General features: G+C 41.6%; 1 protein-coding gene across 1 annotated transcript; it reads right to left on the minus strand.

Moving 5' to 3' along the window:
- Window positions 1-18,501: 18,501 nt before the first annotated feature.
- KLF7 (KLF transcription factor 7) lies at window positions 18,502-117,956 on the minus strand. The gene is made up of 5 exons (XM_052635874.1): window positions 117,857-117,956; window positions 117,404-117,643; window positions 76,697-77,327; window positions 26,702-26,825; window positions 18,502-18,730 (listed from the first exon to the last, which is right to left on the minus strand). The coding sequence occupies exons 2-5, from the start codon at window positions 117,503-117,505 to the stop codon at window positions 18,679-18,681; spliced, it is 909 nt and encodes a 302-aa protein (XP_052491834.1). The 5' UTR covers window positions 117,506-117,643; window positions 117,857-117,956; the 3' UTR covers window positions 18,502-18,678.
- Between the last annotated feature and the right edge of the window lie 26,223 nt (window positions 117,957-144,179).

Consider the following 144,179-nt stretch of genomic DNA (forward strand, 5'->3'; position numbering starts at 1 on the left):
TAAAACATGAAAAAACTAATTTTTGCCTAGTGAATTAAAAGAATTAATGGAAAGATGAATACCTCCTTGGAACCAATCATATTCTTTGGCTGTCCGATAATTTCTCTATCAAATATTTCTTGAAGTTATATTATCCCAGAACTGAAGAAGAGGAAATAACTTAAAAATTCATCTAATTTATTTTTTATATTTTTCAAGAAAAGAAAGTGAGGCCCAGAAAGGTTAAGTGATTTGCCTCAGGCCACACAGCTCATCAGAGGCCTAGTTAGAACCAGGAAAAGGTTTCCTGACTCCTCCCCTGTCCTTACTGCCTGGACCCCTTTCATGCTGCTTCAGAGATGAACTGATAAGGAAATCCAACTTTGTTTTTACTGCCATGGAATTATGCATTTTTTTCCTCTCATTGCTGCAGCTCTTCTCTTAATTCTCAGGGATCTGTCTTGAAGGATCTTCTGATTCTTCCCCTCCCCCTGCCTTTTATATCTTTTGAAAGGAGATCTGGCAGAAGTGTAGGTGGAGAGGGATTGATTCTAGTAAAGTAAATAGGTTAATACAAGTGTTGGATATATTAAAAATTATGACACAGAAAACACAGAACTGTATGCAAGGTCGTGTTGGATACTAAGATAGTTGATCCCAAAATGAAAAGGCTGGCTCTTGAACGTTGCACCGAGTCTGCCATCGTTCCTACTTCCCCACTCTCAGCTCTGGGAAAGTGAACGCTACATGCCTTGCCTCTGTTCCCCACTCCACCCCAGCAACAGCTGATGCAGCTAGTGATGAGCCCTAGATCTGAGCCTGGCCCATTAAATTCTTTCTCACAGGAAATTAGAATTAGGATCCTGAGACCATTGTCGGTTCCTGTGGGAAGCCAGGGGATAGGTTCTGCTGAGGCTGGAACTAAGGAATTCTATTAATATTTAGGGGTGGCTCAGGTGAATGGGACGCTGGACAGTATACAATGGATGAGGAAGCAAAGAAGCTTGTTTGTGGAAGGAAGGACAGAGCAAACAAGCAAAGGAAAACAGAGATGAAATCTGAAGGAGGCTAGGACTCTCCTGTTCTCTTGGGGACTATTTTTCCCACAGTGGGTTTTCTTTTTTTTTTTCCCACAGTGGGTTTTCATGTAAACCTCCTACAAAATTTTATTCATCTTTTAATGTTGATACAATTCTACTATTTTTGTGGTTTCCAGAGAGAGGCTGGCTTTTGAGTTAGAGAAAGCAAAGGAATAGAAGATTGTTTGCTTTTAAAGGGGCAGGTGAACTGGAGCTGGAAAGGGAACATGACCTGGAGAAGGAGGGGAAACGGAAGGGAAGAGAGCCTACAGAGGCAGGAAAGGGGCAGAGAAGATAGGACACTGGGAATGCCAGCGTGCGAAAGGCTGGCGAGGCTGAGGGGAGCTGGGTGACGGTGGCCGCCTTCCAGATACCCCATTGACTCGGTGCCCAGCCAGGCTCATTTTCCAACCCCAAGAGCCAATCAGCTGCTCATCACTGCTGCACAGGGAAAGCATCAAAGGGATTTAATAATGGTTGGCAAATGTCAAATTACATTGAATCTAAACCAAATTCCAGACATTTAGGGCTGCGTAGTCATTAACAATCAATTAGTGCACTCCGCTTTCAGTCAAAGCATTTTTCACACCCTTCGGTTTGCATGACAAGGAAACACAGGCATGACTTCCTCTCCCCTTGAGGCTGAGCAAGGCCTCACTCCTTGAGTGTAGGCAGTGGAGGAACAAACCACCTCCTGTTCTCATTGTTTGTATTTCCTCACTTTCAGGAGTGGAAGGAAGCATTAAGTGTCATTTGTACATCCTGTCCTGCAAGCAAGGGCTAAGGAAAGAGACACTGGTCATTTTTCTCTTTCTGTGGAATCCTGAAGTAATAAAAGGGTAAATAAGATCTCAAAAATCATCTAAAACCTTCTTTCTAGCTGGAAACCAGGGACGTTGGGCTGCTGTTTGTGGAGGAGGGATGCATACCAATTACACACCGAGGGCATTAGGTGAACTCCTTTCACCTCTAATGGTCCATGTTCTGATGCGGCAGGATTTCATTCCAGCAACAGAGCCGTAAACATTTACCGCAAGACAAGTCGTTGCTCTATCGATTGAGGAGTATCTGCTTCATCCTTCCCTTTCCAAATCAGCTCAGATTTATGGTGATTCCCTTCCCCCTTCCTGTTCTCTGAGTTACTCCCCACCCCACCCCACCCCCATTGGTGGGATGCTGCGGGTCAGAGGAAGAAGATAAACAGGATTCTGTATCCGTACATTTTCAGGAAGAGATTTCACAATCATTTTTTAAAATGCCTTCTTTGCTCCTATTTTTCCCTGCTAGGTCTTCCACGGGCCTATTTTTAGAACAACTTTCTCAGAATATAGAAAAGCCCATATTCTCCAACTGTGACATAGATTCCTTCCACTAGTTTAGTTGATAAAATCTGGATGGGAAACTGGGCTTAGCTCACGGGGCTTTGCTGACAGACAGCTAATTCCTACAGGCTCCTCCACGCCCTTAGTTGCAGGGGACTTCTACTCTATGGATGAACTTCAATGGTGTAAAGGCTGCAAAGGTTTAAGAAACAAATAAGGCTTGACTCAGAGAGGGTGTTGTTGGTGTCTCAGAAGCCAGGGACAGGGCCCAGACTGAGGCCTTAAGCCCAAAGTGGGTAAGTTGTTAGGTCCTAATAACAGGCTGGTATTCCTATGCCCCCAGTTAGGAACTCTGCCAGGGACTGTCTCAACACAGGGCATGAGCTGCCAAGGCCAACTCAAAGGATTGAATCAAAACTACCAAAATCAAAATTGCACTATCCCAAAGAATTACCGAAGACTTCCATCTCAGCACATTTTCGGGAGAGGGTTCCTGGGACTTAATCTGATCCGCTACCTCCTTGGAAGTCACCCAGTGTAACTGATGACAGACAGGCTGTCCTTACTGTGACAGATCCCAAACATATGCAGTGTGATGAACAGATATACCACACTCTGAGCAAATCAGAGTCATAGGTACCTACTAAAATCCGTATTTTTAAGAATCAAAACTAAGAACATAATAGCAAATCATCTACTTTTAAATGTGGCTTTGTTTCGTATGTGTCTCAGACTCTGAGATGCTCTGAAAATGACCTTAAGAAAACCTCTCAAAGTGCAGATATCCAGACCTACCCCCAAAGAATGTGATTCAGGTTTGGGAGGAGATTCAGAAAAGTGTCTTTTTAAGAAGCACACTTGGTCATTCTGATGCAGGTGGTCATTGGTTTGCACCCTGAGTAATACTACACACAGCTTCTGTGTACATTTAAGAGTCAGTTTCTATTGTGGGGCCCTGGGTCAGGAAGATTTCCCTGGAGAAGGGAATGTCTATCCATGCCAGTATTCTTGCCTGGAGAATCCCATGGACAGAGGAGCCTGGCAGGCTACAGTCCATGGGGTCTTGACTGAGCAACTAACACTTCTATTGGGGATGGGGGAGGGATAATTATATTGCATAATCAAAGCCCACCTATATTGTAGTGGGAAAAATGTATATTCAGTATTCTACAATCCTGACTGTCTAAGATTATCAAGTAGTTATTTTATTATTATTTTATTATTGCACATGTGTCTTAGAAACATTCAAGTGGGTGTGTATATGGCTGACACATCTTACACAATACACACAAAGCAGTCACTGACCTACTGCCTGGCAGATCATAATGTTTAAAAAATGAAGATGTTCTGGAAACTTCCATGTCATCCTATAGTTTTCTATTTCTAACTGTACCAAGGAAACCAGGAAAACAACCACAACCATTCTCTTAGTAGCACCATCTTAAATAATGCTGAAAATGGACACCATCCAACTGGGATATAGTGACGCTACAAAGGTATGTAGGAGGAGGGGAGGAGGAAAGAGGAGCTTATGGGACGATGGGTGAGGTCTTTGGGACAGAATCAGACAGAAGTCCAATATGGGCTTGGGAGCTACTTTCTAATACCAGATACTAGGAGGCAGAGAAGAGGGAGAAAGAAAAGAGGAAAAAAGAATAAATAGGAACAAAAATGAAAAGAAAAACATAAAGATTGGGAACAGAAAGATATTAAAAGTTCCATGAACCAAAGATAAGATTCAAATTTTGGCCATTCATTAATATAGTCATATTAACATGAGAAATAGAGTGTGATTAGATATTTCTAAGCAGGAATAGAAAATGACTTTGTATGGATGTGACACTGAGTCAACTCATTTAAGATTTCCAGTGGCAAATCTTTCTTTGTTTCCATGAGCTCACCAGAGCTTGTACGATTAGATGCTTATTTCTTACAGCCTGGGCTCTTTGAAAGGTAATCCCATCACCATGTACTTCTCAGAACAGTCTGCAAGCTTAACCTTAAGAACATAGTATGATGTAGAAATGCAGAAAGTATATTATTATTGCTTTGTCTCTTAGTGTCTGTTAATGATGATTTTTTAAAAACTATTTTCACAGAGACTCAAGTACATTTCCATCTCCATGAAGGGACCTTGACTTTCTGCTTACAAGACCAGGCCTCCAGAAGTAGTTGCTTCAAGGAACAGAATCAAGCCCAGCAACCAGTAATCTCTCATTGCTATCTAATGAGAGGCCACAAATATGCTGGTAGCTGTTTTCTGTGTTTAGTTCTACAGACCCAATTTCCTGAAAACTTCCATTTTGATCACATAGGAGACTTTGCTGGCAACAAAATAATTGCTTCCTTCTCTTTATGAAGTAATTTGCCTACCCTGTAGCTCTGCAGTGATAGACAGAGAACTGCTTGACTGACTGCTTCCCCCTCCCCACTCTTGAGTCCTGAGGTTAGCCACCTATTCTCCTATCCATGATCCCCATGTCACTCATCTTCTTTGCAGTTGAAGTCTTTTCTTGTGAAATGACAGAATGCACTTATTCACATTAAAGTACAGATCATGGATAGAGTTACCTCCTCTGGGCTGGCTGAAATTTTAAAATAGTGAAGTGTTTAGGCAAATAAAAAGATTTTAATAGTAGAATATCAGGCACCCGAAAGCCAATTGGAAGAATATTTTGGGGGCTGAATCGTGTGTATATGTGCATATACATGTGGTGGGCAGGGAACCCCAGGAAACATGCCGTGAAGTTAAATGCATCTTTGGTGCCATATTTCATGGCAGGCATTTGTTTCTAGGCATTGATTGTTGACTGGGGGACACAAGGAAAGGGTGATTTCCTTGATGTGGTCAACGCCTGATGTTCAGGGCTGCGTTCCCAGAATAATGGCATGACCTGGCCATAAGCCCGTCCACGGAGAGCACCTTTCCATGAGGGAAGATGGGTGTTCCAAGGATGGGAAAGCAAGGCAGAGAATACACTCTCACTCCACTCATGGCTGCATTATCTTCTTCCTCCTAAGAGACCTCTGGGTCCTTAAGTAACTTCCCAGTCATCAAATCAGTCTTTATTAAATTTTCACATGCACTTAGTCTTAGATTCAATTTGAAATGTGCTCCAAGGAGCATCATATGGACTAAATAATTAGCTAAAGAGAAATGGCACAGAATAGATTTTAGAGAATGGCACAGAATGATGCCTCTCCAATACTGCCAGTAGTAATTGAGTCTTACAATGTAACACAATTATGTGAATTTTTTATTTTTGAGTTATACATTTATTGTCAATTATACTTAAAGGGGAAACAGTCAAATCAGTGTTTTTACTTAGGACAAAGGAAATTTTTGCCTAGGACAAAGCTAAAATAGATGTTTAAGATTTTTAAAATGGGGTTGACTTGAAGAAAAATATTAAGGAAGTATTTGTGCAAGGATATCACAAGAATCTCGAAGGCCATATTCAAGCGACTAAAGTTTAGGAAGCGTGGCCAAGGCTAGTTGATCATTAGTGCATATCAACAACCCTGGGTTGCCTCCTGTTCTGCAAAGGGTGTGCTGTATGACACTGGGAGGGTAAAAAACCTCTCTGAGCACCAGTATGTGCATGAGTGCCTGCCAAGTTGTTCTTTGCAACCCCATGGACTGCAGCCTGCCAGGCTTCTCTGTTCATAGGATTCTCTAGGCAAGAACACTGGAGTGGGTCGCCATTTCCTCCTCTAGGGACACCAGTATACTCAAATACAATGGTGGTATTAAAACAGATCACCAAGATCTGTTCCAATTCTAGCAAGTGATGATTTATCTACACTATAGGTTACCATCTGTGGCTAAAAGGAAGGAAATTGGGAAATTAAGTCATTGTTGTCAATGGGGATGTCATGGCTAAACATGCAGAAGCAGCAATTTGGTTTCTGAGTCACCAAAGAAGAGTAAGGGGTAGAAGAAAATCCAGAGTGAGAAGACCTATGTGCCATCGCTGTCCCCTGGACCTTCACAAAGTCACATGCCATCTGTGGGCCCTCTATCAAAGTCACATGCCCTCTACCTACTGAGTTCCAGTGTCTCTGTCTGTGAAGGTGAAGGACCATGGTAGTGAATGATACCTATGCCATTATCACACAGTCTTGTTGCATGGCTCATATGCAATGCATGTGAAGGGAAAGTTCTAATCAAATACAAATCTTATTCTCCACTACCTCTTGTAGCTCTTTGTTGTTTCAGTATTTTTAAATATAGTGGGGTGGTATCTAACCATATGATGGTTAAGCAGAATTTTTAAGAAAACAATAGGTTACATTCAAGTGAGTCAATATTGATAGTTTTGAACAGCAGGGATAAAATGTTTAATGCTGAAGAGGGAATCACCAATTGGTTCATAATGGATATCCCCCGAACCCATCATCATCCACCAATCACCTCAAAATCCTCTTTCAATTAAAAGTTTTAATGTCTTCTTCTAAACCTATAATCCTAAGTAGAAGATGAGCTAGCTATACTAAATTATTTATCCATTCCACTGAGCTTTGCTTTTTACAAGGTTCCTTTCTATTAGCACAGAATTTCCAATCAAATATGTAACCTCAGATTAGAGCTGTCACAAAACCTATTCACTTTACTCCCCAGGTTACCCAGGGTACACTTTGTGACTACTGCCTTTGAAACTAGAATTATAGTTATTTTTTGCACTTACTAAGTTACCAAGCTTGCTTTCCTGATCTGTGAGTTGAGGAGGAGATAAACATTGCTAGAGGGAAACACAAAGAACTTGTGATTTATAAATAGGGAGGCTGTAACAGAGGAACTAGAATCAAATCACTCATTGTTAAGACTGGAGTCATTTAGTGTTGGGTCAGACAACCTGTTAGTACTCATACCTAAATTTATGTTATATGACAAAAACAGATGCTTGAAGTGTTGTGAAGTGGGTAATGTATTTTTAGACATATTTTAAACAAAAGTTATATCTCTAAATATGGAAAATTCAGTCATCTAGAATATTCAGACTCAGAAAGACTCATGATACTGGTGGTGGTGGTTTAGTCGCTAAGTTATGTCCAACTCTTGTGACCCATGGATTGTAGCTTGCCCGGCTCCTCTGTCCACGGGATCCTCTAGGCAAGAATACTAGAGTGGGCTGCCATTTCTTTCTCCAGGGGATCTTCCTGTCCCAGGGATTGAACTCAGGTCCCCTGCATTGTAGGCAGATTCTTTACCAACTGAGCTATGAGGGAAGCCCTAAACAGAAGTCCATCAACAGAAAATTGGATTAAAGATTTACTGAGCATGGCCCCGCCTATCAGAACAAGACCCAGTTTTACCCCTCAGTCAGTCTCTCCCATCAGGAAGCTTTCATAAGCCTCTTATCCTTCTCCATCAGAGGGAAGACAGTCTGAAAACCACAATCACAAAAAACTAACCAATCGGATCACATGGGCCACAGACTTGTCTAACTCAATGAAACTATGAGCCATGCTGTGTAGGGCCACCCAATACGAACAGGTCATGGTGGAGAGTTCTGACAAAACGTAGTCCACCGGAGAAGGGAATGGCAAACCACTTCAGTATTCTTTCCTTGAGAACCCCGTGAACAGTATGAAAAGGCAAAAAGATAGGACACTGAAAAATGAACTCCCCAGGTCGGTAGGTGCCCAATATGCTATGGGAGATCAGTGGAGAAATAACACCAGAAAGAATGAAGAGACGGAGAGAAAGCAAAACTAACACCTAGTTCTGGATGTGACTGGTGATGGAAGTAAAGTCCAAAGCTGTAAAGAGCAATATTGCATAGAAACCTGGAATGTTAGGTCCATGAATCAAGGCAAATTGGAAGTGGTCAAACAGGAGATGGCAGAAGTGAACATTGACATTTTAGGAATCAGCGAATTAAAATGGGCTGGAATGGGTGAATTTAACTCAAATGACCACTATATCCACTACTGTGGGCAGGAATCACTTTGAAGAAATGGAGTAGCCATCATAGTCAACAAAAGAGTCCGAAATGCAGTACTTGGATGCAATCTCAAAAATGACAGAATGATCGCTGTTCATTTCCAAAGCAAACCATTCAATATCACAGTAATCCAAGTCTATGTCCTGACCAGTAATGCTGAAGAAGCTGAAGCTGAACGGTGCTATGAAGACTTACAAGACCTTCTAGAACTAACACCCCCAAAAGATGTCCTTTTCATTATAAGGGACTGGAATGCAAAAGTAGGAAGTCAAGAAATACTGGGAGTAACAGGCAAATTTGGCCTTGGAGTACAGAATGAAGCAGGGCAAAAGCTAATGGAGTTTTGCCAAGAGAACGCACTGGTCATAGCAAACACCCTCTCCCAACAACACAAGGTATAAGACTCCTCACATGGACATCAACAGATGGTTAATACCAAAATCAGATTGATTATATTCTTTGCAACCAAAGATGGAGACACTCTATACAGTCATCAAAAATAAGACCAGGAGCTGACTGTGGCTCAGATCATGAACTCCTTATTGCAAAATTCAGACTGAAATTGAAGCAAGTAGGGAAAACCACTAGACCATTCAGGTATGACCTAAATCAAACCCCTTATGATTATACAGTGGAAGTGACAGACAGATTCAAGGGTTAGATCTGACAGAGTGCCTGAAGAACTATGGACAGAGGTTTGTGACATTGTACAGGAGGCAGGGATCAAGACCATCCCTGAGAAAAAGAAGTGCAAAAAGGCAAAATGGTTGTCCGAGGAGGCCTTACAAATAGCTATAAGAAGAAGAGAAGTGAAAGGCAAAGAAGAAAAGGAAAAATATACCCATTAGAATGCAGAGTTCCAAAGAATAGCAAGGAGAGATAAGAAAGCCTTCCTCAGTGATTAATGCAAAGAAATAGAGGAAAACAATAGAATGGGGAAGACTAAAGATAGCTTCAAGAAAATTAGAGATACCAAGGGAACATTTCATGTAGAGCTGGGCTCAATAAAGGACAGCGATGGTATGGACCTAATAGAAGCAGAAGATATTAAGAAGACGTGGCAAGAATACACAGAAGAACTATACAAATAAGATCTTCATGACCCAGAGAATCACGATGGTGTGATCACTCACCTAGAGCCAGACATCCTGGAATGCGAACTCAAGTGGGCCTTAGGAAGCATCACTATGAACAAAGCTAGTGAAGGTGATGGAATTCCAGTTGAACTATTTCAAATCCTAAAGGATGAAGCTTGAAAGTGCTACAGTCAATATGCCAGCAAATTTGGAAAACTCAGCAGTGGCCACAGGACTGGAAAAGGTCAGTTTTCATTCCAATCCCAACTACCACATAATTGCACTCATCTCACATGCTAGTAAAGTAATGCTCAAAATTCTCCAAGCCAGGCTTCAACAGTATGTGAACTGTGAAATTACAGATGTTCAAGCTGGATTTAGAAAAGGCAGAGGAACCAGAGATCAAATTGTCACCATCCGTTAGATCATCGAAAAAGCAAGAGTTCCAGAAACACATCTACTTCTGCATTTTTGAAGATGCCAAAGCCTTTGACTGTGTGGATCACAATAAACTGTGGAAAATTCTGAAAGAGATGGGAATACCAGATCACCTGACCTGCATCTTGAGAAATCTGTATGCAGGTCAAGAAGCAACAATTAGAACTGGACATGGAACAACAGACTGGTTCCAAATAGGAAAAGGAGTACATCAAGGATGTATATTGTCACCCTGCTTATTTAACTTATACGCAGAGTACATCATGAGAAACGCCGGGCTGGAAGAAGCACAAGCAGGAATCAAGATTGCCAGAGGAAATATCAGTAACCTCAGATAGGCAGATGACACCACCCTTACGGCAGCAAGCGAAGAACTCAAGACCCTCTTGATGAAAGTGAAAGAGGAGAGTGAAAAAGTTGGCTTAAACCTCAATATTCAGAAAACTAAGATCATGACATCCCGTCCCATCACTTCATGGCACATAGATGGGGAAACAATGTAAAGAGTGAGAGACTTTAATTGGGGTGGGGGGCCTCCAAAATCACTTCAGATGGTGACTGTTGCCATGAAATTAAAAGACGCTTGCTCCTTGAAAGAAAAGTTATGACCAACTGAGACAGCATATTAAAAAGTAGAGACATTACTTTGCCAACAAAGGTCCGTCTAGTCAAAGCTATGGTTTTTCCAGTAGTCATGTATGGATATGAGAGCTGGACTCTAAAGAAAGCTGAGCACTGAAGAATTGATGCTTTTGAACTGTGGTGTTGGAGAAGACTCTTGAGAGTCCCTTGCAAGGAGATCCAACCAGTCCATCCTAAAGGAAATCAGTCCTGAACATTCATCGGAAGGACTGATGTTGAAGCTGAAACTCCAATACTTTGGCCACCTAATGCGAAGAGCTGACTCATTTGAAAAGACCCTGATGCTGGGAGAGATTGAAGGTGGGAGGAGAAGGGGACAACAGAGGATGAGATGGTTGGATGGCATCACAGACTCAATGGACATGAGTTTGAGCAAAGTCTGGGAGTTGGTGCTGGACAGGGAGGCCTGGTGTGCTGCAGTTCATGGGGTCAGAGTCAGAGACGACTGAGTGACTGAACTGAACTGAGAATATTCAATTATGTAAACCATCTCCTTTCCTTATGGCAAAAAGATTAGACTTACCAGCTTCCCCTCTTATTATCTCAGCACAGTGTATGCTGTCGCCCACTTGAAATGTTCAATTTGATATGCTTTGACATGTCAGGCTCATTCTTACAGAAAAATAAGCCTTGTTCTAAGTAATACAGCAATGTTATCCTATGCTTCCTTGAACAGACTGATTTCTAAGCCAATGACTTTGGTTATGAGATGGTTGAATGACTTCACAAGTCACGGATCTACTAAATGACCAGAGACCAGGAGGTGGGGCCACGGACTCTGGGGCCAGTGTTTTTCCCCATCACAGCCTGTAGTTTTTTGTCAGAAGGCTTTGAGTTGCCTGGTTGCCTTGTTGCCCAGCTCACCTGCTTACTTGAAAGATGTGGGCGCAGATGTTTACAACGGTCACAACCATTTTCCTGACCCCTGAAGCATCTACTGTTCTTTCCCCTTCAGTTTTACTGGAGTGAGGCCACATCACTCAGTTTCCCTTCCAAGCTCACTGCAACACTCTTCACACCTGTGTTCCTGTTCAGAGACATGCCTGGGCCCACGCAGCAAGTTCAGCCACTATAGTCACGATTTTCAATGGGAAAATAGAAAACTCTCTCATCAGATTCATCGGAGGAGGGATAGAAGTGATTCGCCATTGTATTTGTTTCTATAAACCCGAAGTGTGAAAAGAAAGCTTGAGAGCCCTGTGTCCTTGGTAGGTGACAAGCGAGGAGTTTGTTGCTGCTCCCAGTTAACGATAGCACTTTTTTCAGAGATTTGCTCTGTGAGGGGTCCCAGGATTCTAACATCAACTAGGTTCTCTGCCTTCCTGCTAACGTGGATGTTCTTTCCTGGAAGTGTATGGAAGAAAAATTTTAGTAAGTATTGCTTTCTCTTCTGAGGCTCTTTCCCAGGCTCTCCAGCTCCTCCTTTTCAGTGTTCGAGGCTGCTTATGTTTGCACCTACCTTCTTGTACTATGCCTAGCCACATAATGGCTCCATCTCTGGTGAGCCATCTCGTCCCCACTTTGTCACTGATCTTCCCCTTCAATTTATATTGACTCACCAACCCCTTACCTCAATTATTCCTTCTCACTCACCTCTGTCCTTCTTCCCTCCTCCACCAACTGCTTCAAGTTATCATTTCCAAAGCTGCTGTATTTAATGCCATCCCATAACAATCTTTCCCCTTCTCTCACCAAATAAACTGCTTTCAATAAGTTGCTCCTAACCCCCAAAACAAATAACATCCCACAATCCACTTCGTTCTAAAATATTGCTTTTCATAACTTCCAACCATTTGCTGTCTTCCTCTCCTTGAAGAAATAAACTGCCTTCAGTGTTCCTTCTTATTTGGGCTCTGAGCTACCTCACTGAAACCATAAAATACACACACACACACACATGCGCGTACACACACACACCCCCCCAACAGCCTCCCAAAACGAAGACAAATGACCTAATACAATCTTTCGCCTTTCTTTTCTCTCTCTGAGAAAGAAAACTCTCATGAGGCATATAAGGGCCCATTTTAGTCTCTTTGAGGATATTTTTTTCTCTCCAATGAAATAAGCTAAGGAGAAATACAGTAAGGCATTCCAAGGCCAAACACATTCTACTGTTTATTACACATATTACATTCTTAAATAAAAATGCGTCACATAACATTTTTTGCATAGATATCTTACAATATACCAATTTAAAAAAGAATTATGAAACAGACCAGTAACAAAAATAAATTTTTTCTTCATTAATAATTTTGTAACATTAACATACCACCATCATATAATACAAATAATAGTTTTAAATCTTAAGACTTTTGTACAGCAAAAAAACTTGACAAAGTAATATATTTATATATATATATATAAAAAGCTTAAAAAAAATAAAATGTCAAAAAAAGGCATAACCGAGGGCTATAAGACTGGGTACTTCTGTGATATATTATAAATACCAGAGAAGGCCTGAGAGCGTGTGACCGAGGGAGGTGGGGGAGGGGTGGGGCTGGGAGTAGGTCTCTCCAAACACACTTGTTAGACACATCCGGCAAAAAGAAAATGTATAGTGCAAAAACAAAGTTCTTCAAGCAACTGTTAAGAGGATAAGAGAGATTTGAAAGAAAAGTGGTGGTGGCTAGGAAGCCATGTGGTGGGAGGAGGGAGGGGGAGACAAGAGAGGAGGAGTCTGGGGAGATTTATGGAAAGGAAGGGGGAGGCTTCAAAAACATTAAACATTTATTTTTGCCTCTGTGTTATCAAGGAGATCTTGGCCATAACAGGTGTATTTTTCCTCCCTGGAATGAAGCAGAAGTGAAAGATAAAGAAATTCAACTAAGTCTGGGTTCAGATCGAAAATGCATGCTGAGAAAAAAAAAAATTAAAAAGCTTGAGGACCAGCCAATGAGCCCTAAGGCCGTTCAGGACTGAGATCTGCAGAAATCTTTCTGCCTGGAGTCCAAAGGCCTAGGGTTAAAATGTCCCCTCTCCCCACCCTCAGCCCCTCCCCTCTATGTGGAACTCCCAGTGTGTTTTCAATATACTGGCAATTATAAGCATCCATCCCCCCAAAAGATATTAGGCACTGGTGGCTACTCCTCATAAACGTCAGTAGCCTAACTGTTTTCCTTCTGCGAAGGTACATTAGGTACATGTGCACACGTGTCTAGCTGCATGCACACATACCACCCTCATTATTCTGATGTGGGGTCCTTTTTTATGGCAGTAGACAGAAGCTGGAGTCAAAGCAGTTTACGATTCCAAAGCTCACAGTTGAAAAAAAATTGTATAAACAGTCCCCAACAAAGAACGCATCAACGTCCCCTCGTGACTGCTGAGAGGGAGCCCTGTTTGAAAAAGAGTATCTCGTTTGGGATATTTGTGAAGTGACGGCCTGGGATTTCTCTCTCCATTTTTGATACCTGTTTCCCGAGCACTTATGCGTAAATGCAGAACACCTGAAGAATACAGTACTATCTTGGAAGGGTGCACGTAAGAAAGTTAAATTGCAGCTTTATTTTTCCCTTTACCGGGATCCATTAGGAACCAACAGAGGAGATTTAAGCGAGTGTTAAAAGCAAGAGAAAACCCTGAAGCCTCAGGCAGTTAGTCATGGGATCTCACATTTTCAAGGAGTTTTTGCTTCCTCTGACACATTTTCGTTGTTCCATCTCAAGTATTCCCAAAGATCCTCACTGAGGAAAGTAGACCATCAAAGAGGCATTGATGTACACTCAGAACAGCCCCTCTAGTTTTCAAACTGAGATATCACCATGTTTACCGAAACCCAATCCAGAGCTGGAATGCAAATTCTCTCCTCCTGCCTCCACCCCCCACTTGGCAGTGGCCACTTCCAGAAGATGCCAGGGAAAGTGTCCCCAGGTAGATGTCAACCAGGTTCTACTTAATGAATTTTCACTTTGGCAAAGATCTGGGTGCAAAACTGTGGCCAGAAATGCTGGACCTCATAAGATTTAAAAAAAGAAAAAACAATGAACCTGGTTTTTGTAGTTAATATGTTGCATCTCCGACTTTCCAACCTTCCTTCTCCTAAAACCAACTCATGCAAAAGAAAGCCATTTTGCACTTTGCACTGTATTTTATATTTTACGAAGTGACTTCCATACAGGAAACCATGATGAACCAATAACATTAATCACTAAGCTCTGTTGTTCTTGCCATTTGAGTTCATGTCTTTTGACTTTGCCACAGAATTCAGGAGTTGGGGCTACAGGCAGACGTCCTGAATGCACTGGGTGAGCCGCCCTGCAGGTCGCATTTATTTCCCCTTTGATGCAAATAGACATGGCTAATCTGGAAGCTTATCCCAAACTGATGTCCTTAAAAAAAATCTTCTCTGGCTTCTAGATTCAAAGAAGATTTTTTTTAAAACATAGGAATCAGTTCTACTAATCATGCGTGAGGTTGGCTGTCTTTTTTACCCTGTTATCGTCAGGCAATCAAAGATGTAAAAAGGGCACAAGAGGTGCAGGAGGGGGGGACAAGGGATACTTGAAGGGCTTTGCAAGGGAGAGCACAGAGAGGAAAAGGAAATGGTCAGCATGAAGTTCATTTTGGGGGGTCTCCAATATATTTATAAAACGCAGCTTTGTCGTGGAATCCAAACATCTCTTTCTGGACATAATACTCATCACCACCAGGCATTAAGCTGGGCCAATGAACCATCAGTGGGGCAGGAGGCCAGTAGCTAGGAGCAGCATTATAATTTCAGGTTTCCACATCTTTGACTTACAGTCATGTGGTAGGAGAAAGATGCACAAATTGAAATAAAGAAAACTGTCAATGGCTTCGAAACTCTTTTTCTATACATTACACTCTGAACCCTGGATAAAGCGTGGTTCGGAGGATCACTATAAGAAACACCATGACAGGTTTTTCCTTTCAAATTGGAGATCTCCTGGAATGCTGGGAGTTAACAATTTAAATGAGAAAATGGTTTAATGTGTTTCAACTGTCCACTAAAGCACTACTTTGAATAACCTGTCCTCTTGGAAGCAAACTAGCTTCAGGTTATTTCCCAGAAAGCCTGTTTACTCCAGCAGACTTCTTCCAACCATCTCTGCCATTTCAGAGAGGATGGATACTTGATAACATGCCCAAATGACTGGGGATACCGCGCTCCCCACCCCGCAACAGACAGGACTGGTTATTGTTCAGAGGCGTCAATCGGGCTACACAAGAACAGTTTCAAAGCCATACGCTTAGCACCCACCAAATTCTCAGGCCAATTCTCGGTCAACAAATGCCTGGAGCCAGCAAGCCCCACCATCAAGGTTCAGTGCACCCTGCTTGGAGAAAGGTCAGGAGCAGATTACAAAGGACCTCACTGATATAAAAGAGAGAAGAATTGCCCAATATTTCAGACACTGATGAAGACCCAAGGGCCTTTGTTCTGTCACATTCAAATGAGATCTTTTCAAGACCACAGATGACAACGGGGAGCGAACAAGCAATGATTACTCTTTTGCATTTTTTTAAACTTTCTTTTTAATAGAGCCTTGCATTGGTCAGTTCAAAAATTAAATTAAGTATTATAAACCCTTAATAATAGCATTTCGAGAGGCAAGAGCAGCTCCAGCGGGGGAGAGAACATTTGTAAATCGTGGCAGCCACGGCTAATGCCATCATTGGGACCGTGCGTGCAGTCGTGCTGGAGGCTGCTCTAGAAAGGGATATCAACGAACCAACAAAATCTGGGGTGTCTAAAGTTTCATCTAGTGCACTGACTGGAGGCGCTACAGTTTAATACAGCTGAGGTTCAAGGTCCCTCACACATCCTTCATCCAGAAAGGATGAACCACACATTCAAATGTAATCCCATGGTCCGCCCTGATGGACTGGCTACAAACGCACTCGAATGCAGTCGAGAACTACGAGATTGTCAGCAAGCAGTGCTCCAGAAATGTTTCTAAGTCATGTCTAGTTTTAAATCTTTGGAATAAAACTGATTTTTTAAAATACCCTCTGACTAACATATACATAATTGCCTCTGGCAAATGGGCAGATTTTGTGTGTGTGTTTAGGGTGGTTTTTCTTTTTTGTTTTTGGTCTAAATTGAAAAAAGGAAAAGAGAGAAAGAAAACTTGAAGGGCCAGACCTCAGAATGCCCCAAGTGTCCAATTGGCAGCTACAGCATTTGTGATAAGGAGGCTCCTCTGCCCTCAGACGAGTAGTTTCAACATTTCAGTGAAATCAAAGTTTGCAGAAAGCTGAGAAACCAAATGCCAAGGATCTTGAAGTTTGCTGTCATAAATGAATCTGTTTCTTATATTTCCTTTCAAAGACTTCAGTTTTGCATCCCAAATAGGTATGGGGTGGCATTTTAACAGTCAATGAGTCAAACAGTCAAAGGAGAGGAGCCAGCTGGTATGAAGGAGCAGCAACCATGGGCGGACCAAATGCCATTTCTGTTTTTTTAGACGTGTCTTGAAGGGATGGTCCCAGAATATACAAAATATACAATCTGCCCTAATAACCACCCCACTTGCTTGCATAGGCCATTTAATGGTCCTAAAGGCAGTCTTTGGAGTTGAGGCCAGTGCCAGCTAGCTAAGAATGCGGGTAGATGATGGAGACCGATATTGGATGTGTGTGGGGGATGGAAAGTGAGGCATGGAACCCCCTCGGAGTCAGCTTGCAGAGTAAAAGTGAGGCCTCTGTTGATCCCAGGTGCTCTAGGGCACAAGTCATGGTGGGCCTAGCCAAAAAAAAAATCAGAAATTTGTCTCTCCTTTTAGACAGACCATGAGAGAAATATCTCTACCCTTTCCTTAAATGTCCACCCTTTATTCCCACAACAGCATTTGAATTGTGTGTTTTAACAAGTGGGGTGACATGACTCAGTGGGTATGAGACAGGAAGAGAGGGTGATGGTTTTTGAAGCCACTAGACTTGGGAGGCATCCTCCGTTCTCCCCATTCCTGGAAAAAGGGATATTTTTGGCTTTTTTGTTAGGTCATAACCCAGAGTTACGTTCAGTATGCAGCTGCCCTTTGAGACTAGCGACATCTATGCTGAAACTGGTTGTTAGGGTAGCAGTGACACACAGCACGGGGTTGATCACTATGAGCTGAGGTCAGGATGCCTCATGGGGGATGAAAAAAGTGTGATGTCCCATCTGATTGGCTGCTTCGAGAGCTGGACATCCAGGTGACGAGAGAGAGAGAGTCCTGGAGAGGTTTAGTCCATGGAGAAAAGATAAAACATTTAAGCTTCCAAATAAGCTTTTCAAGTTTTCGTTAGCAAAAAACAGAGAGATTAAAAAGAAAAAATCTAGCACTGGCAATAAGGTGAGGCTCAAGGGATACACTGTGATTGATCATCAAGGACTTTATTCTCTTGGCCACTTTGCAGTCATGCTAGAAGTTTCCAGAATCCCTAGTGCATATGGTGTGCAAGAGTCAAAAAGTAAGAAAAGAACACTCTTCCCTGGAGACCTGGAGAGTGAAGTCTAGAGAAATGCAGGCCAGAAAGGTGTAAGGTGTTATTCCGGAGTCTGCCGCCGCTAAGGCCGTTGGTATCGACTGGAAAGATCTCAATAGTACTAAGAACCAAAACTGATCAACAGTTCTGTGAGGAAGTCGGACGCACGGAATAGTAGGACTTTTCACACACAAAGGACAAATAAACCGAGAGTTAATTTTGGCTACCAAACTGCAATTTGGTTTGCTAGGTCATTTTCCCCCAACTATTGAAAAAGAAACATTAGTGCTACACATATGCAACTTTAAGACGTTGTATTCTCCTATCAAGTTGCACTGAGAAGCAAGTTAAATAAGCCCCTCTTACTGCCGTCCACCTGTAGAGACGTCACATCCATTTTCTTTGATTTCCATTGGCAACAGCGGGAAATAATTCCAATAGCGCTGAAGTAAGCAGCCAGACTGCCTTGCTGAGTTCACCTGGTTTCTTTCTTCTTCTTCTTCTACCATCTGGCTAGGGCAAGGCATAAAGATAGACGTATATATTTTAAATATAGCTGAGTGCATGACTGTGTGTGTGTGTCTATGTGTGAGTGCGTGTGTGTGTGTGTGTGTGTCTGTGTGTGTGTACACAGAGGTTTAATAAGTGAGAACTTTCTTCTGCGAGGCAATGGGTCCCCGCCTGAAGTCCAGCCCCCTGCCTCATGGCATTTCCTTCAGACAACGGCCGGCCGACGCCATGGCAACTCTGGCCTTCAGGTTTTTTAGATATGTCTCTTCATATGGAGGGCAAGATGGTCAGACCTGGAAAAACACCTAGGGAAGATAAGAAAAACAAGGATATTAGAGAGCTCTGCATAAAGAACTCAACTTCCATCACCCCTTAGAAAATGACTAGCCCTAAAAGAGAGAGAGGCAGTGCACGTGTACTGAGGAACAAGGTATATAGGCAGGTGAGCTCAGCAGTCAAACCACCTGGGTTCACCTCCGGCAACAGCTGTGTGACGGAGCACCTTAGCCTCTCAGTGTCTTCAGTCTTAGTCGCTCAGTTCTGTCTGACACTTTGCGACCCCACAGACTGTAGCCCATCAGGCTCCTCTGTCCATGGCATTCTCCAGCCAAGAATACTGGAGTAGGTAGCCATTCCCTTCTCCAGGGCATCTTCCTGATGCAGACATCCATCCCGGATCTCTTGCACTGCAGGCAGATCACCATCTGAGCCATCAAGGAAGCCTGGTATCTTAATTCCTCCTCCATGAAATGCAGAAAATGAGAGCAGTTACTTCATAGATTGGTTGTGAGGATTAAGTGAGATGATCTATGTAAAGTACTTAGAAAATTGCCCAGCATATGGTAAAATCTTGATTAATATTAACTATTATTATTGTGATTGTCATTATTAAAGAAGAAACTAATGTAAAAGTGTCTTGGAAATAATATGTGTCATGCTCACACACTACAAAGAACGATTAGCCTGTACTATCAAATGATGACACTCCTAACATTTCAACACCCAGATTTCAGTCTTAAGTTTTACAATGGAAGCCCAGAAATGCTGCCTGTGATATCTGAAGGTCTATACAGGCACTCCACATTCAAAGGGAGGAAAAGCTCATGTTTATTAATAATGCTGTCATATGCAGGCATGTGCTTGGTGTTTCTCCAGTACTACCCTAGACTCAATGGACATAAGTTTAAGCAAACTCCAGGAGAGACTGAAGGACCGGGAAGCTGGCATGCTGTAGTCTATGGGGTCACAAAGAGTCAAACACAGCTTAGCGACTGAACAGAAACAATATCCTCAGCAATCTTCCATGGTAAATCTTCACACTCTTTTCATGGGCATGCATGTGGTGGGAACCGGAGGCTGGGGTCACACAGCCAGTGAGTGGCAGTCGTTGGGTGAGAAGCCAGGCAGATGTGTAAACCCATTCTTTGAACTGTTTCTAGTACCCAAGGCTGGCCACTGAATCCCTTTCTCAGAGTGAAAGCAGTGGCTGTTTTGACTCCTTCCCCTTTCTTTTAACACCACCCACTTGATTATGCCCTGGGTAGTAACTCTTCCACATTCTCAGTTGTATGTGGCTAACCCACCTCCTAAGGCTGAAGTGATGGCCACAGTGATCTGCTGAGTGACAGTCATGTGATCCACAAAGGTCAACGAGAGCGAGTTCTGGGACATTTGCTGAAACTATTGGAAGAGAGATGCTGTCTTTCCACTGGGGCTTAGACACTAAGATAGGAGCTGCGGGTGTCCATGCAACCACAGGGGAAAGAGCCTATTTGAGAATGAACTCAACAGAGAAAAACAGGCCAAGGGGTAGGAAGGAAGAGAGTTTCTAGTCCTGAGGACAACATCTAAGCACCTGGACTCAGCCAAGTGTGAAGACAAATTGAATTCTGTTCTTCTTAGGTATAGGAGCTAATAAAAAACCCTGGAAGCTAACTCAAGACTGAATCAGGGTTCTCTACTTATAACTAATAGAGTGGCCATTTCTGCATCTCTGAGGCCTACATACAGTCTCAGGTTCTTGGGCTGGAATCCCAGGGAAGTCAATGCATCAGACAGCAGTCATTCTGAGTTCTGGGTGTGAGTTCTCCCTCAGATCCAGCTCTAGAAACTGGTCTCCATCCTACCTGGGAGAAAGTCCCCAGGTCCCCTGAGATACTGCCTGAGACATCCTTCCAGTTCAAAACTCTAGTTGGTGTGTTAGCAAGCTGTTCTGCTCAGGTCAGCAAGAGTTCCTGTTCAGGGCAGAATTTCCCTGTATTTGTTCATTCCTAAAACAAAGAAACAGAAAACCCCTGGCCCTATCTGCTGACCCCAGCACTCTCCACGCACTGTTTGTGTTCATTTCTCAGATACACATGCCAGATAGAACCTCAAGAAAATGAAGCAAAATAGAACAAAGTAAAATGAAAAAAATAAATTACCATAACAGGAACAATAAGGGTAGAAAGTGATCTAATTCAGTAACATCAAATAGCAGTAATTCTAACCATAACTGCTTATTTCAGGCTCTGATTTGGTATAAGCAAGATACTCAAATAATTCCTTGGCATAGCATCTAAAGGGGATTTGATTTACTATAGAAGAGTGACAAATTTTCTTTAAAAGCAAGTACTTGATGTCACTGGTACAAGAAAAAGCAGTGCAGCCTGCGGGGAACTTCGCATTTGACTGTCCTGTGCCAAGGGCACTCTTAGTACCATCCACTGCCTCTTCTCTTTCCTTCCCTTTCTCCTTCCCCTCCTCCCTTCTTCCTTCTATCCTTCCCTCATCTCAACAGCGTAGAGAAAGAAGATTTAAGTCGGGAAGTTCTTTTTGTAGGTATTTCCTTTCTAAAGTTAGCATTCTTATAAGAACTCCTTAAAGAAGGTACAATTCTTAGCCCCATTTCCAGACAAGATATTCATCAAAAAGAAGCAAAGCCAAAATCTGAACCCAAGTAGCCTTGACTCCAGACTCCATGCTTTCAGCCATACCCAGTTCTCAGGCAGAACTGATGGATGGTCTTCCCCAAACACTTGCACCTCATCCCCAGAACTTGTGAATATGTTAGGTTCAAAGGCAAAGGAGAATTAAGGTTGTGGGTGGAATTAATTAATTTGCTGGTCAGCTGACTTTCAAATAGGAAATTTACTCTGGATTATCTGGGTAGATCCAATGTCACTGCAAGGGTCTTTAAAAATGGAAAAGGGAAGTAGCAGAGAAAACCAGAGAAATGGAAGCATGAAAAGGACTCAATAGCTTTGATGATGAAGAAATGGGGTCAGGAGCCAAGGAACATGGACAAAGCTGAAAGCTGGAAAAGGCAAGGAAAATGGGTTCTTCCCTTAAGCTTCAGGAAGGGAATGGAGAGCAACCCACATCTTGATTTTACCCCCAGGGAGATCTGTGTTGGACGTCTAACCCAAGGAACCGTAAGATGATAAATCTGTGAAGATAAATAAGGGTGATACTAAACTCGTGACAACTGGCAATGTCAGCAACTAGAAAATGGATCCAGAAGTTAATCTGGTCAAGCCTGAGCAGCAAGGCCCTGCAAGAAAGCCACAGTGCACGTACCAAGAACCCTGTGTGTCCAAAAGAGGCAAGTGGGGATTCGAGACGGTAAGGAGCAAAGCAGAAGTCTTTGCTACTAGTACAAAATCTTTCTCTTTTCTTTTCCACACCCTGAGAACATACGGGACAACGGTATTTTTAAAAATTAATTAATTAATTAATTTGTGGCTGTGCTGGGTCTGTGTTGCTGCATGCGGGCTTTCTCTAGTTGCAGCAAATGGGAGCTACTCTCTAGTTGAGGTGTGCAGGTTTCTTACTGCAGTAGCTTCTCTTTTTGCAGAGCACAAGCATTAGGTCTCATGGGGCTCAGGAGTTGCTTCACGGCATGTGGAAATCTTTCCAGACCAGGGATCGAACCCACGTCTCCTGCATTGGCAGGTGGATTCTTAACCACTGGATCACCAGGGAAGTTGCATGGAACAACAGCATTCTTGATTTAGGACTTCATTTGAAATAACCACTCAGTACTGTATGTGTTCCATACTTGCATTCTCCTTTAACCAACTGCTTAACCTGTCTTGAGTACCTAGCAATCTGTACAAGCATCTATCTTTACTCTTTAAATTCTTTCAGAAAAAAAAAGTGAAAAACCAACCAATTCTTTAACATGGTATAAAATATGATCACACCCCTCCTGAATCAAACTAGCATCATTATTTGTTAAAATTCTAGGAAGTTCATGGATTTAGAATGAGACTGGGTCCCTCACCGTTGAGGTCTTATTTAAATCCAATATACCGGTAGGATACTTAGTCATGATTAATTTATATTTATTAAATTATACTTACTGAATTCCACATAGGAATAGTAAAGTGAAAGTAATAGATAAACTCTGCATCTAGAAACGCAGAATCTAGTCATTCTAAGGGTAATATACCCCCAGAGGGTATTTAGGACTGTACAGCAGTCAGGCGACCTTAAATAAGAAAGTTCTTAATGACTAAAATTTGTTTACTGCAGAGAACTAGTCAAACTCCTATTGTCATTTCTCTTGCTGATGAAAAAGGCCCCCTAAAGTCACATGGGCATTAAGCCAACAGCAACGCACCAGGGCCCCAAAGTGCTAGATATAGGTTGATGTTTCTCACCACCTATAAGTGGGCTGACCAAGAGATCAAAGATCAAAATGCCTCCTCTAAACTTCCTAGGATTTTGGAGGTACTACCCTGGTGGCTCAGACAGTAAAGTGTCTGTCTACAATGTGGGAGACTCGGGTTCAATCCCTGGGTCGGGATGATCTGCTGGAGAAGGAAATGGCAATCCACTCCAGTACTATTGCCTGGAAAATCCCAGGGACAGAGGAGCCTGATAGGCTACAGTCCATGGGGTTGCAAAGAGTTGGACACGACTGAGCAACTGACTATAACCCTGGGAGCAGGCTCCTTGGGTTATAGCTGCATATGGCTACTTGGGGAAATAGCCCATCAGCAGCCTCTTGCTCTATGGGCTGAGAAACAACACTCATCCCTTTAAGCAGCTGATCACTGAGTGGGCTGTACTGCGTACTTTGATGGTAAGATAGCAGAAACATCTCATTGCTTTCTCCCCAAACCTGAAGCCAGAGGTCACAAAACTTAATGTCTTTAAGGCCAGGCAGATAAAGTAAATGGGTGCAATGGGTCAAGCGTAAGGAACGCATAGCATTTTTAAACCATTTGATTCTACTTCTGTGAATATAAAGAAATGTTGCTCTTCATTAAGAGGAGATAACTGGACATGCTACACGGCAACTGATGCTCTGCCTTCACACTGGGGAGACCGTGGTGAGAGAGGGGGAACAGAGTGAAATGAATAATCAGAGGACCATTACCAAAGGCAGCTCCAGAAAATTATGGCCACCTGGGAATGTGAGTCCACTGTTACCAGATCTTCCAATTTTTCAAAGCCAGAAACAGAGATTTTTGTGACATTTAGCAATTTGAAATGTCAGCAAAACAAACAAGAACTCATGTATTTTTAAATTTACTCTATAGGCAAAATAAAAGTATAAGTTAGACTTGGTACCTGCTTTAAGGTCAAGAAACCCCAATCTTACTTAGTTCAGCCTCTAAGTAGATAGTCTGAGGGCTTCCCAGGTGGCGCTAGTGGTAAAGAACCCACCTTTCAATGCAGGAGACCTAAGAGATACAGGTTTGGTCTCTGGTTCAGGAAGACCCCCTGGAGGAGGAAATGGCAATCTGCTTCAATAATCTTGCCTGGAAAATCCCATGGACAGAGGAGCCTGGTGGGCTATACAGTCCATGGGATCGTAAAGGATCGGACATGACTGAAATGACTTAGCACGTATGCCCAGAGGGTAGTCTGATTATTCAATTATATGAGGCAAGAGATAGATTTCCCAGGCTCATACATATTGTGGCACCAACAGGATCCAGTGCTCTGCTAAGGGCTATAAATGTCCTCTTTCTTTGAAGGTAAAAGTCTTCTAAGGAATGCCAAGTCCGCGGTCACTCCAGGCTTCCCTTCCATCACTTTGGGACCACTCCAGCTCCCCGCGCCACCTCCCAGACCTGCTCTATTTTCAGCACAGTTCCTGCAGCTGAAGTACAAGGTGCTGCCTGTCAGGAGACACTAACTAGGCTCCACCCCCTGGTTTCTGACACTGGTGAAAAGCACTGACTCTGCTGCCACAGAAGTTTGAGCTACTCGCCAGCTGCCCCAAATACCATGTCACAGAGTTTGTACCATCTGTTCAGCAAACTTCTAGCTCCAGAAATCAGAGTATATTTTGATGAGGAAAATCAAGCAAAAGACTAACTGAACTACCCATCCCTGACATCTCCTACACTGAAATATCCGGGCAGTTTGAAATTATTTCTCCATGTACATCAGTCAGGTTTAATCCGAATATGTTAAGTGCTGGAAAGATGCATTGTTGTTGTTCAGTCGCTCAGTCATGTCTGACTCTTCATGTCCTCATGGACTGCAGCATGCCAGGCTTCCCTCTCCTTCACCATCTCCTGCAGCTTGCTCAAATTCATGTCCATTGAGCTGATGATGCTACCCAACCATCTCATTCTCTGTCATCCCCTTCTCCAGTATAGACAGTTAATACTGCTTAATAACTCAGTTGACTTAAGAGGAATACGAAGTCTGGCAATTTCCCCAAAACAATTCTTTGCCTGTTTCCAAGGCTTATGGCTATCCATAAAGCATGATTTCCAAGTAATAGCCTCACCACCTTTCAGGGAAGGACGACTCATGTGTACCTACTACCACCACACTCTGATAACTCACAAAGGATATATCTTCATCCCCACTGATATAATGCCCTTCCTCAAAGGACTGTGGAGCAACATCAACATCACTGAAATATAATCTATAGGAGAATAGCTGCTGATTTCTATAAATTCAGGGGGACTCTGAGGTGAATGGGGCAGAAATGACAAACAGGTTGTATTTTGGAGTAGCAGAAGAGAGCTCTAAGGGATGGACAGACAATAGCTTCATGGAGTATACTTCCTCAGCCTTGGGGTAGGAGGTTATCTTTGGGCTCCAGGAGGCATGGGGGCTTTATTTAGTTCTTTGAGAATGAAGATAAGAGGAAAATAGGCTCTTCAGGAAAAAGGGGGGGAAAAAAAAGGAGGAACAACGTGAATGCTTCTTTATAAGCATCTTAAAGGAGCACCAAGGCACTGGCCACCCATGAAACGTGGCCACTTCTGTCCTGCTCTGCACCAGAGGAAGGTCTGGTGAAAGGGCTGGGGGAGGGGCAGGATGCAAAAGCGATCGCATTTCCTCCACTGGAGAGCCAGGCCTCTGTGGACATCCTGCACAGCCCTCCTGCCACCCTGCGAGCGAGGGGCTGAGCCGGGGAACCCTGAGGCTTTCAGGGCTTTTATCGTATTAGAAGCATTTTTCTCATCATAACCGAGACCTTTAATATTGCATTAAAAAGATGGTTAATTTTCTTAAGCTTCCTTTTAAACACAGAAATAGGATTAGAAGGATAACACGCTCAGATGCAAGCCCATTATTTGATTACGTCTAAACCTAATCCTGCCTTCACCTTGGCCTGCAGAGTCTCCATTTTGGGGTTTATTGGTTGATAATGCCAGGGCTGTCAGATACTATTACTTGTGTAGTGTCTGTTGCTACGTGCTCTTTCTTCCACTATCAAATGCTGAAGGTTTGAAATTGAATTATAGGATGAGTTCTCAAAGCCTCACCATCTTTTAGACCTTTGTACCTACTTTCAAAGAAGAAAGGATGGCCCAGGCCCCCCAAAAGAATGGGAACTCTCTTCAGTAAATTCATTTCTAACAATGCTTCAAAGGAGTCTTATAACTAATTTCCCCTCCTTCATGCAGGCTTTCTACTTCTCACATTGAGAAAAATGGTATTGATATTAATAAAAAGATCAGAAACTACTGGCGACCATTCTCTCTAGTCTATTAATTTTCTTATTATACTAAAATTATCTGTCACATTATCCCCTCGAGGGTAGGAGTTAGGTCTCACTGATATCTAGAGACCATCACAGTTCTGGTGTTCATGAAATACTCATGTAACTGACCTAAGAATCCGTATCATCTCTTGAATGTATGCAAGGAGGCACCCTTAATCTCATTGGTTTTCTCCATGGAGAAGTACGAGGCATCCCCAGGCCCGAGTCTCTTCGAGAGAGGCTTGTGATGAAGCCAGGAGCGCACGACCAACCCAACCTCCCACCCACTTCACCGTCTCCCTTTCCCTTCCCGCCAGCTTCTAAGTTTCTTTACCTGTCGCAGTGGTTGCATTTAAAGGGCTTTGCACCTGTGTGTTTCCTGTAGTGCCTTGTGAGCTCATCGCTTCGTGCAAAACGCCACTCACACCCTTCCCATGAGCACTTATAAGGCTTCTCACCTGCAAGGAGAGATGGAATGACCATGGTCAGTGACAGGAACAACATGATCTGGGTCAGTTGCCTACTCTTCAGTCTTGGAAAAGGGCTATAAAATCATTCCTGAAAGGCTAAATTTCCTAACATAGTGTGTCACATTTTTTTACGCCTCTTAGTACTTTTGTTGTTATTTTTTTTAACCTTCAAAAGTGGTTTCACAAGATCTTCAAATCTAGAACTGTCATTTCAGTTCCCAGAGTCAAAGCATTTCCTTTGACTGGAGAGGGATCAATTTTTATTTATTTTCTATTCTCTGGAGCTCTCTGACCCCCCACATTTCAAGCAGAAAGGAAATGTGCTATTTTCATCAGAACCACAAATGCTTCTAATTCTATTTTTCTCCAGAACCGAGAGTAATTTACCATTTCAGCCTTTTTAGTCTTCTCCCCTCTCTTCCCTCCTACCACAAAGTGTAGCCAGGCAGCTGACTGACAAGGCAAAGAGCTCAGGGCTCCCAGAACCTCGGTTCCTTCCAGTAAATGTGAGTGGATGGACACTCATGAGGAAAGGCTACAATTTAAGAGTAAAACAAAAAATCACTTAACGATTCCTGGTATTTATGTAAAATATAGTCACAAAAGTCCCATTTAAGAAGATCATCACTGAATGACTCCAGCACATTCATATGCGAGAATGATACACATTATTACAAATATTTTTAAAGTCAATTTGTAGAGCAAGGTTTCAGCCACGCTGAAGCTGCTTAGAAGCATGAAATCCAAGCTCTGTGCTCAAGTGACCTTTTTGCACAGTAAATACAGATGGAGGAATATGGGAGAGAAAGTACATGACTTTTCCTAAGACCTTTTTTTTTTTTAACCCATCAACATCTGTCACCAAACATGACAAATATTTACCCTTCCAACTGTATGGTGGGCTGGTTCTAAAAAGAAGAAAAGAAAGTGATCTCTGAAATCTTGAGAGTTACTGAGCCCTGTCACTGAGAGACCTGTTAGCATAGAAGTCAACAGCCCTCTGAAGCCAACTTTCCTAGGCTCAACTTTTGGTTCTGCCCTTAACTATCTATCCTTGGGCAAGATGATAAACCTCTCTGCGCCTCTGCCTTCTTTTACAAATAACAGTAGTATGTACCTCAAAGGGAGAGGATAAATTAATATACATATGTACTATATATTAATCAGAACAATGCCTGGCATAGATACGATTAACATAACTGGTAAACAGTATAAACTGCCAAACCCAAAATTTCCAGATACACAAGTGCCAAAGTAGTACGGCTGCCCCATTATTTCTCCATTTTTAATAGCTCAATCTTTCACTAGGCAGCAGTTTAGGAGACCTTGCCCAGATACTATAGTTGACCCACTTTCTTCTTTCCACCTTTCTCCTTCCCTTTAAACCTAACTACAAAGTGTTCACGATTCTTTATTTGTATCACCTAGAATTGAACCAAACAGGATTGAAAATTTTATTTCATTAAATCGGTGCCCTAGTGAGCCGCTGCTCTGTAGGGCCCATGGAGAAGAGGAATGAGAAATACAGGCATCTCTTTTCAACTGAACCAAGAGGACATGAAGGAGGGCCAGAGGCGCAGGAGGAAACCCATTCAGTTTTGGAAACCAGAAAAAAAAAAAAAAAAAAGAATCACTAAGCGGTGTTAAAAGTTCACCTTCTAGATCCTTACAGCCACAATTTTAGAAAAGTGTGCCTGCTGCAGAGAGAGAAGGTGAAGTGTGATGGGGTCAGGTCAGCTTCAGAGTCAGCACACCTGGGATCTTATTCTGTTTGTTACAGACACGAGGCCTCAGGGTCCCCATCTGTCAAATGGGGGTGAGATTCCTGTGTCTATTGCGAGGCTGACGTAAGGTGTTGTGTATCAGGCATTTCTGGAGCCTGGAGCAAGGTAAATGGTTAATCTGAACCCCCACCCCTCCCCATTAGCCTGTATTCTCAGAGGCGGCTGAGGAGACAGGTCTAAGTGGTGGTCAATACAAACTTCCAGGACTCAGGCTCCAGCCTGCTGAGCCTGGAGTCACTCTGGGCAACTGAAATATTGAAAAATGGGAGAGTCTTTTTAAGTCTGAAGTGTTACCCCAGTATACTGATGGAGAATGGACCAGAAAGACCGTGTCCTTTATATCTGCTCTGAATGAGTGGGATGTTGAAGGGGAACTAAGAGACCCAAGTTGGAGAGAGAAGTACCAGAAAGGACTGTTGGCATCAATTACTTATGGCTACTGATCACCCATGAGCCTCTGTTACTTCAAAGAAATCTGGCAAACACAATAACAAGAAATGGAGAATGAGGCACCAAAGACCAAAATTCCAAATGCCCCTTACGCCCAAAGGCCTTCATGTACAAGTAACATTGGAGGGTCCTGGAACCTTGGATACCAAGCACAGCTCCAAAGCAACAACGAGGCATCTGGAAATGCCATGACATTCTGCAGCAACAAGCAGAGACATCCGGTCCCCAAAATCAATCCCACAATCGAACAGACCCGTCCATCATAGGCAACCACACTCTGAAGGACACAGGAAGGACAGAGACAAAATGGAGATTAAAGTGGATGTCTTTGGGTTGTTTTTTTTTTTTTAATTTCTAAGTGTTTGCTTTTTCCCTTGCTGAATTTTTTTAGTTTTGTTTTATGCTAACAAATAATGTCAAGGATTTAGTTATTTCCCAGAAGATAATGTGGATGCTCTGTTAATTCCCAGCACAAACCAAGCCACTCTGCCCAGTAGCTATTTCACAGCATGCTTCCAGTGGCCGTGTCCCTGCTGCAGCTGCAAAGACAGAAGCTGCAGGCAGCTGGACTTGGCTCTGAACCGCGTTGCCTAACACTGTCTCCTGCTTCAGCAGGCACTGCACAGAGCACCACTGAGGGCAAGCCCCCCGCCCTGCCAGTTTAGCCACGCCATGCTACAGCGATTCGTCAAGCTAGTTTTCCAACATCTGATTAATTAACCCACAAGTTGCCATTTCTGCAAATGCTCATAAAAAATTAAAATAACCAAGAAAGAACTCAACCAAATGAAGGAGTAGTGCCTGAAACAGGGGGAAGTTCAGAAATCAGAGGGACAAGAAAAGTAGAATGGGGAATACAATTTCATGTTTAAAGCTCACTAATACTGCAGGGCACGAATTCAGGCTTCCTTACAAAATGACCTCTGAAATGCAATGTGGCCCAAAGCAGAGTGGCCTTTTATTCAGTTTCTTACAGAGTACCTCTCCCTACATCGTGATCATCACATTTGGTTGATCAAAAAATACCGTCACCATTGCTTTCTGAATATGCACCTCCAATACATGTAGATTAATCCACAAATTATATAAATGTACTAATGTCCTAATACATTAGGACATTATAAAACATACACTCAATATGGAAATTTAAAAGAATTAGGGTCATTTAAATATAAACAGGGTCTTCCCCGGTGGCATAGCAGTAACGAATCTGCCTGTAATGAAGGAGACGCAGGTTCGATCCCTGGGTTGGGAAGATTCCCTGGAGAAGGAAATGGCAACCTACTCCAGAAACTCACCTGGAGAATTCCATGGATGGAGGAACATGGTGGGTTACAGTCCATGGGGTCACAAAGAGCTGGACAAAACTGAGCGACTAACCACCCCCCCAACACACAAATATAAACAGAAGTTATCAAATTTTCTTCCTGCATTCAAAACGACAGTGTTGCACAACTGTACTTCGAGACCACTAACCCACAGGGTATATGAGAAGATCTTAGCTCCACGTTCACTAGTGTCTGTGCTTCCAGCCTTGGTCCCTACAGTCTATTCTGCCTGCAGCAGCCAGAAGAACCCTTTGAAAATATAAATCGGAGCATGTATGTCCCTTACAGGGGACTTTAATCTTTCCATTTCCATATAATTATTTTCTTTAACACCCTCTGGGATTTTATTTTATGCATTGAAAAACATTATTCTGCAGAGGGTTCCACAGGCTTTACCAGACTGCTAAAGAAGTTCATGACCCAAAAAAGGTTAAGGAGAAATTAAAACGTAAATGTTCCAATGGTTTCCCACTGCTTTAAGGATAGAAGTCAAAAGCTTGTAAGGTCCTATTGTATAGAATCTCCATGATCTGCCATGGCCAACTCAATTACTCGTGCCCTACCTGACTGCTCCCACCTCAGAGCTTTTGCATTTGCTCCCTGCTCTGCCTGGAATGCTCCTGCTCCCTCACTGCCACCAGGTCAATGCTCAACTGTCTCCACTTCAGAGAGATCTACCCTCGGCATTCTCTGTTGAGCAGCAGCATATTCTGTCATCTTCTGGGACCACTTAGTTGCAACAGACTTTATTTTTTTGGACTATAAAATCACTGCAGATGGTGACTGCAGCCATGAAACTAAAAGACGCTTGCTCCTTGGAAGAAAAGTTATGACCAAACTAGACAGCATATTCAAAAGCAGAGACATTACTTTGCCAACAAAGGTCTGTCTAGTAAAAGCTATGTTTTTTCCAGTAGTCATGTACAGATGTGAGAGTTGGACTATAAAGAAAACTGAGCACTGATGCTCAGTTGATGAGCTGATCATTCTCACTGATGCTGAGAATTGATGCTTTTGAACTGTGGTGTTGGATAAAACTCTTGAGAGTCCCTTGAACTGCAAGGAGATACAAACAGTGAATCCTCAAGGAAATCAGTCCTGAATATTCATTGGAAGGACTGATGCTGAAGCTGAAGCTCCAATACTTTGGCCACCTGATGCAAAGAATTGACTCATCTGAAAAGACCCTGATGCTGGTTAAGACTGAAGGTGGGAGGAGGAGGGGATGACAGAGGATGAGATGGTTGGATGGCATCACCGACTCAATGGACGTGAGTTTGAGTGAACTCCGGGAGTTGGTGATGAACAGGAAGGCCTGGTGTGCTGCAGTCCTTGGGGTCGCAAAGAGTTGGACACGACTGAGCGACGGAACTGAACTGAGTTGCTTTGAAATGAGATTGCATATTGTTTGTGTGCAGTACTGTCTGCTTCCCCTAGGAGAGTATAAGCTTCATGCAGGCATCTCTTTTGTTTGTTGTGATACCAATAGTACCAAAGTGGGGCCTGGCTCAACCCTGTAGAACACAGTGCATGAATGAGGCATCCTTTCTGATTTGCAACAAAGACCCAAGTCCACACAGAGGAGCAGGAGGTCTAAGCGATCTCAGTCCCTCTCTATGTTCTGACCTGACTTAAGAGCAGAAAATGATTGCTGGCTTGTTTAAACCCGGCCATACCTCTGTGTCAGAGACCACAGTGTGAAACTCTACAATGGATTAAGTATTCCTTCACCATCACAGATCACTCCCCACTTCTTCCCTATCCACCTGAGCCTAAAAAAGGAGTATCTTGAAAATCTTCCTGTAACCTTCAACTCACGCCTGGGATCGGTCTCCTGAGCAACATCTCCTCTGGGAAACCATGTGCGTCATTTCATGGAATTCATTTGTAAAGGTTCTCACTGAAGATGAGTCTGGGAGAGAATAAGTGATATGTCAAATGTATTGCACTATACATTTGCCTTTAAGACAAAGACACGAAGTATGAACTATGAAGCATGAAGTATGAACAGGTATCAGAATCTTGCATTAAAAGTCTCTTGAAAATAGACATTGCTAATGCATATTTTTAGCATTCATTTCCTGATCTGAAAATTTCAAGTTCCTAATCCAATTCCTAAGGAGACTAGGACCTTGATGTACCCAGGTTTCAGTTAAAACTAATTTCATCTATTTACTTTTCTTTTTCAAAAAAATGTAGCTACTAGATTTCTGTTGTCTAGGCATGTTAGGGTCCTAGTCCCCTTAGGACTTGGATTAGGAATTTGTAATTCTGAGGATCAGGAAATAGAAAAGCAAAATGGAAAGGAGGAAGAATACTCTGTAATGAGTTTATATTGCTACTGAGTACATCTAGAGGGAACCAGCAAAGACCTATCAATTGCTTTCACATCACACTCAGCAGCACTAGAGAATTTAAGCTACCTGGGGAATAAAGACATTGAGAGAGAAAATGTCACTACGCTTTCTTAACATTGGAAAAAAGAGTAACCAGTAAACATCACTCCATAGTTTGGCAATTCCTTCTCAGGGGGTACCTGCTACAACAAGAAAATACTCCAAGTTCTTAACTCTGCTTTGGAAAACTGTCTGAGAGTTCCTCTTAGATTCCAGATGAATCTTAAATACTTTCTTTAGGTGACTGATGGAAAAATGAGACAAGGACTTTATTGTCCATAATTTCAAAAGCATTTATTTTAATGACTACATAAAATAAAACACATACTCTTTTATTTACGCTATATGTTGATTCTTTTCATTCATTAATCACTTGCTCATCCAAAGGCCAAATAGATGCTCCGACCCGAGTTACTGAATTTACAAAAAGCACTAGTCACTTTACAGAGCATGCAAACATTTACTCTATTTTTTTAATTTTTAAAACAACTAATAAAATAAAAACTGCCCTAGGTTAGGTTAACTCCTCATCACTTGGCGTGCGTATGTCCTTAGTTGCTTCTGTTGTGTCTGACTTTCTGCGACCCCTTGGACTGTAGCCCATCAGGCTCTTCTGCCCATGGGATTCTCCAGGCAAGAATACTGGAGTCGGTTGCCATGCCCTCCTCCAGGGGATCTTCCCAACCCAGGGATCGAACCTGCAACTCATGTCTCCTGCATTGGCAGGTGGGTTCTTTACCTCTAGGGCCACCTGGGAAGCCCCTTCATTGCCTGGATTACCACCTTAAAATGGTTCTTTAAAAATCTATAATTTAGAATTTAAACTTTATGTCCTTAAGTAGTTATAGCTCCTATTTTAGAATGTGGAGAGAGGTGAGAAAGGATTTTTACTTAATCCTACAACTGTTGACACCTGTGGTGTCCAGTGCAGTAGTTACGAATCATATATGGCTGTGAGCACTTAAAGTGAGCCTAAGGCCACTAAAGAGCTGAACTTTTAACTTAATTTTAATTAAAATTTAAGAATTGAAGCAATGTAAAGAATATTTCACACTTTTGGTTAGTTAATGTATATTGTTAAAATTATTATCACTATTTCTATTTACTTCTTGAAAATGTGGTTACTAGAAAAATTTAAGTCACATATAGAGCTTACATATATTTCTATTTTGGACAGTACAGGTTAAAATATATCTTCTATGTGGAATTCCCACCATTAATTCAAGTGTAAGGGCTCATCCTTTTTAAACTCTTCCCAATGCCCAGCCCAAAAGCTACGTTACTACCCTGCTTTCCAGATTCACAAACCCTAACATGCATCGTCACCAACACCTCATCTCTGTTCACGTGTGAGCGGGTCAAGTCAAATAATAAAACTTCTGATCTAACTCACTGATGGTGAAAATACCATCAGCCTCTTCAGTGTGACCATCTGGATGCAACCAACCTAAATTATTGATTCTATTAATAAGGTGCACTGAGCAATGACAGCGTTGGAGACTAAAGTGAAAAAGTCTCAGCATTAGAGGCGCTCCCAGATTGGGAAACCCCATGTGTACACACAGATAATACGAACCCAATAAACGCCTGTGTGTGGATGTGTGGAGGAGACCATCCCTACGACTCTCTAGGACCATCAGGGTAGGCATCCCTTGATGTCTCAGTGAAACCTGAATCACTGGTTTGGTGGAGAAAAATGGACTAGACATCCAAAAACAGATGCTTCTAATTCTGGCTTTGCTACATATCAGCAATATGGCCTATACAGTCAGTTAACTTCTTCATCCCAACTTACGGTTCTTGAAGTGAAGTGAAGTGGCTCAGTCATGTCTGACTCTTTGCGACCCCACGGACTGTAGCTTACAAGGCTCCTCTGCCCATGGAATTTTCCAGGCAAGAGTACTGGAGTGGGTTGCCATTTCCTTCTCCAGGGGATCTTCCCGACCCAAGGATCAAACCCGGGTCTCCCGCATTACAGGCAGACACTTTACCATCTGAACCACCAGGGTGGAAAAGATATTTTAAGAGATCTGTCCTGCTTCCCTTGTCATTATGAAGATTCAGTGGAATCCAATACATAGAAGTGATTGGTCAGTTACAAAGTCCCAGATGGATAAAAGGTTTTGACGATGATGGTGATGTCAAAAGGGAGTTCACAGATGTGCAGGAGGCCAGGGAAGACTATGGGAACAGAGACCACTGTCACCTCTATGTGCAAGGCAAGGGCACAAGGGCTCCTCCCCGAGACTTAAGCTGGAGCCTAAGCATCACACCAAATTACTCCTCAGACCCACCAAGCTTTGTGAAACACAGCCAGGAAATACACAGGATGAAACAAATCTTTGGGGACTTCTTCCCAGGTGGTGCTAGTGGTAAAGAATCACCTGCCAATGCAGGAGACATAAGAGACTCGTGTTCGGTTTCTGGGTGGAGAAGATCCCCTGGAAAAGGGAATGGCGACCCACTCCAGTATTCTTGCCTGAAGAAGTCCATGGACAGAGGAGCCTGGCGGGCTACAGTCCATGGGGTCACAAAGAATCAGACACAAATGAGCAACTAACATACTTTTCCCAAAACATTCCTTTTGGAGGTGAACTGTTAGATTCTTGGTGAATTTGTTTGAAATGCTGAAGGAAGAGTGGATTGGTCATGTAACTGGTCAGCAACCATCACAGATGCTGGAGCTTGTACAGCTCTCAGCAATTAGAATTTTTGCAAGTGTGTAACCTGTGATTCCAATATAAGTATTTTAGATACTGCAGCATGTTTCCCATAGCTCAGTTGGTAAAGAATCTGCCTGCGGTGCAGGAGACCCCGGTTTAATTCCTGGGACGGGAAGATCTGCTGGAGAAGGGATAGGCTACCCACTCCAGTATTCTTGGGCTTCCCTTGTGGCTCAGCTGGTAAAGAATCCGCCTGCAATGCGGGAGACCTGGGTTCGATCCCTGGGCTGGGAAGATCCCCTGGAGAAGGGAAAGGCTACCCACTCCAGTATTCTGGCCTGGAGAATTCCATGGACTATAGTCCATGGGGTCACAAAGAGTCGGACATGACTGAGGCACTTTCACTTTCCCCTAAGGCTAGGGGTATCATAATATTCTCAAAGTCAAATTGATTTTTTAAAAATTTCATCAAAATGTATATAGTATTCTAATATTTTCAGTGAGGTACAATTAATTCCATTCCCCCAACAAAACAAAAACAAACTCCTGCAACTCTTAAGAGAATAATTTTCATACTATTATAAACTCATTTAAAAATTTAGACCTCAACACTCATACCTTAAATTATATGTGCTGAAGTTTTAAAACAAGTAGTTTCTCATATTTTACTCGTGGGGATCTAAACTATTTTCTGGCAACATGGTTAATGTTTTCTGTATTTTTTTCTTATTTTGCTTTGATTCTCACTGGTTTAATTTGGTTGTTATCACCCAATATTAATATTTAAAAATAGTTTTATCAGCTTTTTAAGGATAAATTCAAATAAAGTTTAATACCAATTTGGAAACTGAAGTACATTTTAATGATTTACCAAAGTTACAACAAAGTTAAAAACTAGATAGAAATTAGGTTTGAAAAGTTGTTAAAACATTCGTCTCTATGTCACCATAACTACACCATGTGAATTATCTGAAATTAATTCATAGGACATTTCTTCCATTTAGCAATAAAGATATTACTCTGTAAATCAGGTTCCCACAATTCAATGTGATATTTAGGTAGGAATTTGATTAAGACCTGTAAATTTCAAACTCATGGCAAATCTTCAATTTTCACATTCAAATATAAAGATAGTATGATTGCAAAGGATACACGCAGGAACAGTCTATTACTATAACGATGACTAAAGTATTCATTTTTTAATCATTTAAAAAAATTTAATTTTAAGAATGACAAGAAAAACAGTGTAACTTTAGCCACAAACAACATTAACTGACATGAAAAGAATCACCAAGCCACTGTAAGAGTAACAATATCTCTACTACAAGAGTGTGCCCTTCAGAAGCAAACCAACGTAGAACAGGACCCCTTCCCCTCAAAGATCCAATATGTTTCAGAGGCTGGGAATGCAGGTGTAAAACTTCAAGTGAAAATCGGCAGGAATTTATTCTTCTTGTATGGAGGGAAATAGTAAGACAAAGAGTAACTGTGGAGCACAGAGCTTTGAAGGAGAGTAGACCTGATATTGGGGAGGATTTGGGGGAGCCTGAGGACACTGGGAAGGATTATGTATCTGGGATTCATGGCAAAAACAGATATATGGAGGTCCAGTACCAGGGTGTAGGGAGGGGAGGCTGAAACACATCTGACCAGATCCCAGACACATGGCAGTCATCAATTGGCACATATCACATCAGTTGATGATGCCCAGTCTACTGTCTTGGAATAACTGTAATTTTCCTTTTTTCCTAATGAAAAAATAAGCTCAAAACACTTGCTATTAGAGTACAGAATTAATTTTCTGCTACACCGGTGGTATACATGAAAAGAGAAGAACCAGTGGTATATAAAACCCGTAAAAGTGGATAATCCAAAAACCATGTTAGATCTGACTTTGGTAATTATCTAATGACTAGTGTCAGCAACTTGAGTTTGTTCTGATTAAGCTAATGCAATCATTAACTGTTATTCCCTAATGTAGACGGTAGAGATGGTAGAGAGGTGGCCTAAGCAAATCCATATTTGATAAGGTAATTTGCCTTAAATCAATAAACAAAAAGGTAACTTTATCAATCCTCAAAAAGCCCAAATTTGATCATTTACATACAGGTGATGGAGATATGGGCCCTCCCCTGGACCAGTTACCATTCAAGTTTAACAGATATGAATCCAATTCCCTAGAGATTTTGAGTCAAGATTTAAAACATCAATTTGTCTATATAACTTAACTCTCTTCCAAGATTAACCCCAGTTTTTTTTTTCCCAGAAACTGAATTTTCCCACTAAATAAAGCATCCCAAATATGTACCTTATCCAGGTATGAAGTTTAAGAAAAGACTAACACAAAAGGAAAATAGTAGTTTCTTACTTTGACAACTGATAACCTAAACAAGATGCTCTTCAAATACCACTGCCTGGACTTTAGAAGAAATGTCCACAAAACCATCTCACTTCTTTTTCTACCTTCATCTATCCAATACTCTTTCCACAAACCCCTCACTCTCCAACATCCCCAAGCAGCCCTCCCCAGCCCATCCTGCTTACTGGGATGTCATCTACTCAGGACGTGTCTTCTACACGTCACCCCAGCCCAAGCATTTCTTCCCCTCAGAAACCTACAGCTTTGTCTGAGTTTTCATTCTCTGGCCACTTTTTGCTATTTCCTGTAGATATTTATCCTTTCATGCCTTGATCATTTACCCTACTTTTCCCTACCCACATTACATGGAAATTGCTTTTAAAGCAGGGACATCCTACACCTCCAACTCAATAAATTCAACTGAGTATCCAATGTGTGTCTGGGTACAGGGCTGGATGCTTTCTCACTTGCCTCTTCATCATCACCCACTGTCCAGCACCAGCTCAGGCACGTTATATGCACTCAGTATGGCACCTGTTAATGAATGGGTCAGTCATCAATCAGAAATCAACAGTAACATACTGTCTTCCAGATGAACAAGCACTAACAGGCTTTGTTTCCGACACACCTCATCTGTTTGCAGGTGAGCCGGCAAAGTTAAATAGCAAGACTTCCAGTCTAACTCACTGATGGTGAAAAATACCATTGGCCTCTTCAGTGTGACAACATGGATCTAACCAATATTAATTCTTGATTTTAATATGCACTGAGCAATGAACGTGCTAGAGATTAAAGCAGCAAGGGTCTCTGTGTCAGAAGAACTCCCAGGTGGGGAAGCCCTACAAGTGCACACAAATGACACAAGGTCCGATGTGTCTGATCAGTGCGTGGATGTGTGGAAAAGGTCATCCCCAAGACTCCACAGAACCATCGGGGAAGGCTTCCCAGAAAAGAGATGTCTCACTGAAAACTGAAGGATGTCGGGGACAAGGACAGTAGACATTTCAGGAAGCAGGAACACGAGATGCAAAGGGCCAGAGATGAGGAACAGGGGGTTGTCATAGCTGAGGTGAAGGATGAGGATATGAAGAGTTGCAAGAATGGCCTGAAGCGGCGGTAAGAACCTCACCCTTCGGGGCCTTGATGACATACTACCACCCCCTCACACAAGGCTGACTGCCTTGGGGACAAAGCCCATGTCTTTACATAGCCGGATCCTCAGAGCCTCATCTAATGTGCAGCACAAGGACCTCACAAAGCACCTTCTCGAGGAAGTGATTCTATGCCAGCTCTGATAGAGGTGGGCACCCCTTCCTCTCTTCTCCTGAAACTTCTTTTAGAAGAGTCTTATCTTGCTACTTGAGTGATCTGTTTACATGCTGTAGCTTCACAGACTGGTCTCTTCAAGGGCAGAGGCTGGGTTTATTCACCTTAGTATTTCCAAGACTTAGAATACTGGAGACATTCCACACACTCTTGATGAATTCGATTCAACAAACATGCATCCTATGACTAGTCCTTATTCAAATCTTCCTTCAAAACTCTGTAACCTAGATCCTCCTACACTCTTTCTGTTGCTCTATAGTAGGAATTAGGAAGAAAACACAATGATTGAAGCTACCCATGGAGTCTATATTAACACACACACACACACGCACGCACCCACCTCCCCTCAAATCTGCAAACAATTCAGCACAAACATATTGACACCCACATATGTAAAAACACCCCCACACAATCTGTCAGCCTATATACCTCTAACCTCAAATAGTCTTAATTTTGTCTGTGCTAAACCCATAGCTACAAAATACTTTTCATTCTCCTACTAAATTTTCATCCTGGGACAAAAATGTCAATGCAATGTGACTTTATACTTTGGAAGGGAAAAAATGTGCAAGAATATTAAGATGAGGTTAATTTGACCCTACAGGCTTACTATGTCAAAGTTATTCATTTCCCAGTCACTTCATATTATGCCAACAATGCAATATTCTCATAAAATGCAAAATGTAAATTAAATTTCCATTCAGAACTTCTGACATATCACAGGAATCTAGTTTTCCTGCAGTTATTTGGATTGTGCAATGTGCTACAAACTAAAATGCACTCGGATTTTTTTTCTTACCCTATTATACATTTAGAATTTCTGAACCCAAGTGCTTCATGCTTAAATGTCTTTAAAAGAGACTATTCTTAAGACTAAGGACAGAGAAGCAACAGCCAGTTGTCCTTCTATATTCATTCTCCCCTTTTTTATCATAAGAGACTCCCCAGATTTTAGCTGGGCTCCTTGCCATCTACAATGAGGATTCCATTTCCCAACTTCTTTGCAGTTGCATGTCAACATATAACTAAGTTCTGGCCAGTGAGATGCGAGTGGAAGTGAAAAGTGCCACTCCATGTTGTACTTTAAAGGTTGGGACATCCTTTCCCATTCCCACTTTCCAAATAGCTGCATGAAAACTAGATGCCTGGAAAGCAGGCCTGGGAACAGCCATCTTGAATTGCATGGATATTGGCTATTTCTTAAGGGCAGAAACCTCAGGGATGGGAACCAACAGGACAGAAGGAGTCTGGGCTTTTGCCTGCTTCTCAGAAAACACCTGTCTGGGAGCCTGGACTCAAAGAGAAAAAATCTTCCATCTTCTTTAAATCTCTGTTAGCTTGGGTTTCTGTCACAAATAGCTTCATTTATGTTCTTATTAATTCAAAGGGTAACAAAAACCAATGAATGAAAATGATACATGCCCAAATGGAAAACCCACAGTACAAACCTTATTTTACATTTCAATCTCAACTTTTTTTTTAAATTCAGAAAGGTTGCCAGAACTTCTGAAAATGGAGTATCATGCTTGCAAGTAGCATAAAACACACACACAACACACTTATGTGTCGACTCACATACACGACTTGCAATCAGGAGACCTGGGTTCTAACCTGACTCTTTCTACTTACTATTTAATCTTAGAAAGTTACATACTCTCACTTTCTTCCTCTGCCAAATGGGGCTAATTTCTTTGGAGTTGGCCTCACAGGATTACTATGAAGTCTGAGACAGATGACGTCTGGGCAAGTGCTTTGTATACTATAAAACACCATGCAAACAAAGTTATTATTAAAATATTCCCAAATAAACTTCCTTCTTTATGCAAGGTGGCTCATACCAATGCTGAGTGCCCAGACATACCATCCTGGTAAGTAAAAGGCCTGCAATCACCTGTTTCTACCTAAGATGGTTAGAGATCAGTGTTATAGTATTATGAGCAGACCACCTCCTAGGGCTAGTCTTTCATTTAATGATCAGAGATATCACCCTAAGCCCCTACTTCTCAACTGGTACTGTGTCATTGATTAGAAAGACAAAGTGTTTGGACCAAAGAGCAAAACCTTTTTAATAGAAAAATAGCTCATAGTCCATATATCACTAATACATGGTATGTATTTCACCATGTCTGACATCTCATCCACTGAAATATGTTCGACTTTTTCTCTTGGATACATGGATGGCAAAATCAAACCCTGATGAGATGTCTTTATTTCCCTTCCTCACACACACACACACATAGTAGGGAACCAAGTGAGAGAGAAAAACACAAAACATTTGTATATACAAACAGACAATAAATGTATCTTTCCTGAGAAAACATCTTGAATGATCATCCTGAGCCAAGACTTGTGGCCCAATTCTATCAATCCTCAATTGATAATGATGGTTTATAAATCCTGGGGAAACAAGCTATTGGCCAATATGTACTGAGCATTCATTATGTGCTGTCACTTCAAGCCACTAAGGGCTATTCTCTACTTTAATCCTCTCGACAGCCCTATGAGATACAGGCCATCACCTCCCCCATTTTATAGATGAGAAACCGAGAGTCCAAGAAATTCAGCCCAAGTTCACCAGCTTGAAAGCGGCACAGATTTAAACCCAGGCAATCTTACCTTCAGAGTCCACATGATACCTTCTATCTCACTCTGCCTCTTATTTAAATGTCAACAATAAAAATAAATGTTCATATTCCTTTTGGAAATATTTTCTGATAAAATAAATCTTTCAACTGGAAAGAATGTCACAAATCTTTAGAGGCACCCACACAATAGCTGTTCTAACTATTTTAAAATGAATAAGTGAAGGAATATTATCGATTGAAACTAGAAGCCAGAGGTGTGAACCACCCCTTGTTCACTCCTGTCAGGTCCCATGGTCTCATCTTTAGCTCATATAATGCTACTACTCACTGCAGGACCTCTGTGTGGGGTAGGCAGTCAAAGTCGATACCACATAACTGCACCAGTGGTTTTCCACTTCATTCCCTTCACTCTCCAAAAAAAGCATCAGTTCAGCCCTAGATAAACCAAAATAGAAACCCCCAAGGCCAATGACAAGGGAGGACTTCACTCTTAACCCATACCTCTGACTTTCTAAAGGCCCTGCAGGTTCAAAGGTAGCCTGAAGAAGGCTCCATATTGGGCTGGTTCCTCCAACTCTTACCTTCTGGCACATCTCCCACATCTAGCCTAGAAAGCCAAAGACAGGTATCTGGAGCGTGAGTCCAGCCGGGGGAGAGACACAATGGGGAGAGAGAATCAGGCAGCGGCCAGACCGCTTGGTCCAATTTGGAAGCCATTTATCCCATCTGGCTCACATTTGAAATGTGAGCAATATAAATAAAGATCACTCTAAATGTAATATACATGCTGGGTATGAAAGACTTACTATGGAAAGACATGTAAAGTGTTCATTACTAAATGTTAATATTGATGATGTGGAAATTAAAGTCTAGTACTAAAATTAATTAGTATAGTTAATTACTTTTTAAATAAAGTACACGTGGCTTGTATTACATATTTCTATCGGACAGTGGTCTCATACACCACGTTTAAGAATCTGGACAGGATCCTAAAAACAATGGCAGCCATTGTGAGCTGTTAAGCAGAGGCATATAGCACAATCAGATTCGAATCTTTAAAATATCACCCTGACTACAAAATGGAGAATGGGCTGCAGAGGGAAATGAGATGATGAGAGAGACCCTCTTGGATATTCTACAACCATCTGGGAGAAAGAAGATGGTGGCTGGAACACGGATGGCACTACTCCTAGCAGCAGAGAGGCAGAGAGCTGAACAAATAAAAAACATAGTTAGAAACTATAGAAAACGACTGAATAAGGGGGAAACAGAAGGCTGCCTACAGGGATGCTTCCCAAGGCTCTGCTATGAATAGAGTGGCTGGGCCATTTGGTACCACCCTCTAGTAATTATACATCCAAGAAAAAATGGCCCATCCAGTCATCCCAGGGCCTCAGCGCTGTGTCTGCATGAAGCTTCCTCTGCAGGAGGCATGAATCATGGATGCTCTGAGTACTTGGGAACTAGCGCATGCTGTTCCAAAGTGCTTTCCTTCTGAAGAGCTCCCAGAAGAAGTAACTCAAGATTCTGCCAAGACAAGAATCACTTGGGAAAGCTGTAGGAAATGATGATAATTGCTGCTAAGATCAGGAAATGGGCTGAATGCAGAGCAAATGGGATGGACTGCAGTGGAGGTGGGGGGGTAGCGGTTTGCTCCTGTGCTCCTTCCTGGCTTCTTTCCTAGAAAACCCTGCAGAATGTTGCAGGAGAATGGGCTCCGGAGTCAGACTCTGACTCAGAAGTCAGCTCAGCCCCTCTCTAGTTGGGTACCCTTGGGCTTTCCCAGGCTTCTATTTCTCATCCCTTGGATGGGAAAATCACCACCCACCCTGGGAAGGTTCAGGGTGATTTGATTTGCACAGGATTTCCCCAAACTGGGGCTGGGACATCCCCTCTTTTCTTCTCTCCTCCAACCCATTCAACACCCGCCATCCCCAAACCTGTCTTCACCTCTCACAACACCATCTCAAGAAAAGCTGGGCTGGGTGTTTTGGCATTAATCTCCCAGAGCACCCAGCACCGAGCCAGGCTGCCAGGACACGTGGGGGACACTCCTCTCAGAGCAAGCATTAGCGTGAATAATTAAGGCGAAGCTCTGCTTATCAAAATAAATGAACAAAGGATGCCTCTGACATAGCAGGCACATTTTTTGGTTGTTGTTTTAGGAGACCATTTTTTCTCAGTTACTGCTCCTTCCAGTTTGATCATCTTCAGAGTCCTCCCTATCAATTTGGGTGAATTAGCAAGCTTCTCCATACAGAGCTGCAGCCACAAATCACCGATATGAGTATGTGTAAAATTATATAGCATGGGGCCCAATGTAATAATAAACACATTTATATTTTATAACTGCTGTTTTCTCCACGCTCAAACCAGTTCACTGCTTGGGCCCCAGGGGCTGGGAGGCACCAGTGTCTGCCCTCACACACACACCCCCCCACACCCCGTGGGAAGCGCTCCGGCTTTGTGTGCTGGTTTCAGACCCACAATCTGCCAAATGCCAGCCGGCTCCGCTTTGTGCCGCAGGGGGGAGAGGAATCAGACCCACTCCCGGCCCTGTGTGCAGCACAGCGGAGACACAAATGAGCAGGTGACCTTTCAAACCGTGTCAAAAAGGGCCCTTGACCCAGAGACCTCAAAACTTCAGTGGTTTCACTGTCTAAATCAGCCAAGTGAAAAGACACATGTTTGCACAATATGATTGTGTTTACACAAAGGTTTAACGCCTCAATAGAGCAAAAGCTGTTCAGTTAATTTTAATTATTGCTTTATTCTTCTCACAACAGATTAAAAAAAAATGTTTAACAGTGAGCTCGTTGTAATTGATCCCGCAAACTTGGTGCCTATAGTTCTTCTAACTTGTGCAATGACAGCAGTGGGAAGGATGCATGAAAGGTTTTCCTTACTTGAAAGGATTATTTCCAGTCCCTGTCACTGCTTATTTAACATTCTTTGTGGAAAAGATGGACACCAAGGAAAATCACAAAAAAAATTCAAGATCTGACTGTGGGGAAGTGGAAAAACACACACGGGTTAGAAAGCATTCTAATGCTTAGCAGCAAATTCTAAGCAAGCAAGAGACGCATATTAAGTGGGGATGAGGGCCCTGCCAGTTCTAATGATTTATTAGGTTAATTCTTTGGCAGGTAGAATAAATAGAAGAGGGAAGTAAATCTGAAAATATAAAGATGCACAGGAACCCAGGATCAGACAAAGGAAAATCCACAGGCAAACAATCCGCTAAAAGCAGAGCCCTCTGGGGTCACGTGTGTTGTTCCCGCCACCTTCCAGGAATTTGTCTTTCAGTGTTGAAACCATTTCACTCTTCAGATCTCTGGAAGACAATGCAAGTGCCTGTCACTCGGAGGTTCCTGTAGATCCTTAAGGCAGAATGCTAGAAAGCAGCTATTCTTCTCCACCACATGCTCTCCTGAATACAGACGGAAGACTGTTGCACACAGCAGCAGAATCTTCACCTGTGTTGGGATCTCTGCTAACTAGGGGATTTCTAATTTCTGTATCGACCACGTGTTTTTCTCCTTAAGATATTTTACACATCCAGAAACATCCTCCAAAAAATGTGGCAAAAAAAAAGAGATAAACAGAAATAATTTTAACTCCAAGAGGATCATACGAATAAAAATGAGAGCACAAATTATTTGTTCCAACTCCCCAAGCAAAGCCCTGGTATGCCTAAGACAGCAAACGTGCAACCTACACACCAAGATCTATCCTTCCATAGCTTCTCCCATCTCTTATCTAAGGTACCTCCACTTGGATTTTACAGTTTAGTAAGGAAAGAGGACTGCTAAAGTGCCTTCTTTGAAGGGATTGGAGAGAAGTTCCTATTTATGATTTATTTCTCTCCTCAAATTTTCTTAAATATGTAAGTGTATTAGTACTGAGCTATCATCTCGAGAATCAATGCTTTGCATTTGTTGGGTTTTTCTAAACTAGCTTTATTTCTTAAAATGGAAGAAAAACCACCCCAAAACCAAGATCAAAGATCATTAAGTTCAATCAAGACCGAATATAGGACTAGATGAGACAATCATTCAGTTTTCTTATCTATTCTAACTTTGTCATACTGGATCCAAGATAACAACTCATCAGTTACTAAGCGTATGTGTGAGACAAGAAGGATGGTAAGTATTAAGTCCTTTACTTTGCTAAACAACTAAACTCATTTATATTCTGTCTGAATTTAGTCCCTTCCCTCTGGCCCCACAAAAAACCTGATTTCCAAAGGACAAATAGAATGGGGTACACACTAGGCTTCATCACAGAAATCTTTGAAAAGTCATTCTCAGAGCCACAGTTTCCTCATCTATAAAATGGGAATGAGAACACCTCATAGGTGAATGAGAGTTAAATAAAATGAGGTAAGTGAAAGCACTTGGTGAACTACGACGATCAGTGTAAGTGATATCTTGCTGCTCACTTCCTTGGATAAAGCAATCAAGCGCAGGCAACCATTCCCAGGCTTGGTCCCCACCTGCCTTCATCATTTCCAATCTGAGTAGGAAGGTCTCAGCCTACCCTTTCTTTAGCACATCTGCTCTGGGGAGCTAACTAAATAACCACTGCCTCTTCAGGTCATCAAGATAAATCTTACTAATTCCCTACTGAACCTAAAACTAAGGTCCGATAACAACTGTGATCCAAAACATGGCACTCACCGTGACCCCAGGAGGCCAGCTCACTAATCGCAGTCTCTCCAAGTGGCAAGGGATAAGCTAATCTGTGTGAAAGACACAGATGTCACGTCCTCCCTACAGCCACATTCACATGTATGAGAGGAATAATGTCAGCAGTATTATCTCCAAACAGCAAGGACAATGCCACCCAATTATAATAGCATATTGTCCATTGTATCTGGGGATGACACGTCTGACAATGTTATTTTCTATGCATGTGAATGCAGCTGAAAGGGCCAATGCATAATTCACATCTCCTGACAAAATGCAAGCCTGCAGTGTGTGTCCACTAGATAATGCCACTTAAGATCCTCTTACCTCAGGTAGCACCTTTCTCCCTGAGAAGGTACTTGCCTCACGGTACTGGTGTGAACCCAGCCGTGAACGATAGGAAATGCACCGAGATAGCACACACCAAGGCAATACAGTTTTCCCAGTAATATTCTGGTCGACTTTCTGACTAAAAATATTTATTCTCAGCCTTATTTCTGCCCTAACAATCAACCTTCTCTTTGACAATAAGGAAGCAACTGTCACAGTTTGGCGAGACTGCTGTACGTGAGAGGATGGGAGAGAACGATCGTTAGTGCCTGGTCAGATGGACCCATTTCCTGGCTAAAAGCCTCTCTTCCACCTACCAGCCTGGCAGCCCATGTGATTTAAACCCCTGCCTCAGCAAAATCTCAAATTATTTCAGGTCAGAAGCCTTCAGCAAGAAGGGAGGGGATGTTGCCTGTGAGCAGCTACAATAATGAATGTTAATTCAAGGAAGTTAAGCATTGGGTAGAGGTGGAGAGACTTCCCTCATATCGTAATGGGGGAGGGGGGACAGAACATCTTCTAAGACCCAAAAGAAATAATTATACAACAGTCATACTTAGTCGATTTTTATAAGAGCACAAAAGGGGGACTTCCCTGACAGACCAGTGGTCGGGGCTTCACCTTCCAATGCAGGGAGTGCAAATTCGATCCCTGGTTGGGGGGAGCTAAGATCACACATGCCTCTCGGCCAAAAAACCAAAACACAAAACAGAAGCAATATTTTAACAAATTCAATCAAGACTTTAAAAAATGGTCCACATCAAAAAAAAAAAAAAAAAGCACAAAAGGGAAGGCAAGACGTGGTCAGTAATCTTAAAAGGATGAAGAAATATTTTGCAAGAGGTGCAGAGGAGCCCAAAGAGAAGAAGCGAAAGCCAGCTAAAGTTGCGTGAGGCCAGGGTTTCTCAATCTCGGCCCTGTGGACACTTGGGGCCCGGCGAGGGTCTGCTGTGGAAGCTGTCCTGTGCACTGAATTGCACTGTGTAGTGGACTGACCAGCATCCCTGCCCTCCACCTACCAGAAGCCAGTAGCAACCACCTCCTCCTCAAAGACGTGAAAATCCAACGTATCTCCAGACATCGTCCAATGTCCCCGGTGGGGGGGAAATGGGCCCAAGTTGAGAATCACAACATTAGGCAACTAATGATCTCATATTTGGGGCTAGTGGCTGGGCTGAAAGGTTTGCTCTCACACATAATGGCTGGCCTCTTTAGCCACTGAGTTTCGTATGTGCTCAGTTGCATCTGACTCTTTGAGACCCCTTGGACTATAGCCCACCAGGCTCAGGCCAAGACTACTGGAGTGGGTTGCCATTTTCTACTTCAGTGGATCTTTCCGAGCCAGGGATGGAACCTGCCTCTCTTGTGTCTCCTTCATTGCGGGCAGATCCTTTACCACACTGCACCACCTTGGAAGCAAACCACTGAAGAGAAGGTCCCAATATCCACCCTTGAACAGTCATGGGACTTTCATGCTCCTGCCGGAACCTCATTAGCTTCTCAAGTTCATGGAGGGTGAGGGAAGGCCGTCCAAGTGGATCAGCTCCTGTGGTGAGGAGGCAGCCATGTGAGGCAGTGGGCACCGGGTGTCCAGCTGAAGGGTGAGGGGGGCTGACGCTAGCTCTGCTACCCAAGTACAGGTTGCACCTGCTCCATGGAAGGGCACCTTTTTCTGATTCGCACAAAAGCAAGATCTGGGACAGCAGCAGCCCTGCGGGGTGGCTAGCAGCCATCGGATTCCTCTTTTCCAGGTCTGTGAACTGATGCACCTCATACAGGAAGTAACATTGTTATGTAGATGAGAATTAGCAATGCCAGGGTGTTTTGTGATTGAGGAGAATGCAAAGTTTGAAATCGCTGTGGACTATCTCATTCCCTCGACCCCCAAAGCATGCTTGTGTGTGTTGGTATGTGTGTGTGTGTGTGTGCTACCTCGCTTTAGTCATGTCCAACTCTGTGTGACCCCATGGACAGCAGCCCTCCAGGCTCCTCTGTCTATAGGATTCTTCAGGCAAGAATACTGGAGTGGGTTGCCATGCCCTCCTCCAGGGATGCTGCTGACCTACGGATCAAACCCACATCTCCTATATCTGTTGCACTGGAGGTGGATTCTTTACCCGCTGGGCCATGGGGGCAGCCCTGAGAACTATAAACACCGCACTCTTCTCTCCATCAGCCTTGTGTGAGGGCTTCTACCTATTTTAAGGATAATTTGAGCAGAAATGACTCTATAGAGTCTGGTCTGATCTACTAGTGACAGGGTCGCTGCTCAGAATACAGCTTCTCCTGCTTCACTTTCAACAGTGGAGGGTAGATCTCATTAGTATGGGAAGCCAGTACCAGCCATTAGCGCCGAGTAAGAGTTGCCTTTGCTAACTATTTCTGTGCACAGTCACACAACATGCTCTGAGTTTTCTCAATAAAACAGCTCCTTCCCGGGGCGGGGACAAAGTTGCCTCTTCAAGGGACCTCAATTTACATACACTTTCTCAACCATTTAAAGTGAAACCTCCTTGAAGCATCACTTCACTTCTGCAGAATCTTCCTTCCCACACTTCCAGGGAGAATTTCAATAATGATGAAATAGAAACCTCTACTTAGATAGGAAATGCAATGATATGGAAAGTAATTACACTTAAAAAAAATCACAAAACTGACTCTAGGTTTACTTTACACCACATTTGTTTGTTTCCTATAAGGAAAGACAAATAAGGTATGCAAACCTATTTGTTTCTATGTAGATGTAATGTATCAGCAAAAAGCACTTAGGACATGTGCTGCACACAAGAGACGAATGATGTCCATAATGGAAAGTCATGGGTCTAGAAGCTTCTCTCTACTCCTTCTTCATGAATAAAATAGTTGGGAAAATCCTATAGTTGCTTTTAGTCCATTTGATTTCTTACTTTATACTCTGTGTGATATCAAGAATGGCTATAAGAAATTTGCTCCATTTAAGAGATAAAGTGGCACTCTCCTTAAGATGTTAAAGATGCTGCTTTGTTACTAAGTTAGGAAAGTTCATGTTTGCACAAATTCTATTAGTGCCCATATCAACTATAGAAGTGTAATGACTTGCCAGTTCTTTCTTAAGAAGATCAAATCCATCATTGAAGTAATAAGTCTTCAAATGTCTTGTTTCTTTTAAACGATATTCAAAAGGTAAGCAGAAGAAAGACTTCAAGATTCTAATGTGTTTTCACAGCAAAAGGATTTAGTTGAGAAAGCAGGCTGAGGGGACGCAGGTGCCAGACACTGTGTAGAATTTGCACTTATGCTCCATTAATTGCCAGCATATCTTCCTTTCCCTTTTTCCTCCCTTCCCCCCGTTAAATCCCTTTGGAAAACAGCAGAGCAGCAGGCCCAGACTGGTACCCAGCAGCAACACCAGGAGCAGAAGTAGCCAATTAGCCTCCAGAATACAAAGAGGGAGAAAAAAATTGATGCAGTTACCTAGCAACCAGAAGGAGCAGAAACAGCTGTGTAGCAGGCCCAGGCTGGTACCCAGGCAGAAAAAGGATAGCCAATTAGCACACTGTATTTAATGCTGCTGTGGTTTCCTAGTAACAGGCTGTACAAGTCTGTCTGTTGCATTTTCTCCCTCCTTTCCTCACATTTTCCTCGATCACGCACAGTATTGCTATTTGCCCTAATTACTGTTTCTCCACTGCTTCAAGCAGCCATTATTTTGTCCCCAGAGAAATTGGAAGAACTCAGAAAAAAATCTTCTGTAATGACAGTATTTAGTTTCAAATTCAGATTAGCTGTAAGCCTTGAGACACTAAACAACAACAACAAAGAACGAAAAAAAAAAAAAAGCCAGCAAATCGCCTTCTGCCTAAATTCTTAAGTAACCTATGGTACCTTTTCTTCATGCTAATATTTACATGTGAGTGAAGCAAAAAACATTTAATAATGCATACCGTCATTCTGCTACACACTACATTTTCGAATAGGTTGAATCCTCTATGTACTTGAATTTATTCATATTGATTTTCTGACACTCTCTCCTGAGCATGAGGAACATAAAATGTCTTATTACCTATATCAGAGAAAGGAGATGTATCTTTTGTTGCTCTTTTTAAAATACCGATACTGGATTCAATAAGCTCATGACCAATTGAGAATTCGACATGAGGAATCATTCTTTCCTTGCTACAACAGAGGCGGAGGACAGATGAAGAGTGTGTATTCTGCAGTTGGGGGATTCAAACACCATGTGTAGGTTCATAATCACACTAATGAATTCCAGTGAGGTCATGTTAAACCACATGAACATACAAAACGAAGACAGAAAATGTTTAAACATGCCTACTGCACTGCTATTCTAAACTATTTTCTACTGCATGCTGTGCCTCTTATAAACTAGGACATGTAGTGGCATCAACCATTTTCCTGGGTTTTAGTCATCAGGGCACAGTTTATGTAAGTCTACATTTTATTTAAGGCATCCATTAGACTCCTAGAACCTCTCTCACATAACAGTATCTTCTTAGAACCAGCTATTATCCTTCTTACAAAATTATCCTGTTCTGAACACTGTAAAGGCTCCAGAAGAAGATGTTAGACACTGTAACACACTTAAGTGGGCAATGCTCTCCCATGAAGGAAAAGAACCTTCCCCACTGAGGACAGTGTTTGGCTTCCTGCCCACCACCAAAGGACTGATAGCTTTTGTCAGCTCTAGCTCACTAGTGAAATGGTTCAAACTATTCTATCCCAATAAATTTGGGATTTTAAAAAAATGTTACCTTGTTTGTTTGACAACAGTATGCACAATGCTGCTGCTGCTAAGTCACTTCAGTCATGTCAGACTCTGTGCGATCCCACAGACGGCAGCCCACCAGGCTCCCCCGTCCCTGGGATTCTCGAGGCAAGAACACTGGAGTGGGTTGCCATTTCCTTCTCCAATGCACAATGCTGAACTCCATAAATTAAATGTCAAACCTGTTTCCTAAAACAGGGAATTTTCATTTTACTGAATTCCATAAGTTAAATGTCAATTACAGTAACGGAGAGAAGATACATTCTAAAGACAGAAACAACAAAAGAAGCCTAAAGTATATGTCTGCTGAAACCAGATGAGTGACTTACAGAAAATGAATTTTAAATTATAAGTTCTATTTATTTTGCAAATAAAATAAAAGGAATCTAACCTGAATACAGATAACTTTTGAAGGGAAGAAAGGAAAAGACCCAAGGCCCAAACTAATAATGGGGTGCCCTAGTCTTCTACCTCTAAAACCTTATTGGGTCCAATCCTGCATCTGTGCCCGACTCACCTACCTCAATAAGCACAGATGGTAAAGGAGGAGACAAAGTGAAGAGAAATATGGGACAGACCAAGGAAAGCGTATTCTCTCTGCAGACACCCTTAAATAATTTAAACAGGCTGACCTCCATTATATAAGCTAGGCAGGTCCTTACACTGGCAACCAAATATGGGGACACTGCAGAAATGGGGAGTGACTCTGTCACTGGCGGCCCAAACAGCCAGCACATTAAAAAGCCACTACCTTTTGATTATTTTGAATGGTCTTGTTTCTATTAACATTCAATATGTTATTTAATGGCTGAAAATAGGTTACTCTTAGAAAATGTAGAAAATCTGCTAGCAGGGGGAAGGGAATGAGTGGGAAGTAGAGAATGCTGCTCCAGCTTCTAACAGCTCCCCCATCTTGTCTGCCTACTTGCCTGCAGATTCCTGAAATTCCATGAAGAGGCTTCTAGAATTGAAAAATAAAAAAGTAGTAAAATATTTCTTATTCTTATTTTATAAAATACTGGTTAATGGATATGTAATCTATCAATGAGTAGTGTACCAAATCCTTTCTGATGTAAAAGAGGGTATTGCTGTGCTCAGTCGTGTCCCACTCCTTGTGACCTCGTGGACTGTAGCCCACTGGGCTCCTCTGTCCATGGGATTTTCCAGGCAAGAATACTGGCGTGAGTTGTCATTTCCTCCTCCAGGGGATCTTCCCAACCCAGGGATTGAACCTAGTCTCTTGAGTCTCCTGCATTGGCCGGCAGGATTCTTTATCACTGAGCCTCCTGGGAAGCCCTAAAGAGGTCAAAGGAAGGCCAAAACGGCAGGAAGTGACTCACTATAGGAAAGCATCAAGTATAAGATTCTTAGGTGGGCCATGAAGAAGGAAGGAGCCAAAATTTTTAGGAAACAGGTTTGCCCAAGGCCAGCAAATTCACCCCCATTAGTGTGGGAAAAACTGAAACTGCCTTGTTGGAAATGGCCAGACCCTCTTCATTTGGTACCTGAGGAGTCTGGCTGTGAGTCCCGCTATACATATAATGCTGTATATATGCTGTACATATAATATACATATACATATGATGCTGTGAAAGTGCTGCACTCAATATGCCAGCAAATTTGGCAAACTCAGCAGTGGCCACAGGACTGGAAAAGGTCAGTTTTCATTCCAATCCCAAAGAAAGGCAATGCCAAAGAATGCTCAAACTACCGCACAATTGCACTCATCTCACACGCTAGTAAAGTAACGCTCAAATTTCTTCAAGCCAGGCTTCAACAATACGTGAATCATGAACTTCCAGATGTTCAAGCTGGTTTTAGATAAGGCAGAGGAACCAGAGATCAAATTGCCAACATCTGCTGGATCATGGAAAAAGCAAGAGAGCTCCAGAAAAACATCTATTTTTGCTTTATTGACTATGCCAAAGCCTTTGACTGTGTGGATCACAATAAACTGTGGAAAATTCTGAAAGAGATGGGCATACCAGATCACCTGACCTGCCTCTTGAGAAACCTATATGCAGGTCAGCAAGCAACAGTTAGAACTGGACATGGAACAACAGACTGGTTCCAAATAGGAAAAGGAGTACGTCAAGGCTGTATATTGTCACCCTGCTTATTTAACTTCTATGCAGAGTACATCATGAGAAACGCTGGACTGGAAGAAACACAAGCTGGAATCAAGATTGCCGGGAGAAATATCAATAACCTCAGATATGCAGATGATACCACCCTTATGGCAGAAAGTGAAGAGGAACTAAAGAGCCTCTTGATGAAAGTGAAAAGAGGAGAGTGAAAAAGTTGGCTTAAAGCTCAACATTCAGAAAACGAAGATCATGGCATCTGGTCCCATCACTTCATGGGAAATAGATGGGGAAACAGTGGAAACAGTGTCAGACTTTATTGTGGGGGGGCTCCAAAATCACTGCAGATGGTGATTGCAGCCATGAAATTAAAAGATGCTTACTCCTTGGAAGGAAAGTTATGACCAACATAGATAGCATATTCAAAAGCAGAGACATTACTTTGCCAACAAAGGTCCGTCTAGTCAAGGCTATGGTTTTTCCAGTGGTCATGTATGGATGTGAGAGTTGGACTGTGAAGAAACTCTCTGCCTTTCTGTTCCTGCTGCAGAGGCTTCATTGGTCACTTCTAAGAAGCCCTCTCCTCACCTCTGAACTAGAAGCTCAATCCCTGTGGCTGAGTAATTCTAGCACCTAAACTGTGATTTCAGACCTGGGACCAAGAGCTGAAAGTAAAACTAGCTCAAAAAATGTTTGGAGGCAGAGGGTTCTGCCCACCCTGTGAGCAATGAATCGGTCCCCTGTATACAACTGCTCTGAGTTGTATAGTATATAAAATTATTTTGTTACTTTGAAATTCTTTTTAAATATGGAGAGAGGAATGTATCTGTCGATCATAGGTAATCAAATTTTGCCAAACTGAATAGAAATACAGTGTTAACAGCTTGATGACTACTCAGTTCAGAGTAAGGCGTTGTTTCAGTTGAGAGAAAATTGTACAGAAGAAAACAACTGTAGAAGGCCTTCTCCAGTCAAGAGAATGGAAGAGTCAGAACCCGATTTCCCAAGCTCTAAGGAAATCATGGGATTAGAGATGATCAGTCAGGGTTAGAAGTTTAGGCAGGTGGTGGACATGGGCACAATGTCACAGTGACATCACATTTGAACATTCTGGTCATGAGGATAAGAGAGAACCTTGCAACGCCAGGATCCGGCTGTCCCCACCCCAGTCCAGGGGTCATGGCTGCCCCCTCCCTGCTGCAGGATCCCTAAGGAGCTCCAGGTCTCCGGATGGAAAGCAGATGAAGCCGCTGCTGCCTTTGATGTGTCCACCCTGAAGTGTCCCCCATCTTGCAGTAGAAGCTGGGACACGCCCCAAGGGGAGGGTGTTATGTCAGTTTCATCCAAAGGGAAGTGTGACAGGTTGAAACTGGCCTGAGAGTCATGACCACATGTAGTGTGTGGTTCTGGAGTAGATATACTGGTTTGGACAGTGAAGCTCGGGAGGATATTTTTGGGTCAGCTGGAGGACTTTAAATAGAAGGAATATGAAACAAGCGTTTACAGGAAGGGAAAGGTGGACACCATTGCCTGAAAAAAGAACCATATAATTTAATTTTGATAGATATATACTGCAGTCTGGCGTGCTGCAGTCCACTGGGTTGCAAAGAGTTGGACATGACTTAGGGACTGAACAACATATACTTCTGTCTACACTGTGCATATATGCATTTATACACAGGTGTTTGTACATATGTATATACGCCACATTAAAATAGAATACGTATGTATCCTTGTATTTGTATTCTTGATTGCCTTCTGGATATATACAGAAGAACTAAGCACTGCAGGGTTACTGCAATGGTGATAGGTGCATAGTTGTGATTTTTGTAGTTACTGATTTTACTTATCGAAATTTCTCATTTTCTATATGCTTATGTGTAGAAATACAGTGTTTTCACAAATAAGTATTCTCCAATGCAATTTCCCTTTCCATAAATAACCACATTTAGAAATAGTCTTTGCTGGCAAAGTTGTTTTGTGTGTGTGTGTATGATTCTAATTCTTTTTTTTTTTCCCAAAAAAGTTTAAACTTTTTATTTTGTTTTGGGGTGTAGCCAATTAACAATGCTGTGTTCATTTCAGATGAACAGCGAAGGGACTCAGCTGTACATACACACATATCCGTCCTCCCAATTCTAATTCTTTGTGTTAGTGATGGCCCTTAGTGTGTGGAAGAGGACTCTGAGGTTCTCAGTGTTCTCATCTGTTTGCACACATGAGATAGAGTCCATGATGGCCACATCCTCCGTGACCATTCTCACCTCGAGTGTTCACTTGGGCCGTGATCACATTAAAAGTGGTGCCACTTTTGAAGTAGCACACCGTTAACCAGGATGCACTGGTAAGGAGCCATAGCTTCTACAACGCCACTTGGCCAGCTTGGAAGCGTTCATTTCTTAGTAGAGTTCTAACCATTTGTGAAACACGGTTCACCCCGAAATTTCCTTTGGAAAATTTTCACCGCAGAAACAGCTGCCAGTTTTTTATTTATTTTCTACAGTTCCTGTCTGTCCCTCTTGTATGGTTATTACTGTGCATGCCAAAGTATGTTTCCACTGAAGTGTGTTTCATTTTGTCCTTATATGTTGCTTATTTCTCTTGGGCTGGGACTTCTTTATCTTCCCAGGGACCAAGTAGCCCAAAGTCACTGCTTTTCTTATGACGACCATGATTAGCTATTGGATTATTCTATATAAAATTGAATTTTTCTCCTAGAAGCCACTGGAATCTTATGTTATTCTTAAATATCTGATTACTCTTTTGTGTGTATTGTTTAGATTTATTTAAGACAAACTAATAAAGAATTTTAAAAACTATATACGTGTGTGTGTGGCTGACTGACTTTGCTGTACAGTAGACATTGACACAAGAGGCTCCCTGTCCATAGGGCCTTTTCAGGCAAGAATACTGGAGTGGGTTGCCAGTCCCTCCTCCAGGGCATCTTCCTGACCCAGAGCTTGAACCCTTGTCTCTTGCATCTCCTGCATCGTCAGGTGGATTCTTTACCATTGCGCCACCAGGGAAGCCCAAAAATTAACTCTACTTCAATTAAAAAAAAGACTAATGATAACAATAAACAATTTGAAATAAATAGAATATATAAAAACTAAAGGAAACTGAAGTCATTCAGTCGTGTCCAACTCTTCGTGACCCCGTGGACTGTAACCTACCAGGCTCCTCCATCCATGGGATTCTCCAGGCAAGAATACTAGAGTGGGTTGCCATTTCCTTCTCTAGGGGATCTTCCCCACCCAGGGATGGAACCCGGGTCTCCCGAATTGCAGGCAGACATTTTATCTTCTGAGCCACGAGGGAAGCCCATAAAAAATATATAAATGGCAATAAAAATAATGTAAAGCATCCATAGATGACCATTCTTAATATTTACATGTATATTTATATCCATTTAAAATGGATAGCCAACAAGTTCCATATAGCACATGAAACTCTGCTCAGTGTTATGTGACAGCCTGAATGGAAGGGGAATTTGGGGGAGAATGGATGGAGTATATGTATGGTTGAGTCCCTTCAATGTTCACTTGAAACTATCACAACATTGTTAATCAGCTACACCCCAATACAAAATAAAGGTTTTTAAAAAGGAAAAAAAAAAAAAAAAGAAAGCTGAGCGCCGAAGAATTGATGCTTTTGAATTGTGGTGTTGGAGAAGACTCTTGAGAGTCCCTTGGACTGCAAGGAGATCCAACCAGTCCATCCTAAAGGAGATCAGTCCTGGGTGTTCATTGGAAGGACTGATGCTAAAGCTGAAACTCCAATACTTTGGCCACCTCATGTGAAGAGTTGACTCATTGGAAAAGACTCTGATGCTGGGAGGGATTGGGGGCAGGAGGAGAAGGGGACGACAGACGATGAGATGGTTGGGTGGCATCACCGACTTGATGGACATGAGTTTGAGTAAACTCCGGGAGTTGGTGATGGACAGGGAGGCCTGGCGGGCTGTGATTCATGGGGTCACAAAGAGTCGGACAAGACTGAGCGACTGAACTGAACTGAATACATATAACCAAAGTAGCCTGGACTCCCAGAGCTCCATTTGCTGCCCAGAATTAGCTTCTTTATATGAAAAGCTTGTTTCCTCATGATCTATTTATGGGGCTTCAACTATAATTTCTACAGAATTGAAAATGTATATTTTTCAAAGAAAGACACATCACTTAACAAATACTTTTTCATCTGTGCTTGTATTTCAACTAGTTTTTTTCAAAAGGATTATTCCAAAGTATAAGGGAAAAAAGGGTTTTGGTTTTATTACACATGCCTTTCTTAAACTCCCCTTGGTTTCCTGATTCAAACAGAATCACTCCACTACTGTTTCAGCTTCAGGAGACAGAAGTACTGCCTACCACCAATGGCTTTTAACAATATTCTCTTCACCTGCAGTCTTTACAAAGGCTCTATTTAACTTTCTTCCAACCTCTCACTATAATATATACAGGGTAACCCTGATGATCATGGTTATTAACACTCTTATTATATTAGAAACAACTTCTATACATTATTTATTTATTAAAGGCAACACTTTAAGTTGGCCTTCCCAATGCCAATCCGTCATTGGCACAGACTTGTCATGACCCTCATTTCCTCTTCTCGAGCAAACAGAGCTGGCCTAACTTTTAAATCTTAGAATTTATAACATTCCATTACTTCCACAGCCTTTTCTAAAATGAGGTTCCTCTTGTCCCTTTTCCTACCTCCCAACCTCAATCCATGCTCTCTTTTGAAATCAGGTTCTAAATATTATATTTAGACTTTATGAAACCATATTTCAGGCTTTTGCATCAAAAAACGAGGTTCTCAGAGATGGGGAAGGAATAGCGTCTAGTACAGTGAGTGTTCCATAAATACTGTCTATGGTGCAGTATTTATTTCACAGTTTTTCCTTTCTCTTCAATTCTTATTTTAACACTTTGTGACTACCAATTATCCATTAAAAGGACATCTGGAATAGGCATCCTACAAAGCCTCTGTTTATTACCATATTATAATAATAAAATAAATGTGTTTGTTGTGTATATGCTGAGTTTAAGCCATTTGACTCAATATACGTTTACCTAAATTTATCTTCATAAATAGTATGAAGATTTAGCATATTGCTAAATCGTCATATGGTGAAGCTCTAAGATTCTCCCATCAATTGTTTTCCACAACCTCACTCACACCCCTTCTTTCAAACTCTTTCTCCTAAGTCCCTGAATATGCTAAATCCAAACTATCAAACCCTCCTATTAAACTCTCTCCACCTTGTGAACTGAACAGTTAACCCCTATGCTAGCTTCCATCCCATAATAGGGGTTTAATGAGTTTCTGCCTCAACACATGGATAAACTTCATTAGCAGCCATGTGTCTCAGCATATTAAAGGCCTTTTAATGTCTTAAAATTGCCCTATTCCAGTTGCTATTGTATAAATTCAAAGAATTCTTATCTATAGCGCTGAGGAGGTTGAAAGTGGTCGATGGGCCCCCTACAGTTCCAGACTGAGGTATTTAATTTTGTCCTGCTGATATGCCTGACCTTGAATTAGGGCTTCTATTTATATAAATTAGTGTATTATCACACTGGCATAATTTTAAAAGATGAACAGCATCAATAAAAAACACCCTTTCCAGAGGAGAAAAGTGACTTTGTATCTCAGAATCACCCATGCTGCTCTGACCACTAACAGGAGCCCTAATCTCATTTAATGCCCTGCCTTTCTTTAGCCTTCCTTATCTGAACAGCCCTTCCTGTCTTAACTGCTGGTTAGTCCATAGCACAGCACCTGAAATCTACCAGCACTTAATACCTGATGGTAAGATGGCTGAGTGAACAAAGTAAGAATACTACTAAACCATATTAATACTAAATAGAATACAAGCTGAAGGGACATGGGACACATTTTAATTTAGTGGCAGGTTGTATAGCCTGGGTTAAGGTATTTACATATTTTTGGTCCTCGGTTTTTCCTACAGGTGATAATGCTTGTTTATATTATTTCATATGAATAGAGTACTAACATTTATCATTTTAATGAGTGAATTGAGAATGTTACAAGAGTCTCTTTAATACTAAAGTAAAAAAAATGGTTTCATAGTAATGATCATAATAATAGTAGCTACTGCAGTAACAATAATGGGACGGGAAACGGAGATCATCCCTTCGTAATTTCCTTGTTCTGGTTCTTAGTCACTTGATGAAGCAATATGTTTAAGGATCCTCCCAGTTCTTATCTGTTTAGAAGATATTTAAAGTAGTTTCACTGTCAATTTGTATTTAAACTATAAGTTTCTCATTTCCTCTAAATAATGGGTTATTAAGAAAAATATCTAAATGACAGCATTTCCCCTTATGACTTAGCAAAGAAGTTAAAAGCTCAAAATGGAGAAACAAATCAAACAGGATTTTATTCAAATCCTGGCCCAACCACCTAGGAGCTGTGTGATATTGGGCAAGTTACTTGACCTCTCCTGGTCTCATTTCTCTCATCTGTGAAACGAGAATAGTACCAGTGTCATTAGATTAATATGGCCTAAAGGGTTATATTCGTAAAAAAACTTCTGTTTAGAAAAAAGACAGCAGGCCAAAATGGAGTCATTTATGCTAAGCCCTGTATCATCAAACCAAGACTTAATACCTAACTTAAGTACAGTTTCCTAAAGGAAATCAACCCTGAATATTCATTGGAAGGACTGATGCTGAAGCTCTAATACTCTGGTCTCCTGATGTGAAGACCACGAAGCTGGAAAAGACCATGAAGCTGGGAAAGACTGAGGGCAGGAGGAGAAGAGAATGAGATGAATGAGACAGAGAATGAGATGTCTGGATGCCATCACCAACTCAATGGACATGAATTTGAGCAAACTCCAGGAGACGGCGAAGGACAGGGAAGCCTGGCATGCTGCAGTCAGTGGGGTCGCAAAGAGCTGGACACAACTGATCGACTGAATAACAACAACAACAAAGTAAAGTTTCATCCTCCTTAGAGAATGAAATCTCAAACCAGTCAATCTGGAATTACCTGGTGAGCACTACTGAGGTCATCCACTTGATAGACCCCAGCCATCTTCTGCAAGGAAGATGACCTTGCCATAAACAATCAGCTCTTTGCTGGTATAACTTCCTGCCATCTTCTGCCTATAGAAGTCTCACATTTTGCTCAGCTCTTCAGAGCTCCTTTCTGTTTGCTAGATGGGATGCCACTCAATTCATGAATCATTGAATAAAGCCAATAAGATCGTAAATCTACTCAGTTGAATTTTTTAAAAAAACAAATTTGGGGGCAGTGGTGGGATCCAGCAGAAACTTCAGCCAGTTTCAGAGAACAAGAAACACAGGGGCTGGTACCTGTAAACTTTGAGTTCTTTATCTTTCTTATCATTTTCAAGTGCTGTGGGTAAGTTCCTCTGGGCTCTGAGGTCCACTCTCTTTGCGTTGAGCTCCTGATCTAATTAGCTTTCCAGACTAGGGTTAATGGGCCAGTCTAGACTGACAGAGGGCTTCCCTGGTGGTTCAGGTCGTAAAGAACTGAAGTGAAAGTCGCTCAGTCATGTCCAACTTTTTGCAACCCCAGGGTCTATACAGTCCATGGAATTCTCCAGGCCAGAATACTGGAGTGGGTAGCCATTCCCTTCTCCAAGGGATCTTCCCAACTCAGGGGCTGAACCCAGGTCTCCCATAATGTAGCGGATTCTTTACCAGCTGAGCCACCAGGGAAGCCAGCTGGTTAAGAATCTGCCTGCAATGCGGGAAGCCTGGGTTCGATCCCTGGGTAGGGAAGATCCCCTGGAGATTGACAGGAGGCTCTAACAGCGAGTCAGTCCTCAGCCCTTGGTTAGTCCACGGTCCCAGGCCAGGCCTCAGTGGGTCACTCAAGTCCCTAGCCCTTGGCTAGTCCACAGTCCCCATTTGTTAGGGTCTGTTAGTTTAGCCTGTAGTTCCTCATTGAGAACAGCTGGAGGTGTGAACCTAAAGTTTTCTCTTGGCCAGCTTACTGTACCATCAGTTTGGTTACTGCTGGTATGTAAATATGCATGTAAAGACTATTGCTGTCTAGGTTGGTCATAACTTTCCTTCCAAGGAGTAAGCATCTTTTAATTTCATGGCTGCAATCACCATCTGCAGTGATTTTGGAGCCCAAAAAAATGAAGTCAGCCTTACTCCTTGGAAGGAAAATTATGACCAACCTAGACATCATATTATAAAGCAGAGACATTACTTTGTTCACAAAGGTCCGTCTAGTCAAGGCTATGGTTTTTCCAGCAGTCATGTATGGATGTGAGAGTTGGACTACAAAGAAAGCTGAGTGCAGAAGAATTGATGCTTTTGAACTGTGGTGTTGGAGAAGACTCTTGAGAGTCCCTTGGACTGCAAGGAGATCCAACCAGTCCATCCTAAAGGAGATCAGCCCTGGGTGTTCACTGGAAGGGCTGATGTTGAAGCTGAAACTCCAATATTTTGGCCACCTGATGTGAAGAGCTGACTCATCTGAAAAGACCCTGATGCTGGGAAAGATTGAGGGCAGGAGGAGGAGGAGATGACAGAGGATGAGATGGTTAGATGGCATCACTGACTCAATGGACATGAATTTGGACGGACTCTGGGAGTTGGTGATGGACAGAGAGGCCTGGCGTGCTGCAGTTCATGGGGTCGCAAAGAGTCAGACATGACTGAGTGACTGAACTGAACTGAAAGACTATTGCTAATGGGAATCTCAGAAGACCAAAGTCACAAAATTAATGGGTATGGTTGAAAACTTAAAAGCTGTCAGAGCACTTGTCACCTACCTCAAAAGACTCTTGTGTTAGGACAAATTGGTCACAAAATGGGTTAGGCTGATACCAGGTCACCTGCCAATCCCAAGGAAATTTCACACAACAAGGTAGGCTGTAAAATACCACACAATCCCCAATCCAGAGTCACATTCCTCTCAGGTATTAATTCTGGCTCCAAGAGACCCAAGGCTTAACTAAAAAAACTGAGATCCTTAAGTTTCAAAGAATTGAGTACACTACATTCTGGCACACCTGCTTATTTTATGTCTAGTAACTGTGGTCCCAGAAGCTATGAATATCTTACAACAATGGCCGCCAGGCTCCTCTATCCATGGAATTCTCCAGGCAAGAATACTGTAGTGGGTAACCATTCTCTTCTCCAAGGAATCTTCCCAACCCAGGGATCGAACCAGCATCTTATGCATTGCAGACAGATTCTTTACTATCTGAGCCACCAGTAAAGCCTGCAGATGGGTTTATGGGAAAACTGGGAGACCAGCAAAGGGTGAGAATTCTTAACAGGATCAGCTCTCCTGAATGCCTGTTATGCCCAGATGAAAAAGGAAACTAAAATTTCACATGGTCCTTTCCTTTCTAAATCCAGATACATTGGTTATTGATTCTTTCTCTCCCAAGGACAGCTGTTACTTTCTTACTTGTCTTGTTTTACGTCCTGAGAGTTTGGTTTGTCAATTTGGTGGTGGTTTAGGCTTCCCAGATAGCTTAGTTGGTAAAGAATCCACCTGCAATGCAGGAGACCCCAGTTTGACTCCTGGGTCTGGGAGATCTGCTGGAGAAGGGATAGGCTACCCACTCCAGAAGATCCCCTGGAGAAGCAAAAGGCTACCCACTCCAGTATTCTGGCCTGGAGAATTCCATGGACTGTATAGTTCATAGAGTCACAAAGAGTCAGACACGACTGAACAACTTTCATTTTAGTTACTAGGTTGTATCCAACTCTTGTGACCCCACAGACTGTAGCCTGTCAGGCTCCTCTATCCATAGGATTTTCTATGCAAGAATACTAGAGTGGGTTGCCATTTCCTTTTCCAGGGGATCTTCCTGACTCAGAGATGGAACCGGGATCTCCTGCACTGCAAGCAGATTTTTACCGACTGAGCTACCACAGAATTTGGGTGCCCCAAAACATGACTGGGCAGAAAATGTAGGTTATATCCCCATTTGCAGTTAGATATGGTTGGACGGAAATATGGTTGAACTTCATTTGCAGCTCCAATATATGGCCAGTCCTCAGGGGAACTGTATTTTTTTTTTCCTCCCTTTTTTTTTTCTTTGGCTATCTTTGGCTCTGGATCTTGGGAGGGTATATCTTTTGCTCTCTCTTTGGGGACACTTCTTTAGTCCATAGGATTATTCAATACTGCCAGTATTTATTTATTTCTATTTATTGTTTGTTTCAGCTGAAAATTGACAAGATATTTGAAAGCATTTTTTAAGCAGCTCTGTGATCAGAAGTTGGCCAAACTAGAAGCTGATATTCAGAGCCTGATGGAAAAAAAAATTTAAACCTTCTCCCCCAAGATAAAATGAAACCATGTACCCAGAAGGAGGAAAAAAAAAATTCTGATGGTTTTATGGAAAGATTTACTAAAATGTTCTAAAGATTTTCATTTCCATCTTAGTTGGAAATCTTCTCCCCAATATAAAAAAAGTAAATTGAACATAATGTGGTTGGATAAGCAAATCAACCCCTTAATAAAATCATTTAGGCTGTAACTTCTTTAGAGAAATAGAAATTAAAAGCAACTGTCTACATCTTACAAATTTTTGCAAAACCAGAAATGCAGCTCTAGAAACAATATGAAGTCCAATCCCCAAACCTTTCTTATTCATCTCAAAAGACTTGCAGGTTCCCCAATCCTGGCCTTTGGAAATAAGAGTCCTTCTAGGAGAAACTTGCATTCTTTCCCTGGGCTTTTAGATGTAAATATTCTACCTGGTCATCTCTAGGAAATCTTATCTAGGCCATCTCTTTTAAATGAAAACTCCAGGGAGGTAATTCCTATTAAAGGAAAAAAGGGGGGGAGGGGTATGGAGTTATTTGGAACTTAAGACAAATGAAAAACCTTAATTGTCTTCTCCACCAATATTAGTAAAAAGCTTTAGCCACTTGAGCCATAATTTATTTTACCTGGCAAATACTCAATTTGGATCCAACTAATTTTATATAACTAGTGAGTTTTATATTATTGTACTTGATTTGTGGCTAAAATTTGAGAATGGAAGCTAGACCCTGATGATGGGAAAGACTGAAGACAGGAAGGAAAGGGGACAACAGAGGATGAGATGGCTGGATGGCACCACCAACTCAATGGACATGAGTTTGAGTAAACTCCAGGAGTTGGCGATGGACAGGGAGGCCTGGTGTGCAGCAGTCCATGGGGTCACAAAGAGTCAGTCACGACTGAGCGACTGAACTGAACCGACCTGTCTGTATGTGTATCTACACACACAGTTGACACCTGAACAACACAGATTTGAACTGTGTGGATCCACTTATGCATAGGTTTTTTCCAATAGCTGGTATTACAGTACTACATGACCTGCACTTAGTTGAATCTGCGGATATACTGGAACCATGTAGAGGGGGCAGACCATAAGTTATACACAGATTTTAGACTCTGCAGAGAGTCAGCTCTCTTTAACCCCACATTGTTCAAAGGTCAACTGTATATGTGTTATACATGTGTGGTATTATCTACCTTTGGATAGTAAGGCTAAAATTAATTTTGTAAAGGGCTTTATTCAATTGCTTTTAAAACAAACAAATGCTACATAAATGAAGTATAGTCTCAGAAATAAAAAAAACTATCCCAAATGTTTCAAGTTCACAAGACCTAGTACTATCTCCACTAAACAAAGGGTAGTTTAAGTTTGTTGGTTTAATTAAAATAGACATGTCTATAAAGCTATCAACACTGAAAATAATGCAGGCATACCATTTTTATTCTACCTGGGTTATCTCTATTACAGAATTTTTCACCAAGAAAAAAAATTTGGTATACTAAAATTTTCATGAGTAATCTAAACATAACTATTAAGAGCAAGTGATCTGAATAGATATGTGTGGCAAGTATTTCCACTTTCCAGTAATAACTATAGTTTATGGTATGTTTATTTAAATATATTCCCCAATTTTTTTTGGTAACTTTAAACCTTAGAGTTTTTCTATATTAACTTAAATGATGAATATTTAATTGAATACCTAGATTGTTTCGAAATAAATATTGGAACATTAGTCCTGAATGTAGGTTTATCTACTTTTGGCTTCCTATTACTGAGAAACTTAAGATATTTGAGTTTATTAGTAAACTTTTTTTTGTTTGCCACATTGGAAAATTTATTATGAGGAAGAATGTATTTCCAGAAATTATGATGTGTATTTCTAGAAATTATGACATGTATTTCTAAATTTTCCAATCCACAGAATGCCCATGTAAGAGATAGTCCAGAGATAGTCCACAACTTCCTGCATCTCAGTTTTCACTATGAATTAACCATTCTAAGAGTCGTTCTAATCAAGTATGTAGTTAGAACTACTTAGAAAAATAAAGGTGAAGGAAAATAACTGTGTATGAAGAGTAGGTAAGGCAATGACTCATTGTTTTAGAATAAGAAAGAGAAAAAAAAATGGAACAAAATTGTAGACAGTTGTGTAAGAGGAACCTTGGTTTTATGTGTAGTCAGGATGGCTAGGATTAAAATAAATTTACTTAATTGTTTAAAAAATGAGTTTTACTATCAAAAGTACACTGGTGCAAAATTAGAATTTTATTCTCTCTGTTAACATTACTAAGGTGTTGCTGAACTTTTGGTCTACTTTTGATAACAGACTATGAAATTTTCTTTATTTTTTAAGTAATCTGCCTGAACAGTGAAGATTTTATGTCATACCAAAATAACTTACTGTGCTTCACACTGTCTTTATCAGGTCTTTTACTTAAGAAAACCCAATCTTCTCAAAATTAAAGAGCTAAGATTTGCTCACAATTATGTAACTTTCTGTTTTGCCTTTAACAATATCTACTGTCATTTTATTAAATGGATATTTTTGACAAACTTCCCCCAAACCAAATTCTAAATGAAGTTTTTTGACTTCAAATTTTTTTGGAATTTTCTAGAGGGCCCCTGGAACATCTCAAGAGATTTGTTCTCTCTCTTTATAAAAAAAAGAGATATTAAACTAAATAAGCTTATTTACTGTGTTAAATTAATGAAGAAGCACTGTCAAATAGGTAATATTAAGTCTTCTTTATTTTGTACTTGTATAGGTATATGTTACAAGTGTTCCAGAAACTGTATAACATTCCTGGAACTCTCATATGTTCTGGTAAAATATTATCAGTCACAATTTTGGTTACTATCTTAAAATGCTGTATATCACAGAAATAAATATACTTCTTTAGCAAATGAGTTGGCATCAGATCTTCAACAATGGGCATTTTAAAGTTTTTTGTAACTTACAGACAGCTACTGTTTTCTCTAATATTTTTGCAAAAATGAGACTCATGGAAAGGACTTTACCAAGTGCTCCTGACCACTGACACTGCTACAAAACTAGAAAGTAATAAACCTTGAGTATATATCTTACAGCTGAAGAAGGCTCCACATGGCATCTAGAATTGGGCAAACTCTGGAGACATGCAAATAAAACTGACTAGGAAGAGAAGTAGCTGAAATCAATGTAGACTGCCTCCACCCAAGATGCTGGATCAAGACTTCATACTTTAACTAAACAACAAAAACCTTTTCTTCTTTTCTTTCTTTTACTTTGGCACTATCCTGAAAAGGTAACACTATCATCCATATCTCCCAGGCCATTACTAAGGGGGATAACCTTTTAGACTACTGGATCTGCCATTAAAAATACCAATCTATCCATAATACTAGAGAACCACTGGTCTTCCCTATGACCACTTTTTCATCTATTCCGAATGTCCTGTAAACTACAATTGAAACTCCTTTAGAAATCATTTAGAGGGTCTGATTTTTATGGCCAGAACAACTAGTGCCTCGTTTTTACTTTTCTCTTATCATAGGTGCACTAGACACAACTAGATACAATGCCTAGAGAAATCACAGTATATCTGCACTCCCGTATTCTTATGATTATCTAACTATGATTCTTCCCCAGTCATGAAAAGATCTTACCAGCAGCACCCATCTTTGCCAGAAATTTAGAACAACATTTTATTTTGAGCTAGATTTACTTTCCAAATACACTGAAAACCTAACTGACTCCTGGTTTGAATGGGCAAATGTAACAAATTCCTGCAAATGAATCCATCAGTAGGAATGGTTTGTGCCCCAACATGATTAATCTTTGTCTGTTGATTATCATTCTCCTTGGGCTTATACATGCCTTGACGGCTGGTGTGTAACCAGGCAATGCCTCTTAGGTTGTCTCTCTACGCCTGTGTGTGTGTGTATGCTCAGTTGCTTCAGTCATGTCCGACTCTTTGCAGCCCTATGGACTACAGCCTGCCAGGTTCATGGAATTTTCTAGGCAAGAATGCTGGAGTCGGTTGCCATGCTCTCCTCCAGGGGATCTTACCAACTCACAGATTGAACACTACTTTCCAGGTTAGGAGTGAGTACAAATGATCAGAAACCATCATTAACACAGAATCCACTGCTAAAGCTGCCCAAGAAAACTCCTTAGACTTTCTGACCAATGTTGCTCTTAATGATGGGATAGCTGTTGATTATCTTGCAGCTTAACAAGAAGGTGTCTATGCTGCATCCAATACCACTTGCTGCACCTGCATTAACCTTCCTGGGGAAGCTGAAACTCAGCTTCATAAAATCACTGAACAAGCCGGTTGGCTTTAAAAAGTGATTGCTTTAACAAGATCTTTCTTTGACATATTTAGTTTTGACTGGCGTGGGTCTTGGGGACCATGGCTCTGAAGTGCACTCCAGACACTGGGAATTGTCTTGCTTATAATAATCATAATAGTCTTTCTGGTGCACTTTAAATGCATGTTTAAGTGCATGTTTGTAGCCACTAACCACCAAACGATACCCTAAGACTGAAATGTCAGAAAACGGATGAAGAGAATGATCAACTTTAAACATGTGAACCTTAAGTCATGATCTGTGAATAGCACACAGGTAATCAGCAAAAACTGGGAGATCTTCAGAGCAGTGGCTGGGAGTGGCATTTGATACCTTAAATTTTTATCACATCTCTGAGGCTAAGTCTGATCAAAATAGGAGAATTACTAAAAAAGACACAACTGGCCCAAATGGAGTCACTTGTGCTAACCCCATGAAATTGGAAGGAAAGTTATGACCAACCTAGATAGCATATTCAAAAGCAGAGACATTACTTTGCCAACAAAGGTCCGTCTAATCAAGGCTATAGTTTTTCCAGTAGTCATATATGGATGTGAGAGTTGGACTATAAAGAAAGCTGAGCACTGAAGAATTCATGCTTTTGAAGTATGGTGTTGGAGAAGACTCTTGAGAGTCCCTTGGACTGCAAGGAGGTCCAACCAGTCCATTCTAAAGGAGATCAGCCCTGGGTGTTCTTTGGAGGGAATGATGCTAAAGTTGAAACTCCAGTACTTTGGCCACCTCATGCGAAGAGTTGACTCGTTGGAAAAGACTCTGATGCTGGGAGGGATTGGGGGCAGGAGGAGAAGGGGACGACAGAGGATGAGATGGCTGGATGGCATCACCAACTCGATGGACATGAGTTTGAGTGAACTCCAGGAGATGGTGATGGACAGGGAGGCCTGGCGTGCTGCAATTCATGGGGTCGCAAAGAGTCGGACATGACTGAGCGACTGAACTGAACTGAACTGTGCTAAGCCCTACTTCACCAAGCTAAAACTTGTAAATTTAATATAGATTCAGCCTCTCCCAGGAATAGAATCTTAAACCAGGCAATCTGGAATGGCCAGGTCAGAACTAGTGAGGTTATCTGACTCACAGAACCCTACCATTCCCTAAAGGAAGCTGACCCTGCCACAAACCATCAGGTCTTTCCTGGTATAACTTCCTTGTCCAGGTTTCTGCCTATAAAAGTCTGTCACTTTGCATAGCATATCAGAAAGAAAATGAAGTCGTCCAGTTGTGTCTGACTCTTTGCGACCCCATGGACTGGAGCCTATCAAGTTCCTCCATCCATGGGATTTTTCAGGCAAGAGTACTGGAGTGGATTGCCATTTCTTCCTCCAAGGGATTTTCCCAAACCAGGAATCGAACCCAGGTCTCCTGCACTGTAGGCAGACGTTTTTACCGTCTGAGCCACCAGGGAAGTCTCTTATAATACTTCACAGCTCTTTCCTATAAATGCTAGATGAGATGCTGCCCAATTCATGAATCACTGAATAAAGCCAGTGAGATCTTTAAAATTTACTCAGTTGAATTTTGTTTCTTAATACTCTGAACATTATCTGACATATAACAAGTTTTTATCAGTGTTTGTTGAATAAATAAAATATAGTTCAAGCTTCATTAAAGCGCTTCTGTTTATCTCTTAAACACTATACCCATCCTGACACTGTACAGTAGGCAGGGATCAAGACCATCCCCAAGAAAAAGAAATGCAAAAAGGCAAAACGGCTGTCTGAGGAGGCCTTACAAACAGCTATGAAAAGAAGAGAAGCGAAAGGCAAAGAAGAAAAGGGAAAATATACCCATTTCAATGCAGAGTTCCAAAGAATAGCAAGGAGAGACGAAAGCCTTCCTCAGTGATCAGTGCAAAGAAATAGAGCAAAACAATAGAAGAAGAAAGACTAGAGATCTCTTCAAGATAATTAGAGATACCAAGGGAACATTTCATGCAAAGATGGGCTTAATAAAGGACAGAAATGGTATGGACCTAACAGAAGTAGAAGATATTAAGAAGAAGTGGCATGAATACATAGAAGAACTGTACAAACTAGATCTTCATGACCCAGATAATTATGATGGTGTGATCACTCACCTAGAGCCAGATATCCTGGAATGAGAAGTCAAGTGGGCCTTAGGAAGCATCACCATGAACAAAGCTAGTGGAAGTGATGGAATTCCAGTTGAGCTATTTCAATAGCTCAAATGATGCTAAAAATGATGCTGTTAAAGTGCTGCACTCGATATGCCAGTAAGTTTGGAAAACTCAGCAGTGGCAACAGGACTGGAAAAAGGTCAGTTTTCATTCCAATCCCAAAGATGCTCAAACTACCACACAACTGCACTCATCTCACAAGTTGGAAAAGTAATGCTCAAAATTCTCCAAGGCAGGCTTCAACAGTATGTGAACCGTAAACTTTCAGATGTTCAAGTTGGATTTAGAAAAGGCAGAGGAACCAGAGATAAAATTGCCAATATCCGTTGGAGCATCACAAAAGCAAGAGAGTTCCAGAAAAACATCTACTTCTGCCTTATTGACTATGCCAAAGCCTTTGACTGTGTGGATCAGAACAAACTGTGGAAAATTCTTCAAGAGATGGGAATACCAGATCACCTGACCTGCCTCCTGAGAAATCTGTATGCAGGTCAGGAAGCAACAGTTAGAACTGGACATGGAACAACAGACTGGTTCCAAATAGGAAAAGGAGTATGTCAAGGTTGTATATGGTCACCCTGCTTATTTAACTTATATGCAGAGTACATCATGGGAAATGCTGGGCTGGATGAAGCACAAGCTGGAATCAAGATTGCCGGGAGAAATAGCAATCACCTCAGATATGCAGATGATACCACTCGTAGAGCAGAAAATGATGAAGAACTAAAGAGCCTCTTGATGAAAGTGAAAGAGGAGAGTGAAAAAGCTGGCTTAACGCTCAAAATTCAGAAAACTAAGATCATGGCATGTGGTCCCATCACTTCATCGGAAATAGATGGGGAGACAATGGAAACAGTGAGAGACTTCATTTTTTGGGGCTCCAAAATCACTGCTGATGGTGACTGCAGCCATGAAATTAAAAGATTCTTGCTCCTTGGAAGGAAAGTTATGACCAACCTAGACAGCAAGTTAAAAAGCAGAGACATTACTTTGCCAACAAAGGTCCGTTTAGTTAAAGCTATGGTTTTCCTAGTAGTCATGTATGGATGGGAGAGTTGCACTATAAAGAAAGCTGAGCACCGAAGAATTGATGCTTTTGAACTGTGGTGTTGAAGAAGACTCTTGAGAGTCCCTTGGACTGCAAGGAGATCCAACCAGTCCATCCTAAAGGAAATCAGTCCTGAACATTCATTGGAAGGACTGATGCTAAAGTTGAACCTCCAATACTCTGGCTACCTAATGTGAAGAACTGACTCATTTGAAAAGACCCTGATGCTGGGAAAGACTGAAGGTGGGAGGAGAAGGGGATGACAGATGATGAGATGGTTGGAAGGAATCATGGAGTCAATGGACATGAGTTTGAGTAAACTCCAGGAGTTGGCGATGGACAGGGAGGCCTGGTGTGCTGCAGTCCATGGGGTCACAAAGAATTGGACATGACTGAGCAACTGAACTGAACTGATACCCATCTTTTTGTTCATAATCTTTTTAGCCACCTTTCCATTTAAAAATAAACTATTTCCCTAAATCCTAATTAAACTTAGCGATTGTGCCACATTATGATTCATTATGACCTGCCTCAAAGTAGGTATCAAATGCTAAGTAAACTGCATGGCCATTTTATCTTTTCACCTAAAAAGCATACTGTTACATCTTTCAGTGCAAAACCTAGAATGTTCTATCACCACCCATGGATTAGGCAAAAGCAACTCCAGTCTATGGAGAGCCCTTGTCCAAGTAGCAGAAGACAGGACGTGGCCTCTTTGCTCCTTCCTCTATGACCAACAATCAAAGATTTCACTGCTGGCCTTTGTCCTGACTTTACCAACATGACTCATCTTAACAGTGTAAATGTGAATATAATTTTATATGAATTTTCATATTAGAGAAGTCTGCTCACTTAACATAGTACTCCATTTCAATCACAGGCTTTTTTTCCTTCTCAGAAATGATCAAGAAGAAATGTGGAAAATTATTCATTGTTTTTTTGAATAGAAACTACCAACATTTTAACAAATTGATTTTTGCTGAAAATAAACATAATGAAGTAGTATTTTAAAACCTGAAAGTGAGGGATTTCCCTGCAACAAAATTTTAGGATTAATTAGCTGTCTCCAAGAGGACAAATAAAACTGTAAACATAATGGTTGACTTATTGAGAAAGAAAAATATATTATACAAAGACCAGAAAACAGTGGAAGAGAAAGGTCTGTAATGGCTTGGCTGCTAAAGCACATTTTTACCCTCATGCCAGCACTAAGTGCTCTTCCCAATGAATAAACCATATGTCCATTTTTATATGCTTCCTTTCACTTAGATTCTGCTACTTCACAATATTCCCTTTGTCCCAGTCCCTGCCTCATCTTCAGCTACCCCCAGCCTGGCTCCCCCATCCCTCACTTCAGCTCCTTGGGCAACCAGTATTTGTGCCCTAGCTACCAATTTGAACATCTGCTACCTGAAAAAAAGAAAAATCACCTCATTGCCTAACACCCTCCAGGGCAAAAAGTTTGAAGGATTCAGCATCCTCAAAAAAACAGGCACAGAAGGACAAAAAAAGAATCAGCAGCAGCATATCTTTTCCAGCTCAGTAAATTCTATCTATATAAAGATGAGATGAATAACACCTTTAAAAATTATTCATTGCAAGGAAATCCATGTTACCAACAATGCATTGTCTTTCTTTATGCACAGACTGAGACCCACACAGTTTATTTCATTTTTGCAAGTGTGTCTCTTTTTCAACATATTACCATATAGAAGAGATAGAGCATATATATAACTCCAGAGAACAAAATGCCAGTATTTCCTCTCTTTCTCTTGGATTTTTTTTCCTCTCTCTCTCTTTTTATGTCCCAAAACACTTCCCCAGCTGAAAGATAAGAAAATATTTTCATTGAATTAAAGTGAGCCCTGTGTTAAAACAGCTTGCCTGAATCCAACCAGAGCTTCATTTCAACACTTGGTCAGCAGCCCTCCCTTATTCATTTCTTTCTATCAATGGCCTCATCTCCAACCTGAATTCTCATCACCATATACCTTTGCCCCCAAGCTTTTGCTAGTCCACTTCCTTGATATGTTTGCACTTAATTTGATCCCATCCTTCATGCTTTTTTCATTATTCTTAGTTCATCCACACCACATAAATTATCACTTTTGTTTTCAGTTCCCCTGTGCCCCCTTCACACCAATTCCAAATAAATACTTCTGATTCTCATCTATTTAATCCAAATTAATTCAGATTCCCTTTCCTCATTGCCCATCTCCACTTCTGCCTCCCCTCCTGTCTGTTTCTCTTTCTTATAGCACCTACTTTTCCCTCCATGTTTGTCTCTGCAGAAGGTTTTACTGGCAAAATGCTTCTGGAGGGTGCAAGGTCAGTGCTTCCTGTGTTGTTTTAGGAAAGCTGTGCTCTACATTACTGCCAACTTCAATGGGCCAATGCCTGCATGTCCAACTTCATCCTCTATGATGAGGGGCTGTGCATCACCACCCCAACACTGAAATTACGGAAGTGAGGAAAGAAAAGCTTCTTGCTTTTCAGTGGGATTTAACTTTAAGTGGTTTATTTCTAGTTTACATAAAGCTGTTTTTCTTTTTTTCCACAAAATCATCTTTAATCAATATCATCGGCAATAGTCAGGACTACAACCAACCCTATTACCGTCTTTAATGAGCTCTTACCATCCGCCAAGTAATTTACATATATTTGAGCTTCCCTGGTGGCTCAAGGTAAAGAATCTGCCTGCAATGCAGGAGACCTGGTTTCAATCTCTGGGTTGGGAAGATGCCCTAGAGGAAGAAATGGCAACCCATTTCAGTACTCCTGCCTAGAGAATTCCATGGACAGAGGAGCGATCCCAGAGTCAGACACAACTGAGCGACTAACTTTCACTTTACATATATTTACTCATTAAATTTTCAAAACAATCTAGAGGGCAAATTATCCGTGTTTTACAGATGAGGAAACTGAGACTCAGGGAAGATGCATCAGGTATCCAGGTCATAAACCTAGGAAGCTGTAGAGCCAGAATTCAAACCTGAGTCTCCCTGACTGCAAAGCCCTGCTCTTAACCGCTCTGCAGTACTGCCTTTCCAATAATGCAAAATGCCTTCTTGGATAAATTCCCCACAGGGAGGATTCTTTCCACTTTAAACCACTATAGGGCAAGTGGTTGCAGGTGCTGGGAAACATAATGAGCTCCACCTTGATAATCACTCTGAGTAGACAATGCCCAAAAAACAAGGCACAGAAGATGCATCACTTCTCAGAGTTATCCTCCTAATACATCCATTAGAAAGAGGAGTCAGGAAAAGGAAGCAAATGCTCTGGACTCACCCCCCAAAAAAAGAATCTCTGCTTTCCCAGAGATGCCCAGCCTCCAAACTAGGCAGGACATAGCCTGTCTTCATGTCAATAATTTAAAAAATGTGCTCATCATCATGAATTCCATACCCTCAACAAAGCTCAACCTTCTCGCCTCATCCTGCCTTCTCTGGTTTCCTGGGGGGAACAAGAGATGAGTCATGGCTGAAGTCTGGGAGCACTGCAATGTCTTCTAGTTACTTTACTCACTGATTTGAGAAAGACAAATAAATAAAACTAACCTCCAGAACAATACCAGACAGGTGAAAAAAAGAAAAAGCTGACAGTAGCAGGAAGCTTTTGCCTTGAAGTACGTGAGCTAGAGGACTCGAACTCAAACTCCAAAAGGAACCACAAATGGGACTTGAACCTGAGCCACGGGTTCAAAAGTAACCTTTGGATAACTTTCCATGAAGCAAGCAAGGACCACAAGCAAAAGTCAGTTTGAAATGAGAGGAGAACGTGCCTAAGTCTTATGCGGTGAGCAAACACAGTCCGCTATCATCCTCCCACGGGAATGACTTTGAAATTCAAGGTGGTGATGGTTTCTAGACACACATTATACACTCCTATTTCAGGGAAGCTCCTCTGTTCTACTCAAAGACATTTCCCAAAACCGCCTCCCCCAAGAACATTAGAGCTGAGAGGGGCCTCAAAAGCCAAACTGTTTGGCAGATGTAGAGAATGAGGCCACCAGGGAGGTACGGGGATGTGCTCAAAGGAGACAAAGCTAGTGAGGGACAGCACTAGAACTACAGCCTAGGTTTCCCCATTTTCCAACCACTGATCCTCGCACTGGACACTTCTCTGGTGACCCATCCCGCAAGTCACCCCAGAGCACCCGCAAGGCAAGCAGCAAGCCCAAGAAGAAGAACTCTCTCCAGACACATCTCCCAGCCTAGATCTAATCACCCATTTCTTCCCAGCAACACTCTGATTCTGCTACTTACACTTTCGGAGCTCTTCCCAGTTCAGTTGGTATTGTGCACGCAGATTGAAAAAACCATACTGGCAATATACTTTCAGGGACTCATTTAAAAACCACTAATGACAGTAATTGCTCCTACAATGCTAACCCCAAGAAGAGACACCAGCCCTAAGTTTCTGCCTCAAAGCAGAGGACAAAGACCAGATTCAAGGAAAATGCTAATCTCATTCTTTCCTTCACAAACCCCACTCTTCTAAATTATCCCATCGCTCCCAAGATCAGTATGAGTCCTGGGAGTCACCACAGAAGTCCTGAGTAAACTGTACGGTCCCTGCCGGTCCCCACCACCCTTACCACACACACAGCAATGTAATCACTTTAGCAACTTCGCAGTAACAAGCTCGTTAAAAAGCAATTCTGCCATTTCTCCATAAAGCACGCGCCACAGAACAATGCAAAAGAGGAGATGCCAATTAATTACAGAATGATCACATCTAATGAACTCTGAAACCCTCCTGCTGTTGGTGACTTTGATGAAAAATCAGGGATGCTGGGAAAAGAGTAAATAGGGACACCCTGGCTACCTTATTCAATTGCAATTCTCTCCAAGGTAACTTCTCAGATTCCAGTGTTCATCAAAACCGCCGAATCACACCGATAAAACAATGAAAAGTGTCAGGAGAGTGACAGGTGCATACATCACGTACGGCTGTGAGTCACACCACCAGAACCCCTGTTCAGGCCTCCTCAGCAGCGTCTGATACTACACCAAGGCTGGCCCTGCCCTCCGGAAGGATCTCCGAGCCAGCGAGTGGCAAACCCACGTCTGACGCCCGGGACACCTGGAGATCCTAAGGTTAACGGGTGAGTCACTGGGCTTCCCTCCCAGGCCCGCCTGCCTCTCTACACCTCCTCGTTGGCATGGATGCCACTTCTCAGAGCAGAGAGAAGCCCTTCCCCCCACAAGGCTAAAGGACGAAAACGAAGAAACCACATGCGGCCAACTTGTACCACTACCTGTGTGAGTCCTCTGGTGGGCCTTTAAGTGGGAGCTTTTTGTATAAACTTTCCGGCACCCGTTAAACTGACAGCGATGAACCCTCTTCTTGTTTTCGGGGCACGCCTCAGCCCCTACCCCTCCTTGCTCACTGTCGCTGTGTCCACTCTTAACTGTCCCAGCTGCCGCCACGGCTGCCGCCGCTGTTGCCACCCCTCCCACCTTGACTGAGCCGAGCGCAGCCTTCTTGGCCACCAGTTTCAACGTCACTGTGCCGTCCACGGCTGAGAGAGTCTGTGAGGTTTTCACCAGATGGCGGCTGAGCTCAGGGGACGATGGGGGCGTTAATGAGGTCACTGCGTTGAGCTGGGCCTGGTTGACGGCTGTGTAGCTGTCTAGAGAAGAGCTGGTTGGCTGGAGGCTGAGGCAGGTCTCAGATAGCAACTTGTCCCGAGAGAGCAGAATGTCCACAGCCGAGCTCTTCTCGCAGATGGTCGCTTCCACGGGGAGCAGCAGGGGGTCTAAGCGCCGGAAGCTCTCCTCGATGCATGGGGGAGGAGAAGCACGGAGGAAACAGTCCAAGTCCTCACCGAAGGTCTCTGAGATCCTCCTGGGTTCCGTCTGCAGGTAGCGTTCCAATTCAAGGCATGTCTGCAGAGGGCAAGGAGGGAGCGAGAGAAACAGCCATCAGAAGCAAAGAACACCAGGGGACCACATGTTGACAGGCAGAGGAGCAATCTACAGGAAGGAACAGAGGATGTTTCCTGGCTCATATCTGAAATTTTCTTGGTGAAAGGTCTGACCTTGTTATTTTTCTCCCTGGACACTTCTGAGGGATTCAAAAGGGTCACATCATATGAGCTCAACTACTACAGTTAATGGGGAACTAGAAACCCAGAAGGGCTATCTCATACCATCAAGTTCCCTGAGAACATTCAATGTTAAAATGATCTCACATCCCACAATCCAATTCGGTAGGTGAGATGCTCTTAGCCTCCCCAGGAGCCACTATGCCAACAAGAAGCAAACAAAATCAGATGAGGTTTTCATAGCAAGGTAAGACTCCCCACAGTCCAACTTCATTTTTCAAACAGACTTTGGCAAATCACTAAGCACAATCGTTACGTATTGCAAGGCAAGAAGCATGAGTCCCATTACAATAGTTTGACATCTCTGTCTACGTGATAAAAATAAGTTCAAACACAGCTATTTGAATTGTTAAAGAAAAAGACACGAATCTATTTCAATATAAAGTTTTCACCTGGTAAAGAAGTGAGGCAAGAAAAATATAATCAGAAAAGTTCAGAGTTTCAACAAATCTTCATCCATGGTGCTCGTAAGTCTTTGTAAGATGGTAGAAGCGTTTTTACAGCAAAAATGGATATTTAAGTTTATAATCTGAAAGCTCTCCTCACTTAATCCTGCTCTTTCAGAATCTGGTAGAAAACCATAGTCCTAACTTATGTGTGCTAAGTTACTTCAGTGGTGTCTGACACTTTGTGACCCTATGGACTGTAGCCTGCCAGGCTCCTCTGTCCATGGGATTCTCCAGGCCAGAATACTGCAGTAGGGGGTCATGCCCTCCTCTAGGGGATCTTCCTGACCCAGGGATTGAACCCGTGTCTCTTATGTCTCCTGCATTGGCTGGCAGGTTCTTTACCAATAGTGCCACCTGGGAAGCCCAGTCCTAACTTATGCCATCAGTTCAATTTGTTGTAACTTCTGGGGCTTCAACAAAGAAACACTGCTGGCAAATGTAAAATCTGACTAGCTCCTAATTCTCTGGCTCTCCAGCAGTTCTGTTTTCAACCAGTGTTCTGATTCTAGGCTTTTATTCTGTTAAGAATATATTTTAATGATATACCTGGTTGTGTTGTATCTGTCAACGATTTTATTTTGGTGACATTTCAAAAGATTGGTTTTTAATCAGCCTTCTGGTAAAACTGCATTACTGAATAAGAAAAGCAGGTTTTTAACGATGAATCACCTTTGGGTCTCACTGCTGATTTTTAATAGTATAAACTAATGAATGGTTCCAATCTTCATTCAATACTCATGTCACAAGTGTTCATTCAACGACTGTGCTCACAGCAAGGTACAAGCCTTTCTGTGTTAGAGGATGACACAGTAACAGATCCATGTGACATACATACAGAATAAACAGTTACAAGCTAAAATTCACATGAATTTACAAGCAAAGTGATACCAAATAATATAACAATAAAGTAGGTTGACAAGTTCTTAAGGGACGAGTGGACAATGAATTCTGTACTCGTATGTTATGGAGGTGTTAATCAAGGAAAGCTTATTGGAAAACTAAGCTTGATTCTATTTTGCTTATTGATTAAATAATAGCTCTTGCTGAGTAGCTTCCCACCACTTTATATCTAAAACCAATACTTCCACCTTCTCCGGTCTAAAAATTTCTCTTATCCTTATTTGTCCCTTTTTCTGAATTCTATGTTTCAAAGATTTTTCTTTTCCTTTTTCCATCTCATTGCTAAAAATTATCATTTACTTCTTTCCAGTATTAAAACCCCCAGTCTCAGCCCCAGTCAATTCACTTCTGAATTATATTACCCCAAAAAAACCTCCCTTTAGCCTTCCCTTCTCTTTTTAAACCATCACCTACCAAGAACAGTGCTGGCACCCATCAGGTACATAATGTCTATCAACCAAAGATAAATCAACTATATACTATTACTTTTAATCATTCTATTCCACTCCACTGTACAAAAGCTACCTGCTGATCTTACTCTGGACTACGCTGAAGCTAGATATGACCACTAATACATGTCTTCTAGAACATAATCCTCCTTTAGCTTTGTTCAAAGAGTAGAACCAGACCTTTGAGATACAAGTATGTTCTAGGGGGAAGTCAGCTGAATCATGGGTTAGAAGAGGTCCTTGGGACAGGTCCTCACACACAGGAACTATTTCACAGTCACCAGTGTCTATCGATAGGGCTTTTGGATGTCATATCCTCTTGTATGGTTTTTAGCTCAAAGGTTCAAAAGTCACTAACAAACTATGATTGTTACTAATAGGAGGCTCAGATCTCTTCATATTCAAAGTTCTGAGGAACTGAGATATTCTAAATGCATTTACACACTCTTCAGGGAGGATAAAAATTAACCTACCCAGTATGCCCTCGTTTGAATCCCAGAACACATGGATCATACTAATCATTTAAGGATGGAGATACTTCTCATCACTTAAATATGGGAAAATCTGGATCACTAAGAGAGGCTATCTCCTGCAGTCCTAATACAAGGCATTCTATTCCATCTGAGAGCTACAGAAGCATGAGAACCCATCAAAATATGCTGGATAGCCCTCTGAAATCATTATGAAATATTGTTGTCTTGAGAAATCTACTTCTTGTAATATCTGCTGGTGATGAAGCTTAGATAGAAAAGAAGATTTTGTCAATTAGAAACTCATCAGGAGTGCTGGAGAATAAAATGTTAAGGATGAGGAGTATTTATTTCATTGTTAGATTATTTCCAAGCAAAAGAGATAATTTATCTCCCATACTTTAAAAAAATAATTACAAGAAGTCCCTTAAGAAACACCTATGATGTTTAACTGGAATTTGTGGTTTCAGTATTTATTTAGAGATTTCAATACATATACACACAGAGATATATATATAGTAACAAAGGTGTGTTTGCATGTATGTGTATACATGTATGTACTTCCTGGCTCTGTCAATCAGAAGAATCCACAAGCAAAGACACCCCAGTAGTAGTTAGCACACTTGGCATCAAGATCTTGGTTTCTAAATATCATTATCCAATAAAGAGAACCCGGGAGGGAAAAGTTGATTGGAAGGCCTGAGGCAAAGAAAATAAAGATGAGTCTGCAATACCTTGTTGTACTATCAGGTAAAGAAGTGCTCATAAAGTGATGAGTGTATGTCAAAAAGACACATGAGCCAACCTGAAGGAGTTCTCAAAGCCCAAATCTAGGAATCTGAGCAATAAAAATGAATAATGATAATAACAGATTCTAACCCATGGAATAAAATTAATATATAAGAAATTCAGGGACATAAAAAATGGTTGAATAAAAAAATGGAGGAGACAGATCAGCTCCTTATAGTTAAGTGACAATTAATAAACATAGAAGTATTGATGGAAATAGAAGATCACTACTAGTCAAATAACAAAGGAATAATGACTTCCAGCAAGAATCACCAATGGATGTTAAAATTAATAGATGAAGGTATAATGAGAAACAAGATATTTGTCTAGTCTCAAAGTATCCCCCCCAATAAGACATTAATTATAAAGACAAAACATAATAATTTTATAGCAGAGAAACCTGGCATGCACCATCTTAACCATATGATGAAATTTAGCAGCATATTGATATCATATTCCACTGGTACGATAGGCTGAAAAGGGCACATTACTCTATGCCCCTCTTTGCCAAAAGTTCCATAACCTCAATCTAATCATGAGAAAACATCAGACTAATACAAACTGAGGGCCATTCTACAAAATAACTGGCCAGTATTCTTTAAAAGTACCAAGGTCATGAGGAACAAAGACTGAGAAACTGTCACATACTGGAGGACACTAAGACAGTAAGATAACTAAATGCAACAGATCCCTGTCTGGATCCTGGATGAGAAAAAGAACAGGGGTGGGAAAACAATGTAATTCAAAGAAAGTGTATAGATTTAGTTCATGGTATTTTATCAGTGTTAATTTCTTATTCTGATATCTGTACTGTGGTTATGTAATATGAAGGTAAGCTAGGAATATGTATACAGGAACTCTATGTACAATTTTTGCAACTTCTGTAAATGTAAATAATTTCAAATAGAAAAAAGAAATACCGACTGGCAAACCAGGAGTGTCTCCAGATTGCAAATTTTGATACAGAGTTTGAATGTCTGTTTTTCTATCAGAACCAGAGATTTGCATGCATGCATGTGTGCATGCTGTCACGTCAGTAGTGTTCAACTCTTTGAAACCCTGTGGACCATAGTCCATCAGGGTCCTCTGTCCATGGGACTCTCCAGGCAAGAATACTAGAGTGGGGATGCCATGCCCTCCTCCAGCGGACTTGTACTACAGTTATGTAATATCAAAGTAAATTGGGAATATGTATATAGGAATTCTATGTACAATTGTTTCAACTTCTGTTAAGTCTAAATTATTTCAAATGAGAAAGAAAGAAAAAAGAAATACCCATCAGCAAACTAGGAACGTCTCCAGATTGTCAATTTTGATATAGTTTGAATATCTGTTTTTCTACCAGAAATAGAGATTTACTCTGTCCCAAAGACACTCTAGCCAGTAAACTCCAAACTGGAGTCAGCAGATGTCAATTTAATGACATAAATCATGGCTGTCCGGTACCTCACCTTGGAGAAACGAGGCTTTGCTCAGCCTGAGCTTACAGTACAGCTTAAGGCTTGAGACACTGTATCAGCCTCCACCATCTCAAAAATCTACTAACGTTAGCAGTGAGAAGGAAAGGTGCCCAAGTGCAAAGTGAATTTCTTATTATTTATGAGTCACAGATGAGTTTTGTGAAGGCTCTCTAATATCCTGATTTCAAAATGCATGGCTTCTTTGAGTTTTCTAACAAATATCACTTGAATTTGGTTTTGAACTGATCATTCTGAAATATTTTAATATGCTCTCTCCATTCTCTTCATAGCCCTCTTGTTGAAACATACTTATTAAAAACCATCATCCAAGACCCAGGGTTATTAGTGTTATTCGCTCAGTCATGTTTGACTCTTGGTGGCCCCAAAGATTGTAGCTGGCCAGGCTCCTTTGTCCATGGAATTCTCTAGGCAAGAATACTGGATCGAACCTGGGTCACCTGCCTTACAAGTGGATTCTTTACCATCTGAGCCACCAAGGAAGCCCCAATCCAAGACCTAGTCTCTAAAAAAGAAAAAAAATTCAAACCTATTACTGCCATATCTGCAACTTCTATGATAGGCTCCAAAGGCATAAGTTGATAGAAAACAAGATAATCCAAGTCTTGCAGCACAAATTCAGTTCACCAAAATCTCCCTGCAGTAGTTACTTTCATAGGATCAAGAAGTATGTAAGAAACTTGTCATATGCAGGCAAGATGATGCCAAGGTTACCAAACAGCTTTTTTAACCAGTCCTTATCTCACCATAATTTACACGAAACTTGCCAGGGAAGACTACAAACATCTCCAGGCACTTCTGCCATCTCTCCTAAAGGGTTTCCCTCACCTATTTTTCCTCTCGTTAACTTTCCCTCATGCCCATATACTTGACACAATCTTTTATTTTCTCCCCAACTAATTACCCTTTCATTCAAAGTTCAACATAAAGTCTGTCTCTTTAAGGAGCCTGGTCTAGGAAATACAGTTATGAAAATATGCTGGCTGTCAAGTGCTGAAAAACATTCCTCTTCAATCCTGGACAATTAAATAGTATCTCCAAAATGAATCTAAGGGGCCACAAATTGGTGACATGTCTGGTTTATTAAGATTTATGATCTCTTTAAAAGCAATAATCATATTGTTTAAATCAATTAAGCCTCAAACAATAAAAATAATCTTTTAGAGCTAAACACTACCTTTGTTATCTCAGATGGGAGATATATCTAAGTATTTGAAGTGGTGTAGAGTTGTTAAGAACTTTCTAAAAATTAACCTGACCTCATAACCCCCATCCATCACCACCACTGTAAATATTTCTGTATCTTTTAATTAGAACATAAGACAAAGTCAGTGGTCCAATATTCTTGGCACCACTCAACAGCTGTGTCATTAGGAATATTTATTTGTAGTCTTTGTACTTTTACTCAAGTATCCACATATACTTGAGTTAGTGAGTAAAAAAGAAATAAAAGAAATTGCGTTTTGCTAATGATTTCTTTCTGGAAACATACAGTCATCAAAATAAAATGCTACCTACTACTACCTATGTTTTCAATCATCAGTCATTTGTGTTCCCGTTAGCCATCTGCCCTTCATTCCAAGTATCCCACTTACTTCACTGATCTAAAAAATGTAAGACTTAAAAATACAAACAGATAAAACAATCTGGGGAAAGAATACAGATGCAAAAATATGGGGAGACACAGCATTCTCCTTTGTGGAAACTTGCAAAGTCATGCTTCTTCTGAGATCAGACCTTGACCTTCTGATGTTGATGGTAATGATGATGACGATGCTTCTAGGAAGAAAGAGGTGAACCTTGGTTCCCAGAAAGAATGCTCACCCAGGTAACTGCACACACAAGTGAACTGTACTTGGCTGCCCGTGGGAGTCCCTCCCCGCAACATTTATTATGTGTGGCTTGGTCACATGCTATTAACCATGGTGCCACAGTCCCCAAAGAGTCTGAAGTATAGAAACAGGGAGAAGAACCTCTTACCTTTCTCCTGGGAGTATCCCAAAGCTTAATTACTTTTCTGTGATTTGAAATCGTCACACACATCTCAGAATGGAAATTCAAAGTGACATAAAACAAGCCTACTTGTAGTAGGGTAATTTGGCCTTCTTCTGTAAAGCAATCTTTTAAAATACTCATTCTTTCTAACATATTATTAGCTATGCTCACACTTTACACTTTTTAGCAAAATCTTTATTCTTCTAACTCCTACAGCCAACTTGAAAACTCTATAGGATTGCAAAGTTGGTATTTATGGGAACTTTGTGATTTCTTTTTTCCCTTCAAAGGATGATATGATGTAATGGTTCTGTCATATTTCTAGTCTTTTAAAATTAGGTCAGAGTTTAGAAAAGGAAGTGGAAAGCATGGCCAGGGAGTTCTGGTACCATTTTTCTCAGGAACTAGAGAAGGGAAAGGAAGCACCATGATTGATCAGTAAGCATATGGGAGAATCTTACATCAGAAGCACCTCAACTCTTTGCCCATCTTCCTGGGTTTCAACATTTCAAAGCAGGTTTGAGGAGGAGAGGGTAACACTGAACCTAACTCATGGCAGGCAGGACGCGTGAACCAGTGACAAGAATTAACCTTGTAGGATCTAGAAAGTGATTTCTCTGATGATTTTAAACCAACATCCACTTTTTCTTGACTTCCATTGCGGGAAAACATTAGGGTGGAAGGTTAGGAGAGAATAAATTCTATCTAGATATTGTGGGTAAGCAAGTATGTGGTGTAAGTGAAAATCTCTGACTGCATTTTTCAGTTATTAGGTTAAAAAAAAAAAAAAAACCACATCAATAGCACACCGCAGAGGTACAACAGAATTACACATCACTACCAGAACTGCTGAACTCCACAAAATAACCACAGTACTAAAATCACTGTAACATCGCATTCCTTTCCACTGTTTCTCACATCAACTGGTTGCTGGAGCTGAAACCAAATTAAATATTTCCCTCTAGTAATTTGTACATTCTGAGAGACAGAATTATGAAAATTAATTGAATTCTAAACAAACATCAAAGTTGGGAAATTTCTACCAAAACCTCTTCAGTGTTTCTCCTCCCCAAACTATTTTCAACATACAAAAAAAGTATTGTATATTTTTCAGTGGGGAGTCTGGGGAGAAAAGAGACCAGATTAAAGGCTTGGGGAGAGGGTGATGTCTGTTTATTTCAAAATAGACAGCCTCAAATATCCGTTTCATCTCCCAAGGATGTCTTAGTTGTGGTACATTAAAAAAAAAAAAAAAAACTCGACATAAATCCAAATTAAAGTGTTAAGGTGAGTTTTAAAGTCACATAACCTAGGCAGAGTTGGGATCCAGGTCTTATACTCCTTGAAGGAAGGCTCCCCACACCTCCAACAACTTAGAATAGCACTTTCTTCCTTCCCAGTGTCTGTAATCCTTAAAATTAAGTGTCCACCCACTCCAGTACTCTTGCCTGGAAAATCCCGTGGACGGAGGAGCCTGGAAGGCTGCACTCCGTGGGGTTGCTGAGGGTCAGACATGACTGAGCGACTTGACTTTCTCCATTAGAGCAAAGACCTAGCTCTGGGCTGAGAGTGTGGATTAAGAAAGACAAAACTGCAGAAGAGATACCCCTAAAGGAAAAGCCCATCCCCATGTAGGGGAGTGCCAACAGTTCTTGCTTTAAGTCCTGTCCCAGCGACTCACAAGGGCCCACGGACCTGGGAGAAGGCATGCCGTCCAAGGAATGATGCTTCCTGGGAACAACAGTGATCCTGACAGTTGCTCAGCTTCACCATTAATTTTCCATAAAGAGCAGTTTTTGCAACGAGCGCTTGTGTCAGGAGGGGCCTGATGCTTCAGAAACCTGTAATTATTCTTGGCTCCCCACCCCCCACAGCCTCTGCACCTGTGTCAGTTCAAGGCACCAGCTGGCCATGTCTTGCCTCCTGCCTCTTAAAGGGGTGGGTTGGGGCTGAGGGGCCTTCATTGAAAACCCAGACTCACATTACTTGCCTCTTCTTCCAAAATGCAAAAACAAAACAAAAATGTTTCAACTCACCAATCTCATCCCTTCCCCCAACTGGTCTTGCCAAAGGAAACAAATAAACATTAATTGGCTAGAGAGCCTTCATTCAAACCAAAATTGCTGAAAAACACAGTAACAGAGAAAGGTCTGACAAGGGGTTATTAATGCTGTTTCACAAGGCGCTCTTACTCACTCCCCCACTCACTCCCGTGAACTCTGCACACACATGCACACACCCTCCCCAAACTCCCTGGGCCCCTCTGCACCGAGTGGCCAAGATGGGAACATGCCGAACCCATGACATCATCTCCCCTTCCTCTCCCAAATCACTTGCACAGGCTGACTCAGGCTACTGGGATTTTTTTTTTTCTTTAAAGCAAACTCATTTTATGGACTCCCTTCTGGACAACCGTTATATCCTCCCATAAAAATTACATATACATATATGATTGCTTCTTTTTACCCTGAAGCACAGTTGCCCATGTGTACAGTATACACACATACACATACCCAGTCAAAGCTTGAATCTCCCGAGAACAATGGGTTCAGTTCTTATCAGGGCCCTCAGTGGTAGATGCAATTTAGTGATTGGTGATCACAGAGGGTATTTTCAAAACCAAGAGAGTTTTCAAGAACTTCCACTGAGGAATGTTAAAGGTGGAGGTACTAAGGAATGTTTGTTCTGCTCCTCAGACTGCAAAAGTGACAACCAAAACCATAGTGAAAACCAAGCCCTGAGCTGCCTTTCCAGACACAGAAGGTTGTACACTGACTTCATTTGAGGTACTTGGAATCCACTTCTCAAAATGCTTACTGTCTGGGATACACCCAGCATTCCTAAATGAGAGGCATATTTAGATTCCTAAAAGGCCATAGGGCAGCCCTGTGTAGGAAGTAAAAGTCATTTCCTCATCTCAGAGAATGTTCCTCTTCCTTTGGCCGCTTCATCATTTCTCCTCTGGCCTCTGGAAACCACCAGGAAGAGACACCAGAAAAACACAAGTGGACAAGCTGCTATGTCCAATTCTCATTTTTTGCTGGTAAAAGGGCCTGGTCTGGGAATCAGGTTCAATGACTTTCTTTCTGATGCTGCCTCTCCCCTTCCCACTAAACTACTAACCCTGAGCAGAGAGTTCATTTCCTTCTCTGCAAAATGTGTGAACCATCCTCGCAGAGACTCCTCCCAGCTCAAATTACTTGCTGACAATCCTTCAGTGGCCTGCCATCACATTTACTTACTTGCCACGGCCAGTCAGACCCTACTTGAACTTGTCTTGCCTTCCTCACCTCTTACCCTTCTCCCATGTACACAAACACACCAAGTTCAGAGCCGCAGTGCCTGCTATCACCTGCTTTCTTTTAACCCATGATGTTCTGGTTTAATTGCCACCTATTCAGAGTCCTTTGATCTGCCTAAATGACTCAAACATCCTATTCATTCTCTATCAGACTACCTTGTTTCATTTGTTTTTCAGTTACTTGCCAAGACCTGGAAAGATCCAAATTATTTGTTTTCATGTTTACTGTCTATCTTCCCTACTATTAAGGAAGTTCCAGCAGAGCAGGGACCTCCAGCTTATGTGCCAGTGAATCTCCACACTCAGCACAGGGCTTGGAAAAGGCCATCTACACATACTAGTTTAATGGGTAAAGGAATCAATGAAGCCATTAGTTGATGCCGAATTCTACAGAGAATGATAGCTGGTCTCTCTAGCCAAGAAATCTATTCTAAAAAGTGTACCTTACTAGGTCAAAGGGCTCCATCAACATTTCTCCTCCATTCACATGTTAACACCGAGAAAGCATGTGCTGATGAGTCATTCTCATTGGACTGAGCAGAATGGAGTCTCTGCTCAAGACAAAGGGATCAGTCTTGGGTCCCACACTTGCCCATTTCAAACAGAGGCAAGGAGGGCATTTCTTCTCAGAAGATGGTATTGCATCATGTGTTCAGAGTGTCACTCAGATGAGCAAACCCACCCTCTCCTGGCTGCCACACAAGGAGCTTGTTAACTGGTGCCCCAAGGGAACAGACTAAGGGCAGAGGCTCAAGCATCTTATATCATTTATTCCCATTTCTACACCCAAAAGGGCCTCCCTGGGAAAGGCAACTCTGGTCACTGGTCTCTGCAGCCCTTGAGGGTCATATCCATTTGGTCCCCAATGTGGGTCTCCCCATATTCACTAGTCTTTCCATGAAAGAGTGCATTCCAATTTCACAGGCAGCGAGGATCCTGTTTTTTGTCATCTTAAATAGCCTCACACTCCACTTACATAGGTGAGGTCCTGGGAAATTCCTGTTTTGGCCCCTTCTGGTGACCTTCCCATAAATTCCTAAACACAAAACATTTCGTTCCTCTCCATTCCCTTTAAGAATTTTACATAAAAAGATATCTCTACTGAGAGATGCTATTTATTCCAGGATCATTATCTCAGAGATACCGAGCTCTCAAATACTGAACCTGGAAGTAAGCCAAAATCCAATTAAGAGGGTATGGCGTTTGAACTAGGCAAGAGCTAAGGGTGAAAATATTGAATATAGCTGTACAGGGTCCCGGTGTATGTGAGCGTGTGCACATGTCACCGACAATGAAATGTAGATTCTTTTTCATGTCTTTCAGATGTTTTTCCCTAAACTCATTGTTGTTTCCAGAATCCCAGAGCCATTCCCTTTCTTGTTTATTATGTTAGGCAATAGGAAGCTTTCAATGATGGCTGGGAACAGATGAGGGAGAAAGGAAGAGATGGTTTTCCATCATGTAAAGAAAAGAAAACTGTGCATGGCCCATTTCTGAACCACAATCCAATGTTGCAGATTTCAAATTAACAATTCAACCCAACTTGACAGGCAGGAATCAAGTGTTGAGGCCCTGAAGTTTGGTTTCCAGTAGCTCTGGCATCTCATTTAACCCTAGGTGGCTGGCCTGGTACAGCATGACACGCACTTTCCGGCGCACCATTCTTCTCACTGAAGAAGAGACACTAATTTGAATCATCACTGCCATCCCCTCTCCTCTTTGTTCCTGTCTGAACCAATTTCCATACAGTTTCAAAGAAATCATCAGCCCATGCAAAGGGGAACTCCCAATGGAACAAGAACTACATTAGCAGCATAAGGGGGAAAATCTAATTTCCAATCCAGTTGCTTTGTTGTTTCAACCTCCAAGGAAGGTTGCTACATATGCACAACATAAATTAAGTTTTAAAACGCCACCATGATTTAAAATTAATAAAAACTCTCATGGGGAAAAGGTGGTTTTTGGTACAAATCTCCTTAAACAATTGAAGGTCAACTCCACCAGAGCTTGTGGGTGGTCTCGGTCTTTGAGATCTCAATCATATCAGCCAACAAAATATTTCAAAATGGCATATATTCACTGACATCAATACACATACTTTTTAATAGTTTATGGTGGATGAAATCTCAGTGTAAGGTGGTATCCACATTAAAAATTCTTAAAACTACATTGCTGACAGACCTCACTGAGATGTATTTTAATACTTCAAATTAAGGATTCCATTTTGGCATGACAGGATATGCCAATGAGATTTCCTAGTGCCCTGCTTACTGGGATAAAACTCATGGCAAGACACCAGTGTGACTACATCATTAATTAACCTGAACCACATACCGGAACATTGCTGCTAATAAAACTCCCCTATAAAGAAAACATGTTTTCTCAACTGAGAATCCCGGAATGTGGGCCCCAGCAGAGCCACAGCCTTAATTAAGGAGATATTCTGATGTTGTGTCTATATTTGCAATTGTCATAAGATTTGGTCATATCTGGCTTGCTCTTCAACAAATTGAGACCTTGAATGTGCTTTTTGGAAAAAGAAAATAAAAATGACATCCACACAATCAGGATTTGCAAACAATTATATGAATGAAAGGATTACGTTTGCTGAGGCGAAAACACACTCTGAGCTCTGAACCCACGATTCACTGAATCAGAGATCCACAGAAACCCTCCATTTTCTCTAGAAAACAGGCTAACAGAATTAGGAACAAATCATAAATACAGCAGCCAGGTGAAACTGGGACTTTTCCAATCCAATCCATATGAAATGACATATAACTTTTTTATAGAGAACTGTTTTGTGCAAAGCTTCTGAAAATGGTTGTCAATGTTTTCATGTAAACTTAAAGTCCTGCTATGAGTCTAACTAGACAACAAGGATTAAAATTCCCTTCCTATTAATGGGGAAGCCTTTCTGGTAAAGAAAATGGGTTTTCCATACTTCTATAGCCGTACTACCAACAAAACCAGAAATAGAACCAAAGGATTCTTGGCCTTTTCCCTTAGGCTGTTTTTCTGTCCAACTCTGAACCCTCTATCACGGTCTCAAAACACAGAAAGTTCAACAAATCATCTGCAATAAGCTTGAAGGAACAGGATTCCTGACAAAGGCTCAGGATCTTCCCAAATTGTAAGCACAATACCCAAATTTCATTCCACAAGCTTTTCAACTATTTGTGTAATTTCTCCTGTTGAGAAGGAAACAAGAGGTCTTAGTTTTGATGACACCCTTTATTCGGAAATTTCTGAGTTTTCTCTGGCTGTTCCAAACCTTGGCTGGACTGTTAAAAGTAATTAGATTTTTAGTCATTCCAATCTGTCAACATCAAGTGTCATCAATGAAATAGAAAGAAACAGAATCAGTATCATTAAGATCTGAACTAAGAAAATTTATAATTATGGTTTACTAAGAACCTAATTTTATTTTTTATTGGATTAATGACAAATATATGGAAACTATAAGTGATACATTTTTTTAAAAGGGTAGTTGAACCTGCCATTCAACATCTTAAAAAAATTTTTCATAGTTTTAATAAACATAAAAATGCATATTTGACCAAACAAGATTCAACATCCCTCTCAACCAGTGCCCTTCAGAACACTCAATCTTAAGCTATTTTCAACACCAGTACTATCAATCACTCATTTCTTTTGTTTAAGATTCAAATAAAAAAATGCAGCTTGAAAAAGGACATTGAAGGAACAGAAGCAGCAAGAGGAGGAGGAAAAACAGCAGCATGCAAAACAGATGAACAGCAAGCATCTCACTCCTGTGTAAAAACCCTGGATGCCAATACCTCTTCTCAGGTGACACACCTCTAACCAAGGAGATCCATCAAACTTTGGGAAGCAAATCAACTCAAGGGTAAAACAGACACTTGGCCCTGCTCCCCGCATGGAAACTAAACCTTAATTTTAAAGTGGTTTTGTCTATAATCATTTGGTAGTCAGCTAAGAAGAAAGATGGCTGGAACATTATTGTGAAAGGTATGACTGTGGAAGACCATCTTTATTAAAAAATCAAGGAATAAAGCATCTTATTGGGATGGGGTACCTAATCAATCTTGGATATCAAAACCTTTCCACTTTGGGACTTTTTACAGATATCAAAGGCAATGTGGGGTCACAGAGAGAACACAGACCGAAACCAGGAGGACTTTAACCAGCTCCTCCCGTGTAATTAGCTGTGTGGCCTTCTTCAAGTCACCTCCTGTTTGGTCCTTGCTTTCTCATGACCAAATCTTGCTTGTCTAAAGGAAGCAAAGCATGTGGAAGACGAAATTTTACTATTCTGATCCCTCCGCTTACAGGAGTCTTCAGGTATCTCCATTTCAGATTGTAGACTGCAGTTTCTGCCCAAACTCCCAGGTGAAATCCCAGGAAACAAGGCCACACAGTTGTCCTTGAGGTACTGGAGCAGACAGGTGTTGTTTTTAAGGATCCCCAGGTGACTCAGTGGTAAAGAATCTGCCTGTCAATGCAGGAGCCATAGGAGAACCACGTTTGATCCCTGGGTCAGGAAGATTCCCTAGAGGAGGAAAATGGCTACCTACTTCAGTATTTTTGCCTGAGAACGACCCAGATAATCATGATAATGTGATCACTAATCTAGAGCCAGACATCTTGGAATGTGAAGTCAAGTGGGCCTTAGAAAGCATCACTATGAACAAAGCTAGTGGAGGAGATGGAATTCCAGTGGAGCTGTTTCAAATCCTGAAAGATGATGCTGTGCTGCACCCAATATGCCAGCAAATTTGGAAAACTCAACAGTGGCCACAGGACTTGAAAAGGTCAGTTTTCATTCCAATCCCTAAGAAAGGCAATGCCAAAGAATGCTCAAACTACCACACAATTGCACTCATCTCACATGCTAGTAAAGTAATGCTCAAAATTCTCCAAGCCAGGCTTCAGCAATACGTGAACCGTGAACTTCCTGATGTTCAAGCTGGTTTTAGAAAAGGCAGAGGAATCAGAGATCAAATTGCCAACATCCACTGGATCATGGAAAAAGCAAGAGAATTCCAGAAAAACATCTATTTCTGCTTTATTGACTATGCCAAAGTCTTTGACTGTGTGGATCACAATAAACTGTGGAAAATTCTCAAAGAGATGGGAATACCAGACCACCTGACCTGCCTCTTGAGAAATCCGTATGCAGGTCAGGAAGCAACAGTTAGAACTGGACATGGAACAACAGACTGGTTCCAAATAGGAAAAGGAGTACGTCAAGGCTGTATATTGTCACCCTGCTTATTTAACTTCTATGCAGAGTACATCATGAGAAACGCTGGACTGGAAGAAACACAAGCTAGAATCAAGACTGCCGGGAGAAATATCAATAACCTCAGATATGCAGATGACACCACCCTTATGGCAGAAAGTGAAGAGGAGCTAAAAAGCCTCTTGATGAAAGTGAAAGAGGAGCGTGAAAAAGTTGGCTTAAAGCTCAACTTTCAGAAAACAAAGATCATGGCATCTGGTCCCATCACTTCATAGGAAATAGATGGGGAAACAGTAGAAACAGTGAGAGACTTTATTTTTTTGGGCTCCAAAATCACTGCAGATGGTGACTGCAGCCATGAAATTAAAAGATGCTTACTCCTTGGAAGAAAAGTTATGACCAACCTAGATAGTATAGTCAAAAGCAGAGACATTTCTTTGCTGACTAAAGTCTGTCTAGTCAAGGCTATGGTTTTTCCTGTGGTCATGTATGAATGTGAGAGTTGGACTGTGAAGAAGGCTGAGCGCCAAAGAATTGATGCTTTTGAACTGTGGTGTTGGAGAAGACTCTTGAGAGTCCCTTGGACTGCAAGGAGATGCAACCAGTCCATTCTGAAGGAGATCAGCCCTGGGATTTCTTTGGAAGGCATGATGCTAAAGCTGAAGCTCCAGTACTTTGGCCACCTCACGCGGAGAGTTGACTCATTGGAAAAGACTTCGATGCTGGGAGGGATTGGGGGCAGGAGGAGAAGGGGACGACAGAGGATGTTGAGATGGCTGGATGGCATCATGGACTCGATGGACGTGAGCCTGAGTGAACTCCGGGAGATGGTGATGGACAGAGAGGCCTGGAGTGCTGCAATTCATGGGGTCGCAAAGAGTCGGACACGACTGAGCGACTGAACTGAATCCCATGGACAGAGGAGCCTGATGGGCTACAGTCCATACAATCACAGAGAGTCGGAAATGACTGAACAACTGAGCGTGCATGTGCGCACGCGCGTGCACACACACACACACACACTTCAAGTAGGTATCAATGCCCTTCCTGATAAATCTAGGTCAGGATTTACACACTCAAACACCTACAGGGGCCAGGATTTAGTGGAAAGAATGTGACAACAGAGATAGGTGGGAACTGCAATAAACCTTCCACCAAGTTTTCCTATGAAATTGCTTACTTGAGGAGAGACCCATCTGGAGGAAATCACAAATGAGCAGCACTTTCCTTCACCTTCTGCTCAGCTACCCTTGCCCAGCACCACACAGCTGGAATCCCTGCTCTGGAGAAGAATCTTGACGCAAGAAAGGGAAATGTGCAGAGATGTCACCAAGAAATGTCAAGCAGGACAAGGCGAGCGCGGACAAATCTACAGGAGCCTGGAGGCCAGGCACCAAGTTTTAAACCTCCCTCGGGCTAAGCACAGGGCTCGGTATCATCAGCAGTTGCTCAGTAAATTCTTCTTAAATGAATTTTTTTTTTTAAGAAATCTTGATTAGGAGCCACTATTACTTATCATTCTGTGTTCTTCTCAGAAGTGACCAGATCAAACTGGTAGCTTTGTCAAGCAGGATAACAGCCAGGGAGAAAGAACTTTGCTGGGATATGCAGGTTACACCCATTTGAACTCGGTTGGCCTTTTAGGGGCAGGTACTGTGTCTTGTCCTTCTTTTAAATTAATTGAACAATTATTTACTCAGTCTCTGCTTTACATCAGACACTTTGCTAGAGATTTTGGGGAGTCCTAGGGCTCAATATTTGCCTACAAGATGCCCACAGTATAGCAGGGACAGAGGGACAGAAATATGGTCAACTCTAAGAGAGTATGTGTAAGACTGATAATTAGGACTAACCACGTATGATGGCACCGCAGCAAAAGAACCAACTCACTTTCCTGGAGAGGTTGGTAAAGGCCACGTGAAAAAGTCACATTTGAGCTGGACCTTGAAAAATAAGCAGGCTTCTGTTAAGTGGAGAAAGGGGATAATGACATCCTAGAAAGAGCACACGGACACATGAAAGCCCCACTGTGCGCCTGGAAAGGATGAGCAGACTAGTGATTCTGATACACAGGGGTAGCTATAAAGGGGCAGCAACAGCATCCCCAGGGCCTAGAAAATGCAGCTTCCGGCTGAAAATGATGCTGTTTGTTTACTCTGGGCTCAGTTTTACCAGTATAATTTACTAAACAGCAATGGCTATTTCTCTAGCACATCTGGGATAATTCAGGGAAAGATGAAGAGCTCAAAAAACACTAGTGAGGCCCAATGGTCATATTAATGCTACCAAGTAATACTTCTGAACCAAATGTTTTACAAAGTTATCTGAGGCTTTTTCCATTTCAGATTTATACTCCTAGTTTAAGACACACCTATAATAAGCCTTCAAATGAGAATGAAAGAAGAGATAAATATTATTAAAAAGAAAGCTTAAAAAATGCTAGTATATCAAGCACAAAATGAAATTCAGCCCTGAGTTTCCTGGTAGTCAAGGCAAAATGATCAACAATAAGTTAAGAACTTATCATCATCAAGAAAAAGAAACATCAGTTCCTCAGATATCAGTTGATCTGTGTATGCCAGGTTTAAAGCAAGAGCTGGAAGATGACAAAATATTGAATAAAACAAAAAGAACAAGAGGAAAAAAGGAGATGATTAAAAAATATATCTCCCTATTTTTTTAAGGAAAAAAAATGGAATTTCCTCACTAAAACCATCAAATGTTTTGTTGGTGAGGGGACCGAAGGTTCAGCGCCTGGATGTGTTTTTCTCCTTTGTAGCCCCTTTCTGTTGATGTTTTTCTGGCTTTCTAAGCAAAGAGGAAACCTCACCCATTCCTGTAGACATGCATTTATGACCACATTCTCCTGGCCAATAACACTAAGCGGCTCCTTTTGGCACCTCTCAAGGGTGGAGCGTCAAGCAATTGGACCTGGTTACGAATTTGCTGTTGCTACTGCTCAGGTTGAATGCTGGCAAGTTCAGGGAGGACTCCAGGGCAGAGCTAACTCATTAAGGACAAAATGTGCAGGCACATTTGACCTTTGGAAATCCAGCCCTGGTTAGAAGCTTCCAGATTCAAAACAACAGCTCCAGGCTGGAAAGAGAGTTGGAGGAAGCGTACTATGAGCACTGGACCCATCCCCGCCCCCACATTCCCCTGTGACTGAGAGGCTCACAAAATCAATAGAGCAGCATTATTAACTCGGCAATATCATAAGAGAAGGCTCTGCTCTCTGCCTTAGTGGAGAGTGAAGACAGCAGAAAGGCAGGCTGGCTCCAAGGGAAAGGATGCTTCATTAAAGTCTGAACTCTCGGGAGGCAAATTCATCTAAGCTCTAGAGATGAACCCAGTATTGATACAGCACCTCCTCCACTCCCATAAAAATTGTGCCCTTGGTCAAGGAGAAGTCACAGAGGGAGACAAGTTAGGTCTGAATGACAAAGAGTTATTGTTTGGTTTAGACTTCCAAAAAGTCACGCCAGGGGGCTAACCCAAGGCAAAAGTTTCAAAAACGTCATAGAAATGTTCAGTCACAAGCTTTATAGCATCCCACTGTTGCTAATTTTTCACCTTGTTTTCCTGGGTCACCGACAAGTACCAAAATGAACATTTTCAAATGTCAGCAGAAGAGAACACAGAGCCTCTGTTATACCTGCAGGAAAATGAAACCACCAGCCCTATCCTTGTGTCCCTTCTGATTTGCTTAGGACTCCCAACCAGCTGGGTCACAGCTTCCCTCGAAGAGGTCACATGACCCAAGTCAACTGCCTCTATCACCAAGTCAGTATCACCAACACATTTCATGCACGCCTGAGGAACAGGGTTCATTTCATCCTTCCCTTCATGTGAGGCTGCACCTTGGTCTCTACAGTATCCTGCCACCATCTCTCAGGAATGCCTGTAACTGTCACTACAAGGCTGAAAGGTGGCGTAGACGGTAAAGAATCTGCCTGCAGCGTGGGAGAACTGGGTTCAATCCCTGGGCTGGGAAGATCCCCTGGAGGAGGGCACGGCAACCCACTCCAGTATTCTTGCCTGGAGAATCCCATGGACAGAGGAGCCTGGTGGTCCAGAGGAGCCTGGGGTCGCAGAGTCAGACACGACTGAGCGACTAAGCACATAGCACAAAGGTAAGCAAAGTAAGTTTTCAGATGCATCTTTATCCCCAAAGCCTTCCTCCCATCATGCAGATTAAGCGAAAGTCTTCTCTGTAAAGTCATTGTCTTCAGCGCCTCTGATTCTGGCATTTGATTCTAGACAGAAGGTTAAATATCCCTTGTTGCAAACCATACTTACATCAATTCAATCCATTTGCTATTAAAGAAGCATCACTCTTTCCAGAAAGGTTTTTTTCCTTTAGCTGGAATCAAACAAATACGACCTGATATATTTAATCAGTATTATTCACATCACTCAACAGGACACAATGGCAACTCACCAATCAGTCCTGAGGCAGAACTTAAGGGACAGAAGCTTATCACATCTATATTTTTAAAAACTGCCACCACTGATGACTATAAATTACCTCCTGCTTTTACGTATACAGATTTTATAAGGAAGTGCTGCATAGTAACGTACCATTAAAGCTTTAACTGACATGCTTAGTCAGAATCTCCTGCCTGCCATGATTTGCTGTGACATGAAAAGACCATTAGCTTTTCCTTTTCTTTACTTCCCTCACTTTTTCCTATGAAAGGAATAAAATAAATCTATTGGAAAAGAAGATGAAGTTAAAAAAAAAAAACCTTCAAACAATAATACACTTACTCAAACACTGACAATACATATAGTATATGGAGTGTGACAGCCTTTTCGTTTAGCAAGAAATTTACACACTCAAGAGGAGACACATGATAAATGAAATATATGCAAAAAATGAAACAAAGGTCCTAAGTATACTAAACCCAAAATATTTGTTCCATTTTAGATTTCTTTTTCGAGTGTCAACTACATACTTCCAGGAAAAAGTTTTGAGAAGAACATTTTGGGGAGTATATAACAAAGCTATGAGATGAGCAGGAAAATTCCTTAACTATTTCAGATGTGACCGGGAAAGTCACGGAAGAAATATTCTCTCCCGACACGCTGTTCTTTTCCTTATATGCCAATCACAATGCATCCGTCCATATCTATCTATCTTGTGGGTCCACCTCTAGATTCCAGCAAGGACAGTATTCATGTTTGTGTCATTAATACATTCTCAGCACCGAGTACAATGCTTGGCATATCAAAAGCCTTCAAGAAAAGAAGAGAGGAAGGAAGAGAAAGAGAGAGGGATGAATTAAATTAATCAATTAAAGAAAAGGAACCAAGAGAGTGATGTCACCAGGATAGCAACATAGGTGGTTCCCGGCTTCACAAGAAGTGCAACTATCAACTATTCATGAGATAATAGTTGTTATCTAAGAAATCAGATAGAAACTGAGTAAATCACAAAGAAAGAGAACCAAACAAAAGTCACAGAAGAAAAATGAAGCATAACTACAAAACTGAGCATTCCCTACTTCCCTCTCAAGCATCCCAATGGTTAATTACGGAGGAATATGACTGTGCCGACTCCTTCACCCCTTGTTAGTGGATGACAGACTCTGATCGGCAAGAGCCAGCTGACTTCAGGGACTAGGAGTGAGTTCTATTTTGATGTGAAGTGGCCAGGAAGAGGCAAGTGTACAGGTGGACAAGTAAGGGACAAAGCAGTCCCCACACCAGCATTTTTGGAGACACAGGATTCTTCTGTTCCCCTCTCTACCTCCACCACTCTTCCTTGAGGCTACCTGCCTGCAGTCCTCAAATTCTTTCCATTTTTACTTGCAGGGTGAGGTTAGGGGAATTCACGACAGACTAGAACTGAACACACCCTGGGTCACTCCCCTTCCCTAGCTGCTCCCAGTCCCTTTCTGGCCAGTGTTCCTCAAGGAGCAGAGCCTAGGACCAAGCTCCCTTGAGCCCCTTCCCCTGAGTCAGACCAAGATAAAACCATCATTGCTGCTTCCAGTCTTCCTTCTATGCTGGAGCCTGTCCCGTGCTATAGTAGACTCCTCCCTTCCTCCCCTGGAATTCCTCAGAGGCACGGGGCTCCCTCTTCCAAGTAAGTATCTCCCAGGATGTCCTGCAAGTAAAGCTTCCAAATTTCTTTTTATCACCCTCCCTCACTCCTGCCCAAGAAAGGTATTGTAAGAGAAAAGATGAAAAAGAAAAAAGAAAAAAACACTATAGCCCGTGCTCCTCTCTTCTCATCCTAACCCCTTCCTGGAAACCCCCTGCTGTGAGGGAAGCCCTGAAGGGCCAGGTGGGCAGTGAGGTGCAGGCGACCTGCTCAGTTGGATGCACATGTCCTTCCCCGGGATGAGCAGCCTACGAGCCATGGGTGAGGGTGGGGAGAGGATTCCACAGTAGCTACTGGGACACCAGGATGAGATGGCACTTCCCAACTGGGTCTCAATCCAGTTTTACCCACTTGAAACCTGATATTTAACCTCTAATCTGTCTGGTTCCCGTATCTATTTTCTCAAATGGGTTGGGGAGGGGAGAAGTGGAGTTAATTTATTGGCCCCACTAAAAGAAGAGCAATCATGGTATAATTATAGACAATTGTCAGCAGTCTCAATTATTGATCCTCTCAAGAGGCTGGGTATTCTTTTAAATGAACATAAGACTGAAAGAAAAAATAATAACACAAAGAAAATGCAAGTGGCCCATCACTTCATCACAGGATTGCTCTTAAAAAAATTGAAGGTAATGAACACACGTGAAGGTCAAAAACATTTAAACAGAACAGAAAAGGTTTAAAAAATAAAATCTCCCTTTCTAATTCCCAGCACCCTCTCCTCCTTCCCCCTCAAACTGTCAATAAGTATATCCTTTTATTTGAATGTATATAGAGAGAGACAATTTTATTTCTTCTTTTTTCTCATTTACACAAAAGCTAATTGGCTTTTTAACAGCCAAGAGGCCCCAGCTACAAACAAGCTGGGGAGGTATGACCTGGATTCCTTCTCAATTACCCCTGCCTTCTGCCTACAGCCCCTTTCGCCCCATAACAACATCATCCCTGTATTCCAAGGTATCCCCACTTACCACACCCACCCCACTCCCTCAGAGCAAGTCCCTCAAAAAGAACTAAGTCATCTGATGGCTATGGAGTAAGATGCCCTCACTGTGGGGAACATAGGACTCTCTATTATTTCTGCAACTTACTGTGAGTCTATAATTATTTCAAAATAAAAAGCATTTTTAAAATGAAATAAGTTAGCACTCAACAGGGAAAACCACAGTGGAAGAACCTGAAAGTAAGAGGACAATAAGCAACAGATGATGACAAATTTCTCTGATAATACAATGTGCCAACTTCAGCCCCAGCCTCTGTTGCTTCTTTCCACCGTGTCTGTTCACTGGCCAGGGTTGTAGCATCGGCCAGTTCTTGCAATGTCTTGGGACAGGTTTGATTTTCCTTAAAGAACAAAACATTATTTTCCAATAAAACTGTTTGTTGCAAACTTGAAAATGTTACCACTAGATCTGAAGCAATTTTTGTTTTGTTTTGTTTTTTTTCTTAATAGCTGATTAAGTTTCTATCCTCTTTTAAAAAAAAATCAAAACTAAACTTTAAAAGTACATAAATATTTAAGTTTGCAGAGAAAGGTATGGCTCTCCAGATGGGGAGTCCATCCAATTCATGATCTCAAGCATTTTATGGCCACACTTCCCTGCAAATCATATTGATGGCAAAAATCCAGCTGCATACTCAAGTGTTTTGTCACATTCCTAACCCCAGAATCAAATTTCTCATGTGGGAGGTTGAGCCAAAGTTATGTTCTGACAGATCCCTACAGAAGTAGATTTCTGTCCCTCTCCATTTCCACTTCCGCTTAAAAGTCCGAAGAAGGGCAAACTGGAAGCTGTGAGTTTTAAGGAGCCCCTTAACGGAGAAGGCAATAGCACCCCACTCCAGTACTCTTGCCTGGAAAATCCCATGGACAGAGGCTGCAGTCCATGGCGTCACGAAGAGTTGGGACATAACTGAGCGACTTCACTTTCACTTTTCACTTTCATGCATTGGAAAAGGAAATGGCAACCCACTCCAGTGCTCTTGCCTGGAGAATCCCAGGGACGGCGGGCCCTGGTAGGCTGCCGTCTATGGGGTCGCACAGAGTCGGACACGACTAAAGCAACTTAGCAGCAGCAGCAGCAGCAGTAACTCTATCAAGGCTGAGAGGAGGGCCATGTCTGCCATCCAACCATGATGAGAGAGAGTAAGAGAGGCCTGTGCTAAGCCACCACATGGGCTGCTCCTGCAAACCTTCGCTTTGAATGGATGTCTTTGAATAAGGACAGAGCTACTCAATCCCCTAAAACAGGGATGGGCTAAAACCCTAGTGGCCCTCTCTTAGACAGGGATCCAGATACTCCCTCATTTCCACCAGTGCTCAGGATGAGGCAGTATGAGAGAGGGCCTTTGGACCTCACAGTCTGAGTTCCCAAATTCTTGTCAAAATGGCACCCATCTGAAGCAGCATGGAGATCTGAGCATCCTGAGTTGAAGAGTTCATGGAGCTTGACCAACGCAGTCAGTGTGGTCCTCATGTCAGACAGATCAACCTCCCTTCTTATCTACAGTTATCTCCGACCTGGGCTGTCTAGGGTGGGATGAAAGTCCATGTCCCTGAGACAATGAATGCTGCCCTGTCACTCCAATCACTGTGCAGCATAAGCTAGGCTTTTCTGGAAGTCAGCTGAACGGTCCTGGCAAGTCCAGGACTTCCTAACCAGGCCAAGTTCCCATCTTATCATTGAACCACATGTGACAGACATTGTTAATGAGTCATTTTAGCCACACAGACTTCTACTTTCAGGAGCAAACTGTCCCCAAGGTTCTCCTTTCTACACAAAACCCAAACTTCCTTCATCTCTGGGCATCAACACACACACACAATTCTTTAATGAGTGTGATAAAATATTTTTTAAGTTTTAAAAATTTATCTGAAAAGAATCAATTAAGCCAAATGTATTATCTTAATCTAGCTTTGACATACTATAAACTATTTACTAAATTTACTTTTTCAAAATTTATTTAAAAGCTAACACACACACAAAGAAATTAGAAATTATGTCCCCACTAGAAAACCAGTAGGAAGATTTTTCAAAGTGCTGCAAGCTGGGGACAAGAGTGAGCCCCACTTGAACAAGTAAGAAGCTACTATATCCGTGCTCAGAACACTGAATAGAAATCATAAGGAAGAAGAAAGTCAACAGAGAGTGCTAGTTTAAGTCTGAAACTAAAGCCTCCGTTACCACAGAATAGAAAACAATAACATTATGTAGCATATGATAGTTTACAAAGCACTTTCACAGCCATGTATCATTTGATTATAATAATCCTATTATTATAAACCCCACACTGCAGACGGGAAAATGCAGTTTAGCGACTTGCCCTGGTTTATATTTACAAAGTCAGGACTAAATTCCAGTTTTCTGACTCCAAGTCCCTTGAATTCTCTACCACATCAGTGCTCTTCATATTTCATTTCATCCCCTGTTCATACATTTTTACCAAATCAGCTTTCCATCTGTATAATCATTTCCCTATTATTTAAAACTGCCTCATGAAGGCACTGAATCTTATAACAATCTATTAACAGAAAAGTGTCTGAAAAAGTATACGTGTGTATGTGTATATGTATCTGAACCGCTTTGCTGTACACCTGAAACTAACACCACATTGTAAACCAGCTATACTACAGTAAAAATTTAAGGCTGAATATATTTTAAAATACTTTTCCTATAAATGATCATCAATAAAAAATAACAATGATATTAACTTATAGCTGGACATTTGACTGTCAAAAACTCTGGGTTTGGTTTCTGTTTTCTCTTCATTAAAAAGAAAGAAAGGAAGAAAAATGAAAAAAAAAGGATGGAATAAAGAGAGGGCAGGATGGAGGACAGGACAGAGAAGGAGGAGGAAGAGAAGGAAAAGATTATCAAGCCTTAAGGACACAAAGCTGAGACTTTCTCCTGGAGTTAGTCAGAAGGACTGAAAGAAAACTGAAAGGGGAATAATAATAAGGCCTCCCAAGGTGATTTTGTTATTTAACACTGTGCTCCTGAGCCCACAGAGGGTAGCTCATCCTTTGAGAAGCACTGCCTTGAGCCATGCTTCACCATGCATTAAGTTAACATGGGAAGACATCTGAAATATTGAAACGGGATAAGTTAGGAGTTTGGGATTAATATATACAAACTACTATATATAAAATAGATAACCAACAAGAACCTACTATATAGCACAGGAAACTATACTCAGTATCATATAACAATCTATAATAGAAAAGTGTCTGAAAATATATATGCGTGTATATATATCTGAACCACTTTGCTATACACGTGAAACTAATACCAAACTGTAAATCAACTATACTACAATAAAAATTTTAAAATAAAGTATTTCAAGTAAAGCAAATTACTTGAAGGTCCAATACTGGCTTGGACTTAAATAATGCTCTCTAAAGCTCAGGCTCTACAGCAAACTCCGGGAAATAGTGGAGGACAGGGAAGCCTGGTGTGCCGCAGTTCACGGGGTCGCAAAGAGTCAGACACGACTTTGCGACTGAAACAACAGAGCTCAAGCAAGGTTATCTGCAAATCAAGGAGAAAGAAAAGAGATTGCGATGAGATGTCTAATAGTCCTCAGATTCTAATATTTGTAAAATCTTAAACTCTTTGAATAGGGTGCATAAAAAAAGAGATCATGAATGCAGAAACAAGAGGGAAAGACACATCTTGGATAGGAAGACAAACGATTTGCATTCTGCTTCTCTTTCACAGAAGAACTGTGCAAGGACATTTGAGGGCCACATAAGGTCTGCCTGCTTTTTCCTTCTTGCTTTTATTTTCTACCTTTCTTTCTTCCTTTCTAAAGATACTTTCCAGAAATATTTTAATAGCTGTCAATTCACATAGTAAGATAAACAACTATTTAGTTTTTAAAAATTAATAAATACATATGCTAACAAGATAATGACGCTGGACTTTTACTTAACACTCAGAGTTTTTTAAAAAGAAAAAGTAATTGGAGATTGTAGCAAAGGAGGTATACCCAGCATCAAGTAATTCAATGGAATGACTGGCTTTTTTAACAGGAAAAGAATGACTTGAAAATCACCAGCCGGTCAACCTAAATGATATCCTTAGTAATATCAGGGAGCCAATACAAAAGAATAAATTTTTTTAAACACCTCTAATGTAGAATAGCATCCTGAAAGCATTAGAAAATGAAGGCCAAGTGCCTTGCTGGCAGTATTTGAGTGCCAAGGGCAAAAAAAAAAAAAAAAAAAAAAAGCCTATTACTTGCTTCTCAGGAAAGTACTTTATTATAATACCCTAGAGTTCTTCACACAAAAAGCATCACTTCCTCAGTGAAACAAGTCACATAAGATCCACTTCCACAAAAAATTAGCAGTTAAAGCAGATGATGGGGTTCTTCTATAAAACATGCTTCTATATCAAGACTATGAAACCTCAGCAATGGATAACACGTTTTTCTTCCACAAAAAGGACTTTTCCCCACCTCTGATCAGTTGTGTCTCATGAGTGACAAAAGAAACCCAGACAATGGCAGTCATTTGTTAATGAGGGTTGTCTGACCAGAAGAACTTTTTTTCTTGGTATTGTCTCACTTCACTCCCATTTCCACCAAGAAGAGGCTGCAAGCTCAGGAAACTTAAGAGTCAGTTTCCAAATTGGAAAATGTTGCAAATACCAATAAGGAATAAACATGCTAGGCAGCAACTGCTCAGCCCAGGCGGGGAGAGGGGTAAACCAGATGGTCTTTTCCAACCCAGATTTCGATGATCTACAACAGAACCTGGATGACTCGGAGAAATTGAGATGCAATTTGGAATCTGCTTTATAAAACAGAATCCCAAACAAAGACATTCAACCAGGCAGAGAAGTCTAAAAAGGAATGAAAATGGATTCCGGGTAAGAACAGAAATCAAGCCAGCTTGAGACTCATGAAGAAATAAAGGCTGTCCCCCAAATCACAGCATTTTTGGAGGGGAAGGTGACTTAGAGAGCTGACAGTCTGGGGGTCACAAACTCAAATGCATGCTCACCTGGCTAGAGATCAGAAACAAAGCAAGGTAGAAATAGTGGAGACAAGGTTAATTGAAGAGTGTATGATGTGTCTGAAAGCATGCCAATTAAAAAGAAAACTGAAATAGGTATGCTGGCCAAATAAAACAGCTCTTGAAGCCAGTTTAGCCTAGGAGCTTCCTGTTTGTATCTGATCATCTGACTGCTCCTAACTCTACCCTACTGTCTACACATGAGGAAACTGAGGACCAGAGAACTCATATCATTTGATGATAAACATGCAATAGTGTTTGCATGTAGCAGAGCCAAAATGCTAGGATTATATTACACACCAAGATTTTTAATGGATTCTTTAAAGTTATATGCTCAAGGTTCCTTCTAGATACTCCTCAAAAAGCAAGGTAAGAAAAATCCTTTCCATTCTTGGTATTGGGGAATGTACATTTTTTAAAAATTGGGTAAGCTTAAGACTCTTTAAAAAAAAAAAAGTGAAATTCCAAGGGAAAAAATTTCATTGAGATATATTAAGTGGTGTGAAATCTCCCTAGGAAATTCATGAAGTCCAGAGAAGGATGACGAGATCCTCCCATGGGGCAGCTAGAAGCAAATGAGACAAAGAACTAGAAATCTTCTTTCTGGGAGCCCCCCCTTCTGTCAGCCAATGGGACTTTCCTTCCCTGGTTTCTGTGTGTCTAAGAAACACACAAACACACACTCCTCAGAAGGAGGAGATGTAGTCTGTACACACAGCTGGCATCTCTGACATAAATCTCTCCATAGGTACTGGGCTAAACCTTCAATATGAGGAAATAATCTTCAAGTTTTATAGCAGCATATGCATGATTCTTCCCCCTCCCGCATAAAACTCCCAACATGAACAACCACATCAAATTATTGCTTTTCAGAGGCCAATTCAAAAACACCCACTTTATCACAGAAAGAATATTCCTTGTGTATGTGAGTGCTTCTATTATGTCTTATTTGAAGGGGGAAAATGAAATAAAAATCCTATTGGAGATATTTATAGATCTCATAAAACCTGATTCACTCTCATAAGCTGCTGTAAGCTCAGTCATCAGGTAAGGCAGAAAAGGCAGGTATAGTAACCGGCACTGTATTACAGTATATGTGCCTAATTCTGACTCACAAAGAAAAATATCCACATGCTGGAGAAACTTAGGAAAAGTCCTAAGTAAGACTGGAAAGAGAGGGAATGAGTTGGACATGGGCGTGAGCAAGCCAAGCAAATTCCAACAGTATCAAAGGAGGCTGAGTTTTGGGGGGCAATGGATATTGCGAGTGTTTCCCCACTACTAAGCACAAGTGATTTCATGAAAGCTGCTCTGGTGGGATGGATAAAGGAAATACCATGCCTTTCCATCATTCACCTTCTCTTAGACACTCGAGATGACTAGGGCCTTAGAGAAACCAGTGATACTATTTAGAAAAAGAGCACTGTTTTCAGTGGAAGGAAGGATGGTTGAAAATGGGAAAAGAATATGTTGAGTGGATCCTATGTGCCAGACACTGGGCCAGAGAGCCAACATGCCTGCCCTTACTGAGGCATTACTATCTCCATTCCACCCACGACAGAATAGACTCAGAGATGCTGGGTGACTTTCTCAAGGCTCCAGCTCTGCCTGATTTCCACACCTCATGTAATTTGACTAATACAAACGCTATGACCTTAAGAAACCCTAGCACAAGTGTTAGTCACTCAGTCATGTCCAACTCTTTGCGACCCCATGGACTGTGGCCCACCAGGTTCCTCTGTCAGTGGGATTCTCCAAGCAAGAATACTGGAATGGGTTGCCATGCCCTTCTACAGGGGATCTTTCTGATCCAGGGATCAAACAGGGTCTCCTGCACTGTAGGTAGATTCTTTACCATCTGAGCCATTAAGGAGCCTGAATATAATCCAGTTATTTTTCAGATGAGAAAACCAAGTCCCAGAAAGAAGATAGGCCAGAAAGCCTTCAAATCCATACAGCCCCATTGAGTCCCAAGCCATGACCTTTGGTTTCTGCCTTGGTGTCTCCTTCCTAACTAGGATTCAGTATAAATGTAGAAATTCAGATTCCTGAGCATACTGCCTGGGCTCATTCTGAGCCCAATCTGGCTCAACCAGACTTTCAAGTTGTGTGACTTTAGGCAAGTCATTTAATAACTCTCACCTCAATGTATCCATCTGTAAAAGGAGGATTAAGCAGAAAATGTATCTCACAGGGTTCATGTGAGGGTTAAATGAAATGATGTATATAATATGCTCAAATGAGATCATCTCTAGGAAGTATCTGATATCTATTAGATATTATTCCTGGAGGAGGGCATGGCAACCCACTCCAGTATTCTTGCCTGGAGAATCTCATGGACAGAGGAGGCTGGTGGGCTATAGTCCACAGGGTCACAAAGAGTCAGACACGAGTGAAGCGACTTAGCACAGGTGTTATTATGATGCTTGTTATGGTGATAGACAGAATGGCCAACTTGAAAGAAGGAAGAGGAAAGAATGTTCCACCAAGGGTTTTGCAACTCATCTGCTTTGCAGCCACATGAAGACAACTTGCTTCATCTTCCTCTGCCCCATTTTTCTCACCTCTGAATGGGAAATTCTGTAATATCTGCGTGTTCCTTAGTTACACAAAGAATGTGCCAGTGACAAGAGATCCTGATCAAAACACCCTGAGTCCTTGAGAACAAAAGCTCAATACAGATGTCTGTTAGACTCTTACAAGGCAACATGAACATCCCCATCACAGAGGAAACCATCTCTAGGTCCATATTAAAGAAAGCAAGAAGCTTAATACAGGGAGGTAAATGCACAGGGGAGGGCGGGGTCATTTTGGAATGCAGAAGGCAAAGCCAAAGACTCAGTGTGACACTGAGCAGCATCTCAGGGAGCTCACAGGAGAATCAGCTCTGCACAGGGGGCTCCTCGCAGATGACATCCTTCACCTCTTAGACAGGAGCTGTGCTCTATGAACAGGGTCTACAGTGGCCCTATGAACAAACACTAAGAGCTCAAAAGGGAGGGATGGGGCCATCTATTTCCACTCCTTTGTATGCCAAGCAAATCTGCCGCCTCTCCAAAAATAAAAGCCAGCACTGTGACCAGGCCATTGAAATCCCGCAACCTGAGCTCTGGAAGGTGAGCATGAACGCAGGGTCAGGAGCAGGCAGGCACTCCCTTGCCGAGCGATTGCTCCACAGCTAATTGCCGTTTTCACAGCTGGGTTGAGCTTTCCAAAAGATATCCTTCAACCCTGAGCTCTGAGCTCCTCTCCTGATGTTCTCTCTTGCCAACCATACCCCCATCAAAGACAGTTTATAGATGAAAGGATGCAGCTACAGTACATACATTTTTGCAAACATCACAGTTTGAAATCGAGGCCTTTCTAAGGTTTCTTTGTGAAAATCACCACATGCCCACAGTCATTACCACAAGAGCTAAAGCCTTCTATGGACGAGGAGGCGGCCTCCTTGCCTGAATGTCCTCAGTGGCAATTCTTCTACAGTTTATTTTTGCTCCTCTTACTAGAAACATGGGTCCTTTGAAATTCTTTATAAACAGAGTCTACTTGCAAACAGTGAGGTCAGGAAGAAATCTGTTGAACTGCTACCTAATACCTATCTGGCATCATCCAACAGATGTTCATGCATGCATCCATCCTTTTAAAACCACAGAGCGGGCTGAGGTAAGTGGAAAATCATGGTCGAGAGCCTGCCGAGAATGAGTTATTGGAAGCACGGCACGGCTGGAGTTTAGTGCCCACCACCACAAAAGTACCAGAAATGGAATTTGCCCAGGTTAAGCAAACCTCTAGTGGGTCAGAGGAAATGTAAGCTAAATGAGACTGTACTCAACACTTTAGGGTAAAGGAAAGCAAAACAAGAAAGATCAAACAACACTTGGACAGTTGCTATTAACCAAGGAGCTGGATGAAGTATACCCACCACTACCCTGCTTTACTATAAACCTCTTTTACACTTAGCTTCCAAGTTATACAAGAAATAAAATATTTCCATATAAGGAGTAGCCAACTACTACTCTGATATATCTGATATTAACCTTCCATAGATTAAGAGCTCAAAGCCTTGGCTGCATACTGGAATCACCCAGAAGATTATAAACAAAAAACAAAAACACTGATGTCTGGGTTCCACCCAAAGGAATACTGATATAATTGGTCTGGGGTACAACCACAGTTGTGAATCATTACTGCACACATAGTCAAATCTTAAGTCACAGTCATATCTTAAGTCCTAAATATCCACTGATTGTCTACCATGTACATGGCTTTCTAAGAACCTCAAGGGTTATGTATTAAAAGTTTATTCTCAGAATTATAACCAAGGCATGGACTTTGCTCCAAATCATACAACCTACATGGAAAAACAGGGTAATGGGGAAAAAAGAAAAACTATATTACAGGACAAAACTGAAAAGCATCACGAGGAAGTAGAAAGTTCTACACAAGAGTGTAGAAATAGTAGCAATTACTGTTGGCAAAGGGAATGTGAGGGAGTTTCCTGGACGATGTGGCAACCATCTGAAAGTCAAAGGATGGGTAGAATTTGGACAAAGAGACTCAGGAGGGAAAAGGAAAAAGAAGGGAGAAGTCTGAAGGAAATGACATAAATGAAGACAGAAGCAGAAAAAGTACAATCATTCAATTTGTATGGCAGCGCACATGGTAACAAGGGGGGAAACTTGTGACTACTACCTAGACTCAGTCCAGGAACACTGTGACTCTTAGAAGTTTGGCTTCATCATATGCAAAAGAGGGAAACACCTACAATCAGAAACAGGGTGATTGAGGTAGTAAGTCAATCCCGGCAAGGTAGCCAGGCTGCCCTGGGGCAATGGCAGAACAAGAAGAAAGGAGACCAGGTGCAGTACGGTAAGAACCAAGTCAAGGGGGTTTTTCAACCGATTACAGTCAAGGGAAAGAGAGGAGCCAAAGATGCTAGAACCTTCAAACCTGGATCCCATAAGAAAGGCGATTAGTAAAAGAAACAGGGAAGCCAGGAAAAGGAGGACAGACTGGATGAGCTCACACCTCAGGGCATATTCAGCTGAGGGCATAACGTGACAATCCCAAAAGTCTTTAGCGTCAGCCCCCATGTTTCCAGTTCCAAACTGTGAGCCTGAACTCAGGAAGATATCGGAGCTGCACATGTAGATTACGGCTCTGACGACATAAAGAAGTCTCCATTTGGGAAGCAAACTTCAGTTTCTAAGATATTAGAGGTGAAGCCAGTCTGTGAGACAAGTTCCAACAGAGAATTTTCACCATCATCAGTACCAGAGATTGGGTGGAGAAGGGCCAAAAGTTGCTGGGAAGTAGAGTGAAGAGCACTCCGAGTTTCCTTTCCTCGCTAGAGTCACTCAAAATTAGGCCAGCACAATCCTTCCAGCCCCACAGGACTTTTTAAAAAAAACACACAGAAGTTGACTCTCTTCCCAACTGCTTATCACAATGTGCAATAATTTTTTGTTTAAATTTGTAAACCATTACAACTTCACTGCCCATCCAACCCTCTCAAGAAATCTTAAAACACTTCAGAAAAGCTTTTCCTGAATTGGCACATGGTAACTGCTACAGTTTCACGCAGTCTCTTAGTTGGCAAGTTGTCAGAGACAAAGCATTTCGCCATTTCGCACTTGACGCTTTCCACATAAAACCCCAGTTCCACCATCCATCCAGCTCCCTACCACATCCATCTCAATGCACCTCCTTACTCTCACTCCATTTGTTATCATTTAAGTGACAGCACTTTTTTTCATAGGGCTGGAGTTGTAATTGGGGCTTTTGTTTTGTCTTTTTAGTACAGTGTACATTTTCCAGGTTACCACACATTATTTAAAGTGGAAAAGAGATAAAATGACACACATAAGCTTTCTCCAAGATATCAATAGCTTGGTTTAGGGCCCAGACAATCCCCAAATTCCATGTACAAGTGCTGTTCAAAGTAAAAACGGGATTTTCTTGCCTCCTTTTAAGGGGAAACAGGGAAAGAAAGAGGAGGAAAGATGAGAACTCACTCAAAATATATTCAGAACAACATGATGAAAAGCAAGCAAATGGATCATGTGGACATCTGAAAGAGTCTGGGGCCTAGGACCGCCATCCATGTTAACAACAGCTGGGGGACCTTGGAAGGTTCAGTGCTTCATCTGGCTTCAACAATCACTTGGTCCTAGCTTAGTGTTTTAAAGAAACCAAGAGTCTTTCAGGATTTGAAATTCTAAGATTATCTGCATCTAGCTTTGATAACAGGCCTGGGGCCTGACTTTCAATATGACCCTTAGGAAATGTCAATAAACCCATATTCAGAAATAGATATTGCATACGGCTCTACATTAATTATTTTAATTACCTATAATCATTTCCGAATGACACAGACAGGGATGCTGTTTCCTGGCCATTACGGACATGTGTATTTACACTGTCTACTCATCTGCCAAAGGGCCACCAGCCCCATTACCCCATTAGCTAAAACAAAAGCACAACAGAACTTAGTAAATCTCAAGTATGTTCTATAAACAAGATTTTAACAAGCTGAGGCTATATAGAGAGGCATGGGTCAGTACTCAAATTCAGGACTTACTTTTAAAATCTCTCTTTTTGGCAATGGTGTTCTAACAGTGCATTACTTAATTTTGAACATGCTCACTCTCCCCTACTGGAGTCAAGCTCATACAGGGCAGAGCCTATAGCCAATTCAAATTCATATCACCCAAACAGTATTTTGCACATAACCAAAGGAATGAAGTACTGACTGTGAAATATTTTCCATATTTTCTTACAAATAGAGAAAAGCCCACAAGGTGTGACTGAGTGCCTCGACCAGCTCAGTCAACAGTGTGAATCACTATGAAATCATAAGTCACTCCCATGTCAAGCAGGCTGATCCTAGATGGATCTCGAAGCTGCTGCTGACCCTCAGCTGTCCCTCTGTATGTCACGCACGTGGTGGATGGGGACAGCTGGAAGCTGCTCTAATGGAGAGTGCAGCAGACACAATACACTCAGCAGGACCAAGTTCTCAGGGTCACAACAAAATACCAAGTGAGGAAAACAAAAAGGTACCAAGGCAGGAGAAATGCTTCTCCAAATTAGCAGCAGAAAACAAAAGTGAAAGAACAAAAAGGGAGAGGAACAGGATGATGACCAATTTTAGGTAAAAACCTGTCCTAGTAATGCAGGACCTGATTTGGGGAACACTTAAAATTGAATGAGGAGAGTTTCTCCTGTGGGTGTGTGATGTTGTAAAATAAGCACACAATGTATCTGGGCAGAGGAGTATTTCTTAACCTGCAGGTGTTGCACATAACATTAATGATTAGCTGCTGTATCTTGTTCCACTGACTTTAACACCTTTAGTGCTTGTAGAGCTTCCTAATCACTGTTCTTGGTAAGATCTGGCCATCTGGGTTAAAGTATTTCTACCTGTTCATGCAAAGCAAGCACTCAGCTCATCTAGGAAAACAAAGGGGTTTATTTGTAGAGAGATAGATCTCCACCCCTCACCCTTCTGGCACTGCTCAGGTTACGTTGGGGAGCTGTCCTAAACTTTCAGCAAATCTCTGTCCCAACATACAGGCTAACGGATAGACTGAGTGTACCGGAATCACAGAGGCATTCTCTGCATTTGCCAATCATGGAGGCCAGCAAAGGTGACTGAAAACTCCTGGTGTGCTACTGCCAAACTGCAGAGATAGGGGGTGTCTGCCACCCCATGTGGCCAGCTACCCTATCAACATGAGTCATTTGGGGCTGGCTGGAGGAAACTGCCTTTCCTCCCCAGTAAGCATAGGCTGATTAAAGAACTCTGCATTGCCTTCTTGAACGCACAAAGTTAAAATGCGGGAATTCTCTGATGGGAGAAGAATCTGAAGATTTATAAGAGAATGGCAACTAAAAGCGCCATTAGGACCCTCTCTAAACTATTCCCATTTAAGTGGAGAGGCAAATAGCCCCCACTAGCATTTATATTTAGAATGGGCTGAGAGAGAGGAAGAGTGCATTTTGAACACTGAAGGTCTCTGACATACCCATACATAAATCATTTCAGGGTGAGGTGTCACAGTGCATCTTCTGCTCTGCCCTTTAAATGGATTGGACCCCAACATCACATTCTCCTCAGGGTATGGAGTGGGGGTGGGAGTTACATGGAGAACAAAGAAGTCACCACTTCCTTTACCCCCTCTCCCACAACTAAAGACAGATGTAGTAAAAAAAAAAAAAAATCTGCATTGTAACATTCATTCACTTTAAAATACCAAACTGAAACAGGTAGACTTAATGATCATGTTTGAGAGACCCTAAATCTACAGAGAGATGTATCTATTCAGAAGAACATGGAAATGATCTTTTAAAGAAAGGCTAAGTGTGTGATTGATGGCATTCACACGTGCTTTCATTTGTAAAGCTACATTTATTTAGTGACTGCATCCTTATAAAGGAAATCTGGGTAACAGGGGCAGTTCCAATTTTTTTCTTTTCATCTGCCAAGTCACTGTTTCAAATTTTTTAAAAAATAGGCTTATGGTAACTAAAGAACGCACAAATCACACACAATAAATAAATAAATAAATAAAAAGCCAGCTATTTTATCCTTTCAGTGTGGTTAGCAAGGCTCCTTTGTGTCTACAAATTTCCCTGGGTGGTGCTGTTGCCAAGAAATTCTAATTCACGACAAGGTTTTCTGCAAACTGGGGACAGAGGCAAACCTGCGGGTGCAGGGACCCTACAGTTTGCTTTGTCTTTCTGGCTGAGACAGCACCTGGCTGCTCGGGCCTGTAGAAGGCAGTGTGAAGGCACGATCCCTGTGTAGGAGAAGCAATGTAGCTCACAGACCAAATCCTATCCCTCGCACCATGAGGCTGTTCTTGGAAGGCAACCATTTTTGTAGGTTGTCCCCTAGAGATGCTTCATACCAAAGGCCCTTGTAAAAAGTGGTTCAGGGTGCCTGTCACCAAGATGAAATTGCAGTGTTATGGGGACGCTGCAGTTCTTACAGTAGCCAAGTATGCCATTAGTTTAAAACAATGGGGGAGTGGGGGAGGAGGGAGGAATGTTCTATGATTTATTTATTTGTTTCCAGTAGCAGTGGAAAATTTTCTCTGAGCACAAGGGAGGCCTGAAACTGACCCCATCTGCCAATTATGAATCAGCATTAACAACAAACATAATTCCATAAGAGTTTTCCAGTAAACACACCATGCTCCTCAATGGCATAAAGCAAGGCTAAGTGTAAATAAGACTTAGAACATCATTACTTGACCTGTACTCATGAAACAGCAGTCTAGGTGTGAAGAATATATCAAAATTCTTAAAATGCTTGTAGCTTCCCAAAGAAAAATAACCATCAATATTGTATTAAATCCTTCTTCATCTTCCAAATCAGCACCGCATCCAGAAAAACCATGATTTCTGATGGCGACAAAACTCATGAATGGGTCCCCTATTATCCATCAAGTGGTACCCTATACACTGCGCTAGCTTCTGTCCTACCTTTGACTTTTTTCTACTTTTGCTCAGACAGCTCTTGGAAAATCTCCTGCAAGTTTCCGAAGGGCTTAAGGCTGGTGGCCTTAGGAGTTGTGCGTCAGCTGAATTCCATAAAATAATAGACCACATAAGCACAGCGTAATTTACAGTTATATGACAGGCAGGGATGATGTTACTTGAGCCAAGTGCTTAAATATGCAGTCAGAGCCCAGGAATGGGGAGCTGTTAATGTAGGATGTCCATCTGGATTTAAAAATTATACCGGCAACGATTTTCAGAGTTGGCGCTGGATGTGGAGAAGACACGATTGTCCCAAAACCCAATGTCAAAATGATGACCCCTGTGACAGGAGATCCATGACAAGCTCACTGACAGTTAAGCAGGACAATTATCTCAGGCAAGAGTTTAAAATAAAACCTCCATCCTTAATTTTCAAATGCACAGATGTTCTTGGGTTTATCATCCAAGCTAGTCTTTCTTAGGAACCAAATCAGATTACTGGAATCTCTGCATTTCGCTCATCTCAAGGTACACTGTTCACTTTCAGGAGTACATCTAATAATTGCTCCTCATTTGACCTCTAAAATCTGATTACCCCAGAGCATCAGAAAACTTCCTCCAGCCTGGGGTTCTTTGTAGCAACCTTCCTGAGCTGATTTGAGCAAAGGAGACTTAAAATTTCACCATCTGATGGTTGATTTGGAACCAACAGTTGCATGTAACCACATTCCCCTCCTTTATACTCTGAAGCGGCACAGGGGAGGGTGTAGGGAGAGAGAGGAAGAGATAGAAGTTAGAGATATGTCACCAGTACGAACTTGGGAGTCACAGCCACCTTTACAGAAAGCATTTGTGATTAAGGAGTCCAGAGAAGAAAGCTGCTTGGAGTAACAGCTCATTTAGGACTGTGTCCTCACAAGTCACATTTCAGTATGGACTATGAGCATGCTTCTGAAAGAGCGTGGTAAAGGATCTGAAGGTGAGGGTAACAGGCAGTAGGACAGGATTAAGGCAAGAAATAGGGAAGGAGGTTCAGTGGGCTGAAATTCCTTTGCCCACAGATAGAAACTAAACTAGAGGTCCCTTGAAGGGGGTGAGATGAAGTGAGGAGGAGGGGGGTCGGGAGGTGGAGAGAAAAGAAGAGAAGTCTTCTGAGGAAACAATAGACCTAATACATCCTCTAATTATCAAACCAATGACATTTCCTTATAGATCTAGATGTTCTCATGGATGGTCTAACCAGATCTAGAAAGGCAGGTTTCCTCTGGAGAGGCCTTCCCCAAAAAACAGGCTTTACTACTGTGAAAACCTGAACCAAAACAAAGTTGGGTGATTCATCAGGGGGGAACGTTGTAACAAATAAAGCCAACTTTCTTTCCTCCAAGCCTACTTAACAGTTAGTCACAAACAAGGGCTGCCTAAATCAACAGATTCTCTTCCCTAACCAGTCTAGACTGTTGTTAATAGGCAACCAATTCAACACCAGTGGGCTGACAGTGTGAAATGAAGACTATTTCTGAAAATGAAATTCTGGCAACCTTTTGGTTTAATTAGCATGTGAAATAAAAGGAGGAAAAAGCTCCAGTGAGACCCTTCATGAGGCAGTCTCATCAAGGATGGAAGAAAAGATGCACTGGAGAAATGCCTTATGCTGAAAAAGTGTGCGCTGTGTGTGCCTTTAGAGAAAGACAAAGTCAAACACATCTGCCAGCATCCTCAGGCAGGAATGCATGTGTGGACCCACAGACACCAGAGACCAGTATCCAGAGAAACTCCAGCCTGGAAGAATCAGGGGAATAACAGCAATTAGTAACAATGGTACAGAGGATCACCTCCTTACACCGAAAACCAAACCTCACTCGCTAAAGCAGCGACTGTTACATCCTTAGACTCAAGCCGGCAAATCCCGCTTTGGATCCTGGCAGAGGAAATCCAGCCGTTCATTAGCCTTAACAAGCTGCTGTCAGGAAGCAGAGAAGTTACATGAGCAGCCACACACCAAGCCTCTCGCAGCCCTCCCCAAGGGCAAGCACGTTTCTCCAAGACGGATTGTGAACGTTCACAGTTCCACCGTGCAAATCTGAATTGTCTTCTTGGACTTTCCATGATACACATTGTAGAATTTTGAAAGAATACTAAAGCATACTCGTGTCCCTCCACCTTCCCCCCATCCACCATCTTTCCTGAAGAATGTCCCCTCAGCAGCTCCCAATCCTTACTGAGAAAAACCACTGTTTCTGCAGCAGATCTGGCACTTTCCACTGACCAGCACTTTCTTTATTCCACTTCACAAAGCCCAGTGAACTTGTCACCAGCCCCACTTCCCCCTCCCTGGGACCTCTAGCCAACTTGGCATTGGTGCCCTTCAGCATCTTAAGAGTTTCTTAACTAGTCCTCTAAGACAAAGTCAGAGGCATGGAAGCACACACCACCCTTTGTCGGAGGTTGTGCTAAGTGGAGAGGGACACCAAACGAAAGAGGGAAGCAAGGACACACGCAGAGAGTGATCTCTTTCCGTGGATATTGCACTGGGGAAACCTAAAAATGCATGGTCAGCATTAGATAGATATATCTTCCCGTCCTCTTCCAAGATATCCTTGAGTACCTTTTATAACTGGGTTCTTCGTCCTCCTGCCCACCTTCTAATCTTAAAATCAAGTTCCTATTCTTTATTGACACTCTCTAATTACTAGGAAAACACCCCGCTTTGCTCTTACCACCCCCCACCCCCTCGCATCTGACGGCCGTCAGCACCAGTTGAAAGAGATGAACCTGATTTAAGGTACCAAGTAGGTACAGCTAGTGCATGTAGGGACGCGGCAGCTGTCTGCGATGGCTCGTTAAGCCCCAAACCACCTTCCCACCCGGCTCCTCCGAACCCCAGAAGTTGGGCAGGTCTCTGCTGGGGGACAGTGAGCCCAACAAAATGTGCACAAGGATGTGTGTTGGTGACTGAAACGCAGGCAGCTCGGAACGGCTGCTCAGCTCTGCACACTATACGGGGTTAGGGGGTGGGTGGAGAGGTAAGCATATGACTGTTTCCGAAAACATTTTCAACAACAAACAGCCAAAAAGGGGGTAAAAAATTAAACAAACAAACAAAAAAATTCAACCCCAAGCCCACACCAACGCAGCCCCTGCGAGTCCGCCGCCACCACACGATTTACACAAGTAATTTAAATCATTCACCTGCTGCCAGGTCTCCTCCAGGGATGGCAAAGCTGAGAAGTAGCCGGTGTCGTGGACAAGTTGTAGCTCCTGGAATATACTATAACTAGCCAACACGTCCATGTTGCTGCTGCCGGGCAAAACGGGAGGAGAAACCCTCCCCCGAACACAGTTGGGTCTGTTTGTTTGTCAGTCTGTCTGGCTCACCCCCCAAGAAGGCAGACATCCAGTGGCCCTTTTGTTTTGTTTTGTTTCAGTCAACTAAAAAGGAAAAAAAAAAAAAAAATCAATGCAGGAGAGAGGGAGAGAGGAGGTGAGAGAGGAGAGACTGAGTGGGGTGGATGGAGAGAAGCATCCAGCGTGTACAGTGCAGACGGCTGCCAGGAAAAGGGGACTTCTCCACGGGAGTAACAATTCCCTTCCAGGGCTCTAATCACTCCAGCTCGTGGATCAGGAAGGGGGATGCAAACTCACTGATACGAAGCTGCCATCTATTTCTGCAGCGCTGTTCGCTCCTAATGCAATCTTTGCTCTTTATTTTGGGAGGTTGCATTTTTTTTTTCTCGCGATCGCTTCTCTCCCCCCCTTTCCTTCCCTCCCCACCCCCCACCCCATCCTTGCTAGTTTGTAGTCTCTCCCCCTCCTCCTCCTTTTCTCCTCCTCCTGCTCTTCCCCCTCCCCAAACTCCCTCCCTCCGCCCCGCTCTCCGCGCAGCCGTGGGATCTCGGAGGAGGGCGTCCATTAGGCCGCGTGTGACCATGTAAGGTAAACAGGGGGCTCATGAAGTCACTCAGGACCAATGGGGAGCGCGGAGCGGGACCTGAGGCGGGGCTCGGCCCTGGCGGCGGGCGCCGATTGGCGAGCTGCGAATCTCCCCGCTGCCTTACAAGGCGGTGCGAGGCGAGCTATTTTTAGAGGGCTATATAAGGGGGTTGAGGCGGCCGCACCGCGGCCGGGTAGCGTGAGCGCGAGGGACGGGGAGGGTCGCGGCGACACTCTCGCCGGCTCTCGGGACGCCGAGGCGGCTGGGTTCAGGCCGCACTCCGGCCTTCGACCTTCGCTTTGGTGCCAGATGGAGCCCCGGGCGGCCGAAGCCGGCGCCCCTCAGAAGGGAGAGGGTCGCGTATAACCATTCGGGCTCGGATGCGGCCGGTCAGGAGGTGAAAGTCCAGAATGCGGGGTTAGGATGCCTCCTGGAGGAAGAGCAAGGTGGGAGGACGAGGAAGCCGGCGTGGGGAAGAGGGCCAGCCACTTCCCACTCCGCCTCCCTCCCAGGCCCGGAGGCGGGGAACCGCGAGGGAGGGGCAGCGCAGAAGAGTTCCACACTTCCTAAAAAAATAAACCGGAGGCGGGGGGAAAGAAAAAGTCACCAAAACCCCTTCACGAATTCCCCACCGGCTACCAGAGTGCAGAGAAGAAGCGCCCGAGGAGGAAGTGCCACACAATGGAGCAGAACAAAGGGGAGTGGGGCGCAGACAGCCGCCCGGGGCCCGCCCCGCGCGCAGGCCCCGCCCCCAGCCCGCCGGCGCCAAGGAGCGCGCCGCCGCGCCCCCCACCCCCTCCCCAGCCCTCGGACCCGGCGAGGGTCGGAGTGCCGGTTAGAGTTAATTGGAAGGGGACGTATTAGAAGAAGTGTGTGTTAAAGACAATAGAGGGAATCCGGGTAGACGTGAGGTGCTGGCAGAAGCAGGCAACTTGTTTGGGGTCTTAAAACGTGAGGCCCCTCTTGTGACTTGGAGATAAAGTGTCAGCCAAGCTGCGGTGGTGAGAGGAGGACCCAGAGTGTGTTTTCGATACACCTAACGTATAGAGATGTATAGATCTAGACCCTATTATCTCTTAGCTGAAAGCCCTGCGCTATGCCAGTTGCTGGGGTTGACCAGTTCTTTGCTTGACCTTAAATGGTTAGTGTGGCTGAAGCTTCCCCAAAATGCACTGTGAGCTGAACTTCCACTTTTGGAATGATTGCAGAATTTGGTGCTTATTCAGAAATGAGAAACCTAATTCAGCTCATAATGGAAGAAACACATCCATGTTAATCGCCCTTCTCAACTCTCTCCTTCGGACAATGTGGAACTCCACATCACAATATTCGAAAGATTCTACTTTATAGGACAAACACAATTTGAAATTCAATATTTGCCAGGGGAAATTAAACAGGAATTATTGAATTGAGGAAAGTTTATTTACTTTTTGATGTCCTGAATTCTGTTGGTCAGATCTACAGCATCCAGTGTATGTGTATAAAATTGGTGCGCTTACTGCAAGTGTATGCACAAGAAATGCACAAGGATCTTGGTGCGCTTAGTGTTATGTATACACATTCGTGGTACTAGGAGGTAAATGGTATAAAAAGGTTCAAAGTCCTACATGAATAAGGTGATATTATGATAGCACACATGTAAGTGCAGGTATGCAAAGGCTATGTGGGCCTTTCCTGTAAACAGAAAACCACTTAGAGCCATCACACCCCAATTAATGCATTAGCTGGATGCTTATGACCATTGATAGTGCCACTTTCTAGCTGTGTGTCTTTGAGCCAATTACTGGCTCAGACCCTCTGACTACCTTTCTCAGAAACAGGAATAGTGAGATCTACTTGATGTCCTAAAATAATGTTTGTAACTCACCTGACATACTGTATCTGGTGCTATTAGGTGAATACTAAATGTTAGATGTTTTTATCTCCTGGCTTTAGCTGAGTACATAAATCTGAACTAATCAGGCTCATGGGGGTATATTACCAGAGTCTTAGGGAAGGAGGAAGATAGAAACCTCTTGCCTATTTGGAATACTGTCTCCCCTTACCCCCCACCCCCACCCCACATGCTATTCTCATTGGGTGGGGATAGGGAGGAGACCACCCAGAAATACTGGGGCAGAAGATATGTTCAAAAGTAATAGGGGAAGAAAAGGAAGCTAAATATAGGAAAGCCAGGAGGCAAAAGACAAGGGAAGACCAAAGAACCTAAGTTTGATGTTGGAAACTCAAGTGAAATTTTTTTTGTTTTTGTATTATGCTATTACCATTTTGAACAAAATATGACATACCTGTTAACTTAGAGGAGTCCAAAGATTTTGCACATAATATTTATTAAGCACAATGTGCCAAGCTGCATGGGCACATAAACATTTTATATGCAATTTTGCCTTTCATCTTCATGACAATCCCAAGGTAAGTGTTTTTATTATTCCTAACTTTATGGGTAAAGATACCCAAGCTTGGAAATACTAAGTTGCTCAAGGTTACACAACCAGGAAGCAGCCAAACAGGGGTTCAAACCTAGGAGCACCTGACTTCCAAGATTGTGTTCTGAATGGGGCTTTCTGCAAGGTAAAAGATTGAGTTTCTTGATTTTAAGTCAAGATTTGTTTATAAAAAACTTCTTCAGTGGAAAAGGGAGGCTTCCATTGAGGTTTTTCTCATGTAAATTGCCATACTAATAGAAGAAGTCAACCAAAATTTTAGTGTAAATCCTAAAACACTCATTGTGACTTTTTTCAAAGTTTCTAGAATTCATTCTAAAAGAGATTTTTCCAACAAGGCTCTCCTAAAGGCACGTTTTCAAAATTAGTCATGTTTAGCTAACTTTAATAGCCTAGAGACACTTGGTTCACATTGCAAAGCACATGCAAAGGATCTGAAGGTACAAAATAATCAACAAATTAAGATCACAAGGGAACTTTGGCAGTCAAAAAAAAAAAACAAAGCAAAAATAAGTAGCACTGCTATAACTATTGCATACTGAATGCTTTCTCTATACCTGGCACTTTAAACGTGTTCAAGTATGATCTTCACCACAGTCTCGAGGGAGCTATTATTGCTCCATTTTCACAGATGAAAATACCAAAGTCGGGGGGTTCACATAATTTGCCCATTGTCACATGTCTCAGTGGCAAAAGGGGATTGAAATATAGGTCTGACTCCAAGTTCACTCCAAAATCTATGTCCCCCGCATGTGTTGCCTTAGAAGACACTGATGATACTTTTTAAAATATCAGCCTTTGAAAATCATCATATAGGAAACACCTAAGATTAAATGATAAGTTTATTTTATTATGAGGATATTTATGACCAAAATAGTAAAAATTTTATATGTAAATAGAAACAGTCAAGACATCAGACTGTTACTACCAGAAAAGTTTTGTGCCATAAGTACAGGAAGTGCTTATTTTCCTAGTGTGATTAGCACTGAGAAAGCTTCCTTTAAGTAAGTCTACTTGAAACAGGGACCAAATTTCAGAGCCATTAGTGAAAAAAGGTTTGCCAAGACTTTTTTTGAAAATGAAACTCAACATTTTTAAAACACATTCTATCCTATATTGGACAAAATTTATAAGTACAACTATGTGCAAATTGTGGAATGAATAAATAGTACATCAAGATGATTATTATTGGCTTAATTTTTCCTGGACAATATGAAGCACCTAACAACATGCTTTATTTCATGTTTGACTTTTAGAGAATAATCAAAAATAGGATCATCAAAAACATTTGTAAAAATGTGTGAGAGCTTCTTCAGTTTTCCCAAGGGTCTCAGTTAATCCTTTGATATTCAAACTATTCTCTTCTGACGCACCCATGTAGTCATCCCAGTTGATTTTACCTTCATTTGTTTGTTTAACTCTGTAAATCCTCATCTGCCAGCTTTACTGATCTCACTTTTATTGATCTTATACCTTTTGCAAGATTTGCCCCTTCACTTTGTAATAGAATTGAGTGTATTTGCATTGTACTAGAAATGGCAACCCACTCCAGTATTCTTGCCTGGAGAATCCCACGGACAAAGGAGCCTGGTGGGCTACAGTCCATGGGGTCGCAAAGAGTCGGACACAACTGAGCAACTAACACGCACACACATAAATGTTTACCATCGTGGGGGGAGGGGCGAGGAGTGTGGTATTTAAAAGAGATGTTTGAAGGGGGCACTAATTTATAAGTGGCCATGTCATTAATAATACTTTCATATAGTATTGACTTTTGCTTCTCTTTACAGTCTTACTATAACAGAAGAAAATGTGAACTTAGGAAGCAGGCTTTTCTTGTATCAGAGAAAACAAGAGTGCCAAGGAGATGGAAATAGAGATGCCACAGAGACTCTGTGAGAGGCAATTTGAATCTAAAAGAAAATGTATGTGGTCATACACACAGTGACAGACATACATACAGCCAGAGAGTTATTTCATGACTGAAAAAAGAAGTGGCAGCTTCATCAGGCCTCTCATGTTCCGGACAAAATATTCCTTGAGAATACACATCTCTTCTTGTTTTCATTCTTTACTTACTCTCAGCTCATAATTTGGCTTCCTACTTGTTCTGCCTCCAGGGAAAGAATGTGCTGGTTACAACCACAGGAGTCTGGTGGTCATTGTGACAGTTCTGGTTGTTTTTGTCCACACACAGTCCTTTTAGTTGTACATGTGTTCCTTGTGAGTTTAGTTAGTATGGGTCTGATTCCCTGGGTGTGTCCAGTTTTGAGACTCTTAACATGTTGAGGTTTCTGGATATGATGAGTAAAAAAACAACAGAAACAAAAAAAATTCTTGGCAAATTAACATGTAGCCTCTTGCCATTGACTTTTCAGAATTCTGTGGGTATGTCATAGTTTGATAAAAATATTTCCTTTTTTTAATCAGATGTTAAAGTCAGCCCTGAATGTTGAGTCTGCACTGGAGTGGATTATACTAAAGGAATTAAAGGGGACACCTGAGGTACATCACCAGTGATGGGCATGTTGCTCTGATTTAAGTAGTCAATTTATTGCTTAATAAAAATTGACTTACCATAATGATGTAGGTAGGGAATTCAAGAATTCAACAAGAAATCACTGTCAGGAATGTCCTGTCCAGACCTTAGACTGTTGGACATGTAATGCCATTATGACCTTTTGTACATAATGCCTGTGAAGATTAATGTCTACAGCCACTTTTCCAGCCTGAGCTACCAGCACTTAGAACTGTCAATATTTTCTAATGAAAAGCAAAATCATCATCTAAATTCAATCAGTCATTCAACATATATTATGCAAAACATTCAGTCGTTCAGCATATCTTATGTAAAACATTTGGTCATTTAACATTATACAAAGTGCATAGGTTGAAAGTAGAATGGTAAGCACATACACTTTACCAATGTCAGATAGTTGAACTGTATCTCAGATGTGAGAAAAAAGCATTTGAAGTCTCTAGTCCTACTTTCACAGAGCTACCACTTTCCTCAATAACATTCCTTCCAGGAGATGCTCCAATGATGGGTAAATCCCAGCAGGCACTGGAGTAAACTACTACGATTGAGTCTGGCTAATTTTCCCCATCTGAGAATAGAGTCACAAGCTATTCAGGGGTTTCTGGACAATGATTTTGGAAAAGAGGCCAATAGAAAATGAGAAAAGATTTTAAATAATGAAAAGAAGGATTTCTTTGGCTGTGTAATGATAGAAATGCCAAGGCAGTTGTGAAGCTAGTGAAAAATTAAGTTGCTCATGTTTTAGGGATTATTGCCCTTTGCAGTATGTGAGGCAATTTATAGGACTGTGTCACGTTTCATCCTGAACAATTTCTATTGTGACATGGTGAATACAGCCCAGCATTACTATTAATATATAAATATCACTGTCAATGTTTTTCAGGATATTATCATTTTTCTTTTAAACATGCCATTTCCAAAGGGTTTGGTATACACTTAATGGGATTTAACAGCAGAATGCATCTCAGATTTAGTAACGGAAATCAATGGGAGAATAAGATTGATTTGATACAAAGTCTGGACCACAAACTTTGCTGACAATGCCCATTCCTTTAAGTGAGGGATACCTATTCCACAAGTGCCCAATGATGAGTTTTTATGTGGTTGATAGATCTGAGTAGTTTGGAAGATTAATAATGTCAGCAGCAGTTTTTTGCTGACTGGTTGCACATTTGAATTTCACTGAATTTTCTTTACCAGAAGGATGCTTATTTGAATGGTTAGGAGAACCAGCTGAGTCACAGTTTTTAATACTGGTTACTGCTTTTCTCAGGAGTAAGCAAGTCATGTCCACTGACTCAATGGACATGAGTTTGAGCAAACTCAAGGAGATAGTGATGGACAGAGAAGCCTGGCATGCTGCAGTTCATGGGGTTGCAAAGTCGGACCCGACTTAGCAACAACAACTGTTGTTGTTGACTGAACAAGAACAGCAACAGGGCAGATACCCTAACCTTCCATTTATGCAGCCCAGAAAGGGGGGAGGTATGTGTAGGAAAAACCTCAGTGTCCATTTCAGAATGCTTCACAAACCCTCTCCCAGCTCTCATCATCTCCCCCTGCTGCTTTGCAATGCTCGAAGATTTTTCTAAGCAGTCATCAGGGTCACCACATTTTGGTTTCACTCAAGCTGGTCCCATATATGACACGCTCTTCTTTTTTGGGAAGAGCTTATGGGAAGCTAGGGAAATCCCATTTGATGAAAACCAAAATTCAGTATAATTGAGAGAGACTCCCTCCCTCCACCCAATTTACCTAAAATGTGAGATTCAACCTGGCTTCTTTGTGCCATATATTAATGTGTCCTTTGCTTTTCTGCAGTATCCATTCTTGATCTTTGATGGAGGTCCATGTTAAACCCCTCTCAAAGGTTATTGTCCTTTCCCCATGTTCATGGGCATCATTGCGCTTTTGAGATTATAAATTCCTAAGGAACATTTGTCTGATCTCCCTAAGGAGAATCTAATATCTGTTAAACACAAGCTTTGAAAAAAAAAAAAAGCTAACTTTTGAAAGATCATGCAAAATATTTTTAGTAAAATTTAAAAACAATATTACTCTTTTCCCAATATTGTTAGGGCATTGTATTGTTTGTGCTGGTTTCTGTTAGGTTGGCCTAAGCAGGAGAAAATGGCATTATCTCAAATGACGTCAAATGTGGATGAAAGAGAAAGGAAGATCTCAGGCTCCTGGCAAAATTCTCTGTAATTAAAATACCAAAATCTGCATAAAGTGTATGAGATATATTGTCAAAGAACCCACTTTACAGGGTGATTCAGAGATAATGTATTTTTTGAGGGGTATCTAGTTTCCTTTAACTTTTTTCTTTTTTAATTTTTACAGTTTGTGTTGGTTTCTATTGTACAACAACTCCAATCATCTGTAATTATATATATATCCTCTCCCTCTTGAGCCTCCCTCCCTTCCGCCCCACCCCACCCTTCTTGGTCATCACAGAGCACTAGGCTGAGCTCCCTGTGTTATACAGTAACTTCTACAAGCTATCCACTTTGCACATGATATTATATATATGTTGATGCTACATTCTCCATTTGTCCCACTCTCTCCCTCCTCAGCTGTGTCCAGAAGTCCGTTCTCTACTTCTGCGTTTCCATTATTTCTCTGCAAATAGGTTCATCAATACCATTTTTCTAGATTCCATGTATACACGTTAATATACGGAGTGAAGTAACTCAGAAAGAAAAAAAATATGGTATACAGAGATAAAGTATATTTTAAAACAAGGTTCTACCTGGTCTATCAGGAAACAGCCAGTTACATTTGTTACATTTTAAGAGGGACTGTAATCTTGACTATTGTAACATTTCACAAAGTGAACTATGTCTGAAATAATAGACTTTTCTGGGAACTAGTAACAGCATTAGCAGAAAGAAAGCTGGAGAATAGGAATTTGTTAAATTTGAGTTTCTTGTATACTGACCTGGGGTAGAGGATGCCTTGATGCTAAATGACCTTTAAAGATCACTTAGAATAGAAAGAGATCTACTTTAGCAGCTTGAAAGTAAGTGATTTGTCAACCTTGAATTTCCCCTTTCTGACTTGTCTTTACCATGGCAACCTTGTGATCTGTAATTTGGTCTTCTGAATGGACTAACTTATATAAGATTGCCCTTTGTAAACATATGGTATCAATGTTATTTATTTACCTACTTTTTATTATTTCTTCTACTTCCAGAGGGGAAGTATGAATAAAGATATTAAAACACAGGAAACATAATACAGAAAACTATTAGCATTAAAGAAAAGACAGAAGTTAAGTACCAAAGTATCAGGGAAGAAGGAGATAGCTCAGTTGGTAAAGAATCCACCTGCAATGTAGGAGACCCTGTTTCAATTCCTGGGTTGGGAAGATCCCCTGGAGAAGGGATAGGCTATCCACTCCAGTATTCTTGGGCTTCCCTCGTGGCTCAGCAGGTAAAGAATCTGCCCGCAATGTGGGAGACCTGGGTTCAGTCCCTGGGTTGGGAGGACCCCCTGGAGAAGGGAAAGGCTACCCACTCCAGTATTCTGGCCTGGATAATTCCATGGACTGTATAGTCCATGCGGTCGCAAAGAGGCAGAAACAACCGAGCGACTTTCACTTCACTTCACTTCATTATCAATCCAGCTGTAGCTCCTATTAAGCGGTGATCAAGATTTATTTATAAACTAGTTCCTTGTAAATTTGCCTAGTCTGAACTAACACACAGAATCTTGTCTCTGTGAACATAGTCATTTGGTTTTTAAGCTGGCAAAACTGAACTTCATATGTTTCACTTCCAGTGGACCCACTAAGATGTGCCCAGAGGGTCTCATTTAAAGCTTCATCATTTCATTTACTCAACAATTATTGAGCACCTATTTTGTCAAGCACTGGCTGGGGAAAGGGACTGAAAGGTTAAGTGAAACACAATTCTTGTCCTTCTGGAACTAGGATGTTAAGTGAAAAGAGATTTAAATAAAAAGTAGCATGAGTAATATGACAGGCTAGATTATTGGACCAGACTCTTTTTACGTAAAAACAACCAAAGTACTAGGATATAAGTCTTGATGAGCTGACAAGATAATAAGGGATTATTGAGCTAAAATCTAACCAAAAGTGGGATTCAACATCGCTGCTGGCAGTGAGCACTTCTAAACTCAATAGTCTCAGCACTGGCTGTATATTAGCAAGAGCTTAAAAATTGTCATGTGTGCTTCCAGCAAAGGTCAACTAGCTGGTATTGGACAAACCCTGCCCTTCTCTATCCCGAGAACAACTAGAAAATCTAGACAAAAGATAAAAATTACATGATGAAGTAACAATGCAGTAATAACTCACTATGCCAAGATCCTGGAGAGAAAGGAAACAAAAAGCCATAGACAAAAAAATCAGCATGGTTTTATCCCAGTGGAAGTAATTACCAGAGAGAAAGCTGAGAGACTCTGAAGCTGAGCAGAAAACACAACTGAAAAGGAAGGTGAACAGAGGATTCAGTAAATTCAAAAGGCTGGGAGTATGAATATTACAGTTCAGAGTTGACTCAGAGGTTAAGGGAGGGCAGGTGTAGAGGGCAGAAAAAGACAATACTTTACCAGGGCTAAAGTCTGGCTTTGATATATCACAATACTTGGTTGGAGTAAAGTAGTCTGCCCCTAGTCAAGCTGTCTTCAGAAGAAAAGAGGAAATCATCTCTGCCAAAAAGATAATCCAAAACCTTGAACTAATCTACATTAAAAAAAAAAATTTTAATATCCAGCTTCCCAGGTGGTTCAGTGGTAAAGAATCTACCTGCCAATATAGGAGATATAGGACATCCAGTTTTGATCCCTGGGTTGGGAAGATCCCCTGAAGGAGGAATGGCAATCCACTCTAGTATTCTTGCTTGGAGAATCCCAGACAGAGGAGCCTGGCAGGCCATAGTACATGGGATCACAAAACAGTTGAACATGACTTAGCCACTGAGAATGCACGCATGCACTCGTTTAAAAACAAAGAGTTATAAAAAGGCAAAATTTCCCTGAAGCCAGGATTTTGAAAATTGGATAGTAGAAAGAGGCCCATAAGAGATCCAGACATTGTCGTTTTCAGACATACTCTTTATTTTTTTAAATTTTATTGGAGTATAGTTGAGTTACAATATTGTGTTAGGGGTATAGTAAAGTGATTCAGCTATACATATACATATCTACATTCTTTTTCAGATTCTTCACCCATATAGATTATTGCAGAATATTGAGCAGCATTCCCTGTGCTATACAGTAGGTCCTAGTTGATTATCTATTTTATATATAGTAGCATGTTTATGTTAATTCAAAGCTCCTAATTTATCCCTTTCACCCCATACTTCCCCTTAGGCTTATTTTCAAAACCCATGAGTCTGTTTCTATTTTGTAAATAACTTCATTCGTCTCATTTTAAACATTAGATCCCACATATGAGTAATAGCATATATTTGTCTTTCTCTGTCTGACTTGTTTCACTTAATATGGTCATCTCCAAGTCCATCCATATTGCTGCAGATGGCATTGTTCCTTTCTTTTTATGGCTGAGTAATATCCCATTGTATATATGTGCCACATCATCTTTATCTATTCCTCTCTCAATGGACATCTAAGTTTCTTCCATGTCTTGGCTATTGTAAATAGTGCTGCAATGAACACTGGGATGCATGTATCTTTTTAAATTATATTTTTGTCCAGATGCATGCCCAGGAGTGGGATTGCTATCATATGGTAGTTCTATTTGAAGTTTTTTAAGGAAACTCCACACTGTGCTCCATAGTGGTTGACCAATTTACATTCTCACGAACAGTGTAAAAGAGTTCCCTTTTCTCCACACCCTCTCCAGCATTTATTATTTGTAGACTTTTTGATGATGGGCATTGTGACTGATATGAGGTGATGCCTCACTGTAGTTTTGATTTGCATTTCTTTGATAATTAGTGATACTGAGGATCTTTTCATGTGCCTCTTAGCCATCTGTCTGTCTTCTTTGGGAAAATATCTATTTGGATCTTCTGCTCATTTTTTATTTTATTTTATTTTTTCAATTTATTTATTTATTTATTTTACTTTACAATATTGTATTGGTTTTGCCATACATTGACTTGAATCTGCCATGGGTGTACATGTGTTCCCCATCCTGAACCCCCATCCTAACTCCCTCCCCATCCCATCCCTCTGGGTCATCCCAGTGCACCAGCCCCAAGCACCCTGTATCATGCATTGAACTTGGACTGGTGATTCATTTCACATATGATAATATACATGTTTCAATGCCATTCTCCCATATCATCCTGCCCTCACCCTCTCCCACAGAGTCCAAAAGACTGTTCAATACATCTGTGTCTCTTTTGCTGTCTCGCATACAGGGTTATCGTTACCATCTTTCTAAATTCCATATACATGCATTAGTATTCTGTATTGGTAGCTTACTTCACTCTAATAAGCTCCAGTATCATCTACCTCATTAGAACTGATTCAAATTTCTTTAATGGCTGAGTAATTGTGTATATGTACCACAGCTTTGTTTTCCATTCATCTGCTGATGGACATCTAGGTTGCTTCCATATCCTGGCTTCATTTTTTATTTTTATTTTTTGACAAAGAGCGGCATGAGTTGTTCGTAGATTTTGGAGATGAATCCCTTTTTGGTCACTTTGTTGCAAGTATTTTCTCCCATTCTGTGGGTTGTCTTTTCATATTGTTCATAGTTCCCTTGACACTTTAAAATAACTATCATTAATATAATCAAGAAATTAAATGACAAGATATATACACACACACATATATTGTCGTTGTTGTTCAGTTGCTCAGTTGTGTCTGACTCTTTGCAATAAACTGCAGCATGCCAAGCTTTCCTGTCCTTAACCATCTTGTGGAGCTTTCTCAAACTCATGTCCAGCAATACCATCCATCCATCTCATCCTCTGTCGTGCCCTTCTCCTCGGCCCTCGATATTTCCCCAGCATCAGGGTCTTTTCCAGTGAGTCAGCTCTTCACATCTGGTGGCCAAAGTATTGGCACTTTAGCTTCACCATCAGTCTTTCCAACGAATATTAGTCAATCCTTTGCAATTGACTGGTTTTATATCCTTGCTGTCCAAGGGACTCACAAGCCTTCTCCAACACCACAGGTTGAAAGCATCAATTCTTCAGCCGTCAGCCTTCTTTATGTTCCAGCTCTCACATCCATATGTGACTATTGGAAAAACCGTAGCTTTGACTATATGGACCTTTGTCAGCAAAGTGATGTCTCTGCTTTTGAATATGCTGTCTAGGTTTGTCATAGCTTTTCTTCCAAGGAGCAAGCGTTTTTTAATTTCATGGCTGCAGTCACTGTCTACAGTGATTTTGGAGCCCAAGAAAATAAAATCTGTCACTGTTTCCACTTTTTCCCCACCTATTTGCCAAGAAGTAATGGGACCAGATGCCATGGTCTTTGTTTTTTGAATGTTGAGTTTTAAGTCAGCTTTTTCACTCTCCTCTTTCACCTTCTTGAAGAGGCTCTTTAGTTCCTCTTCACTTTCTGCCATTAAAGTGATATCATCTGCATATCTGAGGTGGTTATTATTTCTCCCAGAAATCTTGATTCCAGCTTGTGATTCATCCATCCTGGCATTTCACATGACGTACTCTGCATATAAGTTAAACAAGCAGGGTGACAATATATAGCCTTGGCATACTCCTTTCCCAATTTGGAACCAGTCCATTGTTCCATGTCTGGTTCTAACTGTTACTTCTTGCCCTGCATACAGGTTTCTCAGGAGGTAAATAAGGTGGTCTGGTATTCCCATCTCTTTCAGAATTTTCCACAGTTTGTTGTGATCCACACAGTCAAAGGCTTTGGCCTAGTCAATGAAGCAGAAGTAGATGTTTTTCTGGAATTTCCTTGCTTTTGCTATGATCCAGTGCATGTTGGAAATGTGATCTCTGGTTCCTCTGCCTTTTCTAAATCCAGCTTGAACATCTGGAAGTTCTCGGTTCACATACTGCTGAAGCTTAGCTTGAAGGATTTTGAGTATAATCTTGCTAACATGTGAAATGAGTGCAATTGTATGGTAATTTGAATATTCTTTGGCATTGCCTTTCTTTGGGATTGGAATGAAAACTGACCTTTTCCAATCTTGTGGCCACTGCTGAGTTTTCCAAATTTGCTGGCATATGAGTGCACAACTTTAACAGCGTCATCTCTTAGGATTGGAAATAGCTCAGCTGGAATTGCATCACCTCCACTAGTTTTGTTCGTAGTAATGCTTCCTAAGGCTCACTTAACTTCACATTCCAGGATGTCTGGCTGTAGGTAAGTGACCCTATAAAACAATAATAATAAGGTCTATGAGATTTTAAATTATGTGGAATTAAAATAGCACAAAAGTAGGGAAGTAAGTAAGGTTAAAATATTCTCATACCTTTGCATGGCCCCAGGACATGTAAAAAGTTCAAATGTATATCAGACTTTAACAAATCAAAGAGAAATGTTGTGATTTCTAAGGTAACCACCAAAAGAGTAATTTAAGGATATCAGATAACAAGCTAACAAAGGAGGAAGAGTAAAATTATTAATCTAGGAAAGGAGAGAAAAAAAATAGAATAGTTGGTACAAATAGAAAGCAAATAGTAAGATGGTAGCTTTAGACCCAAGTATATCAGTTTATTTCAGTAACTGAAAACAGCTAAACTGCCCAATTAAAAGGCAGTGTCAAACAAAATAAAAAGCAAAACTCAAGTACAATGAAATTTCTATTTTTGCAGATCAGAAGTGGTATAATATTGACCATTTGAAATTTTTCAACCAGAAATATATGCTGCTTAAAGAGATACTTAAAGGAATAAAAAAGGTTGAGCGTGAAAGAAAGAAAAATGATAAATCTCCCATATGTAACCAAAACAAATCAGATCTAAGATTATTAGACAAATTAGACCCTATGTTAATAAATTAGGCATAAAAAGGGTAGCTTATGAGTCCACCAAAAAAAGAGAACACTTCTAAAACTATTAATTTAGCCTCAAAATGATAAAATAGAAGACTAAAAGTAGAAAAATTTGTAATCATACTGAGTTTAATTTTTTAATTTTTTTTTAATTTTTGAGTTTAATTTTGTTTGGTAACTGATAGAACAAACAAACAAAAAAAAGTAAAGAGAGAAAGAATTTTATCAACAAAATGTCTACCTAATTGTCAAATATAGAGTATGGCCCTTAATGCCTATAGAAAACATAAATATGTGGGACATTTACCAAAACAGGCCATATGTTGTGCCATACACAAATCTCAGCAAACTCCAAAGAATGAAATTATGCAGAATAGATTATTTTACCATAGTTGGAATTAAGCCAGAAATCAATAGTTAAAGATAACTGTAAAGACCCCATGTGTTTGGAAATTAAGAAATAAACTAGTAAACATCCTATAGGTTAAAGACAATATCACAATACATTTTCAATGTACCTTGAGCTACTTAAAGATGATATTTAGATAGGTGTGTAACAAAACAAGTGTAGCAAAATGGTACTGATGGAATACTCACTGGAAAATTTTGTTGTATTCAGCTCAAGTTTCCTTTCTGTCCAAAAATCTAAATCTAAAATGTTCTTGATTTCATAATCTAACACATTTGCTGTCCCTCTCAATTCCATGTCACCTGCAAATTGGTTAGGCCTAATAATAACATATATGTAGCTTCCCTTATGCTCAGCACTGTTCTGGGTGCTTTACTTGTATTATTTCATGCTCATAATAATACCCTGAATTAGGTACTAATTGTATACCCATTATACAAAACAAAACAACAACAACAACAACAACAACAACAAAACTGAGGCTTGGAGAGATTACAGTAGCCAACCCTTGGCCACACAGCTCCTAATTGATAGGCCAAATCTGAACCCAAATTCTGCATGCTTAGTCATTACCCTATGGTTTGCCCCTTTAAATCTCAGGGCAAATTAAAACAAAGATTAGAATGCTGAACAATGTAAAGACTGCCCTCTAAGTTAAGCCCAATTCAGTTCAATTCAGTCGCTCAGTTGTGTCTGACTCTTTACAAGCCCATGAAACACAGCATGCCAGGCCTCCCTGTCTATCACTAACTCCCAGAGTCCACCCAAACCCATGTCCATTGAGTCGGTGATACCTTCCAACCATCTCATCCTCTGTTGTCCCCTTCTCCTCCTACCCTCAATCTTTCCCAGCATCAGGGTCTTTTCAGTTGAGTCAGCTCTTCACATCAGGTGGCCAAAATATTGGAGTTTCAGCTTCAACATCAGTCCTTCCAATGAATACCCAGGGCTGATCTCCTTTAGAATAGACTGATTGGATCTCCTTGCAATCCAAGGGACTCTCAAGAACCTTCTCCAACACCACACTTCAAAAGCATCAGTTCTTCTGCACTCAGCTTTCTTCACAGTCCAACTCTCACATCCATACATGAACACTGGAAAAATCGTAGCCTTGACTAGACGGACCTTTGTTGACAAAGTAATGTCTCTGGTTTTTAATATGCTATCTAGGTTGGTCATAACTTTCCTTCCAAGGAGTAAGCATCTTTTAATTTCATGGCTGCAATCACCATCTGCAGTGATTTTGGAGCCCCAAAAAATAAAGTCTGACACTGTTTCCACTATTTCCCCATTTATTTGCCATGAAGTGATGGGACCGGATGCCATGATCTTCGTTTTCTGAATGTTGAGCTTTAAGCCAACTTTTTCACTTTCCTCTTTCACTTTCATCAGGAGGCTCTTTAGTTCTTCTTCAGTTTCTGCCATAAGGGTGGTGTCATCTGCATATCTGAGGTTATTGATATTTCTCACGGCAATCTTGATTCCAGCTTGTGCTTCCTCCAGCCCAGCATTTCTCATATGTACTCTGCATATAAGTTAAATAAATAGGGTGACAATATACAGCCTTGACGTACTCCTTTTCCTATTTGGAACCAGCCTGTTGTTCCATGTCCAGTTCTAACTGTTGCTTCCTGACCTGCATACATGTTTCTCAAGGGGCAAGTCAGGTGGTCTGGTATTTCCATCTCTTCAGAATTTTCCACAGTTTATTGTGAGCCACACAGTCAAAGGCTTTGGCATAGTCAATAAAGCAGAAGTAGATGTTTTTCTGGAATTCTCTTGTTTTTTCCATGATCCAGCGGATGTTGGCAATTTGATCTCTGGTTCCTCTGCCTTTTCTAAAACCAACTTGAACATCTGGAAGTTCACTTAGGGGACCTATAATGTCAGTAGACTAGTTATCACACACATCTTTCATCTTGTCCATGAGGATACTATGAACGATTTCATTGGCTGCTTTGCATAGATGTCTGCAGTCCCTCTGCCTCTGGCTAGCTCATCACTTAAATGAGGACATTGGACTGTTTGGCCTGACTCCATCTTGGGGCATAGATGCTGGATTCTGGGCATTGTGGCTTTTCTTTTTGGGTCCACACACAAATTTTTGGTTTAATGATTCTAGAATTTTGCTTAGAAACAGTGTCAAGATTTAAAATACAGTCTGATCCAGGAGGGGAGTTGGTAAACCCCCAAATACATTGTTATCAGGACACACATGGTATTAAGGGAAACAGGATTCTTGGCTACCTCGTGGGTACACTACCATTGCTTTGCAAAATTTAACTAATTTTAAAATAACATTAAAATAACTTTTAAATAATAGTTCACTTTGTCCTAATGCCATCTAGACAAGTCTATACCATTTGCTTATAATTGTCCTTGATTATACATTTCTCCTTCTAACTTTTACACATTATTTTAGAAGCTGAACTTATTGAAGCTACCCTAGGACAGTCCAAGCAATATCTTTAGATTCCTTACAATTTTTTCCTTGGTGGAGTCATGCGACCCCATGGACTGTGGGATGCCAGGCTCCTCTGTCCATGCAATTTTCTAGGCAGGAATAATGGAGTGGGTTGCCATTTCCTACTTGAAGGGATCTTCCCGACCCAGGGATTGAACCCACGTCCCTTGAGTCTCCTGCACTGGCTATCAGATTCTTACCAACTGGGAACCTGGTGCCACCTGGGAAGCCCATTCATCAATATGTTGTCAGAATTTCGGTTCTGAAAAATTCTTTTCCCTTTTGGGTTCAGCCTTCCTTTCAGTGATGTAGATACTGCTATTCAAAGTGTGATCCTTGGACCAGTAGCACTGACAACACCTGAGACTTGCAGAATGGCAACCCGCACCCTGGACCTACTAAACTTGCAATCTGGTTTTTAACCAAATCCCCGGATGACTTGTATGCATGTAAAGTCTGAGAAGCACTGTTATACATCGACTCATGACTTCTCTTTTTCTGCACTTGTTAAAAATGGCTGCCTGAATCCTACAGCTAGTTCTATCTGGCTGTACCCACCTGCCTGACTTCTATTTACCCTGAGATAATGGGGTTGTTTCCTGTGGTGTCACTTCATCAGATGGTGCCTTCTTTTTGGTAAGAATTAGATTTAGAGAAACTGCCATTCCCCTTTCACTTCCTCTAACTTCTAAGAGAAGTCTGTTTTTGTTCCAACTTTCCTTTATTTCCAAAACACAGAAGCTGAAATATCTCCTCCTTAGTTACCCTTTTATATTGAACAAACAATTTACAACGTACTATATGTTAATTCAAAGGCACTTTCATATCAGCTATTTTATTTGGACCTCACAACTGTTCTATGATGCAGCTAGCATTAAAATGCTCAGGGCATAAATTACTATTCCCATTTGTCAGATAAAAAAGCTGAAGCTTAGATGCTAAAGCAACTTGTGTGAAACCATACAGTAAGTAGTGGCAACTTCACTGCTAGTATGCGGACCCCTTCTATTCTTGCCACTACTTGTATTCACTCAAATCTCTGAGCTGTGTCAGAGGGATAACTCCCCACCCCAGCATCACCTACCAAGAGAACACTCCCCTATGAAAAGTGCTCTGGCTTATCTACCCAATGCTCAACTTCCTTTTAAAATTTGCCCCCAGAATCCTAATGCTACGGATGGATTGTGTTCAGCTGTATACATACTTGCTCGGCCTCCCTTTGAGTTAGGGGTGGCCAGGGACACACTTCTGGCCAAGAAGATGTAAACAGAGCTCATGAGGCATGGATTAGTATGCTGGGGCTGCCATAACAAAGCACTACCAACTAGGTGCTTAAACAACACAAGTGTATTATCTCACTGCTTTGGAGGCTTTAAGTCTGAAATGAAGGTGTTGGCAAGGTTGGCGCCTCCCACGGGCTATGAGGGAAGGATCTGTTCCAGGTTTCCCTCCTCAGTTTGGAGTTGGCTGCCTTCCCATTCCCATGGTGTTCTCCTTGTATGTACATCTTGGTATCCCAATGTGGTCTTTTCATAAAGACATCAGTCACATTGGGTTAGGGCCCACCCTAATGACCCCATTTTAATTTTATTACCTCTGTAAAGACCCTCTCCAAATCAGGTCACATTCTGAGATATTTAGGAAACATTCTGGAGTGTTGGTTAAGACCCTGATTCTGGGAAGGACTGAAGGCAAAAGGAGAAGATGGTGGCAGAGGATGAGATGTTTAGATAGCATCGCTGAATCAATGGACATGAATTTGAGCAAAGTCCGGAAGATAGTGGAAGACAGAGAAACCTGGCGTGATGCAGTCCATGGGGTTGCAAAGAGTCAGATATGACTTAGTGACCGAGCAACAACAACTCCAACGTACCCTTTTTAGGGGTGTGCAGTTCAACCCTAACATGGGAGTCCATGGGCTTCTGGGGAGACTTTGCTTTCCTCATAAAACAGAACAGCCACAGTGTGCCATCTTTCTGCCTTGTATACAGTCTCAGTATCTTGAGCTGCCCAGTCTTATTGGGATAAATAGGGGAAAACCAGGAGAACTAAGGAGTTGAACCAACGTTAGGAACTTCCTGACTCTTCATCTTTTAACATGAGACAAGTTAACCCCTATGCTAAAAGTCCTTGTAGCAGGTTTTCTGTTATTTATAGCCAAACACATCCTAATATATCACATTCTCAAAGAGTTAGCTTTACATGATTTTATCAAATAATACCAATTAATCCAGAGTAAAAGTGCTAGTTATTATCAAGCTATGTGTACAAGTGATTTAGATTGAAAATGAGATGGACCGAATTGAATAATGAAAGTACTGTACCTCTGCAGACATTCTAGAAAACAATGTCTAAGAAAAATATGTATGTTGGAGGCTGTCTACCAACTGCCAGCCAACCCACTTTTGTTGCTAGTTCTTGAAGGTGACTGGGTCTTCCAGCCCTCAGTGGTGTTCTTGACAAGCCAATAGAAAAGATCCTGCTTGCTGCTGCTACTGCTGCTGCTGCTAAGTCGCTTCAGTCGTGTCTGACTCTGTGCGACCCCAGAGACCGCAGCCCACCAGGCTCCCCCATCCCTGGGATTCTCCAGACAAGAACACTGGAGTGGGTTGCCATTTCCTTCTCCAATGCGTGAAAATGAAAAGTTAAAGTGAAGTCGCTCAGTCGTGTCTAACTCTTAGCGACCCCATGGACTGCAGCCTGCTTGCTATTCTTGCGTTTATATTAAGGCTGCAGTGTGAGAAAACGAGGTCCTGACTTGTAACCCTCAAGAGTGGAAGTTTCAGCAAGTCCCTCCTTGTACTTCTTTGATGACTGAACATGAGATCACCTCTGCAGTTAAAATTTAGAGTCTTAAATGCACCTCTGTCCCCTTTCACAGGCGGGCATCCTGTAATGATCTCTTTTGGAATTCTTGGAAAAGTTAAAGAAGTCTGATAGCAGTGCCTGTCGTGTTTCCAGATACTCCTAAGTGTAAAAGAAAACACTGGGGAGAGAGCAAGGTTCAGTTATCGGCAGGAAGGAGGTCTCTGAAGGGGAACAGGCACTAGACTAAGGCAGGAGGGGAACCTTGAAAGAAAAATTTAAGGAGGCGCTCATGCGCAGCACAGGGCAGCATAGGGCCAGCCCCTCTTAATGTTTGCCCTGGGCGTTTCTCCTGCCTTACCCTCTTCCCAGCCCTGCCTATCAGTAAGAATGGTCTCTAACGGACACTGTTATCCCCTTGAATTCATTTCAGGTGCTATACATCTGCTTTCTGCTTCTAGCCTGTATGTTTTTATTAATTTCAGTTGACTAGTTATACTTTTCAACATAATCCTGATAAGGACACAATCACAGAAAAAGGTATTTTCTTTCTACCCAAGCATTTAATTTTTTACAATGATAACTCCAAATAAGTGAGTACCTATGTGACCAAACTGTATAGGTGTTTTACATATATTGTATATAACAGCCACTGAGAGTTTCTGCAGTCTAGGCATCCGCATCCCACTTGGTAGATGAGTCTGTGCTTAGCATGTGTGCTTAGCCATTCAGTCGTGTCTGACTCTATGCAATCCCACGGACTGTAGCCCGCCAGGCTCTCTCTGTCCATGGGATTTCCCAGGCAAGAATACTGGTGTGGGTTGCCATTTCCTCCTCCAGGGGATCTTCCCGAACCAGGGATCGAACCCTCGTCTCCCTTCTCCTGCAGTGGCAGGCAGATTCTTTACAACTGAGCCACCTGGAGAGCCCACAGATAAGTCCCAGAGAGAATAAATGACCGGCCTTCACAGCCCCACAGAAGACGGGGCCACTCCGACACAGCACCATGCTGCACTCACTTCCTACACTCTCGTCAGGCCTCGAAATCCCTGCTTTCTAAGCTTTTCTTGCTTTAATTCCCATAATCACCACAAATTCTACCTCTTTGTCTCCTGATCAGTTTTTCTTTCTTGACTAAAAGATTTTACTATTGCTTTGCTTTTGTGGTTTCTTGTTTTCCAGCTTTAAAAAAATTTTTCATTGAGTTTCAGAGTAGATCAGTATGTCAAGTTTTCTCAAAATATTCTTTAAGCCATTTTTTTTGACTTTAATGTCTAGAGGGCAGAGCTAAATGGGGCCACTAGGTAAGAAAGCAGGACGGCTCCACACACATAGAGGGGATGAGGAAGGAGAAATGGAAAGGCAAAATCTTATTAGGCTTTGTAGGTCAGGGAAATCCTTTCTAGGCTGGATTTTTAAACCTTCTGAATTTTAATTGGAAGCATTTCTCCAGGGTATTTACTTTAACATGACTGTGCACTCTCAAAAAAAATTCCCTATCCATATTAGAAAAATATTACAAATCCCAGGAAGACAAGGTTGCATTTGAAGGGACAACTTGATGATATGCCCTTTCTGCTTCAGACGTAACCATGAAATTTCTGGTAACTACAAAAGTTGCCAGACTTCTATTGAGCATGTTTGCTGAGAAAAACCCAATGCTCACGGGTGTGATGCATGACTATCAGGTCCCACCTAGGAATCACCAACAATTCTTAAAAGAAGTGAGCAGTACTCCTTTTGAGAGATTTATGTTCATCCTCACCAGAAAATACTCCCAAACTAGACAGTAAAAGATTAGTTTGAACATATCTTTATTAACCTGGGGCTATTGTTAAAAAGGTATAAAAATTAATGAAAAAAACTTGAAATCACCCCAATTTCCAGCTTTGACTTGAATACAATATATTGCGGATTCTCTTTTAAAGAAAATAAAGAATCCACCTGCAATGTGGGAGACCCGGGTTTGATCCCTAGGTTGGGAAGATCCCTTAGAGAAGGGAATGTCTACCCACTCCAGTATTCTGGCCTGGAATGGGGTCCCAAAAGTTGGACACGACTGAGGGAATTTCACTTTCACTTAAAAAAAAAAACAAAAAAAACCTTTTTATACTATGTTGAAGTATAGTTGGTTAGGTCTTCCCTGCTGGCTCAGCAGTAAAGTATTTGCCTTCCAGTTCAGGAGACCCGGGTTCCATCCGTGGGTCAGGAAGACCCCCTGGAGTAGGGAATGGCAACCCACTCAAGTATTCTTGCCTGAGAAATCCCATGGACAGAGGAGCCTGGTGGACTATGGTTCATGAGGTGATAAAGAGCCGGGTACTATTTAGCGACTAAATAACAACAACAACAAATAGTTGGTTAAGAAGGTTGTGATAGTTTTAGGTGTACAGCAAAGTGATTCAGTTATACATATACATGTATCCTTTTTCAAATTCTTTGTACAGTTTTACACACACACACACACAAATACACATTCCAAAAGACAGAAATTTTCAATTGTTTCCTTACAACAAATGCAAAATCAAGTGACAGCTAAGTTACTGCTCATCTATTTTTAATTAGTGTGTATGTACATTTTTACCCAAACTGGGAATTATTCTCTTCATCTGGCCTATAGGCATATTACTACCACTGTGATTATTGGTAATAAGGCAGATTATAATAGTACATTTGTTTAAACAGTACTTTTTGCCTTTCTGTCTGGCTTAACATATTTTTATAGTATTGACTTTTCATTATTATCTCCCTGTAAAGGAGGTGACATCATTTCTGATTCATAGGTGTAAAAGTCAGGTACTGAGAATCTAGGTAATGAAATGTGAGGTCAAACTGTCGTGAAAAGTTGGTCCTTCAATACACTTCCTATATTCAAATTAATCAGCTCTTTTTAAAGACAGAAAATGGAGTAGAGTAATATGTAAGGAAGAATTTTCCATTGAAAGAGTGCTTCAGCCTTAGAACACATTTTCAAGTTGGGGATCTTCCTTTCCAAATTCCTTTAAACATAGCACAGAAAACTGGGGATTTTGGATGGTTCCGAAGCTGACCCACCTGAGCCAGGGCATTTCCTGGACAACCTTGAAAGGACTCTGAGTAAGAATTCTTGTGATGCTATGACTAAGTGATCGTGCCTTTCCTGCTTCATCCACCTCTTACTCATATTTTCCCAGAACTCTGCTTATGAAGAATCACTTTGGCCCCTCCTTGGAAACATACTCTCCCACACTACTTTAGAGTTTTTGCCTTACTCCAGGGCAGTCTCACCGCTTGACACTGGGATTAGAGGGAAGTTTCCTGTCCATGAGACTCGAAGCTAGAAGTGATCTCAGCATTAATGAAGGATACACAACATGTCCGTTGATTAGCCATTCATTTGGGTAGGGGTATCTCTTCTCTCCAGGTTGCTCCCTGATTCATTGGAGCCAACTCCCCACCTTCAACTTCATTTCTATTCTGCAAGTCTCATGGATCTTTGCAGTCACAGGAGGTTCAGACAGACAACAGTATATGGGCATGGCCATGACCTCCACTGTCAGCATTTAGCACGCAGGATGATTCAGCCCAGCCATGAAGCAAGAAGGTGGATGAGAGTGGAGATGGGAGGGCAACCATCCACACTCTGCAACCGGTGAGATTGTTAACCTCCCACCTTAGCAAGGGCAGGGTAGAAACTGCACGAATCAATCTAACATGCAGGCTCTCTGCGTTTTAACTCTAGCTTAGGTGTTTCCTTTGCTGCCGTTTTTACATTTAGACCTAACAACATCTTTTCTTGAAAACAACTGGGCCTTGAGTATATGTTCAATGCTTTTATATGTAATAGTTCTAGAGGATAGCTATTGATTTTTGGTCCTCTAGTATCTTGAATGATCCCCATTGATAACCCTACTCTGATTTTCCTCTGAGAATTACCTCTTTTCCCCTCTCAGCCCATGAGCTTCATGATAAATTTCTCACTCTCAGTTCCAGGGCTGTCAGTCTGTTCAGTTCAGTGACTCAGTCCTGTCCAACTCTTTGTGGCCCCATGGACTGCAGTACGCCAGGCCTCCCCGTCCATCACCAACTCCCGGAGTTTACTCAAACTCATGTCCATTGAGTTGGTGATGCCATCCAACCATCTCATCTTCTGACATCCCCTTCTTCTCCCACCTTCAATCTTTCCCAGCATCAGGGTCTTTTCCAATGAGTCAGTTCTTCACATGGTGGCCAAAGTATTGGAGTTTCAGTTTCAACATCAGTCCTTTCAATGAATATTCAGGACTGATTTCCTTTAGGATGGACTGGTTGGATCTCCTTGCTGTACAAGGGACTCTCAAAAGTCTTTTCCAACACCCAGTTCAAAAGCATCAATTCTTCGGTGCTCAGCTTTCTTTATATTCCAACTCTCACATCCATACATGACTTCTGGAAAAAACAGAGCTCTGACTAGATGGATCTTTGTTGGCACAGTATTGTCTCTCCTTTTTAATATGCTATCTAGGTTGGTCATAATTTTTCTTCCAAGGGGCAAGTGTCTTTTAATTTCATGGCTGCAGTCACCATCTGCAGTGATTTTGGAGCCAAAAAAAAAGTATCTCACTGTTTCCACTGTTTCCCCATCTATTTGCCATGAAGTGATGGGACCAGATGCCATGATCTTAGTTTTCTGTATCTTGAGCTTCAAGCCAACTTTTTCACTCTCCTCTTTCACTTTCATCAAGAGGCTCTTTAGTTTTTCTTTGCTTTCTGCCATAAGGGTGGTGTCACCTGCATATCTGAGGTTATTGATATTTCTCCCAGAAATCTTGATTCCAGCTTATGCTTCTTCCAGCCCAGCGTTTCTCATGATGTACTCTGGGTATAAGTTAAATAAGCAGGGTAATAATATATAGCCTTGACATATTCCTTTCACTGTTTGGAACCAGTCTGTTGTTCCATGTCCAGTTCTAACTGTTGCTTCCTGACCTGCATACAGGTTTCTCAAGAGGCAAGTCAGGTGGCCTGGTATTCCCACCTCTTTCAGAATTTTCCACAGTTTGTTATGATCCATGCAGTCAAAGGCTTTGGCATATTCAATAAAGCAGAAGTAGATGTTTTTCTGGAATTCTGTTGCTTTTTCAATGATCCAACAGATATTGGCAATTTGATCTCTGGTTCCTCTACCTTTTCTAAATCCAACTTGGACATCTGGAAGTTCACAGTTCACATACTATTTATTGAAGCCTGGCTTATAGAATTTTGAGCATCATTTTGCTAGCATGTGAGATGAGTGCAATTGTGGGGTAGTTTGAGCATTCTTTGGCATTGCCTTTCTTTGGGATTGGAATGAAAACTGAGCTTTTCCAGTCCTGTGGCAACTGCTGAGTTTTCCAAATTTGTTGGCATATTGAGTGCAGCACTTTCACAGCATCATCCTTTAGGATTCGAAATAGCTCAACTGGAATTCCATCACTTCCACTAGCTTTGTTCGTAGTGATGCTTCCTACGGCCCACTCGACTTCACATTCCAGGATGTCTGGCTCTAGGTGAGTGATCACACCATCACGATTATCTGGGTCATGAAGATCTTATTTGTATAGTTCTTCTGTGTATTCTTGCCACCTCTTCTTAATATCTTCTGCTTCTGTTAGGTCCATACCATCTCTGTCCTTTATTGAGCCCAGCTGTGCATGAAATGTTCCCTTGGTGTCTCTAATTTTCTTAAAGAGATCTCTAGTCTTTCCCATTCTATTGTTTTCCTCTATTTCTTTGCACTGATCACTGAAGAAGGCTTTCTTATCTCTCCTTGCTATTCTTTGGAACTCTGCATTCAAATGGGTATATTTTTCCTTTTCTTCTTTGCCTTTCGCGTCTCTTCTTTTCATAGATGTTTGTAAGGCCTCCTCAGACAACCATTTTGACTTTTTGCATTTCTTTTTCTTGGGGATGGTCTTGATCACTGCCTCTTGTACAATGTCACGAACCTCCGTCCATAGTTCTTCAGGCACTCTGTCTGTCAGATCTAACCCTTCAATCTATTTGTTACTTCTACTGTATAATCGTAAGGGATTTGATTTAGGTCACACCTGAATGGTCTAGCGGTTTTCCCTACTTTCTTCAATTTAAGTCTGAATTTTGCCATAAGGAGTTCATGATCCGAGCCACAGTCAGCTCCTGGTCTTGTTTTTGCTGACCATATAGAACTTCTCCATCTTTAGCTGTAGCCAAAAGGCTGTACATCCAGGGCTATAGCATGCAAATTAATCCTGGCCCATCAGAATTTCATATTTCCCTGGATTATGTGGAATAAGTCTCATGAATTCTCTAGAAGCTGCCTGTAGAGGATTGCTCTAACTTGATCAATCTGTGTGCTGGGTGTTGTCATGCTAGGAAACCAAAATCATTGAGCCACATCACATGGTGGCTAACAATGAGCTAGCCCAGAGGAATCTATGACACAGAGCCAAGAAATGGGTCCTCATGGCAGATTTGTTGTGG

This window comes from Budorcas taxicolor, chromosome 2 (assembly GCF_023091745.1).
Source record: "Budorcas taxicolor isolate Tak-1 chromosome 2, Takin1.1, whole genome shotgun sequence".
NCBI lineage: Eukaryota > Metazoa > Chordata > Mammalia > Artiodactyla > Bovidae > Budorcas > Budorcas taxicolor.

Excerpts from the sequence above, each read along its gene's own strand:
- KLF7 (XM_052635874.1), bottom strand. The coding sequence starts at position 117,505 with ATGGACGTGTTGGCTAGTTATAGTATATTCCAGGAGCTACAACTTGTC. Across the intron at positions 26,826-76,696 it reads CCACCAGAGGACTCACACAG|GTGAGAAGCCTTATAAGTGC; the intron begins GTAGTGGTACAA and ends CTCTCCTTGCAG. Across the intron at positions 18,731-26,701 it reads AAATGCAACCACTGCGACAG|GTGTTTTTCCAGGTCTGACC; the intron begins GTAAAGAAACTT and ends TATCTTCCCTAG.